The sequence below is a fragment of the Columba livia genome, chromosome W, assembly GCF_036013475.1.
Source record: "Columba livia isolate bColLiv1 breed racing homer chromosome W, bColLiv1.pat.W.v2, whole genome shotgun sequence".
Taxonomy (NCBI): domain Eukaryota; kingdom Metazoa; phylum Chordata; class Aves; order Columbiformes; family Columbidae; genus Columba; species Columba livia.
Window position 1 is genome coordinate 22,697,044 of NC_088641.1, and position 144,179 is coordinate 22,841,222.

At 41.9% G+C, this 144,179-nt stretch overlaps 1 protein-coding gene across 2 annotated transcripts; it reads left to right on the plus strand.

Annotated features, from left to right (window-relative positions):
* The first annotated feature begins 57,115 nt into the window (after positions 1–57,115).
* LOC135577191 (regulator of G-protein signaling 7-binding protein-like) lies at positions 57,116–119,285 on the plus strand. 2 transcript variants are annotated; one of them, XM_065045046.1, is made up of 7 exons: positions 59,738–60,068; positions 63,157–63,329; positions 68,980–69,146; positions 99,325–99,455; positions 110,684–110,828; positions 116,316–116,386; positions 118,292–119,285. In XM_065045046.1, exons 3-7 carry the CDS (start codon positions 69,076–69,078, stop codon positions 118,381–118,383), a joined length of 510 nt encoding a protein of 169 aa, XP_064901118.1. In that variant the 5' UTR covers positions 59,738–60,068; positions 63,157–63,329; positions 68,980–69,075; the 3' UTR covers positions 118,384–119,285. The 2 variants fall into 2 exon arrangements, with proteins under 2 accessions (XP_064901117.1, XP_064901118.1); XM_065045045.1 differs by lacking the exons at positions 59,738–60,068; positions 63,157–63,329 and adding an exon at positions 57,116–57,721.
* The last annotated feature ends 24,894 nt before the right edge of the window (positions 119,286–144,179 follow it).

The following is a 144,179-nucleotide window of genomic DNA, read 5'->3' on the forward strand; positions in this document are numbered from 1 at the left end:
TCACCGCTGTCTCTTCTTCATGCGAGATCCTTCTTCATACAGGATCACGTCGGGGTCATCAGATGTCACGGTTGAGATGGACAAACGACATAGACCAAGTTCTTCCTGGATGAAAGTAGTAGATTACATTTATTGCCACAAGTGCATTTTAATACAGTTTTACCAATTCATGTGTCTCTTCGCTATTGGTTACAAGTTACAGCAGTAACATCTCATTGGCTATTTTTGCTATCATCAATGTTACTCTTTTACTCCCTTCTCTCTCACGGGTACATCCTTAACATCTTTGGATACTCCTTTACTCCCATCTTTCTCACGGGTAGGCCTTCATATCTTCAAGGCTAATTTCTGTTCCCATGCCCTCTGTCAGGGAATCCAAGGACCCACCATAGTCCCACACACACCACCTCACCTGGCTGGCCTGTCTTTCCTGAGAAGGACATAGCCATCCATCACCACATTCCAGTCATGTGAGCTGTCCAACCATGTCTCCGTAATTGCCACCAGATCATAATCACCTGACCGAACATAGGTTTCTAACTCCTCCTTCTTATTCCCCATGCTGCATGCATTGGTGTACAGGTATTTCAGGGAGCGAGCTGAGCACATTGATGTCACCCTAGGGGTATGGGAGGCCTCCCAGTCTTCATCAGTTCTAGAAGACTTAGACTTCAAGTTGGAAGGGTTTAAAGGGTTTTACTAATGCTACTAATAAATATAGATACATATATACATACAAAATATACAAAACCAATCTTGAATGCCTGACGTGGAGTTGGCATCACTCCAGCGGTGGTGGAGCTGGGTGGGCGGAGCTGGCATTGCTCCAGCAGCTGTAGGGCCGGCACCTGGAAGTCATGGGCGGGACTTCACAGCAAACCGGAAACTGGATTTCAGGGATGCAGGGCCTGAGGCCTTCCAGATCGCAGGCAGACAGACAATGTCCTCTCTAGATGTCTGCCATGGTCGAAGAGAACTAGACCCTCGTGATCACCCTCTTATATAGGGGGTATGATGATTATGGGATGGAATACTCAGTTGGTCAGTTTTAGTCACCCGTTCTGTCCACCCCTCCTCAAACACGCCCCTCTCGCAGCAGAATTTTATCAGTTCTTTACTGTCATAGCAATTAATCTAAACATTGAGCTTCTTCAGCATTCTGTTGGTCCTCTTATCAGCACCAAGTACTGTGTCTGAGAAAAACAAGCAGGCAAAAAATTCAGAAAAGTACAGTTACTTAAAAGGCATTTAGCTGAAAGGAAAATTCACTGAAATAGAAACTGGTCTTGTTTTTAACAAAACCAGGACAACAGGAATTTTCCTTTTTAAATTCTGCTACTCCAGAAGAACACTTCAGCCCAGTGCAATATAGTCTTTAAAAGTATTTGCACTTTGAGGTTTGTTTTCATGTAGTTCACTATCAGCCTTCTTAGTTACACAAAATACAGCCTGTACTCTGCAGATTATTACATATCTTATACATTTGTTTCTCTTATGAAAGTGCATTTTAAAATGCAGAACTAAGAAGAAATTTTTAAGTGTTTAAAATAAGTAAAAAAAACCCAAACAAACAAATAAAAGAGCGCTTTTTTTTTTTCAGTAAAGCAGTGATTGTTTACTGGGCACTCTTCAGGTGAGGGGGATGTTTACATCACTTCAAATGTCACTGATCGTTAGACAACCTTTGCACAACTTGAACCTTTTCTTTTAAATATAGCAAGTGGATTCATCTATCAGTCTTTTATCTGTTGGTTTAGAGGCCTATTACCAATTGTATTATATTGTGCTCCAGTAAGCATTATCAACCTCAAATTAAACAGCTGTTCAACAGATAACAAACCAGTTTTTCTGTAACAATTAGTGTCAGGGGAACAGGATGTATACAGGGACTTAAATATATACCATTTGAATACACTCCTTCAATACACCCTGGGAATATTCAAGCTAGTGTGCTCTTGTTGCTGTGTCTCCTGAATGTTTCTCAGGTCATGTACAGGGTTACAAAATATTTTTTTAAGAATATCACCCAGAGATTTGCCCTGAGGTTGGATGGTCATGTGTGACATGGCATGTGAGCAAATATGGGCAGGTATCTAGAGAATATCTCACTTTCAATGGTTTGGAGTTCCACTCCTGAACAACTACAGGACCCTGATGCAGTGATAAAATATTTAAAAGGAAAATGCTATAGCTATTCCAAAGAAGAAGAACTTACTGATTATGCTGGGCCCTGGCCAGTATCTACCAAACACTGATCAATACTATGCAGCACCCCCAGGGAGAAGAGAGGGAAAACAGATTGACAGGCACTGTGGCTACTCAAATCCAGGTGATGCAGCTGAACCAGAGAACCAATCTGTGCCTGTATCAGTCCCCCCTATACAGAAAAAGAAATACACAAAAAAAAAAAAATCAGTATCCTTAGTGAGGGATGACCCAGGGTCATCACGAGAACAGGAGAAGGAAAAAACAGAAATAATCACCCGATCCCTATTCTCAAGTGAGCTGCAAGATATGCAAAATGATTTCAGCTACCATCCCAGTGAACACATTGTTGCCTGGCTGCTCTGATGCTGGGGTAACAGGGCCAGTAGCTTGGAATCAGAGGGTAGGGAAGTGAAGCAGCTGGGATCCCTGTCTAGGGAAGGAGGCATTGACAAGGTGATTGGAAGACACAAACCCTCAGCCTCTGGAGGTCAGTCCTGTCAGGTGTGAAGGAAAGGTATCCCTTCGAGGAAGATGTTACCTGTCACCCAGCAAGTGGACCACCATGGAGATAGGTATCCAGTACCTGAGGGAATTAGCCTTGCTGGAGGTGATTTATAATGATCTCAAAAATGAGGATTTACCCACAGATCCAGATGAAGTCCGATTCACACAACCCATGTGGCGGAAGTTCCTGCAGAGTGCACCATTGTCCCGAGCCAGCTCATTGACTGTAATGTCCTGGAAAGAAGGTGAGGGACAAATGGTGGATGAATTGACTGGCAAATTCTGGTGATATGAAGGAAGTCTATCTTCCTCCCTACAGGCCTGCTTCTTGGCTGTGGTGAAACTGCCAGACATGTTAGCTGAGAAACTGTCCCAAGAGTTCCAGCATTTCGAGGGTGAGTTATACTCCCCATCTGTAGAGACCAGTATCTCAGTATTTGGAATGAGCACCTCTCCGATCAAGAGAGAGAATATAAAGGGTATACAAAATGGGGCACCCTGTGGTTCTTCCTCCGTGACCATGGAGAAGACATGAGGAGGTAGGATAGAAAACCTACCTCAGTCCTAGAGGTACAGGTACATGAGTTACAAGGAAAAACAAGGGCAAGAAGGGATTCTGCCAGGAAAAATGCTGCTCCAGTTTCAAGCAGTCAGTTCTCCAGACAGACAAGAAGGGCTGATCTTGTGGGAGTGGCAGGACGTACGGCTCCAGCCACCTGGATGATAAACAAAGATCAATACTAACATGACCATCTGGATGGTCAAGGAAGACTAATACTAACATGATTAAATCACAGCAATCAGTCAAAATCAAAGTGGCCTTGGACAGGTTACACAGGAGTGAGAGTGTGGATCTTGGGCTGGAAGACCACGTAAAAGAATGAGTGGGTGTGTGAATGTTGGGCCAGAAAACTGTCCAAGATATGAGTAAGAAAGAAGGTGACTCAAAACAGTCACAAGATGTGTGTGGTGTGTCTGGAATAACATTTTTTTTGAAAAAAAATACTGTTTGACCTCGTGGTCCAGACCCATTTCTGTAAAGCTCTAAACTGAGAAAGAGTTAATTAGAGCTTTCTGCTATGCTCAGCTCTGCTGTGCTCTGCTCTCACTACTGACAAGAACTGTGTGCGTGCACGTGCTTGTGTCTTTGTGTGCGTTGTTCTCAGTCCCTGCAAATGGTGTCCCTGTGTGAGTGTGTGACCCCTGTGAGGCTCTTCATCTAGTAGTGTGAGTGGCGGTGATCATGCAATCTGACAGGTGAGTAAATTTTATATTGTAATTTGTAGCCAAACATCCCTGGGTATAACAGGGACAGCAACCCTTGTTGAATGAGTGAGTTGCAGGATTGCATTAGTATGGGACAAGCTGCTTCCCCTGAACATAAGCTATATCTGTGAGTTTTACAGCACATATTATGTGCTTCTGTGTATTGCCTTTCTGAAAATCAAGCAGCTTGTCAGGAATGTAAGTTAATTGTTTTATTGGTTGTTGTTAAAATTGTTTCTTTGTGGTGTTGTTTGTGCAAGCGCACTGTAAGCCACCTTCCCCCTCTTTCTCCCGCTTGCGGAGAAACACCCAATGTTAATTTTAAATAAATAATTAAGAAATCATTACTAGAGTTACTTTTCTCCTTTAATAAAAGGATTTACTTTTTGTTGTTCACACACAAGTAAAGACACTGCACAGCAAAAAGAAAATCTACCATAAATAATGTTCTGGTCAAAATTCTGCTTGCTGCAGTGATAACTAATTCTAAGAAATCTAGAACTAACACACATTTCAAAATGTAGGGGCTTTAAAATATTTTTTAAATTTGTCCATAGATAGAATAATGATGCAATACTAATAGAAACATTGTATCCTTTAATGCAGTGAAATCAATTTACCATGTTAATCTGGAACTGGCAAGCACAGTTTCTCAGCTGAGATTTCTGAGTGCTGATATATTATTTGCATACTAAGTACAGTGGAAGGAGATTTCTCACAAAAAGAATATAGCTTTTTGCTTTGCTTACCCATGAAAGCTTGAAATGGTATTTGTATTTTGGTGTGTGCAGTATTATAACATAATCTATGTGCTGACACCATGACATATCCTTAATACTCTATCTATGAGGAGACAGTTATTTTTATTATTTGTAATTCTATTAGTGTCATTTCAATCCCAAAGTGTGGGAGCAGCAGGACATACAGCTCCAGCCACCTGAATGATAAAAGAAGGTCGATACTAACATGATTAATGACTCCAGCCATCTGGACAGTCAAGGAAGACCAACACTAACATGATTAAATCACAGCAATCAGTCAAATACAAAGTGGTCTTAGACAGGTTACACAGGATGATTTTGTGTATGTGCATATGGGAGCGCAGAGGTTGGGCTGGAAAATTGCCCAAGGAATGCATGAGAAAGAATGTGACTGAAAACAGCCACAAGATGAATGCGTTGTGCCTAAAATAACATCTTTGACAAAAACATCCTGTTTAACCTCTTGGTCCAGACCCATATCTTTAAGATATAAATTGTGAAAGAGTTAATTAAAGAGAAATTTCTTCTCTGCCTTGCTCTGCTTTCTCTCTTTTTGGCTCTCAGGAGCTGTGTGTGTTTGTCCTAGAGTGCATTGCTCTCAATCACTGCAAATAGTGCCCCATATGTGTGTGTGTGTGTGTGAGGCTCTTAATTGAGTAATTTGTGTGGCAGCAATCAGGTGAGTAGACTTTATATTGAGGATATTTTATACTGTGGCCACATCTCTGGGTATAACAGGGAAAGGAACTATCACTGAATGAGTGAGTTGTGGGATTGTATTAGGATGAGACAAACTGCTTCTCCAGAACATAAGTTGATTGTTTTATTGGCTGTTGTTACAATTGTTTCTTTGTGGTGCTGTTTAAGCGCCCTGTAATCCTTATTTCCCCCCCTTTTTACTGCCCATGCTGCAAGCTGTTCTAGGCTTCCCCCTTCTTCCCCCTGCATTGTATGGTTTTTACTTACAATATGGGGTTGGAAACATCTCTTCCCAGCAGTACTCTTAAGAAATCAGTATTAGGGTGTGTTTTAAAACACAGGAAAGTACTTGGAAAAATGAGGAAGGAGAATCTTGTGAAATATTATAATCGATGGTGGCTGCTGTGTAAGTTAGATGATGGGGAAAAGTGGCTGGAAAAAAAGACCTTGAAATATAATACTTGGTTGCAATTGATGTTGTTTTTAAAGTGAGAAGAGCAAAGCAAAGATAAAAGTCTGAAAAGATGTTGTTTCGTATGTGAACTGCAAAAATTGCAAGGAAACAATGCTAGGAATTTGCATGTTGCTTGGAAGATCGCATCTCATAATAGAAGTCAGCTGAAAGATAAACGAGAAGCTCAATTAATTGTTCTCTAGAGACCCGGAAGCTCCCGGCAGTCCTTGTGAGAGCAGCTAACGTGGAGTGGGCGTTACCGCGGCAAGGGCAGGTGATTTAAAAGCCGTCATAACTCGATACCGCCACTCAGTTCCTGAAATCAGCTATTGGGAGGCAGCTCGGTGGGTCCCGATTAAACGAAATTTTCGAGGTACAGAGAAGCCTTTTTTGTTTTTTGTTTTTTTTTCCCTCAATCGGGCACTTTCGTTCTCGAGAGACCCAGAAGCTCCCCGCAGCCCTTGCGAGAGCAGCTGATGTGGAGTGGGCGTTACCGCAGCGAGAGCGATCACACCCCCGCCCCTAGTCTTGAAAAAGCCTCCAGGAAGGCAGTGACGTGTTACTGTTCAGCAGGCGCTGGGAGGGATAATCGGCTTGTGATGCGGGTGAGTAGCACCCACACTGTGCTGCAGTAGTGGGTGTGATAATTCGTGAACTAGGGTGTGGAGGTTGTCACTTTTTGCTAGTTAGATTCTCACCTATTGCTGCTGTTTCATACTGCTGTCGACCATGGTCTTGACCAGAAAGAGAGCTTGTCTGAAGAAGACTGTAGCAACTCAGACAGACTGTCTGCTCTGAACTGTGGCTATTCAGGTTTCTGGCTACAGGAGTGCCAGAGCCTATTGCTGCTGGATGACAATGGTCAGCATCCCACCTGTGTGAGCAGGTGCGAGATCTGCTCAGCATGGTGGTGAAACTTAAGGAGGAGATTGAGATGCTGAGGTCCATCAGGGAGTGTGAAAAGGAAATCAACTGGTGGAGTAACTCTCTGGCATGCCATTCAGAGAGGCTCTAGGGGGATATCCCCCAAAAGGTGGCGGATCCCTTGCCCTGTCGGGCAGGGGGAGAAGACCTGAGACAGCCCCTGCCCTGTCACTGTTGGGCAGAGGCAGGGGACTGAAAAGATGACGAGGGCTGTAAGCGAGTTCCAGTTTGGTGCTGTGGGCAACCCCCCTTCCTACCTGCTTTGCTTCCCCAGGTGCCCCTCTGTAATAGGTTTGAGGCCCTGGATCTGGAAGAAGAGGTAGGTGAGGATGTGGTGCAAGGCCCACCTACAAGGTCACATGGAAAGAGGCAGTTGACCCCATGCCTCAAGACAGCCTCGGATAAGAAAGAAAGAAGGGTAATCGTACTAGGCAATTCCCTTCTGGGAGGGACAGAGGGTGTAATCTGCAGAGCTGACCCTCATTATAGGGAAGTGTGCAGTCTACCGAGAGCTTGGATCAGGGACATCACCAGGACGCTCCCCAACCTGGTGCACCCAATGGACTACTACCCACTGCTGATTTTCCAGACAGATGGGGAGGAATCTGCATCCCGCAGTCTGAGGGAAACGAAAAAAGATTTCAAGGCCTTGGGATGGATGGTGAAAGAGTCTGGGGCTCAAGTGATTTTCTTTTCTCTCCTTCCAGTTTCGGGTGATGATATGGGAGGGAATAGAAGGATCTAGTCCATAAATGCTTGACTACGAGACTGCTACTACAGGCAGGCCTTTGGGTTCTTTGATAACACCTGGTTTAAAAGAGACCAGTCTGGATGGTAATATGTGGGAAAGGTTTATCTCGGAGGGGTGAAAGGATGCTGGGACTGGAATTAGTAAGGCTCATTTGGAGAGCTTTAAACTAGATTGAAGGGGGATGGGGTTGTAGCTGGGTTTGCATCAGTGGGGCAGCACTCTTGAATTCATGAAGGCTGGGAGGCCTCCCATACCCCCAGGGTGAAATAGGTGTGCTCACCTTGCTCTCTGAAATGCCTGTACGCCAATGCGCACAGCATGGGGAATAAGCAGGAGGAGTTAGAAACCTGTGTTCGGGCAGGAGATTATGATCTGGTGGCAATTATGGAGACATGGTGGGACAGCTCACATGACTGGAAAATGGTCATGGATGGCTATGTCCTTGTCAGGAAAGACAGGCCAGCCAGGTGTGGTGGTGGAGTTACTCTTTAGGTGAGAGAGCAACTACAATGTATTGAGTATTGTCCAGGCACGGATGAGGGGTGAGTTGAGAGTCTATGGGTGAAAGTTAAGGGGCAGGCTGGCAAGGGTGATACTATTGTGGGTGTCTATTATAGGCCACCAGATCAGGGTGAGGAAGTTGATGAGGCCTTCTACAGACAGCTGGGAGCAGCCTCACAATCACAGGCTCTGGTTGTGGTGGGAGATTTTAACTTCCCTGATGTTTGCTAGAAGGACTACTCAGCCAGCCACAGTCTAGGAGGTTCCTCCAGTGCCTTGATAATAACTTTCTGATGCAAATGGTGGAGGAGCTGACTTGGAGAGGTGCAATGCTGGACCTCATCCTCACTAACAAGGAGGGTCTGGTTGAAGCAGTAAAGGTTGAGGACTGCCTGGGTTGCAGTGACCATGAAATGGTGGAGTTCAGGATCTTGTGTGGCAGGAACAGGACAGCAAGCACAATTGCAATCCTGGACTTCAGCAGGGCCAACTTTGGCCTTTTCAAACAATTGATAGGGGAAATCCCATGGGCAAGGCTGCTTGAAGGTAAAGGGGCCCAAGATAGTTGGTTAGTGTTCAGAGACTGTTTCTACCAGACACCAGATCGGAGCATCACAATGCATAGGAAGTCAAGGAAGTGAGCCAGGAGACCTGTACTGTGCACCTCATTTTTATCTTGTATTAAAGCTTTTCTGGGGAGCAGTCTGAGGGAACAAACTTGTTCAGACTTTGGACTTTCTTTATAAATGCATAAGCTGCATAAGTTTATTTTGTAGTGTGATAAGTTTATCTGTAAAGTTAGTTTTGTCTTTCAGTAAGCCAAAATATGTCCATAAATGTTGTGTTGTGGCAGAATGCACACTATGATTAAGTACATGAACCTTGAATTTTAAATAGGAATCATTCTGTGAGCTCCTGGGCTGCACTTGCACCCAGAGGCCTGCACTGATGCAGGCTCTGTGGGGTAGGTGTGGGACTGAGCTAGCCTGTTAACAGCAGAGGGACCCAAGCTTCCTCTGTCTGCTCTGCCAGGGAAAGCTCTTTATGCTTGTGAAGAGGATACCTTTATTTTGTGTGCATGCATGTTTGTGTTTGTGGGGGACTTTTAGATTTTTGGTATATTGTTCGAGTATGATAAAAACTACTTAAGTCTAGGAATTACCAGTATTAATAATGATTCTTTTTGTTGTTGCTAGACAACCATTTTTTGCTCCTCCTGTTTTACTTTATTTCTGTTCAAAATCATTTTACATAGAGGGAGACTATATAGCTAGCTTCAGAACTGCAGTATCTTATTGGAAATGATCCTGATCCGTTTGAAAAAAAATAGACCTTTTTGCTTCATTTTATAACTTGACATATCACCAGTTCTTTTGTATCTTTTCTAAAACATGAAAGTGTCTGTCTTACAAAGGTGGTTGGTTTCCATGAAGTGAGTTTCCTTTCATGCTCCCAGTGTTCATCTCAGCTCAGGATAAACAGGTGGGTGAGATACTGTATTGTTTTACACTGTCTGGTGCTATTATCTTGCCCTGCAGCCTTGAGCTTTCAAGTCCTTACTGATGCTCTCTAGCAAATAAGTCTTGCAGTGAAGGCACTAGGCTTTGAAGGTTTAACTTGAGGCCTTAGTCAGTTCACTTTATCTATGTTTGTCTCTTTTTTGCATGTACATTGGTTTATAATTATTTTTCTTGCACTGCCATGTTTGTATTTAAAAGAGGAAACATGAGGGAAAAGGGACAATCCTAATCCCATACTCTGAGATCTGTACCAAAAGATAGTGGATTTAATATGAAGTAATATTAAATTGTAGTGACTGACTTGCTGTGGATCCCCAGGATTAAGACTGAGAGATGAAATAGTGGAAGAGCATTTTGACCACTTGACTCATATTCAGATATACTTCAGTGTGAGGAGTGTCTGCACCAGCTTGCTCATTCACTTTTTAAAGTGACTAAAAGAGAAGTGAAGATCAAATATTAATATGAACTTTCCCAATTTGAGAAAGGTGGAAACTCCAATTTCAGCATTCCAAATGATGCCTGATCTGGATTATCAAAATAGCATGTTAATTTTTAAATTCTATATTTAACTGGTTGAAGGAATGTTTAATGCACAATAAACTTAGAGAGAAAGATGACTTTTGTATTTTGACTTAAGTGGTTCTATGTTAACATGCAGATGCAGGGATCACAGTCCCTGGGCTAATACACTTATTCTTTACTATTTCTGAAATGAGTGTTGTGCTGATAGTACTATAGCATTAATGGTTTAAGGGTCATTAAGCAGCAAGGCTGCAGGGTGTTACATCACATCATGTTTATACACAAAGAAGAAACATACCTTATATATAAAGCCAAGAATTTATTCATCATATAATTGAAAATTTGAGTCAGATTATTTTTAATCCAGATTTAATTGTTACAGAAAAAAAAAAATTGCTATTGAAACTGTTGTATGCACTCACATGTTCCTCCTCAGTTTTTGCAGTTCTGCCCATGGCACAGCATCTCAGGGTCTGTGAAGTGGTAGGCAGGTGTTGTGGTTTAACCCCAGCTGGCAAATAAGCACCACACAGCTGCTTGCCCACTCCCCCTCACAGTGGGATGGAGGAGAGAATTAGAAGGGTAAAAGTGAGAAAACTCATAGGTTGGAGTAAAGACAGTTTAATAGTTAAAGCAAAAGCTGTGCACACAAGCAAAGCGAAACAAGGAATTAGTTCACTATTTCCCATTGGCAGGCAGGTGTTCAGCCATCTCCAGGAAAGCAGGTCTCCATCATGTGTAACAGTTACTTGGGAAGACAAATGCCTTAACTCTGAATGTCCCCCCCTTCCTCCTCCTTTCCCTAGATTTTTATTGATGAGCATGATGTCATATGGCATGGAGGATGCTGGGGTCAGCTGTTCCATCTGTGTCCCCTCACAACCTCTTGTGCTGCACCCCCAGCCTACTCACTGGTTCATCAGTTTGAAAAGCAGGAAAAGCCTTGACTCCATGTAAGCACTGCTCAGCAATAATGAAAACATCCCTGTATTATCAACACTGTTTCCAGCACAAATAGAAAACTGTCCCATACAAACTACTATGGAAAATATTAACTCTGTGCCAGTCAAAACCAGCACAGTGCATTACTGTGAGTTGCCAGCGCCTGGAGTTCTTCATTGGGAGGAATATGATGTTCATCTTGATGGTTTCTTTTTCTTTACTCCAGGGTCCACTTGGGGTCTTTTTTTTGTGTTTGGTAACATACTTTTACACCTCTGTTCCTTCTTCACTGGTAGAACAGACTAGACTATTTCAGTTGGAAGGCACCTACAGTGATCATCTAGTCCAACTACCTGACCACTTCAAGGATGGCCAAAAGTTAAAGCATGTTATTAAGAGCATTGCCCAAATGCCTCTTAAACACTGACAGGCTTGGAGCATCAACCACCTCTCTAGGAAGCCTGTTCCAGTGCTTGGCATACCTTCCAGCCCTTTCACCAGCTTTTTTGCTCTCCTCTGGACATATTCAAGGACCTGAACGTACTTGTGAACACAGTATTCAAAGTCTGCACCAATGCTGAATACAGTTGGATAATCACCTCTTTTGACTGGCTGGTTATACTGTGTTTGATGCACCCCAGAATGCAGTTTGCCCTCTTGGCTGCCAGGGCACACTTCTGCCTCATATTGAGCCTGCTGTCAACCAGCACCTCCAGATCCCTTTTTGCAGGGTTGCTCTCCAGGCACTCCTCTCCCAATTTATACTTGTGCCCGGTGTTACTCTGTCCTAGGTGCAGAATCTGGAATATGGACTTGATAAATTTCATCTCATTAATCAGCCCAATGCTATCTAGATTCCTCTGCAAGGCTTCTTCTCCCTTGGGAGAGTCAACAGCACCTCCATTCACCACAACACTTTGGGCTTGACCATCCAGCCAGTTTTTATCCAGCCAGGAGTATGCTTTGTGAACATTAATCTGATACAGCTGGTCCCTTACAATTTCAGCATAATGGGAAATCACTGTTCACACACTCATGGTCCTTTGACTCAGGGGATCGGGCAGCCCAAGGTTTGTCAGCTAATACTGACAGTTAATATTGAAGATTGAGGCAAAAAATGTATTGAATGCCTCTGCTTTTTCTTCATCCCTATTAGGCAGATGACCATCTTCAACAATATCATTCTAATATTTTCTTTAGACTCCTTGCCACTAATGTAATTAAAAAAGCCCTTCTTATCTGAAACAACACTGGCCAATCTCAACTCTGAGCTTTGGCCTTACATGTCTTCTCCCTGTATACACAAACCACATCTCTGTAATCTTCCTGTGAAGCCTGACCTTGCTTCTAAAGGTCATACAATTTCTTTTTCCTCTTGAGTTCCACGAGGAGTTCCCTGTTCAGCCAAGCTGGTCTTCTATTCTGCTTGCTTGACTTAAAACACAGCGGAATTGCATGCTTCTGGGTTTCTAAAAGGTGGTTCTTAAAGACTGATCAGCACTCAACGACTCCTAAGCCCTCAAAAGCATATTCCCAGGGTACTCTGCTGAATAGCTCCCTGAAGAACCTAAAGTTTGCTCTCCTGAAGTCCAGGGTAGCAACTCAGCTGTCCTTTTTTTTCTCATTACACTGAAAATTTTAAACTCAACCATTTCATGGTCAGTGTGGTCAAGACAGCCACCTATCATCACATCTCCCATGAGTCCTTCTCTGTTCACAAATAGCAAATCTAGGAGGGCATCTTTCCTAGTTGGCTCCCTGAGTACTTGTGACACAAAGTTATCTTCTACAAACTTCAAGAATTTCCAAGACCTGCTCATCACAGCAGTATCTCCCATAAGGACTAGGGCTACTGATCCAGAGATTTCTCCTAGTTGCCTATAGAATAGCTCATCAGTGCTTACATCCTGGCTGGGTGATCAGTAGTAGACACCCACTACAAAATCTTCTTTGTTTTCCATCCCCCTAATCCTCACCCAGTGGCTTTCAACCACATCATCAATAACCGTAAAGGCTGTACAGTCAAACCTCTCCCTTATGTATAGTGCAATGGTGACTTTTGTAATTAGGAGATTAATTCTTTCACTGATTATAAACTGGATTAACAAAGAGATATTAAGAATTATGGCTTTATGCCCAAATGTATGACTTACCTTTGTTAAACTGCAGTTGTGATTTCTATGGAAATTTTATCTGAAGGAAATAGGATGTGAAAGCTACCAGTTTCTGAGGCTTCCTGTTGCAAGCCTTTAAACTCCCAACACTTCAGAGTTTAATTACTTTTAGCTGCAGTTTTTTCATGCTGTTATTTGTGATTATAGTTTTTGAGGGTGTTGTCTGACCTGATCTCTTCTATTTGTTGATACATCTTTTACATAATTTGGTGCTGATAATAACCAGTGGACTAAATTTGCCAGGGATTTTCCAGGAAGAAACTCTTGAAGCTAGAATATATAGACTATAATGTAGTGCACTCTCATAATATAGCTTTCTTGGAGGCCAAAATAGCTGGCTGTATTGAGTCATGGAGGCACCCCAAAAGTCAATTTCGGCAGACAACAAGTTCCAACACAGACTTTATTCTAGCTGGAAAAGTATAGTCAATAAACCAAATAGAAACAGGGTTTATACAAATTATTTAGCACTCTGACAACATAAATCACAGGTTTGGATATCAGCTGAGGAGATTATTGGAGTACAACAACAGAAGAATAATGAGGATCCACAGCATCCACAAGAAACAAAACCGGAGGCCTCTCACTCAAGGGTACCCAGAAGAAATAATCACTTGCCTGGGTTAGGCAAGGACTCACTCAAGGATATATCCAGCAGAGAAAACACTCACCAAACAAGGAGGTGAGGTACTCTCAATCCTGGGAAATCTCCTTAGATGGTGTCCCAATCTAAGAGGAGGGCTCCAGTTCACAGTTCCCCTGCTCCAAGTAGACCACTCAAAGGGAGTCTTTGTTAAGGACCCCATTTTATAGCCTGGTCAGATCTGGCTGTGGGCATTAAAACATGGTCCAGAAGCTTCTCAGCTTCTCTGAGCACTTCCTTTGTTGAGGACCTTGTCGATTGACTGAGGGTTCTATCTCTCATGCCCCCCAAGCTGGGGGGAGGTGGGAGGTGAAGTCGCCCTGCCCCGAGGTCTGGGGAGGATGTGACTACTAGCACCATCCTAGGTGTGTACATGGGGACAGGCACAGTGAGGCACAAAAGGTGCTAAAGAGCCATCAACTGTCTTATTGAATGTTCTGAATCTCCTCAGGTGATGTGCAACTACCACATACTGTGAATATGTGAAATATATATGAATAAGCTTCTTGTTTATAAGATACTGATACAGGGAATTGGCAATTAACTAATTGACACTTAATGAACTAACACTTGACACTTAAGGAACTAACCCTACCACACATCACTAAACACACTTAGAGAGAGCTAACCCTTTAACCCACATCGCTGTTGCCTAGCCTTGCTTAACTCTGTGTAACTTGTTGTACGAAAATCAGGACTTCACTGACGCCTTGCAAAAATAATAATCCTTGGGTGCATCCTTGATGCATCCTTGGGTGAACTAGATTACAGAAACTTGGGCACAGGACAGGAGATACACCAGTTTTAACCAACTCAACAGTCTGAGACCTAACCAACTCATCACACTGGACCAAAGGTGACCGTGTACAGAGAAAGAGGACCTGGGTTCACGATCACTGCGCAGCTGCAACCAGGAAGAGCCAGAGGTGGAGACTATGGAAATGGTCTCCCCGAACTCATTGTAATAAGAACTGCCTTCTCAGGGACAGGTTATGAATATGTATAGGCATTCCTAAAACTTTCATGAATATGTAACACTTTACTGCATTTAACCAAGCTCACAGCTACTGTAATTTAACACACGTATTAGGTGAAATGATTCCCCGTGTGTCTGGTGTTGTAAATAAATACATACCTTCCTTATAACCTCAAGGGTTGTAAGGTCATTCTGCACCTCAATACCTTCAGAATATACGAATGCTACAGAATAAACTCAGCATAGCAGAAATCCTTGAGCTGTTGTGCATTCTGTTGTGCATTAAGTGCCCATCTTTCAAAAGAGGGAATCATCTGCTACTTCCTGTGTCAGGCCACATTTGGTGGTTTGTATGCTGTGCTGGTTTGACTGAAAATGGGTTAATTTTCTTTGTGCAGTTAGAAACCTTTATTTTTCATAGCTAGCACAGTCCTTATTTGGACTTAGTTTGAGAAAAAGAGAGAACACCCCAGCACAGAGCTAATGTTTTTAATTGCTCTAGTCTGAGAGCCAAGGACATTCTGAGGGCTCTGCCACAGGTGTGAGGCATCGAGGAAGAAGGGCATGGATGGGGCAGAGCTTGACTGACATCCAGGCTGATCAACAGCAGTATTCCATCCCATTAGGGTCATGCTTCACATTTAAGGAGAGTCAGGGCCTTCCTGTTTCTTTCTCTTTCTGGGGCATTCTTGTTCTTAGGCGTGTTCTTTCTTTGCTCTTTTTGTTGAAGCCGGGGGAGTTTTGTTTGGCATGTTTAGTTCAGCCTTTTGCTGTTTTGCAGAGGCCTCTGGGCTTTTCTGCCTTTTTCCTCTTTTTTCTCTGTTTGGGACTAGGTGCCACTTCCTGGGACTGGCTGCTTAGTGTGGACAGAGTTTGTGAGAAATTGCCTTGAATACCTTTTATTTCTATTTTAGATATATATTTATTAGTAGTGTATTAGTATTTTGTTATTTTATTAAACTGTGTTTATCTCAATCCAAGTTTCTCCCTTTTGATTCTCTCCCCTATTGGGAGGGGGGGAGGAGATGAGTGAGCGGCTATCATGGTTGTATTGCTAGCTCAGGTTAAACCACAACATATGTTAATGAAGAGAAGCTGCTAAATTAACGTATACTGTGACTAAGTTACAAAAGACATACCCATTATTAATCAATTGACATGAAAAATGCTTTCTGAACACCTGCAAAATGAGCGGATATTTTTCATGTTTTAGATCCTTCTGCATGACAAGATGAAGACAGAAGATTAAGTAATAAATTGTTTAGAAGCGGAGGGCTTAGCTTAAGTTTGACTAGTAATTAATAGATGTATTGTAAGTAAGAAACTGATCAATTATACCTAACTTTATAAATTATTTCTTAGTATAGATATATTGTATGCTAAAAATTTCAAAAAATTGTAATGAATATGAAATAATTGTGTGAATATAAGCAACACAAGAGCATTGAGTCATTGGAGCACTTCTGGAGGATGATCTCCAGTGTTCCCCAGCGCTGATACAATAAAGAATGCCTCCTTATCAGTATAATTGACTTTGCTGTTACGTTTATTTCTTTGTTTCAGGAGCAACTAATACTGCTGAAGTCTGAATGGACACATTACGAATTGTGGAGGTTTGAGTGGATGCAGTAACTGGCATTGGAGTTGGCATAGCTACAGTGGCAGTTATTGAAGTTGCAGTGGCCACAGTAGCTGTAGTCAGCGTTGGTGTGGCTGCGATGCCAGCTGTTGGAGTTGCAATGGCAGTAGTAACTGTTGTTGGCTCTGGCATGACTGCAGTACCCATGTTAGGAGTAGGAGTGGCTGCTGTAGGTGTGGTCAGTGTTGGTGTGACTGCAGTACTGACATTAGGAGGTAGAGTGGCTGCTATAATTGTCATTGAGGATGGAATGGCTGCAGGGCCCACGGCAGGGGTTGCAGTGACTGTTGTAGCTATCAGTGGAGGTGGAGTGACTGCAGTGCTTGTCAAGGGGGTTGCAGTTGCTCTCGTCAGAATTGGCATGGCTGCAGGATCTGTCACAGGAGTTCCAGAGGCTGCATTGCCACTTGTCAGAGTTGCAGTATCTACAGTATCTGTCACAGAGCTTGCAGCATCTACAAGATATGTTGCGGGGGTTGCGGTGGCTGTAGGATCTGTCACGAGGATTTGAGTGGTTGCGGTGCATGTTGCTGAGGCTTCAATAGCCACAACACCTGTCGCAGAAGTTAGAATTGTTACAATCCTCCTAAGTAGTTTTACCATCAGCAAGGACTAACACACATTCCAGAGACCCAGTAATACCAAGAAGCTTTGCTTGATCATCCAGGGTTATTCAAAATTCTCAAAAGCATCTGTAATTTGCCCTAATGAAAAAGGCAAAGTATAGTTGAATGAAAAAGGTGCAAAGAGTAGTTGAATAGCTCTTCTAAAAGATCACTTCTCCAACTAAAAAAACAAAAGGTACAATTCCATTTAATTTCTTACTTTTACCAGTAGGCTCCAAAAATACGTACTGCCGAAGTATGGCAACAAAGAATATAAATACATCATTGGTTTAACTGTAACTATATAGAGCAATGCTAAACAACCCAGCAACAAAGCTATTATACCAACTTTATCCTAACTTCCTGAGATTATGTGCTACACATAAACACTAACAAGAAGCATCCACCCAAAAAAAAGGCATCACTGAATACAACCAAGTGAGCAAATAATACAAATAATACCAGATTTGCAAAAACATCCTTCAAATCAAGATAATAACTGCTGTCTGCTTTAAGATCACCAAATGACTTGTGAAGCACACAGATCTATCATTTTATCACCCCTCTGAAACTTTCGAAGAGAAGTGAGTTTTCTGAGGTCTCCTCCCACCAGAGGCAGGGTTAGAACTCGGACCTCTCAAATAAAAAGTCTGATGTTCTGCTGCTTGCACTACCCGGGAAGCTGTTTAGGCAAATTGTCAGAGAACCCTCTTAGCCCTTCTCACTTGCCCCATGCTATTTGGGTGCAAACAAATCTGTCACTGTTATCAGCTCTGGAGCTAACAGTATCCACAAAACATGCAGCTAAATTCAGAAAAGTGCAGTTACTAAGAAGAACTTAGCTGAAAGGAAAATTCGCTTAAAGAGAACTGGTCTTGTTTTAAACAAAACAAGGACACCTTTATGTGCCCAGAATCAAGTTCAAAAGAGATAAAGAGAGAGAAAAGAGAGATCAAGATATCAAAAGAAAGGTAAGATTTCACCACTCCAAGGCTCTGTCGATCCAGTGACTATCTCTGTAGTTCTCTTGCTGGTGGGTGCGATGATATTTTTAGTTCTCAAGGCAGTGGGTGCGAGGAAACTTCAAACAATGCCACACCACGGTGACCCGAATAAGGAGGTTTTATTATACTTTTGTCCCTTTGCATGCAAGATAGGAGAGGGTACCTCATCGCTTCCCTCTGCTCACTCACAGAACGTTAGGGATTGGAAGGGGCCTCAAAAGATCATCTAGTCCAATTCCCCCCGCCGGAGCAGGAACACCTAGATGAGGTTACACAGGAAGGCATCCAGGCGGGTTTTGAATGTCTCCAGAGAAGGAGACTCCACAACCCCCCTGGGCAGCCTGTTCCAGTGTTCTGTTACCCTTACTGAGAAGAAGTTTTTTCTCAAATTTAAGTGGAACCTCTTGTGTTCCAGTTTGATCCCATTACCCCTTGTCCTACCATTGTTTGTCACCAAGAAGAGCCTAGCTCCATCCTCGTGACACTCACCCTTTATATATTTGTAAACATTAACAAGGTCACCCCTCAGTCTCCTCCAAGCTAAAGAGACCCAGCTCCCTCAGCCTCTCCTCATAAGGGAGATGCTCCACTCCCTTCAGCATCTTTGTTGCCCTACGCTGGACCCTCTCCAGCAGTTCCCTGTCCTTCTGGATCTGAGGGGCCCAGAACTGGACACAATATTCCAGATGTGGTCTCACCAGGGCAGAATAGAGGGGAAGGAGAACCTCTCTCAATCTACTAACCACACCCCTTCTAATACACTCCAGGATGCCATTGGCCTTCCTGGCCACAAGGGCACAGTGCTGGCTCATGGTCATCCTGTTGTCCACCAGGACCCCCAGGTCCTTTTCCCCTACACTGCTCTCTAATATGTAATTTCCCAACCTATACTGGAACCTGGGGTTGTTCCTGCCCAGATGCAGGACTCTACACTTGCCCTTGTTAAATTTCATCAGGTTATTCCCCGCCCAACTCTCCAGCCTGTCCAGGTCTCGCTGGATGGCAGCACAGCCTTCTGGTGTATCAGCCACTCCTCCCAGCTTGGTGTCATCAGCAAACTTGCTGACAGTGCACTCTATTCCCTCGTCCAAATCGTTGATGAATATATTGAATAATACAGGTCCTAGTACTGACCCTTGAGGCACTCCACTAGATACAGGCCTCCAACTAGACTCCGCCCCATTGACCACAACTCTCTGGCTTCTTTCCTTCAGCCAGTTCGCAGTCCATCTCACTACTCCGTCATCCAGACCGCACTCCCTCAGTTTAGTCGTAAGGATGCTGTGGGAGACTGTGTCAAATGCCTTACTGAAGTCTCTGGGCATACCCCAAGAGAGTCCTTGACTCAATGGGTCTTTCAGCTGGGCTGAATCAGTCTTCCTGCCTGTCTTGCCAACTGAAACAAAAAAACTTAACAGCAAAGTTAGTTATTCTTTATTTTATCAGTGCTGGGGAACACTGGGGATCATCCCAGTGTTCTCGCGTTGCTTATAGTCACAAAATTATTGCATATTCATTACAATTTGGGGGAATTTTTAACATAGAATACATCCATGCTAAGAAATAATTGCCTGAAGACGTTAGTTGGTTAGTTATTTTATGGTCTTTGCTGCCATCTAGCGTCCTTTTACCGGTACCGCAGCCTCTTTAAGAGGGTCTTCTGGGGGTCATGTGTCCGCTGATCGACCTTTCCATACTAGCAGCTCTTCGTACAAGCGCAATTAGTGCACACTAAATAATTGATTTGTTTCTTACTTTCAATACACCTATTAATTTCCAGTCAAACATAAGCTAAGCACTCTGCTTCTAAACAATATATCACTTAGTCTTCTGTCTCAAACTTGTTATGCAGGAGGATCTAAAATTTGAAAAACATCCCCTCATTTGGCAGGTAGTTAGCAAGCTTTTATCATGTTAATTGATCAATGATGGGTACGTCCTTTGTACCTTAATTACAGTATACATTAATTTAGCAGCTTCTCTTCAATTCCACCCTTTTCCTGAATCTTGCAAATTCTTTTGCACCTACAAGAAATTATATTTTGTTTCTGAACAAAAGTAATTCCCTGTCTCTACTTTATATCTGAGTTTATTTATTTTCCAAAGATCATAGTTATTTGTTACTGGATTACAACAGGATGAACACTGTATGATGGTACAGGTGAACACTATCAACCTTAGTATCAGGATCAGGGATGCAATTAATTGTTTCAGCCAGGCCAAATCAGGCAACCAAGGGTTGAGTTTGTGTCAAATTTCTTCAAAACCCCAAGATGTATTATCTTTAGTGACTCCATGTAAAACTTTGGTTTGTTCCCAAATCAACTTTAAATCTGTGGCTACTCTTCCTGACTGGTCTACATATACACAACAACTAGTATTAACTACCATGCAAACTCCTCCTTGAGATGCTAACAATAAATCTAAAGCCATTCTTTTTTGTAATGCTATAGTGCTTAACTGAGAAACTTCTTCCTGAAGGGCTGTTATGGCATCTCTTGTTGCATTTTCTATTATTTCTAATGTTGCAGATATATTTACTATTGCCTTTTCTATTTCATTAACTCCTAACCATGGTAAGAATCATCTAGCAAAACTGTGAAACAATGTAGGACTCTCTGTAAGAGGATTGCGCCTCTTGTGTATCTTCATGTATGAACATATCCAAAAATTTTTTTCCAATTTCTTTACTATTGTTATGTTTGGAACTATAGCACCTAAAGTGCAAGTTCCTGTCCAATTAGCAGGTAAGATTTTCCTTGCCGAATTTCCACAAAGCCAATACCACCCCTTTCAATTTTGTACCGGCCAATTAACTTTAATCAGTCCAGATGAACTTATTTTCAGTCTGGATGTATTTATTTTAGTTTTCTTTGTATTCCCTGGAAAATTACGTAATCTTGGGCTGTTCAGCGGATAAGGATTTGCTGGGTTGTTTTCTCAAGTGACACAAGTAATAAAATAATTAAAGGCTGTCATTTCTATATCCCAACTTTGATGTGATTCACCATGATCATCAAAAGAAGTATTTTTCTATAACGTTAACCAATAATAGTTACCAGGAATTGGCATACCAATCAAAGGAGTACCCCTTTCAGAATGTTCTGGAAAATGTGTGCGTACCAAACAATCTGACTGGTTAACAATGTACGTTGTCCTCTGTATCATAGCTAAATGAGTATTTAGTGTCCAAGGATTTTCTAAGTTCAAAACCGTCTGAACCATAATTTGTATGGTAAAGGTGGGGAGAATCTTAAGGTAGTTGGTCCAACAGGTTCTAACATCCATCTTCTTTCAGGTGCTCTCTTCACTCTTGAATGGTAGTCAATGGTGCAGAGTCTAGTTGGAGGCCAGTATCTAGTGGAGAGCCTCAGGGGTCAGTACTGGGGCCAATATTATTCAGTATATTCATTAACGATTTGGATGAGGGAATAGAGTGTACTATCAGCAAGTTTTATGATGACACTAAGCTGGGAGGAGTGGCTGATACGCCAGAAGGCTGTGCTGCCATCCAGCGAGACCTGGACAGGCTGGAGAGTTGGGCGGGGAATAACCTGATGAAATTTAACAAGGGCAAGTGTAGAGTCCTGCATCTGGGCAGGAACAACCCCAGGTTCCAGTATAGGTTGGGAAACTACATATTAGAGAGCAGTGTAGGGGAAAGGGACCTGGGGGTCCTGGTGGACAACAGGATGACCATGAGCCAGCACTGTGCCCTTGTGGCCAGGAAGGCCAATGGCATCCTGGGGTGTATTAGAAGGGGGGTGGTTAGTAGATCGAGAGAGGTCCTCCTTCCCCTCTACTCCGCCCTGGTGAGACCACATCTGGAATATTGTGTCCAGTTCTGGGCCCCTCAGTTCCAGAAGGACAGGGAACTGCTGGAGAGGGTCCAGCGTAGGGCAACAAAGATGCTGAAGGGAGTGGAGTACCTCCCTTGTGAAGAAAGGCTGAGGGAGCTGGGTCTCTTTAGTTTGGAGGAGACTGAGGGGTGACTTATGAATATATAAAGGGTGAGTGTCATGAGGATGGAGCCAGGCTCTTCTGGGTGGCAAACAATGATAGGACAAGGGGTAATGGGATCAAGCTGGAACACAAGAGGTTCTGCTTAAATTTGAGAAGAAACTTCTTCTCAGTGAGGGTGACAGAACACTGGAACAGTCTGCCCAGGGAGGTTGTGGAGTCTCCTTCTCTGGAGACATTCAAAACCCGCCTGGACATGTTCCTGTGCGACCTCACCTAGGCGTTCCTGCTCCAGCAGGGGGATTGGACTAGATGATCTTTTGAGGTCCCTTCCAATCCCAAACATACTGTGATACTGTGATACTGTGAATAGTGAATCCAGGCTGTTTTTTCTTTAATCTTGATTGCAGTGAAGGTTGTCAGCAACACCTGGAACAGTCCATTCCACTTTTCTTCCAGTGGTTGACCTGAAAATGCTTTAACATAAACCCAATCTCCTGGCCTGAAATTGGTTGGTCTAACTCTCTGGCCCTAGTTTCAAGTACCTGCTTTACTGCTTTATTTAACTGTCCACTTAACGTTATCATATACTGACATAAATATGTTTCTCCTAACTGATTCAAATCTTCTCCCCGATATTTAGCATGATAAGGCCTACCATAAAGAATTTCAAAAGGACGTAAATTTTCCTTGGCCTGAGGCTTCACTCTTTGAGTAGCGCTTAAGGTAATGCCTGATTCCACTTTAAATATGTTTCTTGACAAATTTTACTTAATTGCTGTTTGATCATATGATTCATTTTGTCTACCTGCCCACTTGCTTAAGGCCTGTAGGGAGTATGCAATTGCCAATCAATCCCTAATGCTTTACTGACTTGCTGCACTACTTGTGCAACAAAATGTGGCCCTCTATCTGAGGACGTTACAGCAGGCACTCCAAATCAGGGTATGATTTCATTTAACAAGACTGTAGTTACTTCTCTGGCTTTACTAGTTCAGCAGGGAAATGCTTCTGGCCAACCTGAGAAGTTATCTGTTAATACCAGTACACCCCTTTTCTAGGGAGTTCAGAGAAATCTATTTGCCGATGTTGTCCTGGTACATTTCCTTTTCCAATTGTTCCTCTCTGATCTCTATTCATAGTATTGAGATTGTTTTTCAGACATATCTGACATTGCTGGTCACTTGTTTCACAGTAATATACAAATTTACACAATTCTTTCAATCAAATCTTGGTACAGAGCATCAGCTCCCCACTGAGTTTTGTTGTGTTCTCTTAATACCATTCCCCATAATACGTTGCAAGGTACCACTACTCTCCCATCAGCAGTGATAGCTTGTTTGGTTCCTGGTTCTAATTTGGCTTGTAAATCTTCTATTAATTTCTTATCCTCTTTAGTATGGTTTACTGATGTTGGTTCAAGGAGACAGCCATCCGGGATCAGAGACATTGCTTTTGTATCTGTCTCTGTCCTTTCAGCAGCTTGTCTTGCAGTATAATCTGCCAATTTATTTCCAGTTTCCTGATCAGTGTTTCCCTTTTGATGGCCTTTGCAATGCATGATGCCAACTTTTTCTGGTAACAGCACAGCTTCCAACAATTGGAGTATCTCTTGCGCATGTTTAATCTGTTTTCCTTGTACTGTTAATAAAACTTGTTCTTTCCATATGACTCCACCAGCATGTACCATTCCAAAAGCATACTTTGAATCAGTCCAGATATTAATCTTTTTCCCTTTGGATAATTCTAAAGCTCATGTGAGTGTAATTATTTCAGCTTTCTGTGCAGAAATCCCTGGGGGTAAAGGTTTAACTTTGATTACCTTGTGGGTAGTCGTCACCACATACCCAGCTTTACGTACTCCTTGCTTTACAAAGCTGGTTCCATCGGTGAACCAGGAGTCTTCAGCATCCTCCAGTGGCTGTTCCTTTGAGTCCAGGCTGCTGGAGTAAACAGCTTTCATTGTTTCCAAGCAATTGTGGACCACAGGCTCTGAAACAGATCCACCGAGGAAAGTAGCTGGATTGACAATGTTAGTAGTGACAATATTCACATCATCTTGTTCAAACAACACCGCCTGGTATTTCAGGAATCTCGAGGGGGATAACAATGGTTACCCTTTTGTTCCAGTACTGTTGTAACTGTGTGGGACGCTAATACAGTTATTTTCTGTGCCATAGAGAACTTAAGAACTTCCCGTATATTGATTACAACAGCTGCCACAGCTCAAAGACATCCAGGCCAGCCTTTTCATACTTCATCTAATTGCTTAGAGAAGTAGGCCACTGCTTTTTTATAAGGTCCTAATTGCTGTGCTAGGGCACCCAGAGCAATTCCTTGCCTTTCATGTGAGAATAACCACAATGGTTTGGTGACATCTGGGAGGCCCAAAGCTGGGGCCCTCATCAGTTCCTTTTTCAGTTGTGAAAATGCCCTCCTGGCTTTTTTTGTCCAATTCAATTTGGAAGTGTTTTCTTTTAACAGTTCATATAAAGGCTTTACTAAAAGTCCATAATTGTAAATCCAAAGTCTGCACCAACCCGTCTTTCCAAGAAATGTCCTGAGCTCTTTTACCATTGCAGGTTCTGGTGTCTGGAAAATAGCTTCTTTTTACTCCATCCCCATCTCTCGCTGTCCTCCAGAGATCTTGAATCCCAGATAAGTCACTTGGCTCTGCATCAGTTAGGCTTTCTGTTGGGAAACTTGATATCCCAGAAAGTTTAGTAAACTTAGTAAACTTACAGTCCATTGCATACAATCTTCTTTGGTTTCTGTGGCTGTAAGGAGATCATCAACATACTGTAACGAAGTCCCATTTCCTGAAGGAGCTTCCCAGATTTCAGGTTCCTGTGCTAACTGGTTTCCGAAAATCATAGGGCTGTTCTTGAATCCCTGGGGTAACACTGCCCAGGTTAATTGGGTCTTTCTCCCAGCATTGGGATTTTCCCACTCAAAAGCAAAAAGCTTCTGACTCTCTTTGATTAATACAAGACAGAAGAAGGCATCTTTCAAATCCAACACAGTAAACCATTTCTGATTGTCTCATGGTTTGGTTAACAATGTGTAAGGGTTAGCCACTACTGGGTGCAAATCTTCAGTAATTTTGTTTATTGCTCTCACATCTTTCACTAACCTGTAGCTTTTACCATCTGGTTTCTTTACGGGCAGGATTAGAATGTTAAATTCTGATTCACATTCTATCAGCAGCCCAAATTGCAAAAAGTTACTGATTATGTATTTTATCCCTTCTCTATCCTCTAATTTCAGAGGATATTGTTTGATTCTGACTGGTCTAGCTCCAGGTTTCAAATTAATTTGCACTGGTTCTGCATTCTTTGATCTACCAGGAACTCCTGAAGCCCATATCCCTGGAAATACCTGATCCAATATTTCCTGAGGTATTTGGCTTTGCTTGTCAGTTTGAATCATTGCCAGACTCAAAATCTCAATTAATTGTTCTTCTTTTACTTTGAACCCCACTTTGCGTTATTTGAATGTTATTACTGCTTCCAATTGTTCCAATAAATCCCATCCTAATAACGGTTTCGGAGACCTAAGCATATACAAAAACCTATGAATTCCAAATTGTTTTCCCAATTTATATTTGATTTGCTGTAAAAAGAAAGCTTTCTCGTGTTGGCCAGTAGCTCCCACTACTGTTACAAAATCTTTATCTAATGGTATCACTTCCTGATTCAAAACCGAATATGATGCTCCAGTATCATCCAAAAACTCCACTTCCTTTCCCTGTTTCCCTAGCTTTACTATAACCAGTGGATCTGCTAGGGTAGATTCCCCAGGTTCCCGTCAATCAACTGCTATGACTGCAGACTTCAATTTTGGGCAATCCCATCGCCACTGTCCCTCTTCTCTGCAATAAGCACATTGATTCCATTTTAACTTGGGTCTAGGTCAGGACTCCTCATTCTTCCTAGGAAGCCCTCCCCTACCCCATCCTCCCGAAAGCCCCCGTGGACCCTGCCCTTGTCTTTCTAATGCAGCCACAGTAGCAGTTGCAATTGTCCTTACTAATCTTTTCCTTTCACTAGTATCCCGATTCCTGTATATCTTCCATGCTTCTTCAACCAATTTTTCTAAGTCCCGTATATCTGGCTGTTCCAGCTTCTGTAACTTTCTCCTAATATCATTGGCTGATTGCCCAAAAAATAAGGAATGCAACTGCATCTTCCCCTCTTCAGTTGATGGATACAGAGTGGTATATCTTCGCATCAAAGATCTAAGCTTATCCAGGAACTCTGGGGGGGGTTCAGAATGAGTCTGCCTTATAGCATGCAACACTGACCAATTCACAGCTTTAGGTATCACTTTTTCCAATCCAAATGCAATCCATTTTTGATGTCACTTTAACAAGTCATAATGATTATCATTATTTGGATCCCACTCTGGTTCATTCAATAGGATATGCTGATCTACCCATCCCTCCAAGGTTTGTGCAGTGATTTGAGCTTGCACCTGTGTTCGTGCAGTTTTCAAAACTAATTGCTTCTCAGTTTCTGTCATTGTATCTAACATTGCATCAGTATCTTTCCAGTCTGAGTCCTGAGTTTTAACAATCAGCTCAAATCTCTTAGCAACCACTGAAGGGTCATCCCGATAATTTTTCACCACCTTTTTCCAAGCATCTAAATCATTCAGGATAAAGAGAACTCTGATCCTTGTGGGCCCCATCGGCCCCATTACTTGCCTAAGAGGTGCTTGTATGATTGGTCCTGTTTTACTACAGGTCCAAGCTGTAATCGGGGTGAAAGGGAATTCCCTACTCTCCTCTTTTTGTCCCCTGCTTTCCTCTTCTTGTGCCCCTTTACCCTCCGAGGCTTCATCAGATGCCACATCGGAAGACTATCTTCAATTCTACCCCCTGGTGGGGACGCATAATCTTCTAGCCTATCCTCCCTCATTGGTGGAGTTACCTTTAAACACCTCTGTCCTATACTACACGCTGAATAACATCGTTTCAGCTTCCCCTGCGCTTTATTCCACTCTTTTTCCAATGTTAAAACAAAAGGATCCTGTGGTGCCAAATTAATACCGCATTCTTTCTACCACTCTGAGTGATTTCTCAAAGAGAAAAACATATCAGCATACACAAGTTCACCCCATTTTCCTTCTCTCCTCAAGAATAACATGAATTGCAATAAAGTACCATAATTCAAAGTTCCATTAAGAGGTCACTTTTTCTCATCATCTAATTTATACAATGGTGTCCTGGTTTTGTTAAAAACAAGACCGGTTCTCTTTTAGTGATTTTTTCTTTCAGCTAAGTTTTTCTAGGTGGCTGTACTTTTCTGAGTTTTAGCCTGCATATTTTTCCTAGGATGCTGTACTCGATGCTGATAAGAGACCAACGGAATGCTGAAGAAGCTCATGTTTAGATTTATTACTATGGTAGCCAGGAAAGACTGATAAGTTTTCCCACGTTCCGTTGTGAGAGGGGTGTGTTTGAGGAGGGGTGGATGGAACAGGTGACCAGAACTGACCAACGGAAGTATTCCATCCCATAATCGTCATACCACCTATATAAGAGGGTGATCATGAGGGTCATTCTCTCTTCGACCATGGCCAGCATCTAGAGAGGACCCTGTCTGTCTGCCTGTGATCTACAGGCCTCAGGCCCTGCATCCTGCAACCAGGTTCCGGTTTGCTGTGAAGTCCCTCCCATGACTTCCGGGGGCCTGAGCTGCACCTGCTGGAGCCACGCCAGCTCCGCCGCTGCTGGAGTAACGCCAACTCCACATCGAGCACTTGAGATTGATTTTGTATATTTTTTATATATATATTCTCTATATATTAGTAGCGTTAATAAAACCCTTTAAAACTCTCCAACGTGAAGTCTAAGTCTCTCTTCCTTTCCTCTTATGTCTCCAATCATCTTTCCAATCTAAAGGAAAGGGGTGGCGGGAAGTGAGGGGATAACAGGGAGCGTCTGCCATGGTTTATTGTCACCTTGCCTTAAACCTTGACAAATGGCCACCACTGATTACAGTATTTTATCATAGTAATACTGTAATCAGAGTTTTCTTATTTACATTTTCACCAGGTGATCCCTGATCTCTTTCCAATGAGCTAAAATAAACCCTAACAGGCTCTTTGTCAAAACTTCACTACTTTGCTGTCCCCCCATTAAGCTTTATACGGAGTAACACAGCTAATCTTATTACAAACACAAACTAAGAATATTAATACCTGTGCTAAAACCCTACAGATAATGCTAAAAGCCATCTACAACATATAATCTTCACAATTCGTACTCTAAGTTTATCCCACTCTCTCCAAAGCTTACAGTCAACACAAAATAACTCAGGCACCAGACCGAATGAGCTGAGTTTATCTTGCAGCTTGACACAGGCCTGAAATTTAGCTGTACAGCCTGGGCTCTTTTTGCCTCTTTTTTCCATTTCTTTCCTGTTATTATACACTTTTTATGCAATTCCAATTAGTTGAGCAATAGGCATTCCTTTTACATTCCTCAGCCCCATTTACCTTTTGCAATTTTTTGCAGATGTCAATAAACAGCATATTAAACATCAATCTATTATTTTCATTTTCTGGATCCAAATCAGGTCATATTCCAGAAGGTTTTAAATACAACCTCTCTCAAATTCACATCCATTACAGCATTTAGTTTTCTTTCTCATATCTCCAACTAGCGCATAAATTCAGAGTTTAACAACTTAAATTCTTGTCTAGTCTCAAAATTATTATATAACAATAAGAACAAATTAACATACAGTACTTCATCCCATTTTTCCAGATTTCTGCAGAACAACATAAATTGCAATATAGCACTATAACTTAGAATCCCATATTTGGGCCATTTTCCTCATTATCCAATTTACACAAGAGACACAAGTACAATATTATTTTGAATTTCTTTTATCAGAGGAGGATTCTATTTATTTCTGAAACAATTTTGGCAACAAAATGTGATCCTCGGTCAGAGGACATTTAACTGGGGATACAAAATATAGACATGAATTCTTAGTACTGAAAACCGAATATGAGGCTCCAGTATCTACTCAACCTCTGATCTACCCCCCCCCCCAGTTTAATTCTGCTGGGGAAGATTTCCCTGGTCCCTGTCATTCATTAAGCTTAGCAACCTTACTTAAGCACAGCAAGAAACAAACACCGAATTTCGATTCTGGACACTTATTTTTCTTAATTGAGGACAGTGTCCCTCTTGTTTACAATTTTCTTATTTTTCTTAATTGAGGACAGTGTCCCTCTTGTTTACAATACGCACACTGATTTTCTCTGAGCTTCTGGGGTCTGATGCCTTGCCTTCATCCTTTTTCTCTACTTCCTTGAGTCATTCCCCGATCCCTGCTTACTCCCTGATCTTTATCAGAAATTCCCTCTGAAGTCACAATTAATCGAGCTTCTTGTTTATCTTTTAGCCGACCTCTATCATGAAACACAATCCTCCAAGCAACATTCAAATCCCTAGCATCATCTCCTTGCAATTTTTGCAGTTTACATATGACCAGATTTTTATCTTTTCTTTTCCCTTAACTTTCCAAAGCCAAATTGATACCACATTCCTTTTGTCATTTGGAATGCCTCCACAAACAGAAAAACATCTCTGCATACATGACCTCATCCCATTTCCCTTATTGCTTTAAAAACAACATCAATTGCAACAAAGTATTATAATTCAAGGTTCCATTCTCTGGCCACTTTTTCCATCATCAAACTTATACAGCAACCACCACTGATTACAATATTTCACAAGATCTTCCTTCCTCGTATTTCCCCCAGGCACATTTCCAAGTTCTTTCCAATTTTTTAAAACACACCCTAATACTGATTTCTTAAGAACACCACTAGGAACAGGCATTCTTGATCCCATCTTATAAGTAAAAACCACGAGGGGAGGAGAGAAAGGGGGAGAAGAGAGGAGAAGGCTTACAGCGTGAGCCGGAGAAGGGGGGGGAAAAAGGGGGAAGCACAGAGCAGGAGAAGGCTTACAGAGCATTTATACAAACAACACCATAAAGAAACAATTGTAACAACAACCAATAAAACAATTAACACATACTCATGCACTTATGAGTGCTCATAAACTAAAACAAAGACTTGAACAGAATTTCTTTTCCCTTTTTTCCTTTTTCTCTCACTTTTCATTTTTTCTTTTTTCTTTTTTTCAACCTTCTTTCAAATCTTATTTTTAGGGGTTGTCACCCCAAAATCTTTTACCTTTTAGAGACCTCTAACCCCCAAATTTTCTAACCCCCAAACCTTTTTAATCCAGATTTTTTTTCAGCCCAACCGTGCGAAGCTTCAGCGCTTTCAACTAATGGGCAGGCAGGCCCCCCACAAGGCCTTTGCCATGACTTACAAAGAAGCAACCCAAACCAGAAAAAAAAAAAAAGGATGCTTTACTTACGAATGGTTCTCAGCTCAAGAATTCTGCCACCTCTGGGGATCAAGGATCTCCCCAAGAATCCCTTGGTGCCGGCTGGAGATCATTTGAACCCAGGAATCCCTTGAAGGTAAAAAGCAGAGTCCTCCCATGGTCATCAAAACTGATACCACAAAATTGGCTAATTGAAGAAACTTCTAAAACTAAAATTTGTTGAAATTTGAATTTGATGAAGGGACAAAAGAGAAAGACATGAAAGCACTCAAAGTGACATGTGAGAAGCATAAGCAAAAAAGGTGAACATATTTTTATTAGATCAGAGCCAAATTAATCATACCTTTTCAAAGAAGCAAGAGATGAGCAAACAGCGGAGTAAAGTCAGGATATCTCAGAGACTTTTGGTGAATACCTTAGCTGAGTAGATAAGGATGGGTGTTTGAAATGGCATCAGGAAAAGTCAGAGTTCATCATCATCACACATTTAATGAAGGACTAAAGGAAGGATTTTTGAACAGTTCATAAACATAGTTTTTCTATTTTAATTTTAAATAGCATCTTTCTTGGTAACCTTTTAAGTAACTTTTATTTGTGACAATTTATTTTTAATTTTCTGATGAACAAATATGGAGGCTTTTCAGACAGCTCTTTCCATAAAACCTTGGTCAGCTTCCTAAAAACTGGTTAAGTAATGTTAATATGAGAATACTTTCCATTCAGAAAAACTATGCCAGCTTTTTCAAGATATGGTCTTGTGTTTTGTATTTTTCATTCTGTGTGCACAAGCACAGGCACGTCACAAGAGCCAGAGGCCATGAATGCAATTGCAAGGAGCAAGTTTTATTTTAGTTACCTCTCTACCTGGGGATCTCCGTAGCCACACCTAAGCTCCCAGGCAGAGGCGACATAAGCAGGGATGCAGGCGCTGATAAGTTTAGCCCTGCTGGAAGATCGTTAGGCTGGCTACGCTCGCCTATATTTAAAGGCTTAGAGCAGCCTCTTGCTGTGCTCTGCTCTTTCTCAAAACAAAGCAGGAATCTCAGACATGATAAGGTACTGTAGGGTTTCTCTCAGGCCTATGTTATCTCACACAGAGGTTCTACTTGTCAAGCACACAAGATCAGTAAAACAATTAGTGTGATGTATGTGCTTTCTTTATACCCCAGCTGTGGGTCACTTGAGTGTGTTTACCTTTCTCCTCCTCGCCCAATCTTCTGCAATTCCCATACACATTCTCCAGAGGAATTAATATTTATTCTGTTTGCTTAGATGGGAAGTAGGAATTGTCTGAGTTGACATTAGCTGAAGCTGGATATCAGTCTTTTCAAAGACAATGGCACAACTCCAAGAAAGGTCATTCACCAGTTTCTCTGAAGGAATTACGGGAGGCATGCTGCCAGACAGCTAGATTTACAAATGTAAACTAAAGGCTTTATGTAGAGATACACACTCTTGTCTTAAAGGTTGTGACGAGGCCCTGGCATGCTGACCTTGTGTATCTCCTCTGACCTTTACTGTTGGACTGACCCTGTCTGAAGACATGGAGAGCAAATTCATGAATTTCTTTTTAAGACAGTATTTGCATTACTGTTATCTTACAGTGTTCCACTAATATTGGCCTAAAACATTAAAGCCTGAAGCACTGAAATTACATATGCATTACGAATTTTGAAAATTTTGACATTCAATACATCTATACTAAGAAATAATTGATGATGTTAGTTATAATCGTTTAGTTTCTTACTTAAAATATATCTATTAATTATTAGTTAAATATAAACTAAGTACTCTGCTTCTAAACAATTTATTACTCAATCTTCTGTCTCCCTCCTGTCATACAGAAGGATCTAAAACTTGAAAAATATCCGCTCATTTTGCTGGTGGTCAGAAAGCATTTATCTCATGTCAATTGGTTAATGATGGGTACGTCTTTTATAACTTAATCACAGTATACATTAATTTGGCAGCTTCTCTTCAATGGAAGTCAAGATATAAGCACCTAAAAAGAACTGAGCAGTATGCCAAGTAGCATTCATGCTAGATACAAACATCAGTATGAGATCCTTCTAAATGCTATTTTATGCTTATTCAGTCTTCTTGAGGTATTATATTAAGCCTACCTATAAATATCAATAGCTTTTGCCTCTACATATTTTATATGGTAGCAGTCTGAACAAATGGAGCCTAAAGGTTAGGGAGCAGTTGTAAGGAAGAATAAAACTAAAAGGAGATGAAAATTAAAATTAAAGGAAGACATTTTATGGTCTAGAAAGTATGTAAACTGTGCATTTAGATCCATGACATGATCTCAAAGGGAGAGCATGCAGTCTTATTTCTTGAATCAGTCATCAAGATTATATGGATTGCAGTCAGAACAGGGATGGTGAAAGTGAAGGCAGTTGCAGAAGCCAATATTTCATTTATTTACAGAGCTAGGTTGCGCTCTGAAAAACAAGGACATGCATTTCAATTATGGTATGTTATTTTTTATTTCATCATCCTTACCTGAATTTTGAAATAAAGTGGTTTTAAAGTAGGAGAGTAGGTTTTTCTATAAATCATTTTTAAAAGCTGTTATATGGTGCCCTGCCTATTTGGTACTTAGTGTGTTATGATTTAGGGGAAGGAAGAAAAAGCAAACAAGTAATTCACTTGGTTACTTAAAAAAAATTCTGCTTGCAGACTGGCTATCAAAATTCCTTCTTTAAGTCCACAGTCAAATTACTTTTATGTTGTGAAGTATGAGATCAATTACTCCTGTTATAATATGCATCCTAGCATTTAGGCTAGCCAATTAGCTTGTATTTGTGAGTATTGATAATTATAGAATAATCACAGATATTTGGACAGAGACAGAGTATGTTTTCTAAGCTTATTCTGCCTTCCCACAGTCCTCTTGCTTCTTGATTCATTTACTTCCAGGGAAATAAACAGCCCAAGACAGAAAACACAAGTTGTTCTAGCTTTGCTTTGAATTTATGAGAGGGACTGGGCATAGAAGTCATTGAATATTTCTCAAAAAAAAAAATATTTCTCCTGCAAAAAAAAAAAATTTCTTCTGCAAAAGCTGGTAGCCCATGGCTTGGACAAGTGCACTCTCTGTTGGGTTAAGAACTGGCTGGAGGGCCAGGCCCAGAGAGTGCTGGTGAATGGGGCTGCATCTAGCTGGCAGCCAGTCACTAGTGGTGTCCCCCAGGGGTCAGTGTTGGGTCCAGTCCTGTTTAACATCTTTATTGATGATTTAGATGAGGGGATTGAGACCATCATCAGCAAATTTGCTGATGACAACAAGTTGGGAGGGAGTGTTGACCTGCTGGAAGGCAGGAGGGCTCTGCAGAGGGATCTGGATACACAAAGTCGAGGACTTTTCACCATGATGTTTTCTCCTTCATTACAATAACTTGTCAGTACCTTGAACATCCTTGGGTAGTTAAAATACTTCTGTTGATATCTTTTGGGAAAATTGTTTTGGTTTTGTATAAGGCTAGCAAGCAATTTAAGAATATCATTCAAAGATATGCCCTGAGGCTGGATAGTTATGAGTGGCAGGGTGTGTAGAATAGTACGGGGAAATGTCTAGGATGGTTTGTTTACCTTGATGCGCAGATGGGTCCTGGCAAGCAAAGCGGGGATTTTTCGGGCCTGTGTAGTTAAGCCTGGATTGTGAAACAAAGATGGAGATTGGCCTCAAGCAATGGGAGCGAGGGGGGGTGAAGAAGCATAAAATATGACACACGAATGGACATCATTAAGATCTTCCCACCAGAGGATCCCAGATCACGACGCAGGACTGGCAGGACTCTATGGGACCGGAGTCCAGAGGGACGCCTTTGGGACTTGTCTGGTGGTAACCAAATCCTCATTTCCACCTTTTTCTTTCCCTTTTTCTTTTTTCTTCTTTCCCTTTTTTCTACTCTCTCACTATTGCGTGCCGCTTTATGGGCAAAATAATAAAGTAATGCTGTTTGATTGAATTATAACCCCTTGGCATTTTGGTTGCCTTAATTTTGTGCTTTGAGATCAAGGTAAATGAACCATCATGAGTCCATCACCGAATGGACCGTGACAGTTGTGAAGCAGTGTAACAGGCTGCCCAGGGAAGTGGTGGAGTCACCATCCCTGGAGGTGTTTGAAAGGCACATAGATGAGGTTCTCAGGGACATGGTTTAGTGCCAGAGTTAGGTTATGGTTGGACTCGACGATCTTAAGGGTGTCTTCCAATCAAAATGATTCTATGATTCTATGATTCTACGTTGGATTCAAGTAGGGATTTTGTGTATTGATGTGTAATATATAAGCTTAAAGCCTGGGCTTATTTTGGTTACATGTATTGCAGAAAAAGTTAGAGAACAGCTACCTAAAAAGGGAACAGATTTTCATATTTCTAATCTGGAAAACTATATTGAAAGTTAGAGCAGTATGAAATAAATAGTAGTAAGAACTGTAACTGCTACAAGAACTTTTGTGAATTATTATGTTTTTTTTTTTCTTCTTTTATGTGCTATTTTCTGGTTAATTTGTATGTATTCTCTTCCTAGATCAATGTAGGATTTATAAAGTTTTAAGAGAGTAGAGATGATTCTTAGAAGTTCCAATAGTTATACTGATACTGATCAGCAAGAAACATTATTTGCTTGGTGGTTGATTCTATAGGACTACAGTTTTTATAAGGTTTTTGCTTCGACAGGTGAAATGTATGTCAGTTAGTGGCTGTACCACATTTTGGGATTTCTGCATAGTTTTGTCCACAGTGTGATATTCTTTTTCTTATGTCAAATACCTTATGAAAGTCACAAAACAAAAAACTAGTTGTAACAGGGGAACGGTGGTCCTTAACCACTCTGCCTTATAAAAAGGAGTCCCCCTTATGCAGTCAAATCGTGTGCCCCATATGAAAGGCATCAGGACATGGCTTTTTCAGATTTTCACAGTAATCAATTGCTTTTTTAGACCCTTTGCAGACAATGTTCTTTAACATCTTGAAAAGCAGTCACTGTGTATTCCCCACTAAATTGCCTGCATGCTGTTGATTTGTTCATGGAGGACTCTGCATTGCATGCACAGTGAGCTCAATAAATCAGATTTTATGCATGTACAAATAACTGCTTATGCAAAATTTATTTCTCTGGGACTGTTACAGATTTCAAATTTAAACCAAAAGCCCTGCAAAAGGTCTATAGCCAGTAAGACAGACATCATAGTGAATAAAAAAATGGTGTCAGATAAGGATTATGTCCATCTTAAGTACAGTTTACATCCAGTTTTTCTAAAGCCCAACTGCTGGCAGAAAGTTGGTTTCTTGGATTTTGGAGATGAAAAATTGAGAGGTGTTTAAGCTATTATGTAAGTTTAGTCACATATGGATACAAGGTGCTGTCAGACAGTGAGAGCCCACAGGTGAAATCAGAAGGGCAAGAGCAGAGAAATATTCAGAGAGCAGAGAGAAAGTGAGAGGAAGGTAGGAGTAGGATGGCAAGGAATATTTGGGAAGAAGATTGGACTTCGCAGCAAGAAAGGCTTTGAAATGGGATGGTAGAAGTTTTAGTGTAGGAAAGCTGGACATTTCTGGTGTGCATCCTGGGGCAAGAAGAGTTTGGAATTTGAGGGAAGTCTCTAAAAAAGAAATGAGATTTTGACCTCTGAGACAATAGGTGTGTGGAGCTGAAATATGTGAAGCAGGAGGGTAGGAAGGTTCAAGCTTTTCATGCAGCAGAAGGAGAAAAGCTAAAACTCTCGATCTGAGAAGGATGGTGACTGGGTTGAGTGGCCTTGGTTTGGGGATAGAACTGGATGCTTTATGAACTTGAGTTTGGTCAAGGGCTTGTGACTGAGTTAGAGCTTGGGACATGAAATTGGGAGTCAATGGGACATGCTTGCAGTCATTCACACAGGATAAGTGCCATCTTCTCATAACCCCCTTTAGCAATATATGCTCTTTGATGGAAATATAAAACTCATAGCTCATTTTAACTAGCAAATCTTGGCAGTTTAGCTATTATATTAACATAACCAGAATATGATGCAGCATGATGTTCATACAGGAGAAGGCTGATGTTTATGCAAGAAGTTTGAGACAATACCTTGTCTGTGAAAGAAGTATAAAAACACTGTATTCTTGAAAAAAGTACAGAATGCTGGGAAATTTTGACCCATTTCTCCATGCTCTCATCAGGTCTGCAGATGACAACAAATTGGAGGACAGGTTGGTAGACTTAGTGGCTGGGCTGCCATTCAGAGAGACCTAGACAGGCTGGAAAAATGGGTTGAAAGGAACCTTGTGAAATTCAACAAGGTGTCACCTGACACTAAGGGGACAGACAGGTTCTTTTAGGGATCCTTGGCAGAATTACAATGGCACTAAATTGCAGTTACAGTTGAAGTTTTATTTTCTTAACAGGACATTATGATTAATATAGCACAGAATTTATTATTAGATTGGCACAGGATTTCTACAAGCAGAATCAATATAGTACAATCTATAAGTAGCATAATAGAGAATTTACAATGCAACTTAAATTATGATTTTTAATCACCTGGACCTTCTGCAGATCAGGTCAAATCTTAATGCATGGTTTTCTGTATCAGTATAACAATCATAATCTACACTCAAAAATCACATAAAAGAATATGAGTCACTCACTCAATCCTTGGAGGACACTCTGTGCTGTTACAATTCCCTGTTCTGTGATGGGGTCATCAACAACACCTGGTTGGCCAGATGCCTGGGACCTTCAAGGATGGTAAGGAAGGAAGTAATCTGCCTGGCACTCAGGAATCTTGAGGCTGTTATGGAGGGGAAGAAGAAATCTGTTTGGTTTGTCTCTGTGCTTCACAGGACCTTCAGGGCCTGATAATGAGGGAAAGGGAACAAATATGTGACCCACTCGGTCACAGAGAATGACTGCTTGCCTCATAAAATGGTGTTGGTTATGCAAACCATATTACCAGGGGTCCAGGAGCAGAGAGTACTGGTCACACCAGGACAAATGCTGAGTCCTGCACCTGGAAAGGAAGAGCCTCTGGCAATGAGACAGGTTGGGCACTGACTACCCGGAGAACGATGCTCTGGAAAGGACCTGGGTATCCTGATGGAGAGCAAGCTGAGCATGAGCTAGCAGTGTGCCATGGCAGCAAAGAAGACTGACAGCATCCTGGACTGTATGAACAGGAGCATGGGCAGTAGATGAGGGAAGTGATTATCCTCTGCTACTCAGCAGACCACATCTTGAATGCTGCAATTTTGCCCCCCACCAACACAGGAAAGACATTGATAAATTGGAGCAGGCATAGTGGAGGGACACCAGTATGCTCAGGGGGCTAGAGCACCTGCGCTGTGAGATGAGGCTGAGTGAACTGGGCTTGTTCAGTCTGGAGAAGGATAGGTTTAGGGAGGATCTCAAGGCAGCCTTCCCATACCCATAAGGAGACCACCAAGAAGACAGAGCCAATAGTTCACAGTAGTCCATGGCATGAGGATGAGTGTGGGAATATAACAGAAGATCGGCAAGGAGAATAATTGTAAATACACTCAAGCAACTGCAGCTGTGTTGTCATCACTTAAAAGAATGAATCCTGTCTGCAATTGCTAACCTAAAGATATATAAATCCTTTCAGTTTTAGGTCAGTCTGTTCATGTAACAAAGATGAGTGACTTGCAAAACACCTAATCATGAACTACAGACACTACTGACCTTGCAGCTTTATTCATTTGGAAGGCTGCACAAGTAGTCGAGTCTTGCTTTAACACATATCTCAAGACTGTTGGCTAACGTGGCCTTTAGCTGAATGTTGCTCCTTATACGCTAAAGGGATTATGTAATGCAGTATGCAAATGTGTAACCAATTGGCTTTTCAGGACTGCCCTGAGTAGTGATAAGATTTTGTATATAGTGCCTGTTACTTTTCTTGCTGGCATGTTGGCTTTATTCCCACATCCAGACTTGTGCAGCTCTGTAAATAAATATCTCATCTCTGTGTGCTAATTTGGCTCATTTGTATGCACACCGGGTAAAGAACCCTGTTTTGGGACAACAGTTGTGGTGCCCCAGATGGGACGCTGCTAAGAACCTTGTTTGGTCCAGCGGGGGGGGCAGAGCTGACTGGACTCCAGCTCGCACCAACCTGTTGACTGGGGAGTCCAGCAGTCTTGAATGTTTACTTGTGATTGGTTTGCATATGAACTTGGTATTTGTTTTGGATATCTGCATATCTGAGCTCGGTATTTGGTTTGCATATTTGAATTGGGTTGCATGCACTTGGTATTTGGAATAAATCTCCATGTAAGTTGGCTCCATTGAGGACCATGTTTGGAGAGACTTGTTGCACGTAGACACGAAGGAGTTGATGAACTCGAGCTGAGTGTATGCAGGCTTGGTATTTCTTTGCATGTTTGTATTTCGTACCAAAAAAAATTTGTTTGGGGAATGGGAACTGATTCCTCTACTGAAATACCGTCTTGATCCCCCTTAGGATGCATCCTTACACATTGGAGTAAATTTGTGGGAGGATCCTCCTCTGATACAAGAAATTTTGAAATTATATTGACTCAGTTGTAGTCTTTGTATAAATTGGATAATGAGGAAAAATGGTCTGAATATGGGATTCTAAGTTATAGTACTATATTGCAATTAATGTTGTTCTGCAGAAGTTTGGGAAAATGAGATGAAGTACAGTACTGTATGTTAATTTGTTCTTATTGTTATGTAATAATTTTGAGATCAGAAAAGAATGTAATTTCGTTAAACTCTGATTCACATGGAATTTATGCACTAGTTGGAGATATGAAAAAGAAAACCAAATGTTTTGATAGATGTGAAATTGGGAGAGGTTGTATTTAAAAGCTTCTAGAATATGGACTGATTTGGATCCAGAAACTGAAAATAATAGATTTATATTTAATATGTTTTTTATTGACATCTGTAAGAAATTGGAAAAAGTAGATGGGGCTGAAGGAATGACTATTGCTCAATTAACTGGAATTGCATATAAAGTGTATAATAGCAGGAATGAAATGGAAAAAAAAAAAAAAAGACAAGTAAAAAGAAAAAAGATCAAAAGCCCAGGCCTGTGCTGTACAGCTTGAAGATAAATTTCAGGCCTGTGTTGTGCTGCAGGATAGACTCGGCCAACTCCCCTTTGGTACTAGCGATTATGCCACCTGCATGTCCTTCCTTTTATCTAAACTACAGCGAGAAGTTCTCATGTGAAGATCTTTTAGGAACATAATTGTTTTCTTGTAAAAGAAGAAAAAAATTGGAAAGCTGACTGCCCGCTGCAGTCAGGAAAGGGAGGCCGCCCCCCTCATGGCAGACATACTGCTGCTAGAGAGCTGTGATACTGAATGAAGGGGACTGGGGGTGAATTTAGAGGCATTCCCAGCAGATCCCTCGTGTGGGAGGATGCAAACCCCCTTGTCTCCCCCTCCCTCCTTCAGTATGGAAGGAGAAGGGACATCTCCCTCTCTCTCTTTCTATTTGAGGCTAACAGCTTCTTTTGTTTGGCCCCAGAGCACCCTGGCCAGGGCCATTAAGATAAGGGAGTGCCGAGGCCCCAGTGAGCTGCTGGGCGCCTGCGGCCAGTGTGAGGGATGTTTGGAGGCTTCGGGGCACCCCACAGCCAGTGTGGGGGTGCAGAGAAGCTTCTGGAATGCCTACAGTCAGATCTGATCAGCCTATAAAAAACGGGATTCTCGTCAAGACTCCGCCCATTGTCGCGGGTCTCTTGGAGGACGAGCAAGATGTTGCCGCCGAGAGCCCCCCACCCCAGGATGGAGACTTCGCTTGCCTTGCCGCCATGTGTGTGAGTAAAACTTCTCGCAGGATTGCGAGTGTATTTATACTTTCTGTGCACATATGCACGCGTAACTTTCCATGCTCAACACGAGCACGTGTATAAATTATTTCCTCGCACAATCGCGAGTGTATTTTCCTCCCGTGCTTCCACATAAGCACGTGTAATATTCCATGCACGTTTGCACGTGTATTAACCCTCGCAGGATTTTGAGTGTATTATAAATTTACCCTCGCAGAATCACGAGTGTATATTTTCCGTACTCACTACAAGTACGTGTATCTCTTTAAAATAAACCCACACCATGTTTAGGCAAGTGTGTACTCCTCCCGGACTCAGAGGCGGCTCCGACATTGTTTTGGGTGAAGCCATGTGCATGCACTCTGTGGACCGCCTGTTGTATTTGTTACTGCCCCTTAATAATTTTCCTCAACTGATATCCGAACCTGTATTTAAGTCACTTCTGGAGTGCTAAAACCCTATTTCTCACCGGTTTAATAAAAGTTGTTTTGGACCCTATTGTCCCTTAAACTAACTTCAGGGTGCCTCCATGACATTTTTGGCGTAGTTGAGCAGGATATCAGAGATGGAGAAATTATTTAGAGCGTTGAGTAATATTTCTGCAGCAACTTGGTGTCTAATGGTGTGTTTCCTTCTGGCCGTTTGCTTTAACTTAGCATGGGATGTGTGTAACCTTGACCTCCAAATAGAGGAAGAAGTGATACAGGGAATTGACAATTAACTAATTAACACTTAAAAAACTAACACTTGACACTTAAAGAACTAACCCTACCCCACATCACTAAACACACTTAGAGAGCTAACCCTTTAACCCACATCACTATTGCCTAGCCTTGCTTAACTCTGTGTAACTTATTGTACGAAAAACAGGACTTCACTGACGCCTTGCAAAAATAATAATCCTTGGGTGCATCCTTGGCGCATCCTTGGGTGAACTAGATTACAGAAACTTGGGCACAGGACAGGAGATACACCAGTTTTAACCAACTCAGCAGTCTGAGACCTAACCAACTCATCACACTGGACCAAAGGTGACCGTGTACAGAGAAAGAGGACCCGGGTTCACGATCACTGTGCAGCTGCAACCAGGAGGAGCCAGAGGTGGAGACTACGGAAATGGTCTCCTGGAACTCATTGTAATAAGAACCGCCTTCTCAGGGACAGGTCATGAATATGTATAGGCATTCCTAAAACTTTCATGAATATGTAACACTTTACTGCATTTAATCAAGCTCACAGCTACTGTAATTTTACACACGTATTAGGTGAAATGATTCCCCATGTGTCCGGCGTTGTAAATAAATACATACCTTCTTTATAACCTCAAGGGTTTTAAGGTCATTCCACGCCTCAGAAGTTTTGCGGCAAAACAAACGCGTGGGATTTTTGAGCGAACGCCCCTTCGCCCCCGCTTCTCGACACTGAAAACAGCGTTTATGAAGAGGGGGTAGAGATAGAGGTTGTGCGCCCTGTCATTAAAATGGAGACGTGTGCGTGCTTTGTTTGTGCGGCCCCATGTGCTGAGGGTGATCACATATTGTTGAGTGGGAGTTCGGACGCTTCCCCACCCCCTGCCGAGGGATCCGCTACTGGTGGCGCTGCGACCGGCTCGTGGGAGCCTTGGTGGGTTCGCTATAGCTGGCCGCTCCCCTCTCCACTGGCCGGTCCCGATTGTTCATCGCAGTCGAGACCGCGACCTGTCCCTAGCCGCCGTGTCCAGACGGTCCCCCCCCCGTACCGGCAACTCAGAGGGTCCGGCATAGCAAAGCCCGACCTCGCGAGTGCCGGCGACCACCCCGGGACTGGCGGCGCGAAACGGGGCAGCCTGAAAGGGCCGCTAGAAATACATGTCCAGTACGGGCGTGACCCAAAAAACGGAGGCAAACTTCCCCCCGTAAAGCTTCTACCGCCTGTCCCCGCACCTCCTCCCGGCTCCCCCCCCCCCGCACCGTTCCTAGCATCTAAGTCCTGGTGGTGTGGGGCGGGGCAGCCCGGCTTCGCGAGCGCTGGCACCTTCCCCGGGCTGGCCACCTCCCCTGCCACGTTGCGGGCGGGAGCGCCCCCCCACACTCTTTCAAACTGAAGAAAAAAAAGCCAGATGCTGTTGGGACCAGCAACCCCGCCCCAGCTCAGTGCTCTTCTCTGAGGTTCAGAGGCAGCTCGCGTTAGGACCCGGCAATGTGCCTCAGCACTGCTGCTTACTAAAAGTAGCTGCTAATATTACTTGCTATCAAAAAAATTAACCGGCACTCCACTGCAGCTAAATGGGGCATTATGGAGGCCATTAATGATTTTGATAAAGACCTGCCCCCAAAACAAAAGGTCCAAGAGATATTTTCTGCTCAGAACCTTCTGAGCTAGTTCAACATGTTAACTATAAAAGCCCGGTTCTGAAGGGACCGAGGTCTGTTTTTGTGTTTTCTTGCAGGGCGAAGGAAGATGACAGGGTGGAAGAGGATCCAGATGCCTTGGAAACGAAATGACACCAACGATGACGGGGTGGAAGAGGATCCAGCTAATGCCAGCAAGCCCTTCAGAAGGAAGGCAGTCGCAGGAATGGAAACACTAATGAACTGTGACTGATGTTTGGACTCAATAATTAACTCAGGCAATTGTTTATTATTGTAATTACTTCAATTCTGTTGTTGATTGTTATTAATAACTGTTTTGCAGGGGTAAGTCAACACATGAGATACGGTGATCCACAGTGGACATTAAGGCTCACTGGCAGAAGTGTCCCCTTTTTACTTTGGAGGCAAGAGGTGACTGCTATACAACTCCAAAGTATCAGATCATGACTGTAGTCACGGGGTGGATTGTGGGAGGATGCCAACCCCCTTCTCTCCCCCTCCCTCCTTCAGTATGGAAGGAGAAGGCACATCTCCCTCTCTCTCTTTCTATTTGAGGCTAACAGCTTCTTTTGTTTGGCCCCAGAGCACCCTGGCCAGGGCCATTAGGAGAAGGGAGTGCCGAGGCGCCAGTGAGCTGCTGGGCGCCTGCGGCCAGTGTGGGGGATGTTTGGAGGCTTCAGGGGCACCCCACAGCCAGTGTGGGGGCGCAGAGAAGCTTCTGGAATACCTACAGTCAGATCTGATCAGCCTATAAAAAATGGGATTCTCGTTGAGACTCCGCCCATTGTCACGGGTCTCTTGGAGCACGAGCGAGATGCTGCTGCCGAGAGCCCCCCTCCCCAGGATGGAGACTCCGCTTGCCTTGCCGCCATGTGTGTGAGTGAAACTTCTCGCAGGATTGCGAGTATATTTATACTTTCCGTGCACGTATGCACGTTTAACTTTCCGTGCTCAACATGAGCACGTGTAAAATTAATCCTTGCATAATCGCGAGTGTATTTTCCTCCCGTGCTTTCACATAAGCACGTATAACTTTCCGTGCACATTTGCACGCGTAACTTTCCGTGCTCAACACGAACACGTGTATAAATTATTTCCTCGCACAATCGCGAGTGTATTTTCCTCCTGTGCTTCCACATAAGCACATGTAATATTCTGTGCACGTTTGCACGTGTATTAACCCTCGCAGGATTTCGAGTGTATTATAAATTTACCCTCACAGAATCGCAAGTGTATACTTTCCATACTCACTACAAGTACGTGTATCTCTTTAAAATAATCCCGCACCGTGTTCAGGCAAGTGTGTACTCCTCCTGGACTCAGAGACGGCTCTGACCTTGTTTTGGGTGAAGCCATGTGCATGCACTCTGTGGACCGCCTGTTGTATTAGTTGCTGCCCCTTAATAATTCTCCTCAACTGATATCCGAACCTGTATTTAAGTCACTTCTGGAGTGCTAAAACCCTGTTTCTCACCGGTTTAATAAAAGTTGTTTTGGACCCTGCTGTCCCTTAAACTAACTTCGGGGTGCCTCAGTGACACCTCGTTCCAATAAAACTGGGAAATGAAAATATAGATTTTTTTAACAAGTGCAGGAGCAACTTATTCTGTGATAACTAGTTGTAAGGGACCTCTTAGTAAATTCACCATGCCAGTTTTTGGGGTCACGAGAAAGAGGAAGGAAGGAAGGAAGGAAGGAAGGAAGGAAGGAAGGAAGGAAGGAAGGAAGGAAGGAAGGAAGGAAGGAAGGAAGGAAGGAAGGAAGGAAGGAAGGAAGGAAGGAAGGAAGGAAGGAAGGAAGGAAGGAAGGAAGGAAGGAAGGAAGGAAGGAAGGAAGGAAGGCAAGAATGAAATTGCAAATTCATGAAACAGCATTGAAACCAAGCACTTTATTTCTTAAACAGTAATTCAGTCCTCTATTTTTAGGACAGTAGTCATACATTTTCAAATCTTTAGCTCTTTACTGGCAACACAACTACCTCATACAGGATTTTAAAAACATGTTTCAAGACAAGATCATGTTATATCTTTCCAAATCTCTGCAGGTCCTCCCACATACTGTGTCCTTTTCCCAATCTGAAATTCATTAAAACTTAAGTTGCTTTGCTATTTTTGTCTTTGAAATACATTGTGAGAAACACCGGTCTTGGTGAATGTCTCCCTAAACCCTCCCTCTTCATAATGCACAATCATGTTCAATCTTTTTTTATTCTTACAAAGCTATTTATTTCACTATCATCCAAAGCTCAAGTTAGAATTATTAGTAAAGGTCCTTCTTTTTTCACTCATCTGCAAAGCAGAAAGAAGGGAGAAGAATTAGAGGAGATGGAAGTTACTAGCTAAAGCCTTCATCCTGATGTTTCTCAGGTTCCAAGCAATGCAGCTGCCACATCAAGCAGAAGGCCACTTATTTATGAATCTCTCTGTTGCCTAAATAACTGACCAACAACTTTAGCAAGGTAAAACTGCACACCTATGGCAGCAATACAGCGCAACCACGCCACATATTAGGTTACCAAACCTTCTGCACAGGTAAAGAAAGAAAATTAAAGCAATATTCAGCTCACTAGAGTTTGCAGAATCATGCAAATAATAAAACAACAAAACTGGAAATACTGGATGGTATCTTCCGAGAAGTCACCATTCTAAAATACCAGGGAGGAGGAGAAAGTACCTTTCTTTTGCTTTCATATGAATAATCATATTACTTTTTTTGGTTGATTTTCATATTCTTAAATTCTCTAGTTTATTCAGTTCTAGATTTCCTTTAAACTCTCCCTGCTTTCAGTTAATGTCCTTGGAATAATATCAGGTGGCACCATCATTCTTGATCCTTTTCTAGATTTTTTAAAAGATTATGCAGCAGTATGCCCAGGTGGCCAAGACAGTCAACAGCATCCTGGCTTATATCAGAAATACTGTGGCCAGCAGGACTAGGGAAGTGATCGTCCTTCTGCACTCGGCACTGGTAAAACTGCACCTTGAATACCGTGTTCAGCTTTGGGTCCCTCACTACAAGAAAGGCATTGAGGTAATGGAACATGTTCAAAGAAGGGCAATGAAGCTGGTGAAGGATCTGGAATACAAATCTTATGAGGAGTGGCTGAGGGAACTGGGGTTGTTTAGCCTGAAGAAAAGGAGGCTGAGAGGAGACCTTATCTCTCTCTACAACTACCTGAAAGGAGGTTGTAGCATGGAGGGTGTTGGTCTCTTCTCATAAGTAACAAGCAATAGGACGAGAGGAAACGGCTTCAAGTTGTGCCAGGGAAGGTTTAGATTGAATATTAGGAAAAACTTATTCACTGAAAGGGTTGACAGGCATTGGAACAGGTTGCTCAGGGTTGAGTCACCATCCCTAGATATGTTTAAAAGATGCATAGACAATGTTCTTAGGGACATGGTTTAGAGGTGGACTTGGCAATGTTAGGTTAACAGTTGGACTCGATGATGTTAAAGGTCTTTTCCAACCAAAATGATTCTATGGTTCTAATATTTGAAGTTCAAGAAAGCAAAAAAGGAAGGTCCTCATTACTGTCCTTGTATGTCACACATGCACAGCCAGATTCTCAGAGGTGCACAGCATTAATCAAGAACAATTACAGTTTTTGTTTGCTTTGTTTGGAGTTGAAAATTATACCCATGAAATTTAAAAAAAAAAAAAGTGAAATTAGAAGGTTGACAAGCTTGGTGAAAGCAGGTTGATAACTTCTGATTAAGGAAAAATACAACACAGGCACTTGCTGTATATGTTTCCATTAAGAATGGCTTGATTTCAGCACAGTTATTCAGAGCAGCAAGGCTAAAAAGCTTGCAAGGCAGAGTACGAGCTCAAGTTTCCCCACTGAAATCACTGGTCATTTGATTCAACTCTTACTGCATTTTCCTGTAAAAATGAATTGTGCTCCACTTGCTATGTACCAAAAGTAGATTAAGTCATTGTGGTGTGCTGTAACAACACATATAGAAAGCACATCATTTTCTGTGTGATTTAAGCTTTCATTTGCTGCAATGAGAACGACGCATACAGACACAAATATGGAAACACAGAGACGTAGACACAGAGTTCTCGTTAGCAGCTAGAGCAGAGCCAGGCAGAGCTGAGCCGAGCTGAGCTGAGCCTTCTTTAATTAGCCTTTCTCAATTTATATCTTTACAGATACGGGCCTGGACCAAGAGGTTAAAGAGGATGTTTTTTTCAAAAAAAGTTATTCCAAACAGACATGCCCAGGCCCAACACTCACACACCATACATCCTGGAGGCGGTGTTCCAGCCCGAGATATCATTCTCACCAGCCTGGGCCATCACTCCTTCACAAACACAGTCCTGTGTAATTTGTCAAGGCCGCCTTGTTTTGACTGATTGCTGTGATTTAATAATGTTAGTATTATTTCTTCTTTTATCATCCAGATGGTCATGTTAGTATTGATCTTCCTTTATCATCTGGGTGGCTGGAGCTGTATGTCCTGCTGTTCCCACATTCATTTAAAGAAATTATGAAAATATGGTTATTAAACTAATCTTCCAAATGTGAAAATTTATTGAACCTGCAGAGTAACAGTCCAGATTATAGCTCTTAAGAGGATGTGATCTGTTTCTGTTCATTTCAATAAAACATTAATTTCTAAGTGAAGTAATGACAATTTTAAAAAAATCAATGTTGTATCTTTTCTGACCATTTATCAGAAATATGTAGCAACAGAATAACTGAAATTTAAGTCAAAATTTGCTTTGTAGGGCTACAATATCTTTCAAATATGTAGTTAGTGAATAGTTATCAGGACAGGCAGAAGAGTGAAGATATAAAGTAGCCTGTAAAGGCTTTTTCACAAAGGCCAAATGCACAAGGAAGACCGAAGAGGTTTCAAATTACTGCTGCCTCTGATGAGTTTACTAATTTTGAGCTGTATTCTCATCTTTTTATAACACAAACAGAATTTTGCCAAGCTGACTAAGCCTGTGTGTCCAGTCTGATTTAGTTTGACAGGTCACTAACTCTGAGAGTTTTATTTGAATCATTCCTTGTAACAGCATAATTCTTGTGCTGTATTTACATTAGATACAGCAGTAACGTTTTACTATCCTTTATTTGCTTCTGAAATCTGAAAATATTTGTTCTTCTTTAAATGTTATCAGATCTTTGTTTTTTAAAATCTTGAAAGAAAACTGCTGAAATATTATAAAAATAATATTTCTTAAAAATGGAACATATCCTGGATTATCTGATTTATAATTTCTTTAATTCTCTGATTTAAGGAATACAATAGCTCTTAAATGGCAAAAATCTCACTCCAATAATCTCTAGAATTCTCAGGGCATGACTTAAGTGTCACAGTCTTTTGCAACACTTACAGAGAAGGCAAGTAGAAGCAGACTAAACCATTTTGACATTTTTGCTAGCTTAAGCATATTGTTTCACGCATTCATAACCAGGAGCAACATGCCTATACTGGGCTGATAGCTACAGACAGACTGACTGCATTTTTTGAAAACTTCCTGTGACTGCAAGCAAAATAAGCCTCTTCTTCAACATCTCCACTGCTAATACAAAGCATGAACATTAGTTTCCTAAGTAAACATGGAAGTTGTTGAGACTGACACAACAGAACTTAGAAAAATGTTCATGTTTTCTTTACAATCTCATCTAATATATTGCCAGTCCTTGTTGAATTGTGGCTATAAATTTCACAAGACAGGGATTTTTTGTCTGCTTTGAGGGGTATCTAGATAAATTATTTTTAGACATTTTAAAAAAGACTCAATTGCTGTATTTGGGGTCCAAAACACTGTACTGACTTTTAAAGAGAATGAGTATAATATTTTTTTATATCTTGTTATTACACTAATAGACACTAAAAATATACTCATGTACAATTTTTGCTACAAAATTATTTGACTTAGTAAGCCCTGCACTGAGCACAGGCTGAGGAGAAGGGGAGCAAGGAGCTGCCACCGCTGGAGGATCTCTGAAATCAGGCAGGCTAATGTTCATCGATGGATCCATAAAAGACTTAATTACAGAATTGGGCCAGAATAGTGCCTTCTGTGGTGCTCCTTTCCCTAACTTCCTAGCCTGGAGGAAATGACCACTGAAGCTGTGATTCCCAAATGCATTATTACTTTGTTATTTTTGAGGGTTAAACAGTTTTACTCCACAGGAAGCCTGGTACAAAAATCAAATACTTAACCTCCAGACACTGATCTGACCCTGCATTTCCAGGGAATAAATTTGTACTCTGTTTAAAACATACCATATTTACTCAGAAAGACAGTCAGTTCACTTCCTTCAAAAAATGTTTTAAAGAAATGTGAAAAAAAGTCTCTGTTGTTCTTAAATTTTCATTTTCAAACTAGCTTTAAAAATTATTTTTTGTTTTTCTGCCCTAAGGAAATCATGCAGAATTACTTTCCTGTGTTTTCTTCAGTACTTTTTTCTTGGTTTCTTCTCTCTCTGTATCTCTTTCTACAGAAATGGCTTTTTTTCTCCTTCTCTATTCCTTTTCCTCTTATTCACTTTTTTTTTTTTCTTCCAAAAGCATCTCACATTTCTCAGCTAATCAGTGTTTCTTTCATAATTAAATTTCATAAATAAAGTCCATTAAATTCTTTTCACCCTTGGGAAATATTACCAGAAACCAACAACTGGAGAAATAAATGGAACAGACAAAGATTATAACAAAATGGAACAAGAGATACTCCAAGTAAAAAGTTAATCTCAGTTAATTTTTAGAATTACATTACAGTCTAGATATAGCAAAACCTACATATTTACTTTTATTTCATTATGAGCTGTGGAGTTGCCAAAGAATTTGACTATGTAACGGGCCAAGTACTATCTGAACTTATTTCAATGTCACCTCTCCATGCCCTTTAGAGGCTGCTGCAGGAGGTAACAGCTAGCCCTTGCTTGTTATAGTCCATTAAACACCATGAAACAAAGCTAGAATAAGGCCATTTGTGGCAGGAACTTTAGTTCAGTCAAGAGGAAAGAATCATGTTTCTCTCTTTTCAGGAAAGTGTTGCAACATGTTTACCTCTGTTTCCTCAAGAGAGCATTTTGTTTCCTGGTGGTATATATTTTCAAACTGAGTCTTATTGCTCTCGATGCCCCTCCGTGACAGCATTTAGTGGCTTATCTTGGAGCTCTTCCCCCCAGCCAGACTGACTTGTTCCCTGTCACTCCTGTTTCTCCAATGTAACCCTGGGGTGTCATCAAATTCATCATGTTCCATGATGATTTCAGAGGTCAGCTGAAAGAATTAAGAAAACATGAGGTCTCGTAAATCACCAAAAGAATCACCTGATCCACTTCCAGATGTGGACATACTGAAAATATAAACAATCAGGAGTGAACACGCTGTAGGTCACTGGGATATCAAAACTGTTCCAGATGTTGGCTGAAGGGCAAAACTCAGCTCTGACTCAGCTTTATACAAGGTAGATTTATCGACAGGAACTAAATTGCAACCTTTTTAAAAAGTCAGTGGCACCTCTGACATTGACTTCAAGGGACCAGAATTTCAGTCAAGACAGGTAATATACAAGCAAACATGTTCCATTCTTTGGTGGGTTTATTGTTATTGTTGTTGTTTTTAGTATTACTATTATTTCATTATTGGTATGTCCTGTTTTTGCTTAAAACAAAACTAGTTCTCAGTGAATTTTACTTTCAGATAGGTTCCTTTAAGTAACTGCATTTTTCTCAAGTTGGCTGCATGTTTTTTGGACAGTGCTCGCTCCAGAGCTGATAATGCCTGATATTTACAGTTTTACTGAGCTAACGATAGGAACTGTATGCAGAAAAGGCCCAGGTTTATCTTTTATTGCTATAGCAGCCAAGGTCTCTGATAAATTTTGTATGTCCCATAAGGGAGAGGGTCATAGTTGCAGGGAGGGGCAGACAGAACAGGTGACCCAAATTGACCAACTAGGTATTCCATGCCATCCACGTCATACACAATTTAAAATCTGGGAGGTCACAAGGGTCTTGCTCTCTTCATCCATGGCCGGCATCTGAAAAGGACCTTGCCTGTTCTCCTGCCTGCAATCCTGATCCTGGTTCCAGTCCATGCATCCCTGAATCCAGTTCAGGACTGCCCAGTGTCTGCCATGCAGCCAGCCCCTGCCCCTGTGTTACTCCAGGAAATTCAATATTTGTTTTGTATATTTTGCATTATTTTATCTCATTACTAGTGTTATTAGTAAAGCCTCTTTTTTAAACTTTCCAACTTGTTGGTCTCTCTCCCTTTTCCTCCTCTTCCTTTTCTTTAGTGAGGGGGGTTAATAGAGAGCATCTGCCACACTTCATTATTGCCTTGCATTAAACAGTGACATGGTATTACAGTAGCTCTTAGAGACCTGAAATAAGACTAGAATGATTAAAATGATACATGATCAACAATTAAAACACTAGCATTAATGTCACATAGTATGTTTTAATTTCCCTTTGCAATTTACAAATATATGTTTTGTTCTTTATATACATGAGAAGATGCATTCATTTTGCTTTTTGCCAGGATTCAAATATTTCCCTTGTCATTAGGTAATGTTTTGTGTGTGTATGGAAGTAATATGATGTCCTGGCTCAAAGCTTGTGTTCATGCAGTCTCAAATGCTTCAAGCAGGTGGTTTTGAGTGCACAGGAACAGGCTATACCAGCGTGCCGAAAGGCTAGCCGTCGGGGAAGACAACCGGCTTGGCTAAACAGGGAGATTTTGAATGAAATCATAAATAAAAAGAGACTTTACCAACTGTGGAAAAAAGGGCTGGCTACTTATGAAGAATTTATGGAAATAGCTAGATCATGCAGAAAAAAGATCAGGGAAACAAAAGTGCAATTTGAAGTTAACTTGGCCGATTCTGTCAGGGATAATAAAAAGTCCTTCTTCAAATATGTTAATAACAAAAGGAGGGGCAAGGAAAACCTCCGTTCTCTGTTGGACTCTGAAGGAAATATAGTTAACAAAGATGAGGAGAAAGCTGAGGTACTTAATACCTACTTTGCCTCAGTTTTTACCAGTAAGACAGGTGGCCCTCAGGACAACTCATCTCTGGAGATGGTTGGCAGAGATAGGAAGCCAAATAGGCCCCTTGTATTCCAGGAGGAAATAGTTGGTGATTTACTGAGCCATCTGGATCCTCACAAGTCTATGGGACCAGATGGGATCCATCCTAGGGTGATGAGGGAGCTAGCAGAAGAACTTGCCAAGCCGCTCTCCATCATCTTCCAACAGTCCTGGCTCACTGGGGAGGTCCCATATGATTGGAAATTGGCCAATGTTACCCCAGTCCACAAAAAGGGCTGCAGAGCTGACCCTGGCAACTACAGGCCTGTCAGCCTGACCTCGGTGCCTGGCAAGGTTATGGAGCAGATCATCCTGAATGGAATCACACAGCACCTTCAGGATGGACAAGGGATCAGACCCAGCCAGCATGGGTTTAGGAGGGGCAGGTCCTGTCTGACCAACCTGATCTCCTTTTATGATCAGGTGACTCACCTGGTGGATGAGGGGAAAGCTGTGGATGTGGTCTATCTGGACTTCAGCAAGGCCTTTGACACTGTCTCCCATAATATACTCTTGCAAAAGCTGGTAGCCCATGGCTTGGACAAGTGTACTTTACGCTGGGTTAAGAACTGGCTGGAGGGCCGGGCCCAGAGAGTGCTGGTGAATGGGGCTGCATCCAGCTGGCGGCCAGTCACTAGTGGTGTTCCCCAGGGGTCAGTGTTGGGTCCAGTCCTGTTTAACATCTTTATTGATGATTTAGATGAGGGGATTGAGACCATCATCAGCAAATTTGCTGATGACACCAAGTTGGGAGGGAGTGTCGACCTGCTGGAAGGCAGGAGGGCTCTGCAGAGGGATCTGGATAGACTGGAAAAATGGGCTGATTCCAATGGGATGAAGTTCAATAAGGCCAAATGCCGGGTGCTGCACTTTGGTCACAACAACCCCCTGCAGCGCTACAGGCTGGGCGCAGAGTGGCTGGAGAGCAGTCAGACAGAAAGGGACCTGGGGGTACTAATTGACAGGAAGCTCAACATGAGCCAACAGTGTGCCCAGGTGGCCAAGAAGGCCAACGGTATCCTGTCCTGTATCAAAAACAGCGTGGTCAGCAGGACAAGGGAAGTGATCCTTCCCCTGTACTCTGCATTGGTGAGGCCACACCTGGAGTATTGTGTTCAGTTCTGGGCCCCTCAGTTCAGGAAAGACATTGAAGTGCTGGAGCGGGTCCAGAGAAGAGCAACACGACTGGTGAAGGGACTTGAACATAAGACCTATGAGGAGAGGCTGAAGGAGCTGGGGTTGTTTAGTCTAGAGAAGAGGAGGCTTAGAGGTGACCTCATCACTCTCTATAACTACCTGAAGGGAAGTTATAGCCAGGTGGGGATTGGTCTCTTCTCCCAGGCAGTTAGCAATAGGACAAGGGGGCATGGGCTTAAACTCTACCAGGGGAAATTTAGGCTGGATATTAGAAAGAAATTCTTTACAGAGAGAGTGGTCAGGCATTGGAATGGCCTGCCCAGGGAGGTAGTGGACTCGCCGTCCCTAGAGGTTTTTAAACTGAGATTGGACATGGCACTTAGTGCCATGATCTAGTAAACGGACTAGAGTTGGACCAAGGGTTGGACTCGATGATCTCTGAGGTCTTTTCCAACCCAGTTGATTCTGTGATTCTGTGATTCTGTGAAATTCAAGCATTTGCTACCTATGAGTGACCGAATAAAGTTTAATATGAAAAGAAAATGTGGTTTCCTTAAAATAGCACTTTGAAATTGCAAGTTCTTGCTGTTCTGGATGCTGAAGACCTAGTAGTATGTTTATGAGTAGCATTATAATTACAAGGTCACTTTTGTTTTACCTAAAGTGATAACAGTGCTTGCAAGTACTGCAAACCTATCAACACACATCACACATCAAATAGCTTCTATTTCTCAGAAAATAACAGCAAATTTCTAAAAAGAGTTTCAAAATAGACTAGATAGGTAATGTCCAGACTCAGGTAGATACCAGGGTGTCTGTGTTACAGTAATGCTCAGCGAAGCCTGAAAAGAGTTCCTCAACCTACTAGAGTGCCATTTCTGGCATGTTCAGGCTCCTTGGCAAGACTGGGTTTATGCATGTGATGTGTTTGGCATTTCCTTGGTATTGATATACTGTATAGTCAGCAAATTACTGTATAGCTAGCAATGTATTGTGTAGTGTAAGGATGTAACAACTTAACTAACAAAGATAAGGGCCCAGCTGCATCCATGGTGGATAAGATAACGAGAATCTTCAGCACGCAGGAAGAGGACAATCCAGTTACAACCAGCTCAGCAGTTTGGGCTTCGGCCAACTCAGCATACCAGACCAAAGGTAAAAAGTGCACTGTGAGAAAGACTGTGAACCTTCATCCAAAAGACCCCGGCCCACGACCTCCAGGTGACAGCGCGCATGCACCAAGAGGAGGAGCCCTATGATTATAATAACCACTCCTATTCCTGGGACTAATTGTACTAATCCAACCCCTATTATGAATATGTATGATGTATTAACATAAAAATGGCTACCTTCTGAAACAAAGGAAGGCATGCTTTGAAAAAGACTCCCATGCCCACTGGCGCCAGAATAAACATACCTGCTTTATAACTCATCTCGGGTTGTAGAGTTTATTCCGCACATCAGTATAAAGAACACTACTGAAACAAAATCTTGTATTTAATGTCCTGAAGAAATAAAATTATACTAGAAGCAAAGTAAATTCCTAAACTGCCATAACTACCTGGCTACAGACAGGAATAGAACCAGCACTGGAGCTGAAGCTGGCCCAGCCCATAGCTTGCCCCAAGGCAGTAGGGTCCCCAAGGGGCCCTGGGGAAGGTGGCTGCAGAGACAGTGTGGGCACAGCGCCCCAGCCGTCTGCATCAGAGAGGCCGGTGCCTAAGGCTTGAGGGTACTGTGAACCTCTTGAACTGCAACTGCACTGTTGTGTTGGAGCACAAAGGAACGATTTATCCAATCTATTATTTAATCTTTTCTACAATGAACAAATACAATCTACAGTGTAGTTGCATCACACTCTCCAAACTTTTTTCTTAGAGACCCAAAATAAGATGTTTTTTTTAGTGAAAGAAAACAAATCTGAGCAGTGAACCAAGTCTTTGTTAAATAGAGAAATATTGTCTAAGTAAGCTTCTTAAGGATTATTATCCTTAAGATAATAAGGATTCCGCAAAAGCTAGACAGGTGTGAAAAATGCAGTTGTGATTCGTGCTAAGATGTTTAATGTTTACAGATATAACCAAATGAGGCACGGGCTCTGAACATGGAAAAAGGAAAAGGTGGTTAAGTTCTATGTAAAAAGTTATGAAACTTGCTTATGAAGTTATATTGACAGAGGGAACTAACATTTTAAGGGTTAACTAAACTCATCTCCTCATCAGCTGAGGCACTGAATCTTATAGCAAGACAATTGTCTCAGACCAGGGCTGCAGTGTACCAAAATCGGGTAGCCTTAGATTATCTTTTAGCTGAAGAAGGGGGTGTCTGTGGGAAATGGAATACTTCTGAGTGTTGTTTGGAAATAGATGATAATGGGGAAGCTATAATGAAAATAGCAGAGGAGATAAAACGAGTTGCACATGTACCAGTACAGAAATGGAATTCTATACTTACTAGCCATTGGTGGGATAACTTATTTGGGGGAGCCTTGTGGAAGAAAATAGGGTTCATGATAGTATGTGCATTTCTGGGTTTACTGTTTGTACCATGTATGATCCCGTGCTTTATTCGGTTAATACATTCAGTAGTCCAAGGCATGCAAATCTCAGCTATGCCTATAGATCCTGAAATGGCAACAAAAGGAATAGGGTATAAATTGATGATTTTAAAAGATAACACCAAACTGGACCTAGCCGCCGCTAGGCAAGTGCTACCTAACTTTGAGGCCAAAGCACGAATCAATAGGATAAAAAGAAAACGGGGGAATTGTGAAAAATGCAGTTGTGATTCGTGCTAAGATGTTTAATGTTTACAGATATAACCAAATGAGGCACGGGCTCTGAACCTGGAAAAAGGAAAAGGTGGTTAAGCTCCATGAAACTTGTATATGAAGTTATATTGACAGAGGGAACTAACATTTTAAGGGTTAACTAAAACTTATAATGGGTGCCTACTAACAAACTAACACTTTAAGGCTTAGTCACACAATAAATGCTTAGTTTAGAGCTTTATGTTAAGAAGAACAGAACCCCATCGAATGCCAAGATAAGAAGTTTTACTGCACCTAGCTGTAAACTTGAGGAGACAAGATAACAAAGATTTACAGCAAAAGGGGGTGCCAGTCTGGTTTCAATCGATTTGGCAGCTTGGGTTCCAGCCAATTCAACATAATGAGCCAAAGGTAAAAAGTTCACTGTGATGAAGCTGAAGGAGCCTTCATCCAAAGACCCCCAAAGACCCCTCCTCAAATTCACCAAGTGGCACTGCGCAGGCGTAACAGGGGAGGGTCTATGGAAATGGTTATCTGAGACTCATTTTAATCAGAAGCGGGGAAAGGTTATGAATATGTATAGGCGTTCCTGGGGTCATTATGAATATGTAATACCATACTGTATTTAAGCACACTTCTTATTGTTTAAAGGTGTGCGTGTTGGGCGGAGTGAATCCCCCACGCACCCAGTGCTGTTTTGCTTATGCTCTAATGAACACGTGTTTAAGGAATACAAGGAATTGGATTAAATGTTTTTTATCCATAGAAAAAGCGTAAGTTATTTATTTCAAATCGACTTGGCAGCTTGGGTCCCAGTCAATTCAACATAATGAGCCAAAGGTAAAAAGTTCACTGCGATGAAGCTGAAGGAGCCTTCATCCAAAGACCCCTCCTCAAATTCACCAAGTAGCACTGCGCAGGCGCAACAGGGGAGGGTCTATGGAAATGGTTATCTGAGACTCATTTTAATCAGAAGCGGGGAAAGGTTATGAATATGTATAGGCGTTCCTGGGGTCATTATGAATATGTAATACATTACTGTATTTAAGCACACTTCTTATTGTTTAAAGGTCTGTGTGTTGGGCGGAGCGAATCCCTCGCGCACTCAGTGTTGTTTTGCTTATGCTCTAATGAACACGTGTTTAAGGAATACAAGGAATTGGATTAAATGTTGTTTATCCATAGAAAAAGCGTAAGTTATTTATTTCACAGGTGATGTGCTAACGTCCGTAGGAAAAATGCCCAGGCGGCCCCGGGGCAGTTCTCGCTGTGGCTGTGGCCACCCGAAAGGAAGGCGCTGCCCAGCTTCTCCCTGAGGCACGCACCGGGAGGGCTTTTGGCCACAGCGCTGACCCGCCTCCCATGGTGGACGGCTGACTGGGCGAGGCGTCGCCGCCGCCACTGTGGGGCTCGGGAGGGCGGCGAGGCCCGGGGAGTGGGTGCTACTCGCGCTCCCTCCCTTTGGGGGTGGTGCGCTGTTGACGGCGTCAGCTTGCCGGGCGCAGACGCCTCACCGGCCCCTCCTAGCAGCTCCCGGCAGGCGCCCGGCGAGACGCGCCGCGGGGGTGCGCGTAGCGGCGCGTCAGGGCGGGCTCCCCCACTAGGGAGCTTTGGGCAGATTTCGGCGGCCGCTGGATGGGAGCCCTTCTCCGCTGGGAGCGGCAGCTCTCCCCCCCACGCCGGCTGCGGGAAGGAGGACGGCAGAGCATGCCATCGGCGGGGCGGTTCCTCAGGGACTGACATGTTGCTGAAAAAGGAAAGGCTCCAGCCCCTCCGCCTGTCCCCTCGGTAGCGAAGGCGAAACTGCAGGGCGCTCCCAGGCTTCTCCCGCAGGTGACAGGCTATCTTCCACAGCAGTCACGATCGCTGCCGTGAACCAGCACGCGGCCCCGGGCGGGCCGAGGTGACGAACGGCGCGGGCCTTCACCCCTCTTCAGGGGCGGCGGGGGAAGGTGCTACCTGCGCCCGCAGGGTCCCGCTCGGCGGATGCGTGTGCATGAGTTCTGCACCGAGCTGGCGCAGGAAGCGCCCCGGTTCTGCCGTCTTCATCTTCCAGGGCGGCAAGAACTCGGCGCACGGCCGTGACGATGAACGCCGGAGCAGCGGCTCCGAGAGCGCCTACCAGACCCAGAGAGCCCTGAATGACTGCAAGATGGTGGGTACCTGAAAAGGGCTTGCCTTAATTTTTATATTTTCCGAGTATCCTCGTCGCTGGCGGCGGTGCTGCTCCCCTCGCCAGTTTGCTTATTCCCATCACGTGCAGTTGCGCTATTTTTAAAACTGCAGTCCCTGTAGCCTAACTCGTAACGGTTCAAGTACGGGAGAGGGGAGGGAAAAACGAGACCTGTGGGGAGCCGGGTGGGTGCTACAGGACAGGTAGGGTAGGGACCGGAGTCAGGCGCCTGCCCCTGTAGGAACAGGAGCCCTTGCCCCAGCACATGCTGCCTTCGAGGCACTGCCAAGCAGCTGGAGTTGCATTCTGTTAGATCTGTCCAAATCTGTCCCCAGACTTGCACTCACTGCAGCCTAAATAGGTAAATAGTTGCTTCCAGTGCATCAGTGCACTCTGTGCTTGCTGTCTTTTGTGCAGCGACCACACTCTTGCCCCAAAATCCTTCTAAAACAGGATGCAGAATTTCAGGTCCCGGAATTCTGTCCCTGACATACTGTCACGTCCCGCCCAGAGTTATGGGTGGGGGGAGAGGTGACTCAGATTCCTTGGTCGCCTTGGTTGGAAAAGAGTATACACAGTACTTAAGGTCCGTAAACAAAATACTTTTATTTTGCAGCTTGGCCCAATTGGCAAATGATTTGGTGACAGAAGGATTTTTGATATTTAGGTTCAATTGGTAAACATAAAAAGTTTGCTGCACATGTGGGGCTGTAAACCTTACATTACTATATTACGTATAAAAAGGAAAGCCAAATAGAAATATAGCAGAGATTTTTTTTTTTTTATGGTTCCGTAATGTGTATGATGGGGTTCATAGTCTTGGATCCAGCAGTGTGCAGCATCCTCCAGTGTCTGGTTCGGTTCCTGTGGTGAGCCTGGTGGGTGGAGTAGTCCTCAGGGTGGTGGGTGTGCCACCAGTGCTTGTATGGGTGGGCTTTTTATAGTCCTCTGGATTGCCTGCTTGCATAATCTGTGGTCTGTTGCGTAGGCATCACTGGGGGGTGATTGTGAGAGATGGAAGAGTCCCGAAGGGTCTCGAGCCACCTTGAAGGGTCTTGAATGGTCAGGGGTCTTCTCCCTTAGTGCCATGCTGGGCCTATGAGAACACAGAGCTACGTGTCCTTCAACATGTCCCCCCCTCTTGTATCAGCTAGACGGCCTTTTGACATGTAAATCTCAATTCATCTTATCCTGAATGTCCCATCTCCTGTGGCTGGATGTTGCAGAACTGGTCTTGCCACAATGTTTGAGATGTTACCCTTTCAGTCTCTCACACATACCTGGTACCTGTTTCCAGTGTCCCCAGAGTAGCTGATTGCATTTCTAAAATCTCACATCAAGCACCTGCATCCATGTTATTTTTGGATTGTCACATTATGGTATGACATTTTTATCCATTCAAGCTCAAAATATTTTAATCCTGGCACTTTCCTCCAAACCAGTACTATGCATCCCATATCTGTCTCCTTGGGTTACAGTCAGCTTGATATTGGGCCCCAAAATTGCTCTTCTCACCAATGACAGAAATAGAAAACAAGTGAAGTTGATGCTACTTTACTTAAAAATCTGGATCTTGCTACAGCTCTGTCCAGTAGCATTGGAAATATATAATCTGCTACTTCTGTTCTGATGGATTTTGGAATTTTTTTTCCTCTTGTAATAAGTGATGGTCAAAATTGTTAATGTTGAACAAATCGAGTAGGATTCAATTGTATTATGCATATTATTGTAAGCAGTAACTGTGCTTGTGCGAGTTTGATTATGTTTTGTAGAACCTTGTAGTAGTAAAGACAATGCCATAAATAACAGGACTACCAGGTGGTGCCATAAATAACAGGACTCCCGGATGGTGCCACAGATAATAGGACTCCCAGATGGTGTTACAGATAACAAAGCGCTCGGATGTTGCAACAGATAACAAAAGTTCCAGAGACGGAAATTCCCAGCACGTAAACGAACGCATAACGTATATAAGCACATACGAAAGGTTGATTTGGTGTGCCTGTTGGTGGAACTGAGCTTCCCCCGGTCACCCAGCGCTGTTTTTGCCTAATTACCGCTTGCTAAATAAAATCGATTGATTGACGCAGAATCGATTTATTGGCTCTTATTTATAACAAATTTTGGTGCCGTGACTCGGATTAAGGATCTCTGGGATGGACTCCTAAACTTCAGGGAGGCGCCCCGTCCTGTTTTCAGACGGCCCTGGAGTGGACGGAGGTTCGCCCTGAAACCTTAACCTCCGAACCCTAAATTTAGGTAATTAGGCAAAAGAATTGAACCCCGTAAACCTTTGTGCACGAAGAACCGGACGAAGACCCCGGGGAGGGTAAGTATAGAAAGCAATTCCGTTCAGTTGGGGTGGGTATCCTGGAGTGTGCATGAACGAGACGCCCCCCCCCCCGCTTGGGGAGGAAGCGAAGTGAGTGTGGACCCTGCCGTAAGGCAGGGCGGGACTCTCTAGTAGTGCGGTTCTCATAGCCCGCGAGGGCGTGAGCCACGAACGAGGGGTGCGTGTGTGTGTGTGAAAAGAAGACACTCCGGAAGATGGGACAGAAGAAGGGCAAGCCTTCTGATCTCATGGGGAAGGGACCCACAGAGAGGTTGCCAGATATTCCCCGAGAATCCTCATTGGGCCTTGTGTTCACTGGGAAGGGACCCACGGAGAGGTCTAGCACGCGAAACAAAAATAGGGAAAAGATGGTTTACTATTGCATGCATGGCTGGGGAAACCAGCAGATTAGACCAGATCATTTATTTTGGCCAATTTTTGGGTCATATGAGAATTGGATTTGTCAGGCCCTAAATCTTTACCAATGGCACCAACAAGGGCCGGGTGCTGACATTAAGTGGCCCCAGCAGCACCCTAACTGGGATAATCAAAACCTGGAACACAGGGGCCATATGGGAGATCTTCGCACAATAATTGTCCAAGGGATTAGGGAATCTGTCCCTCGAGGGCAGAACATAAATAAAGCCTTTAATGAATAACAAAAGAAAGATGAAACTCCCACAGAATGGTTAGAAAGACTAAGAAGGAGCTTGCAGCTTTATTCTGGGATAGACCCTATGACACCAGTCGGGCAAGCCCTTTTAAAAACACAGTTTGTGGCGAAGTCATGGCCGGATATTAGAAAGAAGTTAAAAAAGTTGGAAGATTAGCAAGAGAAAGGGTTGGATGAGTTGCTAAGGGAAGCACAGAAGGTTTATGTGAGAAGGGAGGAAGAGACTCAGAAGAGGCAAGCTAAAATTTTAGTAGCGGCAGTTCGAGAGGGACAGAGGACGGCTCCACAGAAGGGAGGGCCACCACGCATAGGTGGGAATGGGCCACCTCGGGGAAGTCAAGTTGGACTGGAGGACTTGAAGGAAATCGAGTGTTTTTACTGTCAGAGGAAGGGACATATGTGAAGGAGCTGTAGGAAACGTATACAGGATGAGAAAATGTATTATGCTGAGTAGGGGTGTCAGGGGCTCTATCTGCTGGGGACTCCTAAAACAACAGAGCCCTTGATAAAATTAAAGTTAGGTCCCCAGTGCCAGGAAATGGAATTCCTGGTAGATTCGGGGGCAGAAAGATCTATTGTCCAAACTGTGCCCCGGGGATGTGCTCCATCTTCGGAGAAAATAGAAGTACTAGGAGCAAAAGGAGACCCCTTTTCTGTACTAGTAATTAAAGGGGTAGAAATAGAATCCCCATCCCGAATAGGGATAGGGTCCCTTTTATTAGTGCCTGAAGCTGAATATAACCTATTAGGAAGGGATTTAATGGTCGAATTGGGAATTAGTTTAGAAATAAAAGATCGGGAATTGAAAGTAAAACTATACCAAGGTAAGAGAGGATTTAGAAGAAGAAGAGGAGTTTTTATGTGGATCATCACGGGTAGTGGACGGGAAAAGGAAGTCAGGATACGCTATAATAGATGGAAACAGCTGGACAACTAAGGAGTCAGGTCCCCTTAACTCAGGATGGTCAGCGCAGGCTTGTGAGCTGTTCGCAGTATTGAGGGTATTACAGTTGTTAAAAGATAAGAGAGGAACAATATTTACAGATTCTAAATATGCATATGGGGTGGTTCACACGTTCGGAAAAATTTGGGAAGAGAGGGGACTGATGAATTCTCAGGGTAAAGGATTAATACATGAGACCTTAATAAAGCAAACTTTGGAGGCATTAAGAGGGCCCAAACAAATTGCAGTAGTTTATGTAAAGGGCCATCGGAAGGGAACCTCCGCGCAAATAAGAGGGAATAATTTAGCAGATGAGGAAGCTAAGAAAGCTGCATTGCTGGTAATAAAAGAAATGGGCAGCTGGAATCAGCAGTTTCCAAAAAGTGTTAGAATGGAAGAATCCTTTTTGCACTCTTTTCTTAATATTAAGGACATTCTTAAAACTAGTTAACACGTCAGTGTATTAGTTTTTAAACTTCAAGGTATTTTCGGGAGCTTTTACTTAATAAGAATAAAACTTTGTTATTGTGCAATATTTGTTCATTAGTTTAAAAATTGTCACCTTTAAGAGTTGGTCCCATATAAATGTATCTTCTGTCAGGGAGTTTTAAATTCCAGATTTCTTTTTTTTGTTACTTTGTATTTTGAAATCTGTTTTCCTATGTGCTTGTACTCTGTGCCTTCAGCTTGTGCACTTTGCAACTTTATAGACCATATTTTGTTACTGCAAAATGTGTTCTTGAGGCAAAACTTGACGTGAACAAACATGCTGCAAAGTTGCACTTTTCTCTTGCTTTAATGGGAGGTGAATCTTAAAAAAAAAAAAAAAAAAAAAAAAAAAAAGTCGAACCTATCACCGTCCCTAATCGTGACTTGGAACTTTGTCCCCTTTTATTTTACATGTGTTTTAGTGTTCAGTGTGGGGACCAACTCTCATAGAACCCCTTTCATTGACTTTTCAGTGGCTTCCATAATCGCAATAGATTGAGGTGTGAATTCCAGACTGAATAAGATACTAAGATGTGTTTGATGCTGTGCTATGTAGAAATATTTGGGGCAAATTCTTGGGTTTTGTAGGTCTGCAAAGTGCATCTCTGGCAGCACGAACCAGACTTGCAGCTGGTTGATCAGTGAACAGTGGCACCTGTCCAAGGTCACTTTGTGGCTCCTGTGCCGTTTCTCCTGTCCAGGGGACCGAGCAGAGTTGGGGGGGGAGGTGTTGTCCCTGCCGCATATGTTCTTTGTTTTTTTTTTTTTTTTTCCTGTGTTGTGTGGTGAAGTCCCGCGGGCCCTTTTGTGCTTGTGTGGCTTCGTAAGAACTGTTAAAGCGAGGTCTGGTGGTCTAGAGACCACCTTTAGATATAGCAATAAATCGTATCAAACCAGGAAATCAAGTACTCATAAAAACATAGAGGGAATCATCGCTAACCCGTCCTGGGAGGGACCTTTCCTTGTTTTACTCACCACAGATATCGCAGTCTGCACCGCGGAAAGAGGATGGACACACGCTAGTCAAGTAAAAGGTCCTATACTGCACACAGACTGGGAAGTCACCGGGAAACTGGATGAGTTGAAGCTGACCTTCAAGAGGAAACAGACACGTGACGCATAGCCCTGGATACTAGGCTTTTTATGGACAATTGTAAGGAATTACATAAGTCGCACATCGCATGTCCTGTATGTAAGCAATGCAATCCGTGGGTATGTCGCGTGTGTCACGGGTGCGGGATACAGCAGTGAAAAAAAGTTTCCTTATGTTGAACGATGGTGTAATGAGTGTTGGGAAAAAAACCTTAGATACCATTAGGATATTAATAATCACTGATAAGTCCAGACATTTGGGAAATAACCAAGAGGAAGTGTAAGAAGCGTTTTGGTAAGAAAAGATACAGGAAGTGTTCCAAACCCTGTGAGGATTCGGGACAGTGGCCAAACCCTTGTATTTGAAAATAGCCCTATTGGGTTCAATATTGGAAAGTGGGTTGTGACAGAACAAGGAGAGAATTCAGGAGGCAGTCCCCTGAAGACTACAACTGCTGCCGAGAAGATAACTTACCCGGCTACTCTGAAGCAACAGAGTAGGCCCAGGGCAAGGCAGAGGGGTATCCTTGTGGGGATTGGCAAGTGCCTCCGAAGACTTCTAAAATAAAGCAGCTCCTTAAGCAGAACAACCCTCAACAAAATGAACCTCCACTGGCTGATTTTCAGCCAACCAGGGGCCGGGTTGCTCTCCCTAATCCTCCTTACCTTACCGGTAATAATAGCAATAAACCAGGGGAGTTCCCACCAACCTTTTAAATGGACTCTCTATCGATGGGAGGACCAAACGATAATACAACAACAGACCACATCAGGGTCACCTTCTTTTACTACAACCTTATGCCAATTAGTTCAAATTGAGCCATGCTTTAACAAAATAGGGTTTTATATGTGCCCCAGCACAGGACCCTCATATTGTAATACCCCAGGACACTATTACTGCACTTACTGGGGGTGTGAAACGATTGCTTCAAACTGGCCAATTCCTCAGGCAAATACTGATAAGTTCTTAAGGGTTGGATGGGGACCTGCAGGGTGCACTCCTCCCTCGGGAGAAAGGAGTTCCCTACAATTAGCTCCCCGCGGGTACACCCCACCCGATGGCAACTGTGAATATATTCCTTAACGTAACAGATCCTGAACATAGTGGATGGTTTGTTGGAAAAACCTGGGGAATGCGATATTATCAACCGGGTGCTGATCAAGGAGGCATGTTTCTCATAAAGAAAGAAGAAGTTAAACCGACCTCTCGAGCGATAGGTCCCAATCCAGTAGTAAGATCCCCTCCCCCTCTGGGTAGGGAGACAAAGACAGTAGAGAGGGAGAATATAATAGTAATAGAGGAAACTGTCACTGAAGCCTTGAAATCTCTGAATATTGAAGCCCCGGAATCTTTGAATCCTCTATGGGGAATTATCCTGGCTGCTTATCAAACTCTAAACTATACACAACCCAACTTAACCATGGGTTGCTGGTTGTGTTATAATGTTAATCCACCCTTTTATGAAGCTATAGGGGATAATCGTCGGTATACCATAAGCAAGGAGTCTGTGCCTATTCAATGTCCTTGGGAAAAGCAGAAAAGAGGGATAACTATGCAACATGTAACTGGGTTAGGGACTTGTATAGGTAAAGTACCAAATTCCAAGAGACCACTTTGTGGGAATATCGTACCGAGCCTTAATGAAACCACAGGATATATTATTCCCCCGAATGGAACAAAATGGATATGTTCCAGGACGGGACTTACTCCATGTGTGTCTTTAAAGGTGTTCAACAGTTCCCGAGAGTATTGCATGTTAGTTACCATCATCCCAAGGATATTGTATCATCAAGAAAATGTAATTTGGGATACAGGGCTCCATCGTACCAAACGGGAACCCATTACAGCCATTACTATAGCTACGTTGCTAGGGTTAGGGGTAGCCGGAGCAGGAACAGGGATAGCTTCACTTGTTCAACAAAATCAAGGATTCAATTCCTTGAAGACTGCGATAGATGAGGACCTAGAGAGAATTGAAAACTCCATAACCACCTTAGAGAGGTCTCTAACCTCGCTATCTGAAGTGGTGTTGCAAAACAGGAGAGGGATGGATCTCCTTTTCTTACAGCAAGGTGGACTATGCGCAGTCTTGAAGGAAGAGTGTTGTTTTTATGCAGATCACACAGGGGTAGTCCGAGACTCGATGGCAAAATTAAGGGAGAGACTGGAACAGAGAAAAAGGAAAAGAGAAGCTGCAAAAGGGTGGTACGAGTCTTGGTTTATTCAGTCCCCGTGGCTAACTGCATTGCTATCCACAATAGCTGGACCCTTGATGATATTATTACTCACCCTAACCTTTGGACCCTGTATCCTAAATCGACTTATTGGACTAGTTAAAAACCGTGTAGAGCGGGTACACCTTATGTTGCTACAGAAACATGGAACTGATGAAGAAGCTGAAATAACCTTACTAGCCCGAAAAGCGGTAACTCGATTTGATCAACAAATAAATGAGTAAAAAAAAAAAAAGGGGGGAATTGCAATAAGTGATGGTCAAAATTGTTAATGTTGAACAAATCGAGTAGGATTCAATTGTATTATGCATATTATTGTAAGCAGTAACTGTGCTTGTGCGAGTCTGATTATGTTTTGTAGAACCTTGTAGTAGTAAAGACAATGCCATAAATAACAGGACTACCAGGTGGTGCCATAAATAACAGGACTACCGGATGGTGTCATAAATAACAGGACTCCCGGATGGTGCCACAGATAATAGGACTCCCAGATGGTGTTACAGATAACAAAGCGCTCGGATGTTGCAACAGATAACAAAAGTTCCAGAGACGGAAATTCCCAGCACGTAAACGAACGCATAACGTATATAAGCACATACGAAAGGTTGATTTGGTGTGCCTGTTGGTGGAACTGAGCTTCCCCCGGTCACCCAGCGCTGTTTTTGCCTAATTACCGCTTGCTAAATAAAATCGATTGATTGACGCAGAATCGATTTATTTGCTCTTATTTATAACACTCTGATATTGCAAACTGTGCTGGTAGATACCCACTCCGATACTTCAAAATCAAGAGCAATTCCCAGTGCACCAAGGAACAAAAGCTGCCACAGTAGCTCTATAAATATACCCAACAAGTGGATGCTACTGCGTCCTGCCATTTTTCTCATTCCCCTTAGTTGCTTAGTTAAACAGAAGTGCTAGCTTTTGAAATAAATAACTTACGCTTTTTCTATGGATAAAAAACATTTAATCCAATTCCTTGTATTCCTTAAACACGTGTTCATTAGAGCATAAGCAAAACAGCGCTGGGTGGGTGGGGGATTCTCTCCGCCCAACACGCACACCTTTAAACAATAAGAAGTGTGCTTAAATACAGTATGGTATTACATATTCATAATGACCCCAGGAACGCCTATACATATTCATAACCTTTCCCCGCTTCTGATTAAAATGAGTCTCAGATAACCATTTCCATAGACCCTCCCCTGTTGCGCCTGCGCAGTGCCACTTGGTGAATTTGAGGAGGGGTCTTTGGGGGTCTTTGGATGAAGGCTCCTTCAGCTTCATCACAGTGAACTTTTTACCTTTGGCTCATTATGTTGAATTGGCTGGAACCCAAGCTGCCAAATCGATTGAAACCAGACTGGCACCCCCTTTTGCTGTAAATCTTTGTTATCTTGTCTCCTCAAGTTTACAGCTAGGTGCAGTAAAACTTCTTATCTTGGCATTCGATGGGGTTCTGTTCTTCTTAACATAAAGCTCTAAACTAAGCATTTATTGTGTGACTAAGCCTTAAAGTGTTAGTTTGTTAGTAGGCACCCATTATAAGTTTTAGTTAACCCTTAAAATGTTAGTTCCCTCTGTCAATATAACTTCATATACAAGTTTCATGGAGCTTAACCACCTTTTCCTTTTTCCAGGTTCAGAGCCCGTGCCTCATTTGGTTATATCTGTAAACATTAAACATCTTAGCACGAATCACAACTGCATTTTTCACACTTTGTTTCTTCACTGATTCTCTGATAGAATTCACTGGTTAGAAATAAAATATAATTTACAGATGGATTGTCAAGATGCAGTAAGATTGAGGAGATAAAATCAGTGTTTTTTTTCTTTGTCTTGATGCTGCAACATCAGTATGGTTTTGTTTTCCTTGGCAATGCTGAAGTGGTTAAATGTGTTCTATATTTAGACAGAGGATATCAGGTGAGAACTGGCAAAATGTGTCTAGCCCAACCAGTTACCAGTTGCAGGATGAGATGCTTTTGTCTTTTTCTTAAGTCAGAATAAATACACTTTAACACAATGTAGTACATTTTTTTTTCTCCATTGCTTTCATGCATCCTCTACAGAGAGTCGAAGCTAGGTTTAGCAGAGTACAAATTTTGTGCCTGTGACTTCCTTTGGTGTGTGCTTTTTTTGTTGTTGTTTTGGGGGTGTTTCTTTGCAGTTGTATCAGAATGCACTGGGATTGTTTTGCTGCTCTTACAATGAAAATTAAGAAAACATGGCCAAAAAATGAGTTCCAGTACTATTCTCAGTTATACAGAGTAGTTACAATGGGGTGCATAAAGAACCAGAATGTTGCAGGAGAAGTGCCTCATTTATTTTCTGATCATGAGAATTTGAGGGCTTGACTTTAAAATTTGGTAGATCTGATAGAATCCAGGTGCCCGATCCAGGTTTTTAGCATGCTTGTATATGGAGATATGTTGTGGTAATGATGGCTACAGAATTATGAGCTGTTACTCCTGTCTGTTTTGATGTAGTTGGAAAACTGAGGTCAAATTAGCAAAACAAAGATAAATAAATATTCTGTTCTATTGCTCCCTGCCTTTCACTCTTGACACCATGTGGAACAAGTGGTCTGATGTGCTTCCTTTCAGAAGACAGCAAATGCTTTGTTTCCTTAAAATATAATCCCACATAGATGATCAGTGGAACTAAACAATAATGATCTTTCCATCACTGTAAAAGTTACCCATTTATCCAATAGCATCCATGTGCATCTGCTGGATATTAGATTTCTGTGAAAAGGTTGAAGTGTTTATTTACTACTTTGTTTCCCCCCTTCAACATTGGAAAAAAGTACTTTCTAGAATACTAACTGGAAAGGGCCTATCTGGTACATCTCAGCTAAGAGCTTCTGATCAGTTTTAAGTCAGAAAGTTGAGTTAGAGGCCAGTGACAGAACAGAAATAAATACAAAGTAAATTAGCAAAAGCTTCAGTGTAAAAGCAAATGCTACATTGCAATTCCTAAATGTGCTGATAATCAGGAAGGAGGAGCAAAGGCAATAATTTCTGGAGATATTCTTGTCTTTTATGATAGCAAAACCTCATGCTACTAGTAAAACGTGTGGGTTTTTTATCTGCTTAATATTTAAGACTAATAACTCAAACACTTTAAGAGATTAAAAGCAGAAACACTACTTTCCTGCAAATGAACATTTATAGCTCACAGAAGAGGCAGCTGCTATGGAGGCCCTAGTCATTCACTAAATCTTAGGCACTTGATCCTGTATGCCAGGGGTGTAGGAGTAGTTACATTTACACAGTCCTAAAATTACATTCAGCCCTTTGAATGCAACTGCGAGGCTGATGTGGCCCCCAGTGAAAATGAGTTTGACACCCTGTATGCCATCAAATTTGGAGGAGCAGAAACAAGCCCTAGATTGGGCATGTTTTTAAAAAACTTGATTGTTTTTATCAGTGTAGTTAAATGTATCATGTAAGTAAATCCTCTTTGTTTTTCAGCTTGTCCAGGAGTTCAATACCCAAGTGGCTCAATACCGGGAGCTGGTCATTTCCATTGGGGATGTCTCAGTCACCTGTCCATCTCTGCATGTGGAAATGCACAAAACTCGAACCCGAGGATGTGAGATGGCCTATCGGGCTCATCAAAATCTAGCAGCAATTTCTGGGTAGGAGTCTACTTATGTTTAATTAAAACTTTACTCATATGCACATCTTTGCTAAGTACTACATTGAGGAAACTTTCAGCAAAAGCATTAACTTGTGTTTCTGTTTTAGGCATAGAGATATATGACCACCAAATTCTACGTGATGCTCATATCCTTATGATAGTGCAATTTTGGGTCAAATCCTGGTCCCCTTACCAAGATGGTATCTTACTGATTTCACTGGATGCTTTTATGTAAGATGAACAGGATTTTACTCTGTATCACTAGACAACTTAAAAAGATCAAGGGAGAAGCCTTGCCTTTCAAGGATGAAATAGCCATAGCTTTCTGCACAGTCTTTCATTTGGTATACCTAATTGAACAGTTAGAGGCAACTAATTCAGCTCAACTAGACACTTAGTAAAATTAGAGGAAAAAATAATTAGGTGAAAATTATGTAAGGGGGGAATACAAATACTATACAAATACTATAAATACTATTGTGAAAACTTGTGTTTACATTTTGCATGTTTTTAAATCCTTATTTGTGTTGAAATGAGGATTGAAGCTTTGCCAACTTATAATTTTTAAATTTATTCTTTTATGGATTTAGTGTATTACATTATATGTGGATGTGGTCTACCTTGACTTCAGTAAAGCATTTGACACAGTCTCCCACAGCATCCTCACAGCTAAACTAAGGAAGTGTGGTTTGGATGATCGGGTAGTGAGGTGGATTGCAAACTGGCTGAAGGAAAGAAGCCAGAGAGTCGTGGTCAATGGGGCAGAGTCTAGCTGGAGGCCTGTATTTTTCTTCTAGAAATAGGTGAAGTGTTATCAAAGAGCAGATGCATGCCTGAGATTACCAATGCTATCATGGCTTTCGGGGAATAAAGAATAGAAAAAAATATTTTAAATTGAAATATTCTAGTTGTAGCTGATGATCTTTTAAGAATGCAAGTCAAAGTAAACTCTTCTTTCAATGTTGGTATTCTCAGGACTTTAGGTCAATTCCTGCTCAATACACTCGTACTGTAAATTCTTAGTGATTTTTAATGATACTGTCTTCTGAAGAAAGTGAGCAAGGTTTGGTTCTTTCATTACAATTTCTGCTGTATTCATTTATCAGAAATTAACTGTCTTGAATTACATTGTACACCCTTGCAGTATCAGAAGTCACGGTCAAAACTGGAGAAAGTAAAGCAGCATGTATTTTTTCTAAAGGAAAAGAAAGGAAAAATACTTGGAAGAACAGGAAGATGAAAAGAAAATGTGCAAATATCTGTTTTGAAAGGGGATCTGCTTTATGGGATGATAAAGACTAGTGATATTTTAGAAGTCATCAAATAGAAAGACAGCTTTATAGGTGAAGTATGCTATGTTTGGGATATAAACAGAAAGATAACTCAGAACTGTATTTGAAGATACAGGTCTGCACAACTGTGTAAAGACTTTTGTAAATGTCCCTTTCATATTCTCAAGCACTTGATATGCTTACATAATGCAAGTACTTCTGTGTGCACTTGGCACAGTGAAACCAGAACTGGCAGTGTCTCTGTGACAGTCTGACATATATGTTGACAGTGTCTTTTTTTTTTTTTACAAAATGAAACTTTGTGAGGAGCCCAGGGATGCATGGCAATGTACATCTTTGTGAACCTAGCTTTGAAAGTGGCTGTCCTCTGTTCAGACTGGTGTTGCAAAGTCCTGAATCTAGGGAGGAATAAACCCATACACCAGTACAGGCTGAGGGCCAACCACCTGGAAAGTAGCTTTGCAGAAATGAACCTGGGGATTCTGGTGAACACCAAGCTGAACATGAGCCAGCACCATGCCCTTGTGGAAAGCCTCCTATGCTACATTAGGAAGTGTTGCCAGCAGGTCAAGGGAGTTGATCCTTCCCCTCTACTCAGCACTGTTGAGGCCATATCTGGAGTATTGTGTCCAAGGGACATACTGAGAAATGGACATACTGGAGCAGGTCTAATCAATGGCCATGAGGATGATTAAGAGCACGCAGCATCTGACATGCAAGAAGAGACTGACAGATCTGGGATTGTTTAGCTTGGAGAAGGCTTGGAAGGGGGATCTTATCAATGTGTATAAATACCTGATGGAATAGCATAAAGAAGACACAGACAGACTGTTCTCAGTGGTATCCAGTGATAGGACAACAGGTAGTGGGCACAAACTGAAACAAAGAAAATTTTATTTAAACATTTTTAAAACCCCCTTTTTACTGTGAGATTGGTAGAAGATTGGAACAGGTGCCCAGAGAGGTTGTGGAGTCTCCATCCTTAGAGATACTCAGAACTTAATTGGACACAGTCCTTAGTGATCTGCTCCAGTTGACACAGCTTTGAGCAGGGGGGTTAGACTAGATTAGCTCTAGATGTTCCTCCTGGCCTGTGACAAAAGTCACCATAAATTTCATCATTTTGAAAATTCCAAGATAAAGTTTCTATATTTTATATTGGAGTGGATTTGTTACTTTTATAATACAGTTGTTACATATAACTTCCCCTGAGTTCACAAAAAGTTAAAGAAGTAGACCTAAAAATCACATCCCGATTGCATTCCCTTCTTTGTTGAAGTGCACAGAAATGTTACCATGGTGTTGCTTTAAGTATGTAGTTTCAGTTAATTTCTACTTTTGTTTTCCTTTGCAATCTACAGTAGATTTCTATGTTTTCATTAAGCAATAGAGGATAATTTATCACACCTAATTAACATTAGATCAGTTCCTACGATCGTTTTAAAACATTCTATTGACACACAGTTGTGGCCAAATTTTTATTAAAATGTCTGAATTTTCCCCAAATTATGACACTTTAAAATTATTATCTGCTTTCTAAAGGACACGAACAAAAAAGACTGCTCCAAAATATTTTACAAATTAAAAGAAAAGGAGATTTCAGGCTTATAACATAATGAGACCTGAATTAAGACAGACATAATAGAAACTATTGTAACTGTTTAAATTTAGATGTTAAACAAAGCACTGCCGTCAGGCAGTATAGCTGAGCAGAAATAAAACATAGTAACAATTAGCTCAACAGGGAAGAATTTTTATAATCATGAATCAAAAACAAGGTAATCATGCAGTATGTATGGAGATCTCTACCCTAGATGTCTTTGCAGTCACTGCTATTGTACTCCTCTAGCCATGTGTGCCAGAGGTGGGGAGAATGATGTTAATGTTGATCCTGAGTTCTGAATTACAGGCACTGCCCCTGTGTTGTGTTAAGAGGATTAATTTAGCAGAAGTTAAGCCCCCTTGCATTCTAGCATGTCCTCAGTATTTCACTGTGACAGCTAGGTGTGGCTGGGATGAACCCCTGAGTAATGCCCAATTACATCAAATAACCTCAAGTTGGCACTATAAGATTGTGCTCAACAGCCAGTCGGGCATACGGGCTGGCACAGATTAATGAATAGTAAAATAATACTATAAGTCTGAGTGCATTAAATGAGAAATTCTCATGACTAGATCCACAAAGAATGAGGTTTATTAAAGCAACAGGTGCAAGTCCTTTTAAGATGTTGTTGATAAATATACTGTCTGCAAAAACACACTTTAGTTGCAAAAATACACTTTATTTGAAATACAAATGTTAGTTGCAAGAAATAAGTATTGGTACCAAATATATATAAATTTTAAGATGACTATATAGTGCTACTAATGTGATTACAAATACAAGCTTGAAGTCTAAGTGTCCCAGGGAAAACCCGGTATAACTAAGTGCACAAATCTTACCCAAGAGTGTCCTCCTGAGAGTGGGGAAGATAGGCTCAGCCCATCAACTGGTCCCAGATGCTGTTCCCTTGACTTCTCAGTGGTGGTGTCTTCCCTAACTTTCCTCTATTGTTAGGGCATTTCATACTATTTTCTACGTTTAGGTGGAGCTTGAGTGACTCTAGTCATACATACCTTTGTTCTTGATTGGTGTAAAAATCCCTTGCTTCAATTTTTAGGGTAAAAACTTTACTACGCATGCTTGAAGGTATGCTGGGGGCGGGTATACTTTGAGATGCAGGTGTGTTTTGGTATAATAATGAGATTATAATGAGCAAAGTTCATCCATCGGACAAATTTCTGGATAGAATTGAACATTTATCCTTTTTAATTGACAGAAGCTATACCTTGTCTTCAAAATTGGCAGCAGCTATACCATCTGGTTCTTGTACCTGTCTTGTTATAACAGGGCCTGGCCACGATATCTTCATATCACTCCATCCCCCGTATCTTCTTAATTGGTATTACACTGAGCTTCCTCATACACTACCATTTAAGAATGCAGGCCAGGTGTGTGGTGGGGGTGAAACCATACAAATCAGATTTCTTCCCTGCCATGCAGCTGTCTTATATGCTGATCTTTCCCACAGCAGGGCAGGAATCTCAAGCATGTTCGATAAATAACCTCTGAGTCTATCGAAGGCCTATGTTATCTAAACACAGAGGTTATACTTGTCAAGCACACAAGACTAAATAACAATTAGCAAGTCACTTGAGTGTGTGACTAGTGGTGTTCCCCAGGGGTCAGTACTGGGACCAGTCTTGTTAAACTTATTCATCAATGACCTGGATGAAGGGACAGAGTGTACCCTCAGCTGATGATACAAAACAGAAAGGAGTGGCTGATACACCAAGAGGCTGTGCTGCCACTTAGCAAGACCCAGACAGGCTAGAGAGTTGGGCAGAGAGGAACCTAATGAAATTCAACAAAGACAAATAGCATTCTGCACCTAGGGAGGAATAACCCCAGGCACCAATACTGGTTAGAGGCTGGTCTGCTGGAAAGCAGCTCTGCGGAGAAGGACCTGAGAGTCTTGGTGGACAAGAAGTTAACCATGAGCCAGCAATGTGCCCTTGTGGCCAAGAAGGCAAATGGTATCCTGGGGTGCATTAGGAAAAGTGTGACCAGCAGGTCGAGGGAGCTTATCCCCCCCATCCACTCTGCCCTAGTGAGACCACATCTGTGTCCAGTTCGAAAAAGACAAGGAACTAATGGAGAGAGTCCAGCAGAGGGCTACAAAGATGATTAGGGGTCTAGAGCATTTCTTACAAGGAAAGGCTGAGAGAGCTGGGTTTGTTTAGCCTGGAGAAGATTGAGAGGGGATCTAATCAATGCTTATAAATATCTTAAGGGTGGATGTCAAGAGGATGGGGCCAGATTTCCTTTCAGTGATGCCCAATATCAGAATGAGGGGCAACAGGCACAAACTGAAACACAGGAAGTTCCATCTGAATATGAGGAGAAACTTCTTTACTTTGAGGGTGACAAAACACTGGAACAGGCTGCCCAGAGAAGTTGTGGAGTCTCCTTCTCTGGAAACTTTCAAAACCTGCCTGGATGCGATCCTGTGCAACCTACTCTAGGTGTACCTACTTTAGCAGGGGGATTGGACTAGATGATCTCCAGAAGTACCTTCTAACCCCAACCATTCTGTGAAAACATCAATTGGACAGAAGATATCTGATCTCTTCATAATTTGAATCACCTTTGTTTTCTTGGCTGTGCTAGTTATAACTAAGGATTGTTTCAGAGGACGTATACTCCCTTTATTCCCTCCCCCTCTACTCTGCCCTGGTGAGACCACATCTGGAATATTGTGTCCAGTTCTGGGCCCTCAGTTCAAGAAGGACAGGGAACTGCTGGAGAGAGTCCAGCGCAGGGCAACAAAAATGATTAAGGGAGTGGAGCATCTCCCTTATGAGGAAAGGCTGAGGGAGCTGGGTCTCTTTAGCTTGGAGAAGAGGAGACCGAGGGGTGACCTCATTAATGTTTACAGATAGATAAAGGGTGAGTGTCACGAGGATGGAGCCAGGCTCTTCTCGGTGACAGCCAATGATAGGACAAGGGGTAATGGGTACAAACTGGAACACAAAAGGTTCCACTTAAAATTGAGAAGAAACTTCTTCTCAGTAAGGGTAACAGAACACTGTAACAGGCTGCCAAGGGAGGTTGTGGAGTCTCCTTCTCTGGAGGCATTCAAGACCTGCCTGGATGCCTTCCTGTGTAACCTCATCTGGGTGTTCCTGCTCTGGTGGCGGGATTGGACTAGATGATCTTTTGAGGTCCCTTCCAATTCCTAACATTCTGTGATTCTGTGATTCTTTGGCCCAGTTGGTTATGAGACTATTTTTAAAATGAGTCCCATTGTCTGACTCAGTTCTTTCTGGAGTACAATGTCACCGCAGGACTTGCTTTTTAAGGCCCAGAATAGTGTTCCGGGCAGTGGCATGAGACACAGGATATGTTTCTAGCCATCTCGTGGTTGCTTCCACCATTGTAAGCACATAGCGCTTGCCTTGGCGTGTTCTAGGGAGTATAATATAGTCAATCTGCCAAGCCTCCCCATATTTATATTTCAACCGCTGCCCCCATACCACACAGGCTTTAACCTTTTGGCCTGCTTGATTGCAGCACATGTTTCACAGTCATGGATAACCTGTGAAATAATGTCCATGGTTAAGTCACCCCTCGATCCTGAGCCCATTTATATGTTGCATCCCATCCTTGATGCCCTGAAGCATCATGGGCCTGCTGAGCTAGAAAACGTTCACCTTTATGTTGCCAGTCCAAATTCACCTCAGCTACTTAAATCTTAGCAGCTTGATCTGCTTGGTGGTTGTTTTGATGTTCCTCAGTGGCTTGACTTTTAGGCACATGGGCATCCACATGCCATACTTTTACAGTCAGGTTCTCTAGTTGAGCAGCAATGTCCTGCTACAATGGGGCAGCCCAGATAGGTTTGCCTCTGTGCTGCCAGTTATTTTGTTTCCACTGCTTTATCCACCCCCACAGGGCATTTGCCACCATCCATGAGTCAGTATAAAGTACTGACCATTTTTCTCTTTCAGCAATGTCTAATGCCAACAGTATGGCTTTTACCTCTGCAAACTGGCTTGATTCACCTCGTCCCTCATCAGTCTCTGTGACTTGTCTTGTAGGACTCCATACAGCAGATTTGCACTTTTGATGTTTTCTTACAAGATGACAGGATCCATCAGTGAACGGGACACACTGCTTTTCAGTCTCTGGTAATTCATTATATAGTGGGGCTTCCTCAGCACGCATCACTTCCTCTTCTTCAGGTGGTATTCCAAAATCTTTGCCTTCTGGCCAGTCTATGATAATTTCTAAGATCTCCGGGCGATTAGGTTTCCCCGTTCAAGCCCACTATGTGATTAATGCAGTCCACTTACTCCATGTAGCTTCAGTTGTATGATACGTGGAAGAAACCTTACGCTCAAACATCCAGCCTAGTACTGGTAATCGGGACGCCAGGAGGAGCTGTGCTTCAGTACCAACCACTTCTGAAGCAGCTCGAACTCCTTCATATGCTGCCAGTATCTCTTTCTTAGTTGTAGTGTAATTGGCCTCCGAGCCTTTATATCCTCTACTCCAAAATCCTCGAGTTCGACCTCGAGTCTTACCTGGTGCCTTTTGCCAGAGGCTCCAGGTAGGACCATTGTCTCCAGCTGCGGCATAGAGCACATTCTTAATACCTTATCCTGTCCGAACTGGTTCAAGGGCTACTTCATGTACAATCTCTTGTTTAATTTGTTCAAAGACTTGTCGTTGCTCAGGGCCCCATTGAAAATCACATTTCTTTTGAGTCACTTGATAAAGGGGGCACACAATCTGGATGTAACCTGGAATATGCATTTTCCAGAAACCCACAACACCCAAAAAGGCTTGTGTTTGCTTTTTCCTAGTTGGTGGGGATATAGCTGCTATTTTGTTAATCACCTCTATCAGGATCTGGCAACACCCATCTTGCCATTTAATTCCTAAAAACTGAATCTCTTGAGCAGGTCCCTTGACTGTACCTCTCTTTATGGCAAAACCAGCTTTCAAAAGAATTTGAATTATTCTCTCACCTTTCTTGAAGACTTCTGCTGCTGTATCACCCCATACAATGATATAATCAATGTATTGCAGGTGTTCTGAAACTTTACCTTGTTCCAGTGCAGTCTGGATCAGTCCATGGCAGATGGTAGGACTGTGTTTCCACCCCTGGGGCAGTTGATTCCAGGTGTACTGGATACCCCTCGAGGTAAAAGCAAACTGTGGCCTGCATTCTGCTGCTAAAAGAATAGAGAAAAATGTATTAGCAATGACAATTGTAGCATACTCATTTCCAGTTAGCCTGTAACTCCAGTTCAGCCTCTAATACAGTCAATTCCTTAGATCCCCCAGTCACTCCTTCAATACCGACAGATACTGACCCTTTACGATTTGATGGCATCATTGTACACTGTGAACCAGTGTCTACCAGGGCTTTATATTCATGTGGTTCTGACGTAGCAGGCCACTGAATCCACACAGTCCAATAAACTTAGTTGTCATTGTCCCTCTCCTCCACCTGACTGGAGGCAGGGCCCCACTAATTGGTGCTTTGCACAGTTTCTGGTAGGGAGACACAAGAATCCCTCCTACTCTGGCTGGAAAGCCTCCCACTGGAAACTGGAGCAGCTTTTCTCTTTGGAGCTTTCTTTTTCAACTCACGTACCCATTCCTGTAGGTCAGCAGTGGGTTTTCCATGCCTTTTACTCATATCTTCCCCCTGGTCATACAGAAAAAAACATAATTCACCTCATGACATATTGTGTTTCTCTCAAGTTGGTGCTGCAGAAGGGCGTCTTCTCCTAATAGCTGTGGCTCAGGCCCATGCATTTGACAAGTGGGATCTGTCCTCCCTCTTGGACAGTTTGTTACACAGTTTCTCCACAGCTGAGACACAGGCTTGTAGGGGAGAAGAAAGAGTGTCTTCATACTGCTGCAACATGTCTGCTACTTCACTCACAGTTGATCGATCATCTTTTGAAAGAGTGAGTAATCCTAAAGTGCAGGCATAAGATGGTGGTGTGCTCTGCACAAACTTCCGCATTATACCTCGGGTACATGGCACTTCATCGGGATCTATAATTGTCTGTGGGTCACTGTAAATTGTCTCTTGCACAACCAGTTCTCTCAGATACCTAATACCTTTCTCTGTAGTAGCCCATTTGGTTGGATGGCATATGATATCTTGTAAAGGGTACTGCTGACAAAATTCTCCTCCAGAGGCTTTGATTTTGTTTCTTCTTTGCAATTGCCTTATCAATGCCACCATCTCTGGCCAGGGATCCCAATTGACTGGCTTCGCTGCCATCTAAGTCCAAACTTTTAGCCCCATTGTCCCAGCACCGAAGGAGCCAAGTGACAATTGGCTCATCTTCACGATGGCTAAAGTCTTGTTTCACAGTCCTCGGCTCCTTCAGAGATAAGGAGCATTCTATTAGCTCGTCCTTTGCTGGTCGCTTTGTTTTAGAAGGATCCACTGGTTGTTTTGCTGTAGAAGGACCCTCTTCTTCCTCCCCTGACTCTTCTTCATCATCACCTTGTTCTATTCCAGAAACAACCTCTTCTTGCTCTATTGTAGAAGGACCCTCTGCTTCCTCTCCCTGCTTTTCTTCTTCATCTTCCTTCACAATGGATTCCAATTGTGCTTTCTTTTGCTTCCTCTTTGTTGGGGCAACCAGTACTGCTGAAGTCTGAATGGTCACATCACATGTTGTGGGGGTTTGAGTGGATGCAGAAACTGACGTTGCAGTTGTAGTGGCTGCTGTATCCGAGTCAGGAACTGGAGTTGCTGCAGAGTCTGTCGAGGGGGGTGCAGTAGCTCTCACGGACATTTCAGTGACTGCAGTGTTTGTAGCTTTAAGTGCGGCAACTCCTGCCACAGAAGTTAGAATCGCTACAATGCTCCTAAGTAGTTTTGTCACCAGCAAAGACTGACACACATTCCAGAGACCGAATAATACTAAGAAGCTTCGATCAATGGTCCAGGGATATTCAAAATTCCCAAAAGCATCTGTAATTTGCTCTAATGACACAGGCAGAGAATAGTTAAATAGCTCTCCTAAAATCTCACTCCTGAAACTTAGAAAACAAAAGGCACAGGTGTCTTTAATTTCTTTTGCTTCTACTGAAGAATTCCAAAAATGCGTACTCAGAGGTATGGTAACAATGAGTAGAAATACATCATTGACTTAACTAAAACCACATAAATCAGAGATACACAACCCAGGACCAAAGCTATTATAACAAGTTTATCCCTACTTCTGAAGAAAATGTTCTGCACAAAAACATTAACTAGAAGAATTAACCCCCAAAAAGGCATTATTAAATCCAAATAGATTTGCAACAACATCCTTTAAAATCAAATCCAAACTCAAATCACAGTCTGCTTTTTGACCCATAAAGCACACAGATCTATCGTTTCCCAAAGTTTCCTCACACTAGAGAATTCAAACTCAGACCGCGCACATCAAAGCCCGATGCTCTCTCACACTACCCGGTAAGCTGTTTACAGTAATTGTCAGATACTGCTCTTAGCCCGTCTCACTCAAACCCCATCCCTTCTCCGGTGCAATAAAATCTGTCACAATTTCTCATGCAAATCCAAGTCACAGCACCAATAAAACCTGTCACGGTTTCTCTTATCTTTCCCCGTACGGTTTCTCTTTCCCTGTATGTTCTCTCTCCCTCTATGGTTTCTCTTTCCCTGTATGGGCCACCAATTAAACCTGTCAAGGTTTAAAGCAAGGTGACAATAAACTGTGGCAGACGCTCTCTGTTACCCCCTTACCTCCCACCACCCCTTCCTTTAGATCGGAAAGATGATAGGACGATAAGGAGAAAGGAAGAGAGACTTAAGACTTCAAGTTGGAAGGTTTTAAAGGGTTTTACTAATGCTACTAATAAATAGAGAATATATACAAAATATACAAAACCAATCTTGAATGCTCGATATGGAGTTGGTATCATCACTCCAGCAGTGGCGGAGCTGGGTGGGCGGAGCTGGCGTGGCTCCAGCAGGTGCAGGTCAGGTCCCCGGAAGTCATGGGCGGGACTTCACAGCAAACCGGAAACTGGTTGCAGGGATTACAGGGCCTCCGGCCTAGTATCACAGGCACGCAGAGAGGGTCCTCTTTAGATGCTGGCCATGGTCGAAGAGAGCCAGACCCTCGTGATCACCCTTTTATATAGGGGGTATGATGATTATGGGATGGAACACTCAGTTGGTCAATTTTAGTCACCTGTTCCATCCACTCCTTCTCAAACATGCAAAAAATATGCAGGCAAAAACTCAGAAAAGTACAGCTACCTAGAAGAACTTAGCCGAAAGGAAAAATCACTAAAAGAGAACTGGTCCTGTTTTTAACAAAACCAGGACAGCAGGCGTTGCAGTTTTTGATGCATCTCATCAATTTGCTGGGCATACTTCTCAGATGTAATGGTTTTGCTGGGATTCAGAAAGCTGTAGTGGATCAGACTGGCAGCAGACCACCCTGCCTTCTTCCCAGGCTCAACTTCACTCCCAAATTATCTAATTCCTCCCCTGAATCAGTGCAAGGGGACAGGGAATGGGGGTTGGGTTCAGTTCATCACACATCATCTGCTGCTCCTTCCTCCTCAGGGGGAGGACTCCTCACACTCTTCCCTTGCTCTAGTGTGGAGTCCCTCCCATGGGAGACAGTCCTTCAGAAACTTCTCCTATGTGGGTCCTTCCCACAGGCTGCAGTTCTTCACACACTGCTCCAGTATGCATCCCTTCCATGGGGTGCAGTCCTTCAGGAACAGACTGATCCAGTGTGGGTCTCCCACAGGACCACAAGTCCTACCGGAAAACCTGCTCAAGCATGGGCTCCTCCTTCCACAGCTCCACATGTTCTGCCAGGAGCCTGCTCTAGCATGGGCTCTCCACAGGGTCACAGCTTCCTTCAGGGCACATCCGACTGCTCTGATACGGGATCCTCCACAGGCTGCTGCACTGTTAACCTCCATGGGCTGCAGGGGGACAACCTGCTTTACCATTATCTTTACCACGGGTTACAGGGCATCCCTGCTCCCGTGCCTAGAGCACCTCATCCCCCTCCTTCTTCACTGACCTTGGTGTCTAGAGAGTTGTTTCTCTCACATATTCTCACTCCTCTCTCCAGCTGCAATTCCAGAGGTTTTTTCCCCTTTCTTAAATATATTATCACAGAGGTGCTACCACCATCACTAATTGGCTCAGCCTTGGCCAGCAGCAGGTACATCTTGGAGCCAGCTAGAACTGGCTCTGTCAGACACAGTGGAAGCTTCTGGCATCTTTTCACAGAAGCCACCCCTGTAGCCCCACCACTATCAAAACCTTGCTACGTAAACCAAATACAATGTTTGATTAAGAAATCCCACATTGCTGCAATTTTTAGTGTCAATCTGCTTGCCTTGGTTCTGTATAGCTTTGATTATATTGTTTTCAGAAAATTACTGTTGATTCTCACTAAAGTTCTTAAAACACCAGACTATTTTAGCAATATGTTCATATATCTTCAGAGAAGTGAGAACATGAGATAATGAAGTTGTGCATTAGAAAAAACTACGTGCGCTCTTAGAATTCCACATATACTGGGGTTTTTGCTTCTGATTTCTTACTTCCTTTTTAAGTTTTAGACTGAAATTTTCCCATTAACTCAAAGATTTTTACTAATTCTCAGTAGTTCTCAACATTCTGAAACACTTTTCTCTAATTAGAAAAAACAGTTTTGATTCTGTGCCCCTCACTGAAATCAGCCAGTGCAGTTGCTAAGTTAATTGTGCAGGACCATGCAATTAAGTGCATGTCCTTCTCACTACCCATGTTCTGTCATGCCCCTTCAAGTGCTAGACTTCCTGCAGAGACATCTAAGAAAAATCTTCATATTTATCGTGAACTTCGGTGCATGGAGATTTGCTCTAGTAAGATGTTGAGAACCAAACGATAAAGGATAACTGCTCTCAACAGCATCATCAGTAACTTGTAAGATCAGTCTCCAAAGAAGGGAGATCTCAGCTCTGTCAGGCTTACACAGGGAAAATTCCAATCAAATCCAAATTTATTGTAAGGTGTTGTGCTGGTTTGACTGGGATAGAGTTAACTTCCACAGGAATCTGATAATATCCTGGGTTTATCTGGGACAGAATTCATTTTCACAGAAAGCTGGGAGGGAACACAGCCAGGAGAGCTGACCCAAAGGGATATTCAATACCATATAAGGAAGGCCATGCTCAGTATAAAACCAGGGCTGGCTAGGGCGGGGAATTCGTGGCTTGGGGATCATGCGGTCTGGGGTGCTCTTTGTTCTCTGGGACCTGCGGGGGGGAAGGGGTACAACTGTATTTGGGTGCAAAGTGCGGTCTGAGTCTCCATTGCTCCAGGATGGAGAGTTTGGCGCAAGCATGTCTGATCGCGAGCTGTGATCCAGCACTTGTGATCACTGCTTGGGGGATTGCTGATCAGGAGTAATCCGGACACTGTTTTTCTGGATTGGTGAGCAATTGCATTGTGTATCCCTTGCTTTGTATATTTTTTCATTGTTATTGTTTATCTTTTCCCTGTTGTTCTGTTAAACTGTTTTTATCCCAACCCAGGAGTTTTGCCTTTCGTTTCCTGATTCTCCTCCCCATCCCAGTGGGTGCAGTGGAGGGGTGAGCGAGCAACCACATGGTTCTAATTGCCAGCTGCAGCTAAGTCACAACAGTCCTTTTTTGGCATCCAATGTGGGGCACAAAGGGTTGGGATAACAACAGATCTGACCAGAGTGTGTTAAAACAAAATTTGTTTTATGTATTTATTATATTAGTTAAGTAGTCTCTGGTCACGGTGTTGCTTTGTTTGTCAACATGGCTCTGTTATGTAAAGTCTTACATGCACCATGTAGTCCCTGTGATACTGTTTATCACCTCTAGGAGAATGATTAGGATTATCATATTGCTGTCCTCTGTAATATCAATTTTTGATGTGATAACATAATTGGCCATGAGATTAACCTGGTATTCATATGCAGCATCGTTGTCATTCCCGTACTTTGGCGCCATCTCTCAGAACCGATTAGTAATCACACTCAGTCTAGGGGGGAGGGGGAAATTATTTCCTCCGTTCTTTCACCTCCCCTTTCTCCTTCAGGCTAGGTACAATAGTTTTTGAGAATTTTGAACACTCTGGCATGTTCAAGCTAGCATGCTCTTATTGCTATGTGTCCTGAATGTGTTTCAAGTCACGTTTAGGGTTATAAAAAGATGTTTTAAGAATATGACCCAGAGATCTGCCCCAAGGCTGGATGGTCATGGGTGGCATGGCATGTGGGAGAACATGCACAGGAAGCTAAAGAATGGTTTGGAGCTTCACTCCACAACTACAGGACACTGATGAAGTGATAGAATATTTAAAAGGAAAATGCTATGGTTATTCCAAAATGGCAGAACATTGTGATGGGCCCTGGCCAGTGTCTACCAAATACTGCTCAGTATTATGTGGCTACTCCCACCCTTGTGCCAAGCACTGTGGTTACTCAAACCCCAGTGACGGTGTTATTGTTTAGCCCTGGGCAGCAGCCAAAACAATAAACAGCCACCCTCTCTTGCGTTTTCTTTCCTGGGGGGAAAGGAAGGGAAAAGGAGGGTTGTTCAACTTGTGGGTTGAAACAGAAACAGATTTCACAGTATCACAGTAGCACAGTATGTTTGGGATTGGAAGGGACCTCAAAAGATCATCTAGTCCAATCCCCCTGCTGGAGCAGGAATGCCTAGGTGAGGTCGCACAGGAACATGTCCAGGCGGGTTTTGAATGTCTCCAGAGAAGGAGACTCCACAACCTCCCTGGGAAGCCTGTTCCAGTGCTCTGTCACACTTACTGAGAAGAAGTTTCTTCTCAAAATTAAGTGGAACCTTTTGTGTTCCAGCTTGATCCCATTACCCCTTGTCCTATCATTGTTTGCCACTGAGAAGAGCCTGGCTCCATCCTCATGGCACTCACCCTTTATATATTTATAAACATTAATAAGGTCACCCCTCAGTCTCCTCTTCTCCAAACTAAAGAGACCCAGCTCCCTCAGCCTTTCTTCACAAGGGAGGTGCTCCACTCCCTTAATCATCTTGGTTGCCCTACGCTGGACCCTCTCTAGCAGTTCCCTGTCCTTCTTGAACTGAGGGGCCCAGAACTGGACACAATATTCCAGATGTGGTCTCACCAGGGCGGAGTAGAGGGGAAGGAGGACCTCTCTCGATCTACTAACCACCCCCCTTCTAATACACCCCAGGATGCCATTGGCCTTCCTGGCCACAAGGGCACAGTGCTGGCTCACGGTCATCCTGTTGTCCACCAGGACCCCCAGGTCCCTTTCCCCTACACTGCTCTCTAATATGTAGTTTCCCAACCTATACTGGAACCTGGGGTTGTTCCTGCCCAGATGCAGGACTCTACACTTTCCCTTGTTAAATTTCATCAGGTTATTCCCCGCCCAACTCTCCAGCCTGTCCAGGTCCCGCTGGATGGCAGTACAGCCTTCCGGCGTGTCAGCCACACCTCCCAGCTTAGTGTCATCATCAAACTTGCTGATAGTACACTCTATTCCCTCGTCTAAATCGTTAATGAATATATTGAATAATATTGGCCCCAGTCCTGACCCCTGAGGCACTCCACTAGATACTGGCCTCCAACTAGACTCCGCACCATTGACTACCACTCTCTGGCTTCTCTCCTTAAGCCAGTTTGCAACCCACCTCACTACTCTATTGTCTAGACCACACCTCCTCAACTTAGTTGTGAGGATGCTGTGGGAGACTGTGTCAAAGGCATTACTGAAGTCAAGGTAGACCACATCCACCGCTCTGCCATCATCCATCCACCTTGTTACATTCTCATAAAAGTCTATGAGTTTGGTCAAGCATGACTTACCCTTGGTAAAGCCATGCTGACTGCCCCTAATAACCCTCTTATCCTTGATATGCCTTGAGATGGCACCAAGGATAAGCTGTTCCATTACTTTCCCAGGGACAGAGGTGAGGCTGACCGGTCTATAATTACCCGGGTCCTCCTTCTTGCCCTTTTTGAAGAATGGAGTGACATTTGCTTTCTTCCAGTCCTTGGGCACCTCTCCCGTTTCCCAAGACTTGGCAAAGATGATGGAGAGCGGTCCAGCAATGACTTCAGCCAGCTCCCTCAGCACCCGCGGATGCATCCCATCTGGACCCATGGATTTATGGATGTCCAGACTATTTAATTGCTCCCTAACCCAGTCCTCATCAACTAAAGCAAACTCCTCCAATGACCTGGCTTCATCCGGGGTCTCAGGGGTACAGGGCTCCCCAGGACAGCCTCCGGCAGAGTAGACAGAGACAAAGAAGGCATTCAATAATTCTGCCTTCTCTGTATCTTCTGCCACCAGGGCACCCACCCAATTCATCAGTGGGCCTACATTGCCTCTGGTATTAGTTTTATCTGCTATGTATTTGAAAAAGTTCTTTTTGCTGTCCTTGACCCCTCTCGCCAGCTGTAATTCTAAGGAGGCCTTGGCTATCCTAGCTGCCTTCCTACATCCTCTAACAGCAGCCTTATATTCTTCCCAAGCGGCCAGCCCCTGCTTCCATGACCTGTAAACTCTCCTCTTCTGCTTGAGCATACCAAACAGATCCCTATTCAACCACGCAGGCCTTCTGGCTCCCTTCCTTGACTTCCTTCGTGTGGGGATGCTCTGATCCTGAGCGTGGAAGAAGCAATCTCTGAATGCAATCCAGCTATCTTGGGCCCCTTTTCCTTTAAGCAGTCTTGCCCATGGGATTTCCCCCAGCAATTGCCAAAGTTAGTCCTGCTAAAGTCCAGGGTTGCAATTCTACTTGCTATTCTGTTCCTGCCACCCAAGATGCTGAACTCCACCATCTCGTGGTCACTGCAACCCAGGCAGCCCTCAACCTTTACTGCTTCGACCAGACCCTCCTTGTTAGTGAGGATGAGATCCAGCAGTGCACCTCTCCTAGTCGGCTCCTCCACCATCTGCATGAGGAAGTTATCATCAATGCACTGGAGGAATCTCCTGGACTGTGGCTGGCTGGCTGAATGGTCCGTCCAGCAAACATCAGGGAAGTTAAAATCACCCACAACAACCAGGGCCTGTGACTGTGAGGCCACTCTCAACTGCCCATAGAAGGCCTCATCAACTTCCTCAGCCTGATCTGGTGGCCTGTAATAGACGCCCACAACAGTGTCACCCCCGCCAGCCTGTCCCTTGATCCTGACCCATACACTCTCAACTCGTCATCCACTCCTGGGCAGAATTTAGTACATTGTAGTTGCTCTCTCACATAGAGAGCAACTCCACCACCATGCCTGGCTGGCCTGTCTTTCCTGAAAAGGGCATAGCCATCCATGACCACATTCCAGTCATGTGAACTGTCCCACCATGTTTCCGTAATTGCCACCAGATCATAATCTCCCGACCGAACACAGGATTCTAACTCCTCCTGCTTATTCCCCATGCTGCGCGCATTGGTGTACAGGCATTTCAGGGAGCGAGCAGAGCACACCAATTTCTCCCTAGGGGCATAGGAGGCCACCCGGTCCTTATCGGTTTTAGAATGCTGCCCCACCTGGACAAGCCCAGCTACAGCCCCATCCCCCTTCGAGCCTAGTTTAAAGCTTTCCAAATGAGCCCAGCTAATTCCTGCCCCAGCATCCTTTTGCCCCTGCGAGATAAACCTTTCCCGTGTAACACTGTCTGGACTGGTGTCTTATAAAACCAACCATTATCAAAAAATCCAAAGCCCTACCTGTAGCACCAGTCTTGGCGCCAATCATTTACCGTCTGAATTTTCCTGTTCCATTCCACATTGTCACTTGAAGATGGAAGGAGTGAAGAGAAGATCACTTGAGCCCCTGAGTCTTTCACCATCCTTCCCAAGACCTTGAAATCGTTCTTCATTCTCCTCAGACTACAGGAAGCAGCTTCCTCCCCATCTGTCTGGCAGATCAGCAGCGGGTAGTAGTATGTCGGGTGCACCAGTTTGGGGAGCTCTCTAGCGATATCCTTGATCCGGGCTCCAGGTAGACTACAAACTTCCCTAAGATGAGGGTCAACTCTGCATATTGGGCCCTCTGTTCCTTTCAGAAGGGAATTTCCTATTACAATCACCCTTCTTTCTTTCTTATCAGAGGCAGTCTTAAGTTGTGAAGTCAACCACCTCTTCCTATGTGATCTTGTAGGCAGGCTTGGCACCACTTCCTCAACTACCTCTTCTTCAAGATCCAGGGCCTCAAACCTATTACGGAGGGGCACCTGGGGAGACATAGCAGGCAGGGAGGGGGCTGCCTGTGACGCCGAACCGGAATACGCTTCCAGCCCTCATCGTCTTTTAGGTCCCCTAATAGAACAGTAATAAAATAAGAGTGAAACAAAGCAATATTTAGCTGCTGGAATGTGCACTCCCATCAATGAACACCAGAGGGCAGACACTGTGAGCACAGCAAGTCCAGAAAAAACATGGGGATCAGAAAAGGCATCAGGATCAGGAATAGGAATGGGTGCAGAAACAGAAGCAGGACTCCTCCCAGACGGCGGCCATTGAGGAAAGAGGGCAACTTCCCACTTACATATGAAACATGATGTTCATGGTATGGAATACTCCCGTTGGCCAGCTTGGGTCAGCTGTCCTGAATCTGCTTCTCCCCAGTGCTATCTTGCACCTGCAGCTGGTCAGTTGAAAAGTTCTTCATCCCCTAGGCAACATCCAAGATATCAGTGAATTCTTACATTGTTTTCATACAAAATCCCAAACACAGGAAAGCTACTTGGAGAAAACAGGGTGAAAAGTTTCTAAATGCATGAATAAAACTCGATTTGAGCTAAACCAGCATAGACAGGTAGTGTGGCTACTCAAACCCAGGCAACAGGCACTGTAGCTACTCAAACCCAGGTGCCAGGTGCTGCAGCTGAACCAGAGAACCAACCCATGCCTTTATCAGTCACCCCTATACAGAAAACGAAATACACAAAAAAATCAGTTAACTTAGTGAGGGACGATGATGAACCAGGGTCACCATGAGAACAGAAGGAAGAACCAGAGATAATCACCTGATCCCTGTCCCCGAGTGAAATGTGAGATATGTGAAGATTTCAGCCACCATCCCAGTGAGCACTTTGTTTTCTGGCTGCTGTGATGCTGGAATACCCTGCACTAAGTCATCTGCCCTTGTCCTTATGGGGGACTTCAACTTGTCAGATGTCAACTGGGAATATCATACAGCTGGTACAAACAGGTCCAGAAGATTCATAAAGCATCTGGATGATAAGTTCTTGGTACAGTTACTAAGGGAACTGACCAGGAAAGGTGCCTTCCTAGATTTACTGATCACTAACAGAGAAGGTCTTGTGGGTCTGGGCTAGAGAACCATGGCTGTGAGAATGACAAACTCCCAATTGACCCTGAACTTGTGCAGGATTTGCTACTCCAGCTAGATTCTGTAAGTTGATGGGGCCTGATGGGATTCATCCAAGGGTGCTTAAAGAGCTGGCTGATGTCATAGTGAGACTTCTCTCCATGATTTTCCAGTGCTCCTGGGAATCTGGAGAGGTCCAGGTTGACTGGAAGCTGACAAATGTTGTTCCAGTCTTCAAGAAGGGCAAAAGGGATGACCCAAGCAACTACAGGCCTATCAGTCTCACTTCTGTGCCTGGCAAAATTATGGAGAAGATTATTCTGGGATTTATTGAAAAACACATGAATGACAACGCAGTCATTGGTCCCAGCCAGCACAGGTTCATGAGGGGAAACTACTGCTTGATCAACTTAATTTCTTTCTATAACAAGGTTACTCACCTAGTTGACCAAGGGCAGCCAGTCGATGTGTTCTTTTTGGATTTCAGTGAAGCCTTTGATACTGTCTCTCACAGTGTCCTCCCAAGCATTAAGGTCTCATCTGAACAAAGCATTAAATTAAGCATTCCTTAATCAGGAATCCTTCCAGTACTATCAATTAAATTACATTTAAATTCCTGTTTTAAAATTAAACATATACTGAAGTGCTGGCTATTATTGAATACTATTTCCTCTTTGCTGGATACATTTGCAGATCTACATTTAGATTTTCTACATAATTTTTAACTCTAAGAGAAGTAATACACTCATTCATACATGAACAATTATTCTCTGTAATTCTTCCTTTTCTCTCTTATGTTCCATTTTTTACCTTGCTGTTCTTATCTTTTGTATTAATTACTTTCTGCACAAACATTTCCTGCTAGCAGATTTTGCCTAAGAATTTGAATACTATCATATTATATTAAATTATGTGCTCAAAGTTATTGAAGAAACTGCCTTCCCCTTGCAGAAGAAAACAAGTTTGCATTTATCGGTTAGCAAAGAAAAGCTGACACTTTGTCTATCATGGCAAGATAGATCATTGCAAATGTACTGCTGATAACCTTGTCAGTGTGGGAAATGGTTAAGTGGCAAAGTATTAAAAAGCACCTTGTTTATACAGCAGCCTCCAATTATTTCCACAAGTTCTGGAGCTGTTATTGTAGTGAAGCAGAACTACCCACCCATATGCATTTAACCCCCCTCCAAAAAACCCCACCACCAATAAAGCAGAGATTATGGTACTTTGGCATATTACAACAGCTGCAGCCATAGCCCTGTACATAGGCTGAACAATGTGAGGCTGTGTGCTTAGGGAACAGTTCTTTTGTGCAAGTTGAAGAACATCAAAGCCCCAAAGTCATGGGCATGCCAAAGTCTGAGCATTAAATTTAGCTGCAGACCCACTCAAAGTAATGTGTGTACAGCCTTGCTATTCATTTTACATCATTCAAGGCATGGAAATGAGCATGTATGTCTGTACAGATGATTATACAAGATACTGGGTGCCCAAGAAAGACTTTGTGGAGGCACCCTTGCCAAAAAAGGTATTTCAAAGAGGAAAAAATTAACACCAGTTCACAAAGCCAAGTGGTTTAAAAAATTTCTTTCTCCATATATGAATTTAAACATTTCAGGAAGCTAATCTATCGTTTTTTTTTTTGTTTGTTTGTTTGTTTTGTTTGTTTGTTTGTTTGTTTTTGTTTTTTTTTTAACACATTAAAGTTTTCTCACATTCTCAGCTGTCATTTTTAACTTAACTACTCATACAGATTTGATCTATGAAATATCTGATAGAGCTGTGTGAGATACTTTTACTGACCTTATACCACAATTTCTTTTTCACTTGGAAGACTTTTATGTGGAGGTTTTTCGATATTTGTTTTTAAAAAGATAAAAAAAAATACTCCAGGGCATAAGAATTACGTGTTCAAAGCACTCGTAGAAGCATTTGACACATCCAGAATCCCCAGTATTACCTAATTCTGAGCAACCTAATAATGATCTGCTTGGTGGACTGTTTTCCTTCCAGGTTAGAATTGTAGCAGTCACATTGCATGGATCTTTTCAGTAATTGTTAATGCAATACGGATCTTATACAAACCCCAGTGAAGCTAACAGAACATTTTCCCTTTAGTTTCAATAGTCCTTAGACCAAAGTGTTTTATCTTTCTTTTTTTTTTTTTTTGAGGAAATGCAAATACATTGTTCCTTACCGCTTCTCATTTTACCCACTCTTCACATCTGCTCTGTTTTTCTCATTTTTAAATATGGAAAACCAAATATTTACATTACAAATAGATTACAGGTATCCAGATCACACAAGTGCTTTATGGGATGCCCTTTGGAAAAATATTTATATTCAAATGTATATTCAAAGTAGGTACTAGAGACAGGAAAAACAGGAAAAAAATAAGTGTCATAAATGAAAGCAATCATCTGGTTTAGTCTCCTATGGATGGTCAACAGCAGATGGCATTGCTTGCCTCCAGCAGAGTTCCTTCCAAATCCCATATGTTAATATGTTGTTATGACCTAGATCCTACAACAGCAATTACCCAAAGCATTTTATTAATTTTCAAGCCTTTTTGGGAAGTCTGACCCTATTTGTCCACACAGATCAGAACAAATGTCGTTATCCTGCATGACATATTTGTTCTGATAGTTTTCAAGCATTCTCTTACCAACTATTAACCAAAGGAACTATATAGGTACATAGGTATGAATTCTTACCATATAAGTATTGCGGAATTTTGAAAGATAGAGTTTATAAATCATTTATTAATGAGTAGCAAGTAATTAAGGGACATTTTAAAGAACTTAGAAGCTCAATTAAAATGAAAGAGGAAAACTATAGGCAGGATGAGTTTCCACTGTCTGCAGTCAAGTTATAAGAAGCAATATGGAAGTATACTGGGTTTGAGACTGTTGGCTGGCACACACCTGTCTGTGCTCTCACTACTCATTTATCAAAGAAATACATTTGAGAACAACTTGCAGATGCTGACAAGGCAAGGTGCTGAATAGGAATTTCTTCAGGAAACTTAAAAATTGTTGCATATACAACTAATCTGACTGCCTCTTTGGTTAGTGCAGATGTTTTCTGGAATGTCTATGCTGTGGTTTGGGTTTATCTATTAGTACTGTCTGTCTTATTTGAGGCAATGAGGCTGTGAGTCAGATTTTTTGTCCAGCTGAAGCTAGAGCTAAGCAAGGCTAACCTGAGAGCTCACCCAAAGATTTCTTTCATCTAATTTGACACCACCTCTTCTCAACAGGGAGCCTGATAATGTGCAGAGGGAAAGGCCCTGTTCAGCTCATCTTTGATTAGTACAGAGGTCTTATGGATTTCCCTAAAGTAAAGGCAAGGGACAGACAGCTGAAGAAAAGAATGATGGAAAGGGGGCTTAGAGTTAGTTTCTGCAAATGTGTGGTGGTCAAGTCTTGCATTTATTTTTTTTAAATCTTAGTAAGTCAAATGCATAAAGACACGTGCAATTTCACTTGGAATTCTGGGCACTTAGAAGTATCTTCTCAGGGATTTTGAGCCAACTGCTTGTTCACTTTCCCCTCAGCATGATATGGGGAGAAAATAGGAAGAACAGGAATGAGAAAGCTTGTGATTCAAGATAAAAACAGGGATATTGGTTACCAACTACTGTTGTGGGCAAAACAGGCTTGACTTGGCGAAGACTAACCTAATTTATTGCCACTTAGAATAATTACTAATTCAGGTGGTGGGAAGCTGTCGTGGGGGAGTGATTTAGGATTCTGCTTACTGCAGAACAATGTTTAGATTTCTCAAAGAAAAGTGCAACTTAAAAGAGTTCAGTAGCAGGTTCACTCTATTATTTACTGCACGGAGGAAATATGCCAAGCTGAACACTGCTTACCTTCTCTCCAGGAGCCTGATACTCGTTAGCAGAGCAAAATTTCAGGTGTCTTCTCTCCAGGACCCTGATACCCATTTGCAGTGCAAACTTTCAGGATTCTTTGCTCTATGATAACAGTTCACTCTGGAGTCTATATTTTAGAACTCCAGAGGCAAACTTTCAGGCAAGGCTTGATAACCGTTTGCAGAGCAGAATTTCAGGAAACAAAATTATCAGAAATTAAAAAAAAATAAATAAAAATTGAGTAGAATAGCAGGAGGGCTGGCTCAAGTTGGGTACCTGCCCAGAGTTCCAACCTGAGTACAGAAAACCACAGACTTTTATATATTTACAGACCATTCATACCATGATTCAGTCCAATAGGAATATTTCAGTTTGGGATCTTCTTGCTTCTCATTGGATCTTTTTCACTGATCTCATATGTGCCTTTGTTTTGTTTAGCTGTAGATATTGTTTATAGTCCACAGCCTTGAAGGTGCTGTTTTGTCTGAATAAATCCTTTTCTTCTCAGCAAAGTACAAAACAGGCCCCATTTTGCAGATGTCTGTAATGTCTTCGTGTTGGCCTTGAAGTTGTTATTTTTTCCCCAGTCAATTCCGTTCTTCCCAGCAAAGTGCAAACTAGACATTATCTTGCAAGTGTTCAGTGTAATTTGTAGTTGCTTTTGGTAAATATGAGCAGAACTTTGCAGCTTAAGATTTCAGCAAATCCAGCTTACTAAGTAACATGAAGCAGAGAATTTATTAAAAATCATATAACTTTATACTTCTAGATAATTCATTATATTTAATATGCACCTACTTAAGCTAAATGTTCAATGTGAAACTTAAATTGGGCTCATCCAGTGATCTGTGAGTAGTAAAAACCATTGTCATGCCACCAGCTTGTTTAGCAGAGAGAGCTTAAAGTAGGCTCACCCAGGCTGTCATATTTATAGAATAAAGTGGTTGACACTTAGTCAAATTGCCACTGGTAAATTTAAATTGGCTTATGATGCAATTTTCTTGTATATAATTGCTGCTTTCTTAGTCTGCACAATTAAAAATTCTGTCAGTAAGACCAAAAACTTTAAATAAAGATTTTCACCATTTTTACTTCTTAGAAATGAAATCGCTGTATGAGGAACATATTGTTTTCTTAGACCTGTGTGCAGACCCTCAATCTTTTTGCCAGTGACAGAAATAAAGAAATACATTTAACATTGTAAATAAAGTTCCCATAATGATTGAGTCCTAAAAAATCCAAGGATTTCTGACATTTGAAACAATGCAAAGAAAAATACAACAACAATAATCCAGTTTTATCTAAATCTGCTACAAGGAAATTATGTTCTCATGATGTAAGTTTCCATATCTAGAAAACTCAAGCAGAAACTGAATGTGCTTGTGTATATATTGGTGGGGCTCAAGGACTTAGATGTTACATGAAATGAGCAATGATTTTGAAGAGCTAAATTTTGGAGCTGGGTGCTATATATGGAAAGTAAATGGAATTCTACACTCCTAAATCTTTTTGTAATCCCTTTATTGGTAAGGTTAGCTCAAAGGAAATTACTCTTATGTGTGCTCATAGGGAAACAAGAGCTGCAACAGTAAGTGATGCAGACAACAGGGAAAAAAAAAAAAAGCTGTATTCCCATCTACTGCAGTAATTTCATGGTGCTGAACTGGGGAACAGCATTCAATGCACATGTAAGAATATGTGACACTAAGGGGTATAAAAAAATCTCATCTGTAAGATAAAAAGTAGGACAAATCAGGATGGTAAAAGCCTCCAAGAGGCCACATATTACCTAAATATGTATGACATGGTTCTTAAATATAGTTATCAGAGAAATAAAAGCATGTATATGACTCAAAGTTCAGAAAGTTACAATACTGTTGCAAAGTGGCCATGGGATCAGAGAATCACAGAATTATTTTGTCTGGAAGAGACCCTCAGGATCATTGAGTCCAAACACAACCTACCTCAACCATGTCGCTAAGAACCTTGTCTAGATGCCTTTTAAACACCTCCACGGATGGTGACTCCACCACTTCCCTGGGCAGCCTGTTCCAATGCCTGTCAACCCTTTCTGTGAAGAATTTTTTCCTAATATCCAATCTAAACCTCCCCTGGCACAACTTGAGGCCATTTCCTCTTGTCCTATCACTTGCTACTTGGGAGAAGAGACCAACACCCTCCATGCTACAACCTCCTTTCAGGTAGTTGTGGACAGCAATAAGGTCTCCCCTCAGCCTCCTTTTCTCAAGGCTAAACAGCCCCAGCTCCCTCAACTGCTCCTCATCAGACTTGTGCTCCAGGCCCCTCACCAGCTTCATCGCCGTCCTCTGCACTCTCTCTAGGACCTCAATGTCTTTCTTATGATGAGGGGCCCAAAACTGAACACAGTATTCAAGGTGGGGCCTCACCAGCACTGAGTACAGTGGCACAGTCACTTCTCTAGTCCTGCTGACCACACTATTCCTGATACAAGCCAGGATGTTGTTAGTCTTTTTGGCTACCTGGGCACACTGCTGGCTCATGTTCAGCCTGATGTCAATCAACACACCCAGATCCCTTTCTGCCAGGCATCTTTCCAGCTACTCTTCCCCATGCCTCTAGCATTGCCTGGGGTTGTTATGACTCAAGTGCAGGACCGGGCACTTGGCCTTGTTAAGCCACATACAATTGGCCTCAGCCCAACGATCCAGCTGGTCCAGATTTCTCTGTATGGCCTTCCTACCCTTCGGCAGATCAACACCCCCACCCAATTTGGTGTCATCTGCAAACTTACTAGAGGTGCACTCAATCATTAGGAGCAGTACATGCAAAATGAAGGACTAGATGCTGGTCTTGAATATGCTGGTAAGATTTCGAAATAACAGTCTACTTCTGAAGAACTTCTCCTGATTTATATTAAAACAAATTAAATTTAAAACTGAGCTATATGTGTTTTATCTTCTTTGGTTAATACCAATATGTTTACATTTAGAACCCTTCTTGTTATTTCCCAATTTGAAAATAAATGCTATTAATTTATTATTATTGTTTATGCAGAGAGAACAGTCAACTTCTAACCAGCTAAGTGATCACAAATGTAACAGCTGTAATTCATATAACAAATAAATTGGTTAAAAATGAAAGAAACAGCAAACAACTGCAGATAATGTTAAGATTTAACTCTTGTTAAATCAGTACTAGATACTATGGATTAAAGCAAGATAAAAAGTACTAGATGCTTAATGCAAGATAAAAAAAGTATAAAATATTGCAATATACAAAGTAGAACCTCTAAGTATTTGAGGAGTCTGCAATTAGGTACAGTTTTAAAAAATTCATATTTAGTTTATCCCAAAGTAATTTTGTGTGCATGTATGTGTGTTGTATCACTGTCTGTCTTGTAAGCATAATTTTCAGTGTTTCAGAATTAGGGTTCTTTATTCTGTTATACTGCTGCTTATGTGGTCACTAAAAATACTTATGTTCATATCATCTGAAAAGAATGTGAGATTTGATCAATTTCTAGCAAATATGTGTTTTCATATGGAGTTAACGATTTGATTGAATAAACAAAGAAATTCTGTCAGGTAGCTAATTTCTCAGGAAAAATATTCAGGGACTTAAGGCTATCAAATGTTTTCAAAATTGGAATCTGAGAATAGGAAGAAATATAGCAAGCACCTGGAAAGACATCTTTAAGGTATTGGGGAGGGAACCCTTTTTGTTCTGCCACCATAGCTTTATTCCATATTTACACTAAGATGCAGGAAAGACCATATCATGTATGGTATAATTTTTCAACAAATGCAGACTTCACTTTAACAGGGAAACTATTTGTGGCTTAAGATAAATGAATATATAATAGTCTAGCTAAAAGGAATAAAGCTCCTAGGATGGGCAGGTTTATTATCGTGTGTATGGTATTGTTCCTGAAGTAACACAGAACACAGCAATTGCCATTTGTACTCCAGTCATTTCCTGCCTTTTCGATGAGTTCTACTTTATAATGGATTGGCAGGTGGGATCAGTCTTCCTTTGTCCCTTCTGACTAAGTCCATCATGATTTCTTTTCAATCTTCAGTCTTATCCAACTGTCTCTTTTTTTCCTTTTTGGCTGCATTTTTTGCTTGTTTAAGTATTCTTGATTGTACAGCTTACCACTTTTAATTGGTGCATACAAACATCAGTAGTCTTCCTTGGTATGCTGTGGTAGTGCCAAAGTTGTTCTTTCCTTTTAGAAAGGTCCTGGCCAATTCTGTGAAGCCTTCATGATCTCATTTGTTTTCGGAGGTCACTTGGAGGGACCGGAACCCTTGGGGAATTTGGAAAACCACACAGTTTCTCCCTCATTGGAGACAGATTATGGCAAGTCCTTGCATCAAATATTCCTTTGATAATGCTCCCTTTTCCTGCCCACTGAGCCACATATACAGAAATAAACGAAGGTCTATCTTATACTAGCCCTGTCTGTTTTCTTACCCCAAGATATGACTGAGCATATTCTTCCTTGGTGTTACTGAAAACGGTGGCAGAAGGTACATGCTTTCTATGCAGCTACGGTCTCCTTTGTTAGAAATAATGGTGAATCTCAAATACAAGAATTAACAGGTGTATGCAGTACTCATCTGAATTGAATTTCAGTAAAATTGCATTAGCACAAACTGATAGGATTTTCCTTAAAATACAGTGTTTAAGCATTTTTATTGACAAAAGAGCTGGACTTAATATTTTGACTGGACCCTGGATCTAGGCATAAATGATGACCTCTTACCTTGTATCAGAAGGAACCTATTTTACTAGTTTAAATAGATATCGTCTGCTGTAGGTCTTATGGTGTTTAGTCTGTATTGGTGCTAAGAAATTATTTGAGCATAGCAGCCCAATCTAGTGTTGCTGCGAATAAATTATCAGGTAAGTTGCTTAGGTGCCTGTGAGGAAATCCACAAGTCTTATTTTATTTCATATACAGGAGGGTCATTTGAAGTTTAACCACAGGAAATTTAGTCACTGTAAAGAATGCTAGCAACCTGTTATTGTGAAAGCTTCATTTATATTATTCATAGGCTAGAAAATTGAAAGCATGCTGAATTGTTTGTTTGTTTGTCAGCAATAGTGTTCAGAAATGCCATTAGGTTCAGGTTATTTAGAAAAGCAAGTTTCTCTAGTTGTTATAAAACCTAGTTTTGGGGGTTGCCTTATCATTTGACATCATTATGTAGCAAACCAATGGCAAGAATGTCTGGACATAAAATGTCTGAAAACCGAACTCTTCAGTCTTGCCGCTTACTGCCTATTGAAATTACATTTGGAAGGGCCATTGAAAACCTAATTCTCAGGTAGGGCTGGTGTCACGGTCCATTCGGCGATGGACTCGTGATGGTTCTTTTACCTTGATCTCAGAGCGCAAAATTAAGGCGACTAAAATGCCAAGGGGTTATGATTCAATCAAGCAGTGTTACTTTATTAATTTGCCCGTAAAGTGGCACGTGATAGAGAGAGAGTAAGAAAAAGAATAGGGGAAAGAAACGGGGAAAAGTAAAGGTAAAGATGAGAAATTAGGTTGTGTTTATCACCAGTCTAGTTCCAGAAGCGTCCCTCTGGTCTATGGGTCCCGTGGAGTGCGGCCGGTCCTCCATCGTGGTTTGGGATCCTCTGGTGGGAAGATCTTCGATGGTGTCCATTCTGGAGTCACCTTTTATGCTTCTTCACCCCCCCCCTTGTTCCCATTGTTTTCGCAGCCCAGGCTTGCACTGCGCAGGCTCAAAAGATTCATGCTTTCTTTTGCCAACGCTTACGTGTCCAGCATTCAGGGGTCTTTCTCTGGTCTGTTGGGTGACCTCAGGACCCTTGGCAAGCTTCTGGGCATGCTCCTTTTTGTTGGCCATTGTTTGAGGGAACAGGTGAGGGATACATGTAACTGAGGCAGCAGGTGAGAACACATTCTTCTGGACGGCAGCTATTGTTTCTGGGTTGAAGAGACCCTCATAACAATAGCTTTCAGGAGGCGGGGGCTGGTTTGGCTGGAGAAGCAGGCAAAGTCCATACAACAGCCATTGTTAGCAGGAGCCACCCCGTATTGGAGAAACAGTGAAACACAATGCTTCTCCTCGGGCCTCTCTCCAAGTCATTGTCCATCTCTTCTTTCGGTCTCAGCTTCAGTTCTCTTAAGTTCTTGATGGCGATGTTCAGGCAAATACTGCTCCATCTTCGGACCAACTCTCACAGCTGGGTAAATCACTTCTTTAGCACTCACAGCAACAAAGATGATTAAGGGAGTGGAGCACCTCCCTTATGAGGAAAGGCTGAGGGAGCTGGGGCTCTTTATCTTGGAGGAGACTGAGGGGTGACCTCATTAATGTTTACAAATATACAAAGGGTGAGTGTCACGAGGATGGAGCCAGGCTCTTCTCGGTGACAACCAACGGTAGGACAAGGGGTAATGGGTTCAAACTGGAACACAAAAGGTTCCACTTAAATTTGAGAAGAAACTTCTTCTCAGTAAGGGTAACAGAACACTGCAACAGGCTTCCCAGGGAGGTTGTGGAGTCTCCTACTCTGCAGACATTCAAGACCTGGCTGGACGCCTTCCTGTGTAACCTCATCTAGGTGTTCCTGCTCCGGCAGGGGGATTGGACTAGATGATCTTTTGATGAGGTCCCTTCCAATCCCTAACATTCTGTGATTCTGTTTAGTCCTGTGCAGCATTCTCAGCCTACAAAAGTGAGATTTTATGTCCAGTTTTACAGCCAGGCATGAGAACTGGTTCCTGGTTCTGGGTACATTATTTTCTTAGTGTCCTAAGCAATTAATTTGAGGTGTAGGATTACTCTTTATTTAAGTTTTTATTTTCATAGTTATTACTTTTCTGAAAAAAATTATTGAACCTTCCATTCTCCTCATAGTGCAGTATCACATGACTAATAGTTTAAACATGGGGGGAAAAGGAAATTCAGGCAGAAACTATAGAACCAAAAGACTACAACTGACTGACTTGTTTCTGATTAGTGTGATTAGCGTTTCTGATTAGATTGCTTGAAGCAGTAGGGAAGTGGATTTGATGACTCTCAGGTCCTCTAAGTCCCATTCCTAACTAAATTTTTTTCTCTTTTATTGCAGCCCAGAAGATGGTGAAATTCATCCTGAAATCTGTAGATTATACATCCAGTTGCAGTGTTGCTTAGAAATGTACACAACAGAAATGCTTAAGTCCATATGTCTGCTAGGATCACTGCAGTTTCATTGGAAAGGTATTGAATTGCACAAATATACAGATATTGATTTAAAAAAAAGGATCAGTCTTTTAGAGGGTATTCATGAAAGACAAAGCACCAAACTATAAAATGAACTTCAGCTACTGAAAAAAAATTGTATTTCTATTTCATTATCATCATTCTTGCAGAAGTGTATCACATTAGACATATATCACTTCTGTCCTTGTAGTTTAGAATGCTGAAATATTTTTTATAAGTGGTTCCAAACCAAATGTTTTAGCTGTCATTAGTCAGACCAGTGAGCAAGCTATCTTAGTCATTTTATTAGAGTAACTGCTGCAAAATGAAGGGTTTTGAAAAATTTCAGTTTATGCATATCATGCTGTTTTGTTTTAGGTCAGGTTTCAACACTAATGTGTTTGCTTTGTTATGAGCTTACAGGAGTTACAGACAGGGTGCCTTTTGTCCATGTTTTACTTGATATGAGAATCTATCTAACCAGACTGTAATTCCAGTCATGCTCAGTATTCAGAGGATGTTGGTAGGACAATAATTAAAATAGAAGGTAACAAAGAGCTTGACCTATAACACAGGTTGCCTAAAAATTTAAAATCCCTTTAAAAGTCCCTATCTTCTGTTTGATACACCATTGTTAAATAACTGTGACTCAAACTAAAGTGTTCTTTTTTTCCATTCCCTTTGCAGCATGAGAGTTTGTTTTGTTCCATTATTTTGAATGTATGCTTCTGTCACCATTTACTGCAGGGCGACAATAAACTGTGGCAGATGTTCTCTGTTAACCCTCCGCCTTCCCCACTAAGGAAAGGTAATAGGAGGAAAAGGGAGAGAGACTTGCAAGTTGGAAAAAGTTAAAAATGCTTTACTAATGCTACTAATAAACAGATAAAATAATACAAAATATACAAAACCAGTCTTGAATTTCCTGGAGTAGAGCAGATTTGCCAGCGGTGGAGCTGTCGTTGCTCCAGTGGCTGCAGGGCAGGTACCTGGAAGTCCTGGGCTGGACTCTGCAGTAAACCAGAACTGGATTCAGGGATGCAGAGTCTGGAACCAGACCTCAGATCGCAGGCACAACAAGCAGGGTCCTCTTCAGATGTCAGCCATGGTCAAAGAGAGCGAGACCTTCATGATCTCCCATTTCTAAAGGGTGTATGATGTGTATGGAATAGAATACTCAGTTGGTCAATTTTAGTCAACTGTTCTGTCTGCCCCTCCTTGCAAATACACCCCTCTCACTTATGGGTTGTGCAAAATTTATCAGCAACCTTGGCTACCATAGCAATAAGTCTAAACCTGGGCCTCTTCTGCATACCATTGCTGAGGCACGGAATGACCTTACAACCCTTGAGGTTATAAAGAAGGTATGTATTTATTTACGATGCCAGACAGACGGGGAATCATTTGACCTAATACGTGTTTAAAATTATAGTAGCTGTGAGCTTGGTTAAATGCAGTAAAGTGTTACATATTCATGAAAGTTTTAGGAACACCTATACAAATTCATAACCTGTCCCTGAGAAGGCGGTTCTTATTACAATGAGTTCCGGGAGACCATTTCCATAGTCTCCACCTCTGGCTCCTCCTGGTTGCAGCTGCGCAGTGATCGTGAACCCGGGTCCTCTTTCTCTGTACACAGTCACCTTTGGTCCAGTGTGATGAGTTGGTTAGGTCTCAGACTGCTGAGTTGGTTAAAACTGGTGTATCTCCTGTCCTGTGCCCAAGTTTCTGTAATCTAGTTCACCCAAGGATGCACCAAGGATGCACCCAAGGATTATCATTTTGCAAGGCGTCAGTGAAGTCCTGTTTTTCGTACAATAAGTTAATTTGTCAATTCCCTGTATCATTCCCCCCTTTTCTAAGAGGTTAGTAAAGTCTTTTACTAATGTGATGATTCTTTATCTATGTTTTATCTGGCCACAGGTAAGAAGGCTACTTCTACCTGAGAAAACCCATCTTTATCCTTAAACAGATTTTTAATGTTAATGCAAAAGTCAGGCTCCTGGTGTTTGTCTACTGTGCTGTTGAGTTCTTTTGGGGCAGCTGACAACCACATGGCTGGTGCTCTGGCAGAAATGGCATCTTCTGGGCTGCGACGGGAGCTTGCATTCTTTGGCGTGATGACCCTGCTTACTGCAGCTGTAGCATTTGTTTTCTCTTTTGGGTTTCTCCTTGCTGAGGTAGTAAGTGCCGTCCGGGCCGGTCACCCAGAAGGACCAAAAGGACCAAAGGGACCAAAAGGTTACCCAGAAGGTCCAGAAGGACCAAAACATATCAAGGTGGACATAACCCTGCTGGAGCAGGAACACCTAGATGAGGCTACACAGGAACGTGTCCAGGCAGGTTTTGAATGTCTCCATCTCCCTGAGATGGCACCAAGGATAAGTTGTTCCATTACTTTCCCAGGGATGGAGGAGAGGCTAACCGGTCTTCCTTCTTACCCTTTTTGAGGACTGGGGTGACGTTAGCTTTCCTCCAGTCCTCAGGCACCTCTCCCGTCTCCCAAGACTTGGCAAAGACGATGGAGAGTGGTCCAGCAATGACGTCAGCCAGCTCCCTCAGCACCCGCGGGTGCATCCCATCTGGACCCATGGATTTGTGGATGTCCAGATTGCCTAATTGTTCCTTAACCCAGTCCTCATTAACCAAGGCAAATTCTTGCACCATCCTGACTTCATATGGGGCCTCAGGGGTACGGGGCTCCTCAGGACACCCTCTGGCAGAGACAAAGAAGGCATTCAGTAACTCTGCCTTCTCTTTATCTTCTGTCACCAGGGCACCCACCTCATTCATCAGTGGGCCTACATTGCCTCTGGTGTTAGTTTTATCTGCCACGTATTTGAAAAAGCTCTTTCTTTTGTCCTTGACCCCTCTCGCCAGGTGTAATTCTAAGGAGGCCTTAGCTTTCCTAGTTGCCTCCCTACATCCCCTGACAACAGCCTTATATTCTTCCCAAGTGCACAGCCCCTCCTTCCATGATCTGTAAACTGTCCTCTTCCACCTGAGCTTACCCAGGAGTTCCCTGTTTAACCATGCAGGTCTCCTGGCTCCCTTCCTTGACTTCCTACGTGTTGGGATGCTCTGATCTTGTGCCCGGTAGAAACAGTCCCTGAACACTAACCAACTATCTTGGGCCCCTTTACCTTCAAGCAGCCTTGCCCATGGGATTTCCCCTAGCAATTGCTTGAAAAGGCCTAAGTTGGCCCTGCTGAAGTCCAGGGTTGCAATTCTGCTCGCTACTCTGTTCCTGCCACACAAGATCCTGAACTCCACCATTTCATGGTCGCTGCAACCAAGGCAGCCCTCAACCTTTACCGCTTCAACCAGACCCTCCTTGTTAGTGAGGATGAGGTCCAGCAGTGCTCCTCTTCTAGTCGGCTCCTCCACCATTTGCATAAGAAAGTTATCTTCAGTGCACTAGAGGAACCTCCTGGACAGTGGCTTGCTGGCTGAGTAGTCCTTCCAGCAGACATCAGGGAAGTTAAAATCCCCTACCACAACCAGGGCCTGTCATTGTGAGGCTGCTCTCAGCTGCCTGTAGAAGGCCTCATCAGCTTCCTGACCTTGATCTGGTGGTCTGTAATAGACACCCACAACAGTGTCTCCCCTGCCACCCTGCCCCTTAATTCTCATCCATACACTCTCAACTTGCTCCTCATCTGTGCCCAGACAATACTCAATACATTGTAGTCGTTCTCTCACATAAAGAGCAACTCCACCACCTCGCCTGGCTGGCCTGTCTTTCCTGAAGAGGACATAGCCATCCATGACCACGTTCCAGTCATGTGAGCTGTCCCACCATGTCTCTGTAATTGCCACCAGATCATAATCTCCTGCCCGAACACAGGTTTCTAGCTCCTCCTGCTTATTCCCCATGCTGCGTGCATTGGTGTACAAGCATTTCAGGGAGCGAGCTGAGCATACTGATTCCACCCTAGGGGGATGAGAGGCCTCCCAGTCCCCATCAGTTCTAGAGTGCTGCCCCACTGATGCAAGCCCACCTAGAACCCCATCCCCCTTCAAGTCTAGTTTAAAGCTCTCCAAATGAGCCCTGCTAATTCCTGACCCAGCATCCTTTTGCCCCTGTGGGATAAACCGTTCCCACGCATCACTGTGTGGACTGGTGTCCTATAAATCCAGCCATTATCAAAAAATCCGAAGCCCTGCCTGTGGCACCAGTCTCGAAGCCATTCGAAGCCATTTTTTCTTTCTCTCCTTGCTGCAGTTTAGACACAGGCAAGGCCATGGAGACGGGGGACGTTAAGTTTATCTTACAGCTTGGCACAGGCTTGTGATTTATGTTACAACACAGGCCTGTGATATTTTGCTTTCTTGTTTTTCCATTTAATTCCAGTCATAATACACTTCATATGCAATTCCAATTAGCTCAGGGATAGTTACGTTCCCCAGTCCCGTTTAACTATTGCAGAAGTCAGAAAACGACGTATTAAACATAAGTCCATTATTTCTATTTTCCTAGATCCAAGTCAGTTCATATTCTAGCCACTTACAGACCACTTTTAAATACAATCTCCCAATCTCACATCCATCATAACATTTAGTTTGTTCTTTTTCCATATCTCCGACTAGCACATAAATTCAATACGGATCAGAGTTTAGCAACTTAAGTCATTTCCTGTTCCCAAAATTATTAGATAACAATAAAAGCAAATTATCTTAAAGTACTATTTTCCAAGTTCTGCAGAACAACATTTAATTGCCACTAATTGATATAGCCCCACATTCAAACCACAAGAGAATACAATATCGTTTCAAACTTTCTTTTATCAGGTTTCCCCACTAAGTTACTCTAATGTGTAAGGATGCATCCTAAGAAGAGCAAGATGGTATTTTAGTATTTTAACGGAACCAGTTCCCATTTTGTTATTATGTCCCTGATTTCAGAGAGTGAAAAACATATCTGCATATACTTTCTTACATCGTGCGCACTGTAATTTTAACTCATACGTCACGTGACTTAAATCAAGGTGTTTTAAGCTAATATTCTGCTTTATACAGATCACATGCTAAAGCGTACCACCATAAACAGCAATTACTGTAAGTAGCACACACTCACACCGCTCACACAGACACGGCTGTTTGGTCTTACGATTTACAAGTTACTTTACGGTTTAGAATGGAATGCATAGAATGCCCGGGCACTTACAAAAGATAACACGCAGTTATAGAATAGTTATTCCTTTTTCACCATTACCTTTTTCAGCAGCTGAAAAAAATGATTTCTGCATTACCCTTCACTCTTGCTAAATTAGTCATTAGCAAAAGTCAATCCTGGCTCTCGGAATCGAGACGCAGTAATTGCAGAGTTGCTCAATCTACCCCCAAGATCGCTAGTGGCTGTACCCCAAACAGACAGCAACTCCCCCCATTTCCCAGGCACCTCTTCCCACTGCGGAACTGTGGCCACGTGTGAGACGTCTCTCCACGCCTTACTGGCTCGCCGCCAAATTCAATTAAATGCATTTAAATTAAATTTATTTCAACATACCTTATCCGCTATCGTGGCCGGAGGTCTTTTGTCTGCTCCTGCAATGAACAACGGGGACTGGAGATCTTTCCAAAAAAAATCTTCGGGGCGCGTCTAAGACATCCCTTCCCAATTGTTCAAAAAGGCAAGCAGAACACCCTCCTGGCTGGCTCGCCAAAATGAGGCACGGAATGACCTTACAACCCTTGAGGTTATAAAGAAGCTATGTATTTATTTATGATGCCGGACACACGGGGAATCATTTGACCTAATACATGTGTAAAATTACAGTGCCTGTGAGCTTGGTTAAATGCAGTAAAGTGTTACATATTCATGAAAGTTTTAGGAACACCTATACATATTCATAACCTGTCCCTGAGAAGGCGGTTCTTATTACAATGAGTTCCGGGAGACCATTTCCATAGTCTCCACCTCTGGCTCTTCCTGGTTGCAGCTGCACAGTGATCGTGAACCCGGGTCCTCTTTCTCTGTACACGGTCACCTTTGGTCCACTGTGATGAGTTGGTTAGGTCTCAGACTGCTGAGTTGGTTAAAACTAGCGTATCTCCTGTCCTGTGCCCATGTTTCTGTAATCTAGTTCACCCATGGATGCACCAAGGATGCACCCAAGGATTATCATTTTTGCAAGGCGTCAGTGAAGTCCTGTTTTTCGTACAGTAAGTTACACAGAGTAAAGCAAGGCTAGGCAATAGTGATGTGGGTTAAAGGGTTAGCTCTCTAAGTGTCTTTAGTGATGTGGGGTAGGGTTAGTTCTTTAAGTGTCAAGTGTTAGTTTTTTAAGTGTTAATTAGTTAATTGTCAGTTCCCTGTATCATTGCTACTCTTATCAGCTCTGAAGCGAACAGCATCTGAAAAACATGCAGCCAAATTCAGCAAATTGCAATTACTTAGAAGAACTTAGTTGAAGGAAAAATTCGCTATTAGAGAACTTGTCTTGTTTTAAACAAAACCAGGACAGCTTCCAAAAATTACCTGCATATCCCGAATGAGCCATTTTGGGGGCTGTCTAATCAAATCACTGCCCTCGCCACTAAACACAAATTCAAGTGCTCTGATGTCTCAGAGTATACTATGGACACTGCATTTGCTCCTACTCTGACAAAGAAAGTGTGAGAACACACAGATGACTTACAGTAGTAAGGAAGTTCACCTCACATTTCATACTAATGTGCAAGTCTCTCAAATATTTTGGATGACTGTAAAGTATAATTTCTCAGGTGGGCTTCTAGAAATTGTGTAAGTTGATCTCTGATGGAGCTGACTCTGGTGCTGTGTTTCCAGCACTTTGATGTCGATATTTCAGCTGCTTTAGGCACACTGCCTTTCGGCTGAACCTAACATAGTTGTATTGTAGAAATCCTGGTTCCCAACCATCCTTCACACACCGTATGTATGTTTTCCTGTTTTTAATGGTTGGCCCACATGTAATAAGCTACTGATGAACAAAAGGACTGTCGTGGTTTAATCCCAGCCAGCAACTAAGCACAACACAGCTACTCAGTCACTTCCCCCAGTGGGATGGGGGTGAGAAACAGTAAATGTGAGAAAACTCATGGATTCAGATAAAACCAGTTTAGTAGGTAAAGCAAAAGCCATGCACACAAGCAAAGGAAAACAAATAATTCATTCTCTACTTCCAATGGGCAGGCAGGTGTTCAGCCATCTCCAGGAAAACAGGGCTCCATCATGCATAACGGTTACTTGGGAAGACAAATGCTGTTAACTCCAAACATCCCACTCTTCCTTCTTCTTCCCCCAGCTTTGTATGCTGAGCATGATGTCATATGGAATATCCCTTTGGTCACTTGGGGTCAACTTTCCCAGTTGTGTCCCCTCCCAATTTCTTGTGCACCCCCAGCCTACTCACTGGTGGGGTGATGTGAGAAGCAGAAAAGGCTGTGTAAGCACTTCTCAGCAATAACAAAAACATCCTTATGTTATCAACACTGTTTTCAACACAAATTCAAAACATAGCCCATACCAGCTACTATGAATAAATTTAAATCTATCCCAGCCAAAACAAGGAAAAGGAGTAACTCGTATAACTTGAAGAGTTCTTTAAAATAAGAAGAGCAGTTCTGATCACACTGATAACTGTATTAGTGTGAAAATTTTCAGTCTCAGAAAGAAACAGCTAAGTCAGAAGAAGCTGATTACTTTAAGCATAATGACCATACTAAGGTATTTGTTGGCTAAGATATGTGCAGGCAAGTGTTTGGTGGAGCAATATGACAGGGTTTTAGTGCTAAAGTGATCCCTTACTATCCCTGTTGTTATTTATCCAGAAATTCCAGCTTATAGCAAAAGACAGATAAATATTAAGAGCATCTTATGGTTAAAAATCTGCCTTATGTATTTTCTGTCATGCTGAAAGATCCATAATGTATTTTTCACATCTAGCTATAGGATACATCTACAGACGGTGATACTTTTTATTGTGAAAATAAGAATAAGAGGTTTATAAATGCTCAATTGAGCTTCACAGTGATTTTCTCAAGCTGAAAAGAAATATATAAAATATGAAGAGACAGAATTAATAGAGCCATCGTATACCAAGATACCAGTAGCTGCTAAAATGAATCATCATTTGATGGTGGATGAAAAATTGGACATGAGCCAGCAATGTGCACTTGCAGCCCAGAAGGCCACTCGTATCTTGGGCTGCATCTAAAGAAGTGTGGCCCAGAGGTTGAGGGAGGTGATTCTGCTCCTCTACTCTGATCTGGTGAGTCCCCACCTGGAATACTGCATCCAGCTCTGGAACCCTCAGGACAGGAAAGACATGGACCTGTTGGAGAGGGTCCAGAGGAAGGCCATGAAAATGATCAGAGGGATCCTATAAGGAAAGGCTGAGACAGTTGGAGTTGTTCAGCCTGGAGAAGAGAAGGCTCCAGGGAGACCTTATTGTGCCCTTTCGGTACTTAAAAGGGGCCTATAAGAAAGAGATTACCACCTGATTTGTTCTATGATTCTATATGTGTCAGAGCATTCTATTTTCCAAGGAGCAGAATGAACCCATACATTTCTTCAATTTCTCTACTTACAGAGAATGGCACTGTGGTGTAGACAAAGTGCATAAATTTATCTCTATGAATGAAAGAGCCAGTAATTTCACTATTATAAAATATATTGTGCTGTTGCTAGTATATAGCTTTCTTACTTTTTCACCTGTTTTTTACCATGTGACGATATTAAAAAAAAAATATGTTTTCCTTGTCTATGAAGAGTACTACCTTAGAAACAGTGAACTTTTCCAGTATGTATTAACTTTGCTTAATTCTTAAATGTGAACATCTGCTGTTGTTCCCTGCATGTAATTTCTTGCTGTGTCTCAGTTCATCTGTGAAGGTAATATTTTTCTTTTGGATGTAATATTTTCCTTTTTCTAGTCCTCTTGCCTGTTGGATAAGTGGTTTGTTGGGTTTTTAAATCTCCCATGAGATTTCACCAATTTATGTTCTTTCTTTGGAACCAGCAGAGATTCAAGTAGAATAACATGCAGGCTGTTCTCACCAACCTGCAGCTAATAAATAATAGTGTGAGTACTGGTATCTTGACCAGACATATTCAAACAAACTATAGAACTGATAAAGCTAAGGCAGTGAGCTAATGATGCTCTTTTCCCAAGAGGACTTCGGCCAATGCTCCCTATTGGGAAACAGATGCTCTTTTATGAAACACCACATTGAAGTTTGAAGGGCTGAGCTCTGGTATTTTCACTGGTTTTTGCAGCACTGATCTTCTCATCTCTCCTTATCTTTTTGTTCTATTGAACAAACATTCCTACATACACTGTATAGTATATATCAAGCTTCTTGTACGGAAATTTCTTGCATATTTACAGTACTTCAGATTAACTTACCACTGTCATACAACCTCGTCTAGAAAAGTCAGACAGATGTAACAGTCACAGTGGGGTCAAAAGCCATAAATATTTCCAGCTGTGTTATGCAGTAAGTAAACCAAGATAAGTGCTCTCTAATAAATTTGTTTCTAAGATACATAGACCAAAAAATCCCAGTGCTGAAAAAACAGTATGATTGCAAAGTTCAACATCCAGAAAGTTTGCAAAGAACAGAATGAAACATGGCCAAGTAGCCTTAATTCAACCTTTTTTGTATCTATTAAATCTTTGGTTACCTGATCATATACTTTATTACTCCTCCTTTCCACACTCCCAAGAGTCCTGGCTAACTAACACACATGTTAATATTTACTTGGGCATTCATCTTTCTTTTATCCTAATTGTTCAGTGTCATATGTTGTATTTATTGCACACAATTCTGTTGTAAAGGCAGAATGTAAAGGCAGAATATCTTCAAGGCTGATCTCTATTCCCATACTCTCTGTCAAGGATTCCACAGACCTGCTGTAGTTTCCCACAGCCATGTAGTAGAAATGTTAAGCCTGAGTCATATACATTATTCAAGCAAAGCCTTTATTATTAGCTGACTCTTTAACTGTTTTCAAGTGATTGAGCAGAGGCTCTGAAATTGGAGGAAGGCTTCACGAATTGTTCACAATGCAACAGAATTTCTGGTAAAGAGCTCTTTTAAGTTGAAAAGAAATCTATGCCATTCATTCTGCTAAATCTGCATGAGCTTGCTTTTGTGCTAACAAAAAGAACATTACAGTCTCATTGCTTCTGTTCTCAGAAAAATGGGCTAAATAACCACTACTCTATTAGCAGTTCTTATTCTTACTGTTCTTTGTCAAACCTTACAGGAAGTAGTCAGGTTTGTCCTGATGTGAAAATTTATCAAATTGCAAAAATTCTAAGATGAAAAAACATTTCCTACTCAAATCCTCATACCACTAGTTTAAACATTGACGTTGTTTTGTCTGTTTTTAGAAGGTTTTATTTGTTTCTTTCTGAGAATGGTTTACTCCATTTTGTGTGAGAACTAAGCGGGGGAAAAACTTTAATTTCTCAATAACATCTGTGATGCACTCTGATTTGTAAATTCTGATTTATACAATGCTCACAAAAAGAATTTGTCCCATGCTGTACTTGCCACTACAGAAAAGGAATACCATCAGATGATCCACAGGAGGTTTGCAAGGATAAAAAAAGTCCCACCAATACTTAACTCTCATGTTCCATTGTCATGGTTTATGACATTTATCACATTCTCTCCCTGACAAAAGCCCCAGCAGATCTGTCATGAAGTCCTCACTCAATCCCAACACTGTATTTCATTTTCATATAGTAAGCATGAATTATGCAAGTGTAAGCATGGAAATTCAGAATTAAATGCGTATTGGGCTGTGAATGGTGGCAGTTATGTATTGCTTTTAAAATCATCAAGTACAAACTGCACATTTTTGTTTTTTGTTTTCTCTTAGTATTGCAGTAATACTAGGAGACATGAGTTGCAATGTTCTTTAATGCCAAAGTTACTTTCAGAATGTATGTTCTAGTTCCCTATTTATTTTGTTCTGTTTTGTCCTCTGGCTCTTATTTTCTGTCACATGTGAGTCACTGGAGTTTAACTGAAACTCTTCATAATACTAAGTAAAATTCTAAGTCCCTCACATGCCTTCATGGGATTTCTCTTAGTTTCGTTTGGTAGAAGTAACATATAGCAGCAGTATGATTAGCAGATTGGTGTGGTCTGCTCTCTTTCTGAACAGTTCTTAGTACAAGATCAAGCACAAAACATCAATTATATAATCTAAGCACACATTTTAATTAATAAATAATGGGGATACATGGGTTTTTTTATATATTTTAAAGGAAAAGAGCCTTGTGCCCCACCTAAGATCCTAGATACTAAAGTGGAGGGGAGTTCCGAAGTACCTATTTTAGAAGACACATCATCACCAACAGATATTCAACAGCATTCATGGCAGGTTTCTACAGATATTAAAAACACAGAAAGGTAGGTATAGAACTTCAATCTTAAATAAAACCAATTTCTGTCTAGGGTTTATTTCGTCTTTTCCAATTAGGCAGCCAATATTGCTACTATAAAAGATGTTAGTAAATTAAATAGCCTGTTAACATTTCTGTTACATTTAACATATCTGAGATCAACTCCTAGAAGAAGGGCAGAGAAGTGACATCCTTAATTTGACTAATTACCAGAAGATAATTGTCAAAAACAAAGGCTAGGAAATTATAGTGCTATCAGGCCAGGTTTTCTAAAAGAGGCAGCTTTTGTCTCATCTTAAATAGTTATTAGTTTGTACCTGAAATCTGCTGGCCTGAAATTCTGCATTCGTAAATTGAAAGCACAGAATCTAGTTTATGTCAGTTGTTTCTGCCCACCCATAGTTATGAATGTGGAACCCTTAGGAGGGGAGGGGAATATCATCTACAGTTATGTCAAAGCAGACTTCTCTTACTCTCTTAACTATGCAGTTGAAAGACAAAACTGAGACTCTTTAGTAGGGAATAATCCTGATGATGCCCAACATTTTTTTTTTCAAAAAATACCTGTTTTGATGATGTCGTATATTAAATTGCTGCTGAGATTTTAATGGTTACCATGTTTATTTATATAAAATAAAGTTCTGTTCTACTGAGAGAGTAACTCAGAGAATAAAACTGAGCAATCAGAAAGTCATGCTCCTTCATTTCTAAGAACTATTTTATATGTAGATGAATCAGGCAAGAATATATTGGGTTTATGTCCTGAAAGCTTTCAGACATTACAAGCCTGCACACAAAATTGATGGCCTGCCATCTATTTGTAAAACAGGAATCTTTTTGCAACTTATGGCCTCTCAAAATATATACGTATGTAACTTGCTTTATGAGATGATATTTTGTTATCATATTTTCTAAAATTTACACTTAATGCATGGGGAGCTTTTGTGACATGGCTTAACTATGTGTATTATAATTTCCTTATAAACAATGAAACACATTCATGGCACAAACTACAAAATGCTGATAAAGGGGTATGTAATGGTTTAAAGCAAGGCAGCAATAAACCGTGGCAGAAGCTCCCTGTTACCCCCTCACCTCCCACCACCCCCTTCCTTTAGATCGGAAAGATGATAGGAAAGATAAGGAGGAGAGACTTCAAGTTGGAAGGTTTTAAAGGCTTTTACTAATGCTACTAATAAATAGAGAATATATACAAAATATACAAAACCAATCTTGTGCTCAATGTGGAGCTGGTGTCACTCTAGCAGCGGAGCTGCATGGGCAGAGCTGGCGTGGCTCCAGCAGGTGCAGCACAGGGCCTCGGAAGTCATGGGCAGGACTTCACAGCAAACCAGAAACTGGTTGCAGGGATTACAGGGCCTGAGGCCTGGAGAATCTCAGGCAGACAGACAAGGTCCTCTCTGGATGCTGGCCATGGTCGAAGAGAGCTTGACCCTTGTGATCACCCTCTTATATAGGGGGTATGACAATTATGGGATGGAATACTTAACTGATCCTCAGTTGGTCAGTTTTAGTCACCTGTTCCATCCACCTCTCCTCAAACACACCCCTCTCACAAGAGAACGTGGGAAATCTTATCAGTCTTTCTTGGCTACCATAGTAATAAATCTAAACATGATCTTCTTCAGCATTCTGTTGGTCTTCTTATCAGCACCGAGTACAGGATCCAAGGAAAAATATGCAGGCTAAAACTCAGAAAAGTACAGGCACCTAGAATAACTTAGCTGAAAGAAAAATCACTAAAAGAGAACTGGTCTTGTTTTTAATAAAACCAGGACAGGGTATTAAGTTAACATTAGTAACGACTTGTGCTAATTTTAAGGCATATTGTGCATTTTGCCACTAGGATGACATCGTACCCACCAACTCATTTAACACTCAAGGGCCAGAATAGATCGTAAATTTGGACTGAATGCTACTAATTAAAATCAGACTGGCTTAAAAGTACTCCCTTATTAAATCTAGTGCCCTTTATTTGGATTTGCATCTTCTGATACATGTATTTGAACCAAATGTTTGACTAATAGATTTTTGTATTATTTAGTTTGGTTTATTGCTCCATTATTTCAGCAAATAAAGCTAGACAGATGGGGAGGAAGCTGCTTCCCGTAGTCTGAGGGGAATGAAGAACGATTTCAAGGTCTTGGGAAGGATGGTGAAAGACTCAGGGGCTCAAGTGATCTTCTCTTCACTCCTTCCATCTTCAAGTAACGATGTGGGATGCAATAGGAAAGTTCAGTGTCTAAATGATTGGCTCCAAGACTGGTGCTACAGGCAGGGCTTTGGATTTTTTGATAATGGCTGGTTTTATAAGTCACCAGTCCGGACAGTGTCAAGCGGGAAAGGTTTATCTCGCAGGGGCAAAAGGATGCTGGGGCAGGAATTAGCAGGGCTCATTTGGAGAGCTTTAAACTAGGCTCGAAGGGGGATGGGGTTGTAGCTGGGCTTGTCCAGGTGGGGCAGCGTGCTAAAACTGATGAGGACCGGGTGGCCTCCTATGCCCCTAGGGAGAAATTGGTGTGCTCTGCTCGCTCCCTGAAATGCCTGTACACCAATGCGCGCAGCATGAGGAATAAGCAGGAGGAGTTAGAATCCTGTGTTCGGTCGGGAGATTATGATCTGGTGGCAATTACGGAAACATGGTGGGACAGTTCACATGACTGGAATGTGGTCATGGAAGGCTATGCCCTTTTCAGGAAAGACAGGCCAGCCAGGCGTGGTGGTGGAGTTGCTCTCTATGTGAGAGAGCAACTACAATGTACTAAATTCTGCCCAGGAGTGGATGACGAGCGAGTTGAGAGTGTATGGGTCAGGATCAAGGGGCAGGCTGGCAGGGGTGACACTGTTGTGGGTGTCTGTTACAGGCCACCAGATCAGGCTGAGGAAGTTGATGAGGCCTTCTATGGGCAGTTGAGAGTGGCCTCACAGTCACAGGCCCTGGTTGTTGTGGGGGATTTTAACTTCCCTGATGTTTGCTGGAAGGACCATTCAGCCAGCCAGCCATAGTCCAGGAGGTTCCTCCAGTGCATTGATGATAACTTCCTCATGAAGATGGTGGAGGAGCCGACTAGGAGAGGTGCACTGCTGGATCTCATCCTCACTAACAAGGAGGGTCTGGTCGAAGCAGTAAAGGTTGAGGGCTGCCTGGGTTGCAGTGACCACGAGATGGTGGCGTTCAGCATCTTGTGTGGCAGGAACAGAATAGCAAGTAGAATTGCAACCCTGGACTTTAGCAGGGCTAACTTTGGCCTTTTCAAGCAATTGCTGGGGGAAATCCCATGGGCAAGACTGCTTAAAAGAAAAGGGGCCCAAGATAGCTGGATTGCATTCAGAGATTGCTTCTTCCACGCTCAGGATCAGAACATCCCCACACGAAGGAAGTCAAGGAAGGGAGCCAGGAGGCCTGCATGGTTGAATAGGGATCTGTTTGGTATGCTCAAGCAGAAGAGGAGAGTTTACAGGTCATGGAAGCAGGGGCTGGCCGCTTGGGAAGAATATAAGGCTGCTGTTAGAGGATGTAGGAAGGCAGCTAGGATAGCCAAGGCCTCCTTAGAATTACAGCTGGCGAGAGGGGTCAAGGACAGCAAAAAGAACTTTTTCAGATACATAGCAGATAAAACTAATACCAGAGGCAATGTAGGCCCACTAATGAACGGGGTGGGTGCCCTGGTGGCAGAAGATACAGAGAAGGCAGAATTACTGAATGCCTTCTTTGTCTCTGTCTACTCTGCCGGAGGCTGTCCTGGGGAGCCCTGTACCCCTGAGACCCCGGATGAAGCCAGGTCAGTGGAGAAGTTTGCTTTAGTTGATGAGGACTGGGTTAGGGAGCAATTAAATAGTCTGGACATCCATAAATCCATGGGTCCAGATGGGATGCATCCGCGGGTGCTGAGGGAGCTGGCTGAGGTCATTGCTGGACCGCTCTGCATCATCTTTGCCAAGTCTTGGGAAACGGGGGAGGTGCCTGAGGACTGGAGGAAAGCAAATGTCACTCCAGTCTTCAAAAAGGGCAAGAAGAAGGACCCGGGTAATTATACACCGGTCAGCCTCACCTCTGTCCCTGGGAAAGTAATGGAACAGCTTATCCTTGGTGCCATCTCAAGGCATATCAAGGATAAGAGGGTTATTAGGGGCAGTCAGCATGGCTTTACCAAGGGTAAGTCATGCTTGACCAACCTCATAGCCTTTTATGAGAATGTAACAAGGTGGATGGATGATGGCAGAGCGGTGGATGTGGTCTACCTTGACTTCAGTAAAGCCTTTGACACAGTCTCCCACAGCATCCTCACAGCTAAGTTGAGGAGGTGTGGTCTAGACAATAGACTAGTGAGGTGGGTTGCAAACTGGCTTAAGGAGAGAAGCCAGAGAGTGGTAGTCAATGGTGCGGAGTCTAGTTGGAGGCCAGTATCTAGTGGAGTGCCTCAGGGGTCAGTGCTGGGGCCAATATTATTCAATATATTCATTAACAATTTAGATGAGGGAATAGAGTATACTATCAGCAAGTTTGCTGATGACACTAAACTGGGAGGAGTGGCTGACACGCCAGAAGGCTGTGCTGCCATCCAGCGGGACCTGGACAGGCTGGAGAGTTGGGCGGGGAATAACCTAATGAAATTTAACAAGGGAAAGTGTAGAGTCCTGCATCTGGGCAGGAACAACGCCAGGTTCCAGTATAGGTTGGGAAATTACATATTAGAGAGCAGTGTAGGGGAAAGGGACCTGGGGGTCCTGGTGGACAACAGGATGACCATGAGCCAGCACTATGCCCTTGTGGCCAGGAAGGCCAATGGCATCCTGGGGTGTATGAGAAGGGGGGTGGTTAGTAGATCGAGAGAGGTCCTCCTTCCCCTCTACTCCGCCCTGGTGAGACCACATCTGGAATATTGTGTCCAGTTCTGGGCCCCTCAGTTCAAGAAGGACAGGGAACTGCTAGAGAGGGTCCAGCGTAGGGCAACGAAGATGATTAAGGGAGTGGAGCACCTCCCTTATGAAGAAAGGCTGAGGGAGCTGGGTCTCTTTAGTTTGGAGAAGAGGAGACTAAGGGGGGACCTCATTAATGTTTGTAAATATATAAAGGGTGAGTGCCATGAGGATGGAGCCAGGCTCTTCTCGGTGGCCAACAATGATAGGACAAGGGGTAATGGGATCAAGCTGGAGCACAAGAGGTTCCGCTTAAATTTGAGAAAAAACTTCTTCTCAGTGAGGGTGTCAGAGCACTGGAACAGGCTGCCCAGGGAGGTTGTGGAGTCTCCTTCTCTGGAGACATTCAAAACCCGCCTGGACATGTTCCTGTGCGACCTCACCTAGGCGTTCCTGCTCCAGCAGGGGGATTGGACTAGACGATCTTTTGAGGTCCCTTCCAGTCCCAAACATACTGTGATACTGTGATACTGTGATACTATACTGAGAGCCATTCCCCATTCAGTCTTCAACTGCTATTCTATTGCATCTCTTTCAACTTTTGTTTCCACAGAGATATGAGAGAAATCAAAAATCTTTTAAGTAAACTCAGGGAGACTATGCCTTTACCACTGAAAAATCAAGGTAAGTTTTATATTTTCTTCATGTAAGGAAAATTAAGATAATGAAAGCTTTTACCTTCCATTAGATCTGAAAAATCCAGGGTTTTTTTGTCAGAAAACACAAAAAGAAAAATCTAGGTGAAGACCCTTCCCTACTGAGTCAGAATTTAATATGTTAACTTTGTCCTTTTGAGTTTCACATGAGGTATTCTGGAAATTTATCAATATGATATATGTCGATAAAATAATAGACTTTTCCTGGTGACATGAAGGCAGCAGCTCAACTAATTCCCTGTGTCAGGATGCTTTCTTTTTCAAAGGTGATGAAGGTGTAAATTGCACAGACTATGATAGGGATCCTGCTGAGTGATACAGTTTGCTTTACCCCTGCAAGGCTTGTAGATTCGGTGATAAGACACTGACCCTATGCAGAAGAGATACATGCCTTGAGACTGCTAAAAGCTTGCTTTTCCCAGTAGTCAGCTATGAGGTACCTTATACACATTAGCATCCAGCACTTAATTTTTCTTTTAATATTCTGAGACCTTTAATAAATTAAACCTAGAAAACAGTATAAGTAAATAGAACAAACAAACAACTTTATAGGTAAAGAATAGAATAGAATAGAATAGAATAGAATAGAATAGAATAGAATAGAATAGAATAGAATAGAATAGAATAGTTCAGTTGGAAAGGGACCTACAACGATCATCTAGTCCAACTGCCTGAACACTTCAGGGCTGACTAAAAGTTAAAGCATTTTATTAAGGGCATTGTCCAAATGCCTTTTAAACATTGACAGGTTTGGAGCATCGACCACCTCTCTAGGAAGCCTTTTCCAGTGGTCTGGTCTGTAACTTTTACACTGATTTGAATTACAAACATGGTTTAAGAGAATGATTATGAGATGACTGAATGGCATTGAATGAACTGATCTTTACAAGACCTGATCCTGCTTTCAGTTAAATGAGTGGTTTGCTGTTGATTTCAGTGACAACCAGAAAGGAGTTAAGACTGTAAGCCTAAAAAGCCTTTACATAATGTTACTGTTTAGAGACCCGTGTTGTTGTTTGGTTTGGGGTTTTTTTGCATGGAATTCTCTTAAGTGACAGCAGGAAAGTTACTTTGCTAAGAAATTCAGAACTCTTACCTATGTTCTTATAGTTAAGTATTACAGTGGTGTCTAGAGCCTACAATCAAAATTAGATCCCTGATGTAACAATAGTAGGAATGTAATGAAGCATAGCTCTTAGCCTGAAACCATGCTTGAAGATGGCTCAAATTCAAAGTAAATTATAAAGATTTTTAGATATAGTTTGCTGATATTGCAGGAGTTTACATAAGTATAGGTAATAATATATACATTTTGTATACAATTTGTATTAATTTAAAATTAACATATTGTGCTAACTTTCCCAGACAAGCGCTTTTAGTCTTGATGTGCCAAGATGTTCCGATGTTGGAGTTTTAAATGGAAATTCTCACCGATGTGCACAACTGATCACTCAATGATTTATTTTTTTTTAATAAGCCAGAATTTAGCCTTAGGATCAACATTTCCAAATTTGCATGTCTTCAAGTTCTCAAACTACTTATCCTTAGGTTTTATTTGGACCCTAATATTATTCATCCATGCAGGAATATTTTGGCTTAGGCCTCCCATTAATGAAGGTGTGATTTCCTTTAGGTTTCATTATTGAAGTAGTATTCTCCTTGCAAAAAATTCTATTGCATTATCATGGAGATCCTGATAATTACCATTTTGAGACTCTTATATACAAAAATCAGTTTATTATTTGTTCTATGCCTAGAAAAATTAGATCTGTTACCTGATCTTGTAAGTGCTGTTAGGACATATAAATGATATAAAGTCTTTTGTGTGCATGTGTACATGCTGTATTAAAATGTGGGTTTTTTTCCATCACAGATGATAGCAGCCTCCTAAACTTGAATCCTTATCCATTAGTAAGAAGACAGAAGCGAAGATTCTTTGGATTGTGTTGTCTTGGCTCAAGTTAAAAGATGAGGTACAGAAACACCAAGAAAATCATAACTTTGATGAAACCACTATCATTTGACCATTGAAAAGATAAACATTACTACTTTTGAATATTAAGTATATTTCTACACTAGCCTATTGTTTTTTCTCTTCTGTTCCATCCTTCTTTTCAAAATAAGGGTTTTAATAGTCTAAAGTTATGGTGGTCAAGAACCAGCTGTGGAATAGATCTAACATAACTAAGAAAGTAAAACTTTTTAAAGTATATTTTGCATGCTTACATTCAACCACTGAGAGAAAAAAAACACATGAATTATGGATAATAGATCATTTTAAAGGTTTTTTATTGTCTGAACTACAGCTAAGTTTGTACATAGTAGAGTACTCTTATTAGTATCATATTAAAATACTTGATCATATTCTAACAGTCTTAAAGCATAGAAACATAACAGCAAAAGTATTATAGTTCTAAAACATTTAAACAATATTGTAACAGAATTTGCACAAAATTTCCAGTTGCTTTTTGTGCTCTCGTTCATATATAGTCTTCCGCTGTATCTCAGTTTAAAAGCTTCATAGAAAAATAATTTATGATATAAAAACCATATATGAAAATACTTAGAACTTGTAAGTGCAGAGAAATCATAATACCTATGTACTGCACAATGTATAAAAGTAACAGATTTCCTTTTAAATTGATAGTATCTCTGCAAACTTTTGGAAAAAATAAATAATTTATTAAAAGAAGGTGTATCAAAATAGTGTAAAATACAACACCAACCCATTTTGTTTCCAAAAGAATTTATAACATTATGTCTGCATACCACTAAGTATTAACTCTTATAAGGCATGCCAGAATTATCTCAGACTGTAAAATATTAAATTATATACATTGTCAATAAAGTTTTTTATTTAAATTAAATGTTATCTTGTTTCTATGTATATATCTGGAATATATATATTTTTTTCTAATTATGTTTTCAGAATACTACAAAAAGTTTTGGTAAGTTTTCCATTTCAAGTTGTATGTTTGCAAAGATAGACAAAAATATGATGAATACATAAATGCTTAAATGATAATTAGTAGCAGCAAGACATACGAATAGGTCAGACTCATTGTACTGATATTTCAGGATGATAGGCAAGACACCACAACTAATCTTGTGCTAGAGTGCAATGCTATGAAACCCATAACAAACTGTACCATATAGAGCAGGTCACCATACCATTGTAGTCAGTAATACATGAGGAAGGTGACTATGAGCTCTTCTGCGACTCCACCATGACCCAGCATGTCAACAGGAACCAAATTCCTTCTTACAGGGTAAGGGTTTAGTGGTCGGTAAGGAGGTATTGTTTTCTTGTCACAGAAAACACCCATACAGTTATATTCTCTATGGTTTTTTGGCAGGATATTAGTATACACCCAAAATCAGTTTGTTAGGGAGAGCTAGTCACTGAACTATATCTGGCACCTACAAAGTTTGATCTGATTGATTTTTCTACCTTTTTTTTTTCTCCTGGAATGCTGTTTGCTGAAAAAGGAAGAAAATGCCCACATTGCCAGAAATATTAGTGTACTGCCTATAGTAAGGCCCAGAAACTGAGATCTAATTTAATCCCAGGAAAGGAAGGCAGGAATTTTTCTTTCTGAACAGTGATCCAGGAACAGTCACACCATTCCAGTTTTAGGATGTCATATAACTGAGCTTTCAGTATTTTCTCTGGAAGGATATTTTTCCTTTTCACTCAGATACAGCAGTAGTTTAGTTTTATTTCCAGGTCGGACTGATCTGTTCACCTTTCAGTCTCCCCAAGTAAAAAAAAATCAAAAGTAAACAAGCAAACCAAAAATTTAAGCCCCAGAACTTCATGTAGGTCCAAGAAGAAGAAATATTAATAATATTGCTGCATTTTAGTTTAATGGAATATGGCGATATGAGATCAAAGTTAAGAAGTTCTCACAACAAAATGATATACAAATCACTTTGAGATTATATAGAACCATACTATTTTCTTGTTTTCCAAGTATTATTAAAAAAAAAAAGGTCAACTTTACATTGATAAATGCTCAAATGCATGGAAACAAGCAATTTAGGGAAAATAATGGGGAAAACTGTACTTACTTTCTAAATCCTTAATGGGGTTTGAACATTTTAGTTGAAGATGCAATAGGATAGTCACAGCAACTCTTTTGCAGGGGAAGAAACAAGAAGTTCAGTTTCTGTACCCACCAAATATGCCAGTTTCCACCAACTCTTTTTGTGCAGCTCCTGCTTTTTAGAGCAAAACCAAATTATTTATAACCACCATTCACTTGTAGTACCTTTCTTCTTTTCACAGATAGTTCTCATTATAGAAAATGCCTGTCTAAAAAGTCAGTTATCTATGTACAGTGTAAAGTATTCAGAGCAGAAACAAAATACAAGCACATAGAAATAGTAAATACATGTTTCAAACTGCATGTTAACTTATACAATATGTAAATTTTGGAGGCTGGAGAAGAGAAGGCTCCAGGGAGACCTTATTGTGGCCATTCAGTACTTAAAAGGAGCCTATAAGAAAGATGGGGACAGACTTTTTAGCAGAGCCTGTTGCAACCGCACAAGGGCTAATGGTTTTAAATTAAAGGAGAAGAGATTCACACTAGACATGAGGAAGAAATTTTTTACAATGAGGGTGGTGAAATACCCCCCAGAGGGATCTGGACGAGCTCGAGAAGTGGGCCCATGTGAACCTCATGAGGTTCAACAAGGGCAATTGCAAGATCGTGCACCTGGGCCAGGGCAAATCCCAGTATCAATACAGGCTGGGGGACAAAAGGATTGAGAGCAGCCCTGTGAAGAAGAACTTGGGAGTACTGGTGGATGAAAGAATGGACATGAGCCGGCAATGTGTGCTTGCAGCCCAGAAGGCAAATTCGTATAATAGGCTGCATCAAAAGGAGCATGGCCAGCAGGTTGAGGGAGGAGATTCTGCCCCTCTATTCCACTCTGGTGAGCCCCCACTTGGAGTCCTGTGTCCAGCTCTGGAGCCCTCAGTACAGGAAAGACATAGACCTGTTGGAGAAGGTCCAGAGGAGAGCCACAAAAATTATCAGAGGGATGGAACACCTCTCCTGTGGGGACAGGCTGAGAGAGTTGTGGTTGTTCAGCCTGGAGAAGAGAAGGCTCCGGAAAGACCTTATTGCAGCCTTTCAGTCCTTAAAAGAGGCCTATAAGAAATATGGTGTCCTGGTTTTGTTAAAAAACAAGTTTCTCTTTTAGTGAATTTGCCTGTCAACTAAAGCCTTCATATTAGCTGCATTTTCCTGGAGAAACAGATACATATTTTGGTAAACATAGCAATGGAATGCGAAGTTATTGATAAGCATGGATGGACATCTCACGAGAGGGGCAATGAGAAACAGGTGACCAAGAAACGGACCAACTCTGTATAACATTCCATTCACGTGAATACTTCATATAAGAGTGGGAGATCACAAGGATCTCGTCCCTTCCTTTTTTTCCCTTTTCCTTATGGCCAACATTAGGAGAGGACCTTGCTAGTCATTCTTGTGAACTGAGGCCTAGAGAGAGACTAAATCCAGCTCCGGTTGGCTGCAGAGTCCAATCCAGGACTTTGAGTGCTGGATCTGCAGCTGCTGAGACTTTCAAGATTGGTTTTGTATATTTTGTATTATTTTCTCTATTCTTACGAGTAGCATTAATAAAACATTTTTAATTTTTCCAGCTCTCTTCTCTCTGTCCTTCTTTTCCTCCCGATTACCTGCCCTTAGTGGGAAGGGGGGAGAGGGAGGGGCAAAAGGGGGAAGGGGGGGAGGAGAGGAGGTTAACAATACATCTGCCAGGGTTTTGCCACCCTGCAATCTAAACCCTCAACACCAGGACACAGGCAAAGACTTATGTAACTGTAATACATGTTTGAACAGATATCTACAAAGAAAACAGGCTAATATCAATGCTACAATGAACATTAACAAACCTCCTTGAATACAATTAAATTCTATTGAAGATTCTATTTCAGTCCACGTGCAGTTCATTAAGTTTTCATAAGTTTTAGTGTTAAAGGAGCGATCTCTTCTGATTTCTTCCCAGTCTCTGTACTTTTCTTTAATCTAGCGTAGTGGATCCAGGAATTGACTCCCTTAAATTTCACAGTTGTGTTAGTTACCAACAATACTGTAGAGGGTCCTTTCCATTGCACTTTCAAAGGTTCCTCCTTCCAGGTCCGAAGATAGACTTGATCTCCAGGTCAGAAGGGAGGTACAGGCACATGCAGTGCCACAGGTGCTTTCTCCTAGATATACCTATGTAATGATGAGAAAGTTTTTTTCCCAAAGACAACATATATTCAGTGAACATTTAGTTCCGCAAAACATGCATTAGATTAGCTTTTCCTGTCAGGTTTACCGAATAGGGTCTCCCATACAGTATTTCAAAAGGGCTTTCCTTTCCTCTTACTTTTTGGGTAATGCAAATTCTCAGTAAAACAACTGGCAATACATCTATCCATTTTAAGTTAGTATTCTGGCACAATTTAGCTAATTGCCTTTTTATGGATTCGTTCATTCTTTCGATCTTTCCACTAGATTGGGGTCTCCAAGGGGTATGCAAATCCCATCTTACCCCCAGAAGAGTAGAAATGGTCTGTATTATTTCTGCTGTAAAATGTGGGCCTCAATCTGACAAGATCCCGTCTGAAACCCCAAACCTTGGTATGATTTCATTGAATAATATCTTTGCTACTTCCCTAGCTTTGTTGGTCTGGCATGGGAAAGTTTGTAAGGAGTAAAAAGAGAGGCCAACAAAGTATGCATATCTCCCAAAGCAGGGTTATGATAAATTATTATAGTTTCTGACATTCTATACATTTTTTTCTGGATTTTCCCTGTATGATCCCAATGCTTCTTTCCAATTTATCAAATCAGTGGTAGTAAAAGGGACATGTACAAATATAGGTGATCTGTCCTGCCAAACTGCTGCTGCAAAGGGGCTTGTGTTGCAGGGTATTGTGCTTGTTGTGCTCTTGTCCTGATAGCTACTGGGCTAAAGTTTAAAGTATAGCAGGGGGTACACTCGGAGCAATGCTGCTGTCTGTAAGGGGCTCCATTTCAGGTGTCGCAACAAACATTTGAACATTGCCCTCCTCCCTTTTCTTAATACAACCTCTCTCGAGTTCACATCATGTAGTTTTCTTGCTCATGTATCCAACTAGTACATATATTCAATGCGAATCAGAGATTTTAACAACTTAAATTCTTTTCTGGTCTCAAAATTATTACATAACAATAAGAGCAAATTAACATATGATACTGTACTTCATTGTGGCAGATGCACTTGTCTCCCCCCCCACGCCAGCAAAACCGGCAGCAGTTTGGTTGAGGCTCTGGAGGAGGTAAAGGCCTGAGCCACAGCTAGGCCAAGAACTCCTTCCAGGAGACCCACAGGGAAGCAGAATGGCGCACTGAATGCTGGTGGCTTGTGGATGCAGGGAATCTCGTGCAGACTTTTCCTACTGTATGCAATTTGACTATGAGTCAATCAAGTAATTCTGTAAATACGACAGCCTGGATGAGCCCACTTTGAGCTCTCCCTGCTAAATAAGTGAGCTGTATAGCAATGGTTTTACTACTCAGAGGTCAGTGGATGAGCCCAATTCAAGTTTAATATTAGTCATTTAGCTTAAGTAGATGCACACCAAGTGTAATGGACTATTTAGAGATAAAAGGTTGCATGATTTTTAATATACTCTTTGATTCATGTTACTTAGTAAACTAGATTTGCTAAAATTTTAAGCTCATATTTACCAAAAGCAACTGCAGACTACACTAAATGCCTGCAAGATAAAGTCTAGCTTGCATTTTGCTGGGAAAAATGGAACTGACTGAGAAAACAACAATCCAAGGCTAACACAGAGACATCACAGACATCTGAAAAGCGGGCCCTATTTTTGCACTTTGCTGAGAAGAAAGGATTTATCCAGACAAAATGGCACCTTCAAGGATATGGACCAATGTGGAGGGGTTTTGATAGATAAAGATTTGTTGCTGAATTAGTCAGGCTCAAAGGAATCTCAAGGCCTCTTAGAGAAGCTGAGAACAGAATCTGCTGTGAGAGAGAGGGGCGTTCCTCAATCACCGGGGTCCTGGCGTGGCGTGAATCATCGGAAGTATCATCAGTGAGACTCCAGCGCATGGACAGCCCACGATACTCATTTAGCGAATCCATGCTTGGAGCGTGGACGCGTGATTAGAATATAGTTACGTATATAAGGAGACTTGTTTCTGTAATAAATGGCTTTAGCGTGATTCACATTGAATCGACTTGTTTTGCTGAGTCCTTATCTCGTTCCTACAAATGGTGACCCCGACGTGATACTCTGAACTGCGTACCACCGAGGTCGGGGAAAAGCCTGGAGCGGCCCAGCCGGAGGCGGATCAGCTGGACTGAAGACCGGGCGGAGGCGTACGGATGTTCCGCATTTTTTTGAAGAAGTCACCGTAAAGGGTGAGCGGCTGGGAGCGGGAGGAAGGAAGAGTGAAGTTATGGGGCAAAATATATCCTCTGAGGAAGAAGCCATAGTTAAACTCCTCCTGCCTATTCTCTCTATGAGAGGACTTAAATAGGAAGAAAGTAACATATGTAGACTATTAATTCGGTATAGAATTAATGGCTACCCGAGAGAAAATGAGAAGGCTTTTAAACGTTAACTTTGGGCTGATAAAGGGCAGAAATTATGGAATAGGGTCAGCAGTGGAGATGATAAAGAAACTAAATCATTAGCGACTACTTGGAAGCAAGCTTATAATTTCCACCTTAAAAGACTTTAAGGCTGAGTGGGCCGCCGTTGTCGGAATTTTTCTAGCGTTGCAGCCTAATAACAAACCTAAAAATGACTGTGAAGTTTACCCGGATTGTGTCTTTTGACCCCCTCCCCACTCCAACCCCTGTCGGCACCCCCGATGATGCAGCAGTCTGGGGCGGGGGGAGGAAAATCACTCCGCAGATGGGCCCCCATACCATCATACGACCCTGAAGAGACTAAGCAGTTCAAGGAACTGGAGTCAGATAATTTGTCAAAAGAACTGGTGAAAGCTGAGAATGCTAAAGTCGTAAATAAGTGTAATATCAGTCCTTTTACTGATTCCTGTCCGCCTTTACCGCCTTCTACCCCTCTAACTCCTACGCCGGAGGAGAAGCAGTCGCGGGATAGGAGCTGGGCAAAAGAACTGCGTGAAAGATCAGATCAGCTATTAGCGAGTGAATCCAACAGTTGGCAACGCGGTCATGCTGATCGTGACGGGAAAGGGGACTCGTTGAAAGGGGCAGGTATCCCACAACTCCTGGAAGAGACACTAATTGACACACCACAACTACAGACACGATAAGTTTCTGAAATCCTGAGGCAGTCAACAGATCTTGCATATCAAGCTATGAGAAAGGTGTCTGAAACCAACAAAGCAGCCAAATCATTTGCAACTATTAATCAGGGTCCCAGTGAGAATTACATGCAATTTATTGACCACCTTCAAGAGGCCATCAGTAAGCAGGTCGAAAACTTAGAAACTAAGGAAGCACTAGTGTTGAGATTAGCAGTAGAGAATGCTAATGTTTGCTATCAACATGTTTTTTGCGAGTTTTACAGTACATATTATGTGCTCCTGTGTATTGCCTCTCTGAAAATCAAGCAGCTTGTCCGGAATGTGAGTTAATTGTTTTACTAGTTGCAAGCAGCCTTGTGCCTCCTTCCCACCCCCCCCCCTCCCCCCCTCCCTCTTCTCAAGGTTTTTACTTGCAAGATGGGGTGAGGAATAATTGTTTTCAGTCATGTTCCTAAAAAATCAGTGTGAGAGGTGTTTTAAAACTTAGGAAAGCACTCGGAATTATAAGGAAGGAAGATCTTGTTAAATATTGAAATCAGTGTTGTCTGCTGTGTAAGTTAAATGATTTGAAAAAGTGTCTGGATAATAGAATCTTGTTGCGATTAATGTTGTTTTTGAGGCCAGAAGAGCAGGATGAAATAAATCTCTACAAGAAATCATTAAATCATTTCAGACAGTTTTACAGGCAGGGCGATTTGAACTTCAACAAGCTGAGAGAGTTAACTGATAACACACAGGTCAGAAAACTTGTTGAAGTCTGCAGGATGCTTTCCTTATTAACCTGTTTTCTTTGTGGGTATCTGTTTAAGTATGTTGCAATTTTGGTAAGTCTGTGCTATACGGTATGATAAGTTCACAGTCTGTTAAATCATGATAATCCATTGACTCAAAGTGTGCATTTTGTGATAATTCAGAAGATCATGAGTAATTTAGTTCTTTACTGCGTGAATGTGATGGTAAAATTTTGCGTGTAGTAGCTGTTATTTTTCTCTCCAGCATGCTACCTTTGTTCCAGCATTCAGACTTGCGCAACTCTGTGACAGGCTGTGTCTCATCTCGGTGTGGTGGATTTGGCTTTTCCATATGCACACCATGTAAAGAATTCTGGTTTTGGTATAACAGCTGTAGTGCACCAGATGATGAGACACTAAAAAAAAAAAAAAAAGGCTTTGCCCAGTGCAGCTCACTGCGGCGGCGGGGGGGTGGGTGCCGATTGGGCTCCAGCGCGCACTGACTTTTTTTGTCAGGGCGACCCAGAGGTACCTCCACCTGGCTGAGCAGTAAGCGGTTCAAAGGTGCAATGCAAAAATTGAGACATTGTCTTAAATTAGTGTGACTGTGACCCATCTGCATATTTGAACTGGGTATTTGGTTTTCACATCTGAGCTCAGTATTTTAGTTTGCATATTCATATTTGGTACCAAAAGAATCTTGTTTGGGAGATAATTACAAAATGGGAACCGGTTCCACTGCTAAAATTCCAACTTGCCCCCTCCTTAGGATGCATCCTTATACATTAGAGTAATTGCTTATATTGTTAGAAAAGCATTTAAATTGTTAAAATGCTATGATAGATGTGAATTTGGAAGAGGTGGTATTTAAAAGTTGCTAGAATATTAACTGATTTAGATCTAGGAAAATAGAATAATGGATTTATGTTTGCTATACTGGTTTATACTGTTTTTTGACATCTCTAAATTGTAAAAGGTAAATGGAGCTAAGGAATGTAACTATTGCTGAGCTACTTGAAATTGCATATAAAGTGTATTATGGCTGGAATGAAATGGGAAAACAAAAGACCAAAACATCCCAGGCCTGTGTGCAGCTCATAGTAACTGAGAGGTTTCCCAGAGCCTCCTACTTCGTACCAGCCATTATGCCAGCTGCATGACCTTGGTTATATCTACACTGCAAAGAAAGAAAAAAAAACTGGAAAAACCTGGCTGCCTGCTTTTAAAGCAGTGAAAGGGGGGTTCTCTCTTCCCCCCACTGCAGCGATGTAATACTGAATGGAGCAGTCCGAGGGTAAAGTTTAAAGGCATCCTTAGCAGACCCATAGTTCTAATGAAACTGGAAAATTAAACCAAAAATTTGTTGATAGACTTATTCTGTGGTAATTAGTTGTAAGAGACTTCTTAGTAAATTCACCATGCTAGTTTTTGAGGTCATGGGAGAGAATGAAAGAAAGGCCATTTTTTGAGACAAATAGAATGCCAAATTTGGAACAAAGTTTTAATACATGAATTCTTATAGTTGCCAGAAAGTCCTATATCTCTCTTACGTTAAGATTTGTTAAGTAAATTGTAAGCTCAAATAACGTTTTCTGAGAATTCTGTTTAGTTGCATGGCCTACAAGAAGCTGCTTGGATGGTGCAGATCTGCTTGTGCAAGTGAGAAATCTCCAAGGAAATTTCAAATGCTGTATTTCCACTAGTATTAACAGCCAATGTTTCCATAAAGCAAATACTACACTGAGAAATCTGAAACAGGACTTCGATCCGGTAAGGGAAAACAATATCCAATAAATATGACAGCCAAAATGAAGTTGGAAACTTTGAGGAATGAATTTATGACAACTTTACAGGCTGACTGCATTCGATTGGACTTGCAGATTTGTCTATGAAACAACCTGTGGCTATTGTGGGACAGTATGATGAGAATGCTAACAGACTGATATACCAATTGTCACTCTAATCAAGAAAATGCAGGGAATGAATTTAAGTTTTAATAGGCCATGATCCTTTTGTCATATATGTACCATTTGTGAAATTGAATTCTGATTTTTTTTTTTTTTTTTAATTTGTAATCTATGTCTTTGTCAATTGCACTAGCTGGTTTTCTTAACAGCACAGCTTTTGGCATGCCTAAATGTAAATTGATGCAGAACCTGCAAGTCTTTAACATTAGATCATAGGCCATACTTGTATTTGGTCTGATTCTACATACTTGCAAAGTTTTTGTTGATGGTTCTGGGAAGTCTCATAAAGCTGTAGTGGTTTGGTATGAAGATAACAATTGGCATCATTCTGTAAAAATTATTGAAGGTTCAACCCAATTAGCAGAACTTGGCACAGCTTTACATTACTTAGAGCTTTTTAAGGAGGAACCTCTAAATTTGATTTGTGACTTTGAGTACGTAGTCAAGATCTAACACACGTATCTGGTTCTGAACCTTTTTTGTTTGTTTGTTTGTTTAAAAGGGGGGGAAGTAGGGGAAACACCACAAAACCAATTGTCAAAGGCATTGTATGTGATGAAATACTTTGCAAGTATGACCCAAAACCATGCTAAATCAGAAATAGCCTACATTAGTTATGGTCAAATTACTAGTCAATGGAAAAGGCCACATCAATTGATAACCTGGGGAAAAGGTTATGTTTGTGTCTTTACAGGCTGAGGATTGAAGTGGATTCAACAAAGATTCAACGGATGCAGATGGACAGGAGGGAGATAAGTTGTGAAGACTGTTTCAGATGTAAACCATGGATCCCATTTCAGTGTTATAGATGCTCACAGACCTGGTGGTCTAGAAGCCTATTAGCAAGCAGGTGGTGTACCTTCTGTGGAGAATGGCAATTTGAACAATCAGCAGGAGATCCAAAAGAGTGATATTATGATCATATAGTCAATGCATAGATAAGGTAAAATTATGAGATATCCCTACCATAGTAATCTAAGTTTAGCAACTGATCAAGTTTTAGAAGGGATATTAAGGTTAAGCTATTGATCTTTTAAATAGGTTAAGATAACTTTTAAGATATTAATTCAATTATTAGTATATGCTTACGGTATTAAGTATATTACTCTATAAACTGCGCAGTTATAGATATTTAGGAGGTTAAGAGAAAATATTGTATTAACTTGTCTGGTTATTTTGAATCTATTAAAATAGTGTGTTAATAAGGTTGTCATAGTAGGATTAAGGTTTTAAGAATAGGCAGGTAGTTGTTTGATCTTATTAAGTAAGGTTTAACTGCATTATATGTAATTGTAATTATGTTGTTAATCACGTGTTCTGTGTTGCAGTATATTTCAAAAATGATGCACCATGCGGTTTAAGGGGCCTGACTAATTCAGGAAAAGAAAGGGGGAAGTGTGGAGGGGTTTTGATAGATAAAGATTTGTTGCTGAATTAGTCAGGCTCAGAGGAATCTCAAGGCCTCTTAGAGAAGCTGAGAACAGAACCTGCTGTGAGAGAGAGGGGCGTTCCTCAATCACCGGGGTCCTGGCGTGGCGTGAATCATCCGACATATCATCAGTGAGACTCCAGCGCATGGACAGCCCACGATACTCATTTAGCGAATCCATGCTTGGAGCGTGGACGCGTGATTAGAATATAGTTACGTATATAAGGAGACTTGTTTCTGTAATAAATGGCTTTAGCATGATTCACATTGAATCGACTTGTTTTGCTGAGTCCTTATCTCGTTCCTACAGACCAAAACCAATGTCTACAACTGAACAAAACAGAGGCCCTCATGGAGTCAGGGAAAAAGGGTCCGATGGGGGGCAAAGGACCTGGTGGTGAAATTTTCCTATTGGACTGGATCTTGGTGTGAATGGTCTGTAAAAATATAAAAGTTTGTAGTTTTCTATGCTTGGGTGGACCTCTCTGCAGGTACCTGGCTTTAGCCAGCTCTTCTGATATTCTACTCCATTAAATTTTTTATTTTCTGAGAATTTTGTTTCCTGAAAGTCTGCTTTGCATGCGGCTAAGGGCCTCACCTGAAGTTTGCCTTCAGAGCTCTAAATACAGGCTCTGGAGCGAACGGTTATCAGGGAGAGAAGAATCCTGAATGCTTGAACCATGACGGATATAGACCTCTCCTGAAAGTTTGCCTCCAGAGCTCCAAAACACAGCCCCTGGTGTGAACTGTTATCAGGGAGGGAAGACACCTGAAGGTTTGCTTCGTGAATGGATACATGTGCCTGGAAATAAGATAAGCAGCATTTGGTTTGGTATATCTCCCCCACGCAGTAAATAATAGAGTAAACCCACTACCTAACTCTTTTATGTAGCTCTTCTCTTTAGAAATCTAAACATTGTTCTGCAGCAAGCAGAACCCTAAATTACTCCCCCATTTTCCAAATTTCTGCAGAAAAACATTAATTGCAGTATAGTACTATAACTTAGAATCCCATATTCAGGCCATTTTCCTCATTATCCAGTTTATACAAAAGCCACAATTAAGTACAATATCATTTCAAATTTACTGTTGTCAGAGGATTCTGCTCATTTCCAAAATAATTTTGGCAACAAAATGTGGTCCTCAATCAGAGGACATTCCAATTGGGATACCAAATCTAGGCATGAATTCTTAGTATTCAAAACCGAATGTGAGGCTCCAGTATCTATCAGACTCTCACCCTCTGATCTTCCCTCCCAGTTTAATTCTGCTGGGGAAGATTTCCCTGGTTCCCGTCATTCATTAAGCTTAGCAACCTTATTTAAGCACAGCAACAAATACACACTGAATTTCTTTTTCTTAATTGAGGGCAATCTCTTTTCCAGTGTCCCTCTTGTTTACAGTACACACACTGATTTTCTCCATTTCCTGACCTCAGCTTACTCCTTGATCTTTATCAGAAATTCCCTCTGAAGTCACAATTAATTGATCTTCTCATTTATCTTTCTGCCGACTCTATCATGACACATGATCCTCCAAGCAACATTCAAATCCCTAGCATCATCTCCTTGCAATTTTTTCAGTTTACATGTGGAACAACACCTTTTCAGATTATCTTTTCCTTTCCCTTCCCTTTCCAAAGCCAAATTGATACCACTTTCCTTTTGTCATTCAGAAAGCCTCCACAAACAGAAAAACATCTCTGCATACATGATGTCATCCCACTTCCATCATACAGTGCTGTGGTTCTTTTTTTTTCAACTCTATTGTAAAAGATTTGGAGGGACTGTGGCAGATATGAAGCAGTAGCCAACAATCTATTTGTACATATTAAAAGGTGTTTTTACATTTTAAAAAGGTTCTTCCCACAAATTACTCTCTCTTCCAGATTTTTTTTTTTTGCTTGGTAATTCCCTGAGTTTATTCTTACAGACACAAAATAACTTTATTGAAGAATTGCTATGTATTGAAATGGAATATTTTATTTATATGAAAAAAAGGACAGTGTTTGTGGTATTAAAATGATTATTTGAAGTTTTCAAAAGATTTAAAATGTGTTAGAAACCCATTGTCTTAGGGGTTCTTGAAAATCCTTCCTGTTGTATTACTCGGTTTGTGGAGTAGTACGTTGCAAGATCTCATTGAGAAATAAAAGCATGCCTTTAAGTAATTTTAATGAAAGATGCAGAAATATGATGCATACAAGTGCATAACTGTTTTGGTTGACTCACTCTGAAGTTAGTTCTGGTAGATCTGATTATCTTTTGTCTGACTTATAAAAATTCTTTCCTAGGAGGCAGAGAGAATGAAAATGAGGATTAGAAAAATTCTGGCAAAGACTGGAGAAACAATAATCTCAAGAGAAAGCTTAAACTGAAATTTAAATTATTTCTGTTAACAGTAAGTGATAGCCATATGAGTGTGATAAAAATGCACAATCACGCAAATTCAGAGGAATTAAACCTATTTATATGAGAATTATATTTGAGCTGCAGTCGATTAAACTAATATCTTAGTCAAAAGACATGTATGTCTAAGGATCACATCTTCTTTAAATTCTACATATGTATATTGAAGTTTGGATCTCAGCTTTAAATGTTTTTGACCAGTTGGAGACTGGCATTTTCATAAGTTTTCAAAAATACTCTTCCCAGGTCTTTTGATTGCTATAAATGAGCAATTGTACTTATCATAGGGTAGATGGGATTTTTTTTTTTTTCAAAGCATCCCTTCGGGTAAATGTCACCTGAAAGGTTGTTTTCCATAAGAAAGCTGGTTGTTTTGTAGCTCAAATTATTTATGTAGAGGCTAAATGTTAGTGAAAAAAAGGCAGCATGTTGTTTCCACACAGTCAGCAAGTTTGATTGGAAACACACATTTATGCAAAAATTTAGTGTTTTGTCTACATAATGGGTTGGTCTTGAATTAAGAATGGGGGGGGGGGGTATTACAAGAAGAGAATGAGGCAATGGGGGAAAAGGTAGAGCTGAGAGCTGAGCCATTATGATTTATAGTTGTATACTGTACTTTGTTGTTTTCTTCAGTTCATCTGATATGCTGCATGAGATTTTATGGCAATTTGATTTCATTCATTCTGCTGTTTAATCATCCTTAAGTGTCTGTATACACTTATATTTTCTTGGTCAAACTAGAAGATGGCTTTTTCTTTATTTATGTTGCTGGTATCTGTAATTCTCTGTCCTTCATTATATCCAATGTCCCAACTGGAAAACAGGGAAAAAAAAAAAAAAAGGTATTGTGTATGTTTGAATAAATTGTTTTCCCTGTTATTCTTTAAATACATACATGCAACATATAAGTTAGGATAACAAGGAAATAAAAGGTTGTATTTGTAAAAACATATAAACAAATATATATTTGTTATGTAAATATACCATTGCAAATTTATTTCCTCTTGTTATGACATGCTGTGTTTATAAACTTTATAAAAAACTTTAAAATAAGTGAGAGAGAAATTTAGTTTGGAAACAGAAATTTTCTCTGTATAGCTGTCAGCAGTCATTTAAAAAAAAAACTGATACAAAGTTTGATTTAGATTTACAGCTCATCAGGCTGTATATCCCAAAATCTATTGCAACAATTTCCCTCATGTTACCCCTCAGCCCTGGGTGACGGCCAAAACAGTAAAGAAATGCTGTCTTTCACCTTTCCTTCCTCGGGGGGAAAGAAGGGGAAAAGAGGAAAGACTCATGGGTTGAAATGGAAACTGGTCTAATAGAACAATTGTAAAAGAGTGATACAAAGTAATACTTAGCTGCTGGAATGCACGCTCCCAGCAATGAACCCCAGAGGGCAGACACTGCAAGCACATCTAGTCCAGTAAAACCTGACGATCAACAGCAGGGCATAGGGAAGTCACAGGAGGGTGACCCCTCACAGATGGCGGTCATGAAAGCAGAAGGGCCGTCTTGAGCAACTTCTCACTTATATATGGAGTGCGACATTCACTGTATGGAATACTTAATTGATCAACCTGGATGTCAGTCTAAGGTGCTGTCTTGTTATGTTCCCTCCCAGAAGCTATCTTGCACCTGCAAGCTGAACAGTTGAAAAGTCTTTCATCCCCTTAGCAACAGACAGTGAGTTCTTACATTCTTTTTCACCAAATCCCAAACAATGGAAAGCTACTGGAAGAAAACTTTATCTTATTATTTTGCTGGTTTGACTGAAAGTGGTCATTGTTTGGATTTAGTTTGAGAACAAGAAGATAACACACTGGGACACTTTCCAGTATTTTTGAGTTGGAACAAGGAGAATGTAAGAGCTTACTGTTATCTCAGTTGTTTGGGAACCAAGGTTTTTATGAGCTCTCTGCCTCCAGGTGTGAGGCAGCTAGGAAGGGGGGCACAGATGGGGCAAACCTTGACTGACATCCAGACTGATCAATATGAATATTCCATGCTGTGGCAGAATGCAAACCCCCCTCTCCCCCCCTCCCTCCTTCAATATGGAAGTAGACATATCTACCACTCTCTCTGCTGCCTGAGGCTAACAGCTTCTTTTGTTCGACCCCAGAGGCCGCTGGCCAGGGTCGTTAATAGAAGGGAGCACCGAGGTGCCAAGGAGCTGCTGGGTGCCCGCAGCCAGTGTGGGGGATGTTTGGAAGCTTCAGGGGCACCCCACAGCCAGTGTGAGGGTGCAGAGAAGCTTCTGGAATGCCTACAGTCAGATCTGATCAGGCTATAAAAAATGGGTTTCTCGTCGAGACGTGCCCCTTGCACGTGATCTCTTGGAGTTACGAGCTGAGCCGCTGCTGTCAGGAGCCACCCCTTCCCCCCGGGACAGAGACTCTGCTTGCTTTGCCGCCAGGTGTGTGAGTAAAATTAACCCTCGCAGGATTGCGAGTGCATCTACTTTCTGTGCACATTTGCATGTGTATTTATACTTTCTGTGCACATTTGCACACGTACTTTCAGTGCTCAATATGAGCACGTTTATAAATTATTTCCTCGCATAATCTCAAGTGTATTTTCCTCCTGTGCTTCCACATAAGCATGTGTAATATTCCGTTCACATTTGCATGTGTATCTCTCCTCGCAGGATTGCAAGTGTATTATAAATTAATCCTCGCAGAATCGTGAGTGTACACTTTCAGTACTCAATACGAGTACGTGTATCCCAGGCAAGTGTGTACTCTTCCCAGACTCAGGGACGGCACAGATGGATTTTGAGAGGAATTTCGTTGAGTATCTTTTATTTTCTATTTCAATTTTATATACAGAGTGTTTCAAAAAGGTGGACCCAATTTGAAATTACACACTGCGACTTTTTCTTGTGGGGATACGTCAAAGACCGTAGAGCTTTTATGAAAAGGTTACTAAAACTTGATAACTCATTAAAACAATTGCAAATTTTTGTATAATTGTAACATGTTGCCATCATGAAATATATTGCTTTGAAACTGGGTCCATCTTTTTGAAACACTCTGTATATTAGTAGTAGTAGTGGGATATTAGTATTATTTTGTTATTTTATTAAACTGTGTTTATCTCAATCCACAAGTTTCTCCCTTCCCTTTTGATTCTTTTCTGTATTGTGTGGGGGGCAGTGAGCGAGTGGCTGTCATGGATAGATTGCTAGCTCAGGTTAAACCATGACAATTATTCTCAAACTAAATCTGAAACAAAAGACCATGCTAGTTACTAAGAAGAAAATTGGCTAACTGCATGGAAAATTACTTCATTCCGTCTAACCCAGTACACCCCATCGGTGTTTCTGTTCATCATTTGCAATGGGCAGCTGGAGGATTTATTCTTCTGTTCCTTATCAGGGATAGTTGAGTTTTTTGCTGTTAAATTATTAATTTGCCATGGCAGCAGATGAGGGGTCTGAAGAACAAGTCTTATGAGGAGCACTTGAGGGAACTGGGGCTGTTTATCCTGGAGAAAAGGAGGCTGAGGGGAGACCTTATCGCCGTCTACAACTACCTGAAAGGAGGTTGCAGCATGGAGGGTGTTGGTTTCTTCTCCCAAGTAGCAAGTGATAGAACAAGAGGAAATGGCCTCAAGTTCTGTTCTATCTCTGGATGATATTCTTAATTTGCTTACTAACCTTATACAAAACCAAAACAGTATTCCCAAGAGATACCAATAGAAGTATTTTAACTACACAAGAATGTTCAAGATACTGTGTGGCGATTAGAAACGACACACACTGGGACACAGACAGAGATGCACACACAGTCAGAGATCCTGTTCAGGAAGGAGTGCCGAACCGAGCAGAGCAGAGCACTAAGCTAGGCTGAGGCCTTTATTAGCCATTGACAATTTATAGGATTTACAGATACGGACCTGGTCTAAGATGTTACATAAGATGTTTTTTCAATAATTGTTATTAAAAACACACCACGCTCATGTTATGTTTGTTTCAGTTACATTCCCACTCATTCACAGACCAGACTCTAGGACATTCACACATCATACATATGGGGGCGGTTTTTTGACCCGAGATATCATTCTCACTGGCCTGGGCTATCACTTCTCACACTCATAAAAAACATACTTCTGTGTAATCTGTCCAAGGCCCTTTAGCTGGAATTGCTGAAAAGTTATTGTAATGAAGAAGGAAACATCATGGAAGAAGGTAGCAAAGGTACCATTCTGTATTTTCTCCATAAAAAACAAAACAAAACAAAACAAACAACCTCTCAGAGGAAGAAGTATAATTATTCATTGTCTCCACAAGATGATACCTGAAGTACAGTAATGGTTTCAGTATAAAGCTCAAATACCAGATTAAGCTCAAGGTCAGTATTTTAATAACAAATCTCCCAGGCAAAGCATCACTAATCATGGCAGACAACATCAAACTGCAAAAGCCAACACGAGTCTTTCAAGTGTATGGTTGGACTCGATGATCTTGAGGGTCTTTTCCAACCAAAATTATTCTATGATTCTGAAGAGAAAAGAACGTTAAAAAAGAAAAAAGGAAACTAGCCATTGGTTAGTCCAGGTATTACTTTGTTACTACAGAGTTCTTTCCTGATTGACAAGATGGACTCTGTTTAGAGTAAAAATGCAAGATCAAGGATTTGATTTCTGGCTTCTTCAACCTACAAAACAGGAAAACTGTCAGTTTGTCTACAGACAATATTTGACTATTCAGTAACAAATAGTTACAGAATATTAATACAGCATACCAGTTTGACTGCTCCAAGAAAGGTCTTCAGAACTTATGGTAAACCTCTTAAAAGAATTTCAACAGTTTTCATTTCTCATCTTAACATCAGAGTTTTTATTTCTGTTACCCTGATTTCCCCAGCTGCATAGTAAAATCAAATTGAAAATTTTTTTTACTTGCTGTCTGCTCAGTACAATGTTGTATTTTTCATTTCAGCAAGTAGCAAATCATTATATTTGCTGAGAAAGTGATACATCTGAAACATTTTACGGAAGTGTTTTGCTTAGTATTTCAGAAGCCACAAATGATCTGCAAAATGATACTAAGTTATAAAACCAAATTTAATTTATTTAACCAAATATATCTCCTTATTCAAAGGAGGAACCTGCTCCAAATAGCAGGTGGATACACCTGAAGGAGGCTGTGACCCTGTGGGAAGCCCATGGTGGAGCAGGCTCCTGACAGGACCTGTGGACCCATGGAGAGAGGAGCCCATGGTGGAGCAGGTTTGCTGGCAGGACTTGTGACCCATAATGGACCAGTTTGTGAAGAACTGCAGCCCATTGGAAGGACCCACGCCAGAGAAGTTTGTGGAGGACTGTCTCCTGCAGAGAAAAATCCCATCAGAGTTCCAGACCTGAGCGGACGGAGGAAGAAATGCAGCCGACTCAATATGAGTGATAAAGCATACTTCAACTTTATTGCCCGAGATAGCGTGCATTTATACCAAATACCATAATTATGCATACTTGTCTCTATCTAATAGGCTAAGCACATTTACTTACTCCACCTACTTGGGTTTAGCTAGCTATGCGCATCCCACATTCTTCTGACTCTTATCTCTTCAAAAATATCCTGACCCTGCCTTAGTTAGTACTTTTCCGTTCCCCCCTTTCCCACGGCCTAATAGACAAGCTAACTAAGGCCTACTTATGTCAACTAAAATGGGCTCTGCTCGTACAGTTGCTTGGTGGACTCATGTCTGTGCTCCTTGAGCCAATCCCCGACATCTCCCCCTTTTTCTCTTTTTTTTTTAATGAGCAGAGCCTGCCCAAGTGTCTGCTCTAAAATCTTCTTAATACATGCTATAGCACAACTCAAGCATATTAATACAACTACTACTGTGATTAAGAGAGCCAGAGCACTCTGCAAAAGCCCTTTTACCCATCCTCCTAGTCCAAACCAGTTCATGAGGCCCTCTAAGCCAAAGAGGCCCACATCCTCTCTGATCTTCTGTGAATGGTCCGTAAGTTGTTTAATCTCCTCGTGGATGGATCTCGACTTATTCTGTAAATCCATAAAAGTGTTTTTCTCGTCTTGCTCTTTTGTGATCTATTATCATAGATACATTGGATGTTAAGAGAGTTAATAGTCCCAAAATACACAGTCCTCCAACAGCGTTAGAAGGAATTCCTGGTCAGGCTCTATCTTCACAGATCAAGAATGCACCATACAGGAGGTTTTAGGGTCGCTGTCAATGACATCCCTTGCATTCTTCTGTGAAGCATTACACCGTCGAGTTTCATTTCTGTAGTCACCAAGAGTAGCATTAACATTTTGTAGTTTTGTCCATTCATGTTCTTGTATACTGTTCTGACACTTTTCACAAACCGGCTGGATACAAGTGTCCATGGGCATAGATGCCATCAATTCCAGTTCCTGTGGTTCGATGTCTGCTTCCAGGTGGCAATTAATCCAAAGTGCCGTGTTAGTATTATTACAGTTCGTTGCAATGCCTCTGCATCAACCACTATTTGAAACAGTCGTGTGATGCTGCTGTAGTCATCAAGGAAAACACCAACCAAGCATGTGTGGAACGTTTTTCCCAGAGACATCGTAGTTAGGCATATAGATGGTCAGTCATGTTGGCTAAAGTAATCCACATGTTAGTCTTTGTCTGTGCAGGCATCCAAAACACAGCAGCTGCAACAATCATTGTCAGGAAGATAACACAGGTTTCACGTTTCGTGCTGGCAACCATTGCAGCTCTTGATCTGTAAAAACATAAGCATAACCTCTCCCCCAGGTTATCAATTGGTGTGGCCTTTTCCATTGAACGTTAACTAGTGATTTGACCATAACTAATGCAGGTTCTTTCTGATTTAGCATGGTTTTGGGTCATAGTTACAAAGTGTTTCATAGACAAATCTGTAAGTCCAATCAAATGCAGTCATCCTGTAAAGTTGTCATAAAATCATCCCTCAAAGTTTCTAACTCCATTTTGGCTGTCATATTTATTGGATATTGTTTTCCCTTACCGGATTGAAGTCCTGTTTCAGATTTCTCAGTGTAGTATTTGCTTTATCAAAAACATTGGCTGTTAATACTAGTGGAAATACAGCATTCAAAAGTTCCTTGAAGATTTCTCACTTGCACAAGCAGATCTGCACCATCCAAGCACCTTCTTATAGTATATGCAACTAAACAGAATTCTCAGAAAACGTTATTTGAGCTTACAATTTACTTAACAAATCCTGACCCAAGAGAGGTATAGGACTTTTAGGCAAATACAAGAATTCATGTATTAAAACTTTGTTCCAAATCTGGCATTCCGTTTGTCTCAAAAAACGGCCTTTCTTTTGTTGTCTCCCATGTCCTCAAAAACTAGCATGGTGAATTTACTAAGAAATCTCTTACAACTAATTACCATAGGATAAGTCTATCAACAAATTTTTGGTTTAATTGTCCAGTTTCATTAGAACTACGGGTCTGCTCAGGATGCCTTTAAACTTCACCCTCAGACTGCTCCATTCAGTATTACATCGCTGCAGTGGGGGGAGAGAGAACCCCCCTTTCACTGCTTTAAAAGCGGGCAGCCAGGTTTTTCCAGTTGTTTTTTCTTTCTGTGCAGTGTAGATATAACCAAGGTCACGCAGCTGGCACACGGGCTGGTACGAAGTAGGAGGCTCTGGGAAACTTCTCAGTTACAATGAGCTGCACACAGGCCTGGGATATTTTGCTCTTTTGTTTTCCCATTTCATTTCAGCCATAATACACTTTATATGCAATTTCAAGTAGCTCAGCAATAGTCACATTCCTTAGCTCCATTTACCTTTTACAATTTAGAGATGTCAAAAAACAGTATAAACCAGTATAATAAACATAAATCCATTATTCTATTTTCCTAGATCCAAATCAGTTCACATTCCAGCAACCTTTAAATACAACTTCATAACTTCATACAATACCCCAAGTTCACATCTATCATAGTATTTTAACAATTTAAATGCTTTTCTAACAATATAAGCGATTACTTTAACGTGTAAGGATGCATCCTAAGGGGGAGCAAGGTGGAATTTTAGCAGTGGAACCGGTTCCCGTTTTGTAATTATCTCCCCAAACAAGATTCTTTTGGTACCGAATATGAATATACAAACTAAAATACTGAGCTCAGATACGAAAACCATATACCAAGTTCAAATAAGCAGATGGATCACACTTACACCAATTTAAGACAATATCTCAATTTTTTGCATTGCACCTTGAACCGCTTACTGCTCAGCCAGGTGGAGATACCTCTGGGTCTCCCTGACAAAATGGGTCAGTGCGCGCTGGAGGCCCATTTGGCATCCGCCCCCCCCCCGCAGCAAGCTGGACTGGGCAAGGCCTTTTTTTTATAGTGTCTCATCTGGTGTGCTACAACTGTTATTCTAAAACCATGATTCTTCACTTGATGTGCATACAAAAAAGGCCAAATTTAGTGCACCGAGATGAGAGACAGCCTGTCACAGAGTTGCGCAAGTCTGGATATTGGAATAAAGCTAGTACGCTAGAAAAAAAAAAAAAATATAACAGCTACTACACATAAAATCTTAACATCACGTTCACGCAGTAAGGAACTAAATTACTCATGATCTTTTGTACTGTCACAAAACGCACCTTTTGAGTCAACCGATTCTCATGATTTAACAGTCTGTGAACTTACTGTACCATATAACAAAGACCTACCAAAATTGCAACGTGCTTAAACAGATACCCACAAAGAAAACAGGCTAATAAGGAAAACATTGTGCAGACTTCGGCAAGTTTACTGTGACCTGTGTGTTATCAGTTAACTCTCTCTCAGCTGTCTGAAATGATTTAATGATCTCTTGTAGGGATTTATTTTGTCTTACTCTTCTCGCCCTAAAAACAACATTAATTGCAATAAGGTGTTATACTTCAAGATTCTATTCCCCGGACACTTTTCCCAATCATTTAACTTATACAGCAGCCACCATTAATTACAATATTTTACAAGATCTTCTTTCCTCATATTTCCAAGTGCTTCCCTATGTTTTGAAACACCTCCCAATACCGATTTTTTATGAACATGACTGAAAACAGTAATTTCTGACCCCACGGAAAAGCACAGGGCTGCTTGCAGCGTGAGTGGGAAAAGTGGAGAGAAAGTTTTACGGTGCACTTATACCACAAAGAAACAATTCTAACAACAACCAGTAAAACAATTAACTCACATTCCTGACAAGCTGCTTGACTTTCAGAGAGGCAATAAACAGCAGCACATAATATGCACTGTAAAACTTGCAAATAACATGTTGATAGCAAACTTTAGCATTCTCTACTGCTAATTCCAAAACCAGTGCTTCCTTAACTTCTAAGTTTTATACCCTGAGTCCCCAGAAGCACCCCCTTTCCCGTCACGATTATCATGACCACATTGCCGACTGTCAGATTCACTTGCTGTTAACTGATCTAATCTGTCACACGGTTCTGTTGTCCAGTTCTATTTTCAGTGACTTCTTCTGTTCTCTTGTGGAAGTTAGAGGGTTAAAATGCAGGAAAAGCAGATTGGTAAAATTGGTAAAAGGACTGATAGCACACTTATTTACGACTTTAGCATTCTCAGCTTTCACAGGTTCTTTGAGTAAGTTGTCTGACACCAATCCTCTGGACTTGCCGTTCTCACCAGGGTTAGATGATGGTACAGGAGGCTAACCGTTTGGCATTGTTCCTTCCCCTGCCCCGGACTGCTGAACCATCGCGGGTGCCGAAAGCACAGCAGGGGATGGAATAGGGAGGGTATCGCAGACACAAACCGGGTGAATTTCACCGCAACTTTCAGGATACTTATCAGGCTGCAACGCTGCAAAAATTCCGGCAGCAGCAGACCGTTCAAGCTTCCATGTAGTCACTAATGATTTAGCTTCTGTATCTCCATTGCTGACTTTATCCCATAATTTCTGCTCTATACTGTCCCAAAGTTCAAGTTTTGAGTCACTAATGCTCGTAACAGTCTTTTCAGGTTTTAATTGCTTCACTGTAGTATTTATCAGTTTCCAGATGGTTACAAGGCCGAGAATATATCTTTCGCGGTGACTAATTGCCTTCCACAACACAGTTCCCATCTTTTTCCAAGTCTCTATTTGAAAAACTCCTGACAGGTCAGCAGGATACCTATTGCCTCTGCACCAAGTTAATAGTCTTTTAAGGTTCTTCGCTGATAACGCGGAGCGGAAGGCTCCATTTTGCCGAGTTTCTATGAAGCTACCGCGGCTAAATTCTTTTCCACTTTATGACGCTTAATATTATTAATTACTTCCCTCCACGGTTTCATCAGTTTCTTAGCTGTTTTATCCTCGTCTATGACCATATCCCACAACACATCCCCCAATTTCCTCCACTCTCCTTCATCAAACAATAAATCAGGATCCTGAAAACACCCCTTAGTTTTCCCCGTTGCTACTAGACCAGCTAGCTGTTTAACGCAACTATAATCAACCCCCCGCTTTTCTAAAAAGCTTTGTAATAAATCTAGGGCTACTTCTAAATCCATTTCTCTGTTATTCATCATTTTAACCCGTTTCTCCGTTATTCATCACTTTTAATCCGTTTCTCTGTTATCTATCACTTTTAATCCGTTTCTCTATTATCTATCACTTTTAATCCGTTTCTCTGTTATCTATTTCTCCGTTATTCATCATTTTTAATCTATTTCTCTGTTATTCATCACTTTAGTACGGTACCTCTTGCTAAATTAAGAGACCTCTTGCAGCCCTTGTTTCCTGTAGCCCAGCACTGGCAAACTTCAGTCGGTTCAGGCTTCGGAGTCGACACACCGCAGCACAGTGTTCGGTCGCTCTTGCCCGCCGGTCGCTGCTCTCCCGGCGCCTTTTGCTTCTATCCGCCGCTTCAGATCCCCGGTTCGGGCGCCAATTGCAGAGAAAAATCCCATCAGAGTTCCAGACCCGAGCGGACGGAGGAAGAAATGCAGCCGACTCAATATGAGTGATAAAGCATACTTCAACTTTATTGTCCGAGATAGCGTGCATTTATACCAAATACCATAATTATGCATACTTGTCTCTATCTAATAGGCTAAGCACATTTACTTACTCCACCTACTTGGGTTTAGCTAGCTATGCGCATCCCACATTCTTCTGACTCTTATCTCTTCAAAAATATCCTGACCCTGCCTTAGTTAGTACTTTTCCGTTCCCCCCTTTCCCACGGCCTAATAGACAAGCTAACTAAGGCCTACTTATGTCAACTAAAATGGGCTCTGCTCGTACAGTTGCTTGGTGGACTCATGTCCTTCCTCCTTGAGCCAATCCCCGACAGTCTCCCATGGGAGGGACCCCACACTGGAGCAGGGGAAGAGTGTGAGGAGTCCTCCCCCTGAGGAGGAAGGACCAGCAGAAACAATCTGTGATGAACTCTCATTCAAACCTCGTTCCCTGCCCCCCTGCACTGCTCAGGGAGAGGAAGTAGAGAAAACTGGGAGTGAAATTGAGCCCAGGAAGAAGGGAAGCATGGGGGAAGGTGTTTTAAGGTTTGTTTTATTTCTTGTTATCCTGGTCTGATTTAACTTAAATTAATTTCCCCGAGTCTGTTTTGCCTGTGACGGTAACTGATGACTGATCTCTCCCTGTCCTTATCTCAGCCCACAAGCTTTTTGTTACATTTTCTCTCCCCTTTCCATTTGAGGAGGGGGAGTGATAGAGCAGCTTTGGTGGGAACCTGGCATCCAGACAGGGTCAGCTCACCACACCATGTTAATGAAGGGTTTTTTTTCTCAGATGAGAAGACTGTTAGCATTGGTAGGAAATGCAGACTGACTAACTTAGTTATTTTAACTGTCATTCTAAAAATGAAAAAGATGTGCATACTGAAGTGAGAAAAGACAACAGAAAAAAGAGTGCAAGGGAAGATAATATATGGAAGG

Bases quoted from the DNA above. Each gene is read 5' to 3' on its own strand.
- LOC135577191 (XM_065045045.1), top strand. From the start codon at position 57,563: ATGAGTTCTGCACCGAGCTGGCGCAGGAAGCGCCCCGGTTCTGCCGTC. The intron at 57,722-68,979 runs GTGGGTACCTGA...TTTGTTTTTCAG, and splicing joins CCCTGAATGACTGCAAGATG to CTTGTCCAGGAGTTCAATAC. The intron at 110,829-116,315 runs GTAGGTATAGAA...TTGTTTCCACAG, and splicing joins GATATTAAAAACACAGAAAG to AGATATGAGAGAAATCAAAA.